We start from the raw sequence: 144,179 nt of genomic DNA on the forward strand, positions 1-144,179 counted from the left end.
GGTATTTGACTTGAGAAACCTCGATGTCCAGCCAGATTGGGTCTTGTCTGACCCGCAATCAATCAGCTATGTTGCTTAAAAGGGAACTTAACTGATATTTCCTAAAATCTGGAAAATCCAGTCCTCCCCTTACCTGTGGAAGCTGTAGCTTCTTCAGCTTAATGAGAGGCCGTCTATGATTCCAGATAAAGGAACCCAACCAGCCATACAATTTACGTAATGCCAGCCTTGGCAGCATCACTTGAAGCATTCTCTTAGGGTATAGGAGACGGGGCAGGACATTCATTTTAATTAGTGCTATTCTACCCAGCCAGGAAATTGGAAGGTCTCTCCATCGCTGGAGATCCTGCCTTATCCTTTCCAGTAAATGCACAAAGTTAGCCTTGTATAGCTGGCCAAATACTGGGGCAATAAAAATGCCTAAATATAAAAAACCCTCCAGGGACCACCGAAAGGGAAAGTGGGATCCGTCCGATAGGTGGAAACACTAGCAAGGCCGCCCATTGGCATAGCCTCTGATTTTGAAAAATTAATTTTATAGCCTGAGAATGCATTAAATATATTAATAACTTGGATTAAGCGAGGTATGGACATCAGGGAAATACTGAGGAATAGGAGAACATCATCTGCATAAAGGGTAATTTTATGTTTTCCTGTACCAATCCTCGGGGCCGTTATATTAGGGTCAGCCCGTATGGCTTCTGCTAGTGGCTCGATTATTAGCGTAAATAGCAATGGCGAGAGAGGACATCCCTGACGGCAGCCCCTACCCACACTGAAGCTTTCCGAGCCTAATCCATTGGTAATCACAACTGCTTTGGGATCACTATACAATGTTGAGACCCATTTGGCAAACACCTTTCCAACGCCAAACCTTTCCAATGTGTAAAACAGATATGACCATTCAACCCTGTCGAATGCCTTTTCCACGTCTAATGAGACTACTACTCCTGGTATCTTTCCCTGATGGCAGGCTTGAATCACATTCAAAACCCTTCTAACATTATTGGATGATCTACAGCCCTTAATAAACCCCGTCTAATCTTCCTTTATGATATATGGCAATACCCTCTCTAACTTCAATGCTAACGTTTTAGAAAGGATTTTAAAATCTACATTTAGCAAGGATATTGGTCTGTATGACGCGCAATCTTTTGGGTGCTTTCTTTTTTTGAGAATAAGGGAGATATTTGCCTCTTTCAGCGAAGGCGGGAGACAGCCCTGACTGTATGAGTAGTTATACATGTCCATAAGTGGACCAGCCAATATTCCGGTAAATTCTTTATAGAATTCAGCTTGAAAGCCATCTGGGCCAGAGACCTTACCGCTCTGAAGCTGCCTGATTGTGTCAAGTATGTCTTGGCTTGTTAAGGGAACATTCAGGACCGATACCTGTTCCGGAGTTGGGTCCGGAAAGGTCAGGTTTTTAAAAAAAATGACTGCATCCTCCTAGTTCTATCTTCACAATCCTGTGATTTATATAAAACAGAATAAAATTTTCTAAAGATTGCGTTAATCCTTTTGTGATCATGAGTCAGAGTACCCGCACTTTCCTTGATAGACGTGATAGTTTGAGGAGCCTTTTTTTCTTTACAAGAAATGCTAAGTATCTACCAGGTTTATCGCCAAATTCCTATAACCTTTGTTTTGCAAATAATATTTCCCTCTTAGCCGTTTGGGGAAGCGTGGTGTTTAGAGCTGTCCTAAGGGCCGTAATCCTTTGTAATTTGATAATAGAAGGTCTGTCAGTGTGTGTTGTTTCAGCTGCTTTTGAGCGAACTTCAAGCAGACGCTGTTGTTCTCCCTTTAATTTTTTCTGGGTCGCTGAGTATGAAATGATCAAACCTCACACGTAAGCTTTGATGGTCTCCCACATCATTGATGGGTTGCTAGCCGTATCTGAATGAATTTCTAAAAAAGTTTTACATTCTTGAAAGAAGTACTTTACAAATTTACTATTTTTCATCAGGAAGGAATCCATACGCCAATACCGAGGGGATGTCCCATTGTTCCTCACCTTGATTTCCATATATACAGCAGCGTGATCAGAAATTGCTATACTACCGATTTTACAGGATGATATGGAATTTTTAAAAATCAAGGGGGCAAAAACCATATCAATTCTGGTGTGATATTTATGTGGATCGGAGTAAAAAGAAAAATCTCTGTCCTGTGGGTGAAGGCATCTCCACACATCTACTCGTCCTAATTCTTTGTTCAAATCCACCAATTGTCTGGATCTGGGGGATACTCCTGCAGTACTCTTGGGAATCCTATCTATTTCCGGATCCATAATACAATTAAAGTCTCCCCCTATAATTGTATGACGAGCACCAAGAGTCATCAATTTGGAGACAATATAGATTTAAGATCCCATATTCCTCTTCATTTATAAGGGCTTTAATCAGAATATATCGTCCAGATTCATCTTTTATCTGATTTAGGATTTTGAAAGTGAGATTCTTCTGAATAAGGAGGACAACTCCCCTACTTTTTGAGCTGAAGAAAGAAAAGAAGGCCTGATCAAATCCACCCTGCCATAATTTCAAGTGTTCTTTATCCAATAAATGTATCTCCTGTAGGAAAGCTATATCAACCCTTTCTTTCTTGAGGTTTGATAATATTTTCTTCCTTTTGATTGGTGAATTACTCCCCTTGACATTCCAGGTGCACCATTTAACCGACTGATTAACCATAATCGTCTGGGCAAGTCTGAGACCCCTTGGGAGGGGAAACCCCATCCAAAACATCCCGAGCATAGAACATATAAAATTCACAAAAATAGAGGTCCTTTAATACACTCACATCAATATAATAGAAATCTATTTCTAAATAGAAAAAATATAAAACATATTTAAACAGAGATTTTCCCCCTTGTTCCCAGGGGGCATCACTTCCTTTCCAAAAGCCCATCATATCCTCTCCCAACCAGTGCCCCACCCTTGACCCAGGCACCCCACGATAGGATAAAGAAAATTCAAATATACTACAGAGCTAGAGTTAACAGTGAGTACCCTACCCCCCCACCCCCTGGATATATTTGGTAACGTTAATACCATGTATGAACATATATAACTATAAAATTACAGTCTCAACAAATAATAACTAAATATAGTAATACAAAATAACAGGGGAAAACAACCCCGCTCCTAAAGACAGAGATAAAATAGGATAAGGTAACCACCTCCCCCCACCAACATTAACTAGACCACCTGGCCTATATATATATATTAAAAATAAAAAAGATGGGAAATCACGAAGTGAAGAACAAATAAAGTGGGCAAAGTCTTAGAGAGAATTGTAAGGGATAGGATTTATGCACATCTGGATAGGAATAATGTGATCAAGGATAGTCAGCATGGTTTTGTGAAGGGCAGGTCGTGCCTCACAAACCTTATTGAATTCTTTGAAAAGGTGACGAAGGAGGTTGATGAGGGGAAAGCGGTAGATGTGGTATATATGGATTTTAGTAAGGCGTTTGATAAGGTTCCCCATGGTAGGCTACTGCAGAAAATACGGAGATATGGCATTGAGGGTGAGTTGGAGGTTTGGATTAGGAATTGGCTGGATGGAAGAAGACAGAGGGTAGTAGTTGATGGCAAAGTTTCTTCATGGAGTGCCGTCACTAGCGGTGTTCCGCAAGGATCTGTTTTGGGACCATTGCTGTTTGTCATTTTTATAAATGACCTGGAAGAGGGGTTAGAAGGTTGGGTGAGCAAGTTTGCGGATGATACGAAAGTCGGAGGAGTCGTTGACAGTGAGGAAGGATGTGGCAGGTTACAGCAGGATATAGAGAAGCTGCAGAGCTGGGCAGAAAGGTGGCAAATGGAATTCAATGTAGCTAAGTGCGAGGTGATTCACTTTGGGAAGAATAACAAAAAGATGGGGTACTGGGCTAATGGTCGGATACTTGGTAGTGTGGATGAGCAGAGGGATCTTGGTGTCCATGTACACAGATCTCTGAAAGTTGCCACCCAGGTAAATAGTGCGGTGAGGAAGGCATATGGCGTACTGGCTTTTATTGGTAGAGGAATTGAGTTCCGGAGTCCTGAGGTCATGATGCAGTTGTATAAGACTCTGGTGCGGCCGCATCTGGAATATTGTGTGCAGTTTTGGTCGCCATACTATAGGAAGGACGTGGAGGCACTGGAACGGGTGCAGAGGAGGTTTACCAGGATGTTGCCTGGTATGGAAGGGAGATCGTATGAGGAAAGACTGAGACACTTGGGGCTGTTTTCATTAGAGAAAAGAAGGTTTAGGGGTGACTTGATTGAGGTGTACAAGATGATTAGGGGGTTAGATAGGGTTGACAGTGTGAACCTTTTCCCGCGTATGGAGTCGGGTATTACAAGGGGGCATAGCTTTAAATTAAGGGGGGGTAGATATAGGACTGAAGTTAGGGGTAGGTTCTTCACTCAGCGAGTCGTAAGTTCATGGAATGCCCTGCCAGTAGCAGTGGTGGACTCTCCCACTTATGGGCATTTAAGCGGGCATTGGATAGGTATATGGAGGATAGTGGGTTAGTATAGGTTAGGTGGGCTTGGATCGGCGCAACATCGAGGGCCAAAGGGCCTGTACTGCGCTGTATTCTTCTATGTTCTATCTATGTTCTAAATAAACCCCTCTTCCCCCCCCCTGGAGATAATATTAAACAGTAAGGTCATAAAAGGAAAAAAAAGGGGGTCAACCGGGGAGGGGGTGTGTGGGGAGGGCAGAACAACATCATTCACCACTCGAATTAACTCTTACAATTTATCTAAGAGAGTCCAGAAATTCCTTGGCCTTCTCCGGCGATCCGAAGTTATACACGGACCCTTCATGGCTAAAACGTAGCGTCGCTGGGTAGCGTAAGGAGTACTGAATGTTTAAGTCCCCGAAACGCTTCTTCGCTTTGTCAAACACCTTACTCTTTCTGACCAAAGCTGGGGAAATGTCCTAAAATAGCATAATCTTGGATCATTTGTAAATCTTGGCTCGGGGATCTTTCCCAAGAGTTCTGGAAGCTTCTAAGATTATCTGCCTCTCCTTGTAGCTCTGAAGCCGGAACATGACCGGGCAGGGGTGCTGGATCGAGTCGAGCCCGCGTATTGTGACCCGGTAGGCCCATTCCACCCTTACCTGGCCTGATCCAGCCTCCAGATTTAACAGCTGTGGAAGCCACTGCTCGAGGGACGCTGTAAGCTGGCCTTCCTCTTCCCGTTCGGGAAGGCCCAACAAACAAATATTTTTTTGATGACCTTGATTCTCCAGGTCATCAATGTGATTCTCTAAGGTCCAGACTCACTGTTCGAGAGTCCGGACCCGACCCACGGCCGATTCTGGGTAGTCTCGGAGGTTGCAGCCTTTAGCTCCACCCCTCTGACTCGGCGCTCGATTTCCTCGATGTCTCGGCCGTGCTTTTGTCGCGCGGCCGAGAGTGAGTCCCATCGGCTCCGGGACTCTTCGATGAAGGCGTCGATCTTCACGTCCAGTTTGGAAATTATTTCCACGAGGCTCGCCACCGTAGGTAAGTCCCCCGGGGAGGCTGCGGACCCCTCTGCTGCAGCTGGGGAGGGTGGGGGAGGGGTCCCCGCCTGCTGAGAACCGCGGGCACCTTTCCCCTTAGACATTTTTGCAGGAGACTAGACTGTTTAAATTTAGTACAGAGCAACTAATTACATTAAATAAAAACTATTTTAAATGGTTTGGTGAGTGTGGTGGAGGTGGGTGGCCCATTTTTCCCAAGTCTTGGGAGGAGCACGATAGACTCAGACTTGCTGGGTCACCGCCATCTTGGATCTCCTGGAACGATATTTTGAAAAAGACCTGGGGCTGTTTGTTCAATCTCTCATCTTTTAGAATGATCACCTCGGTTTCAGTTCTTTCAGATTGAAGCTCCCAGAACCTTTTATTTAAAGTCACATTCTCAAGTGAACTAATACAATAGGTGTCATGTCAGCTCAGATAATGCATCAAGGGTGTGAGGATAAAGTCTGTCTGTCTGTCTGTGTTCCAATGTTCAGATTAATACTATTTCAAAAAAAGCGATTTACCGAATCTTACACAGTTTTTGAGCAAAATAAATGTAATTGTACAAGTACAAATTCAACCCCAAATTTATATATGTGTGTGTGTGTGTGTGTGTGTAGCAGGGGGGTGGAGAGGGTGGGTGTGTCAGGGGTGTGTGAGTGTCTGTGAGAGAGGGTGTGTGTGTGAGGGGATTACATATGTGAGTGAATGACAGATCTCGTGGATGAGAGACCATCTGCGTGAGTGTATGGCTCTGTAGGTGTGAGTGAGAGAGTGTGACTGTGAGTGTGAGTGTGAGAGTGTGTGGTGCAGTGGGGTGACCTGTAGAGTGACATGAACCCAAGGTCCCGGTTGAAGTCATCCCCATGGATACCGAACCTGGCTATCAGCCTCTGCTCGGCCACTCTGTGTTGTTGCCTGTCCTGAAGCCCACCTTGGAGGATGGTCACCCGAAGGTCCGAGGCCGAATGTCCCTCACCGCTGGAGTGTTCCCCGACTGGGAGGGAACCCCTCAGTCTGTTGATTGTTGTGCGGTGTCTATTTGTTCATTGTCGTAGCCTCTGCTCGTACCGTGTCTCAGGGCATCCTTGCCTGCAGCGTATGAGACAGACAAAGTGAGTACCTGCCGCGTACACGGTGGGAGGTGTCCCGACGTGTCATGGTGGTATCGTGTCAACACTCTGACACACCATGCAGCAAGGTGTGACAAGGTTGTGTGGTGCTGTCCTGAAAACCAGGCAGTTTGCTGCGAGCAATGATCTGTTTAAGGTTTGGTGGTTGTTTAAAGGTGAGACATGGAGGTGTGGGGAAGGTCTTTGCGAGGTGCTCATCCTCCAATAATGTGCTGCAGGCTGTGAAGAACATGGTGTAGTTTTTCAGCTCCTGGGAAGTACTGGCCAACAAAGGGTGCCCTATCTGTAGCTGCTGATGCTGCCTGGCTTGCTGTGTTCTTCCAACCTCCAGCCTGTCTGTGATAGAGCAGTGAAGGCAGAGTCAATTGTGACATTAATTGGGAACGGGATCATTATCTGAAAGAAAAACATTGGAAAAGCTACAGGCAAAGAATAGGCCAGTGGGACTGGCTAACTTCATGTTGCAGAGGGCTGCATGCACATGATGGGCCAAATGGTCTCCCTCTGTGCTATAACCAGACTGTGGTTGTATTTACATCAACAGCCTGTTTCAGGAAACAATTCCAAAACACACTCGATTGCAATCTACAGAAACACACCAGCTCATATTCAGAGAAAAACACTCCGTCCAGAACTCAGTAAGAAAAGATCTCTCTCTGTGTCTCTCACACACAGTTTAGTTCCCTTTTTCTCCACTTCGCTCTCCCCCACCCACTGACTTGTTCTGAGTCTCTCACATGAGATTGTGTCTCATCTCAAATACAAGCTCTGCAATTGGAAGTTTTAGCTCATACACAATCACTTTAAAAAAATCCTCAAAATTAAAACAAGGATGTTAGAAATTATAATGTTCTTGTCACATTAACAAAATATAGATCATTAATATTTAAACACACACCCAGTATCTCAGCTATCTTCTATATTCTGGAATTTCCATTTTTCCAAGGCTGTCTCTTTAAATAGTTTCTTTATGTCTGTTCCGTCTCCTCAGGGTCACTTTGTTTTCAATCTCTCACTGAGTGATTGCTCAGCTGAAGCAGCTAAGGGGCTGATTAGCAGCTTATTAAAAGGGCCTTGCGGTCACTCCTGACAATATCTGACTGTGGGCACAAAGATCCTGTCCTGGTGAAACAAACAGCTGGTGGGAATGGGGAAAGGAGAAGGGCCATCACAACCAGGATTGAAACCTTTCTGATCCCAGCAAGACCAGGTCACCATCGAGGACGGCAGATTACTATGTGGAGCAAGTGGGATTGTCAGAGTAAAGGAGATCACCAGATACTGACTGAACCCCACCAGGGTCATCCAGGGGTGTCCAAGATGAAGATACAAACAAGGAATTATGTCCGGTGGCTGGGATTGGATGCTAACACAGCTGCATTGGTGGGCAGTGCCCAGAGTACCAAGGATAAAAATTACCACCAGCTGAGTTCCCATCTTTGTGGGAATGGCTCGGTTACATATTGTGCCCATGGAAGGACCTGCAGAGTCAATGGGCATTGACAATGATCAGGAACTAAGTGGTTGGATGCGCAGAAAGTTTATTCAGCAAACTCAGGGATGATAATGATGGAGAAGCTGTGAGCATCGTTCACGATACACAGAGTCCAGGAAGTATCAGTCATAGAGAGTGGAGCATCATTGACCTCAGGAAATACTCACATTGTGGGAAAATGGCATTTTCCTCATACGGGCAACTCCAAGACAACCATCATCCAATGGTCTGGTGGAAAGAGTGTTCCAAATGTTGAAGGCAGGCTTAAAGCAGCAGCCTACAGTGTCACTTGATACCAAACTGTCCCGGTTCCTGGTCGATTCTGGGCCCAGCCCAAACGCAACGACAGGATAGTTCCAGCAGAGTTGGTGAGGGGGAGAAGACACTGTACCAGGTTAAACCTGATATTTCCCAAACTGGGGGAGGGCTGTTGGGTTGAAACAACAGCAGGATCACCAATGCCAGCCACATGCCTCCTCGAAGTGAGGGAGACCATTTCATTGAGGGGATGACGTTTGGTGCCAGAACCATGGCAACACCTCTGTATGGGTACGAGGTGAGGTTGACGTGAGGTCAGGTCCTGTGACTTATAAAGTTTGGGGAAAGTGAGGCAGTCCTGAACCAACACGTGGATCACCTGAAAACTGTTCCCTCACAAACAGGGCAGGAGCAAAACATACTAGGCCCCTGTCAACAACCAGAAAGCCTGTCAGAAACCATGGGCTCTCCCCTGGTTGGTGTGGGTTTGAGCATCAAAGAAAATGTTCAGGCCCTTCCTCAGTCTGGGAAACCAGTGGAAGGTGTTGGAGCAGCTTGTTCCTGGCCAACAGCTGGTGTCTACTCGAAATCATGTTTCTCCTTTCCTGTCTCTCTGTATTCCGAACAATCCTCCAATTCCCAGTGAAAAAACCCTCTCCATTCGGAGAGGAAAGGAATTCTTTTATGAAAGTAAAAGACTGTACTGTGAGATGGAGGCAGGATTGTAGGGAAGAGCTGCTAATCTGAGAAATGGTTGTTCCCACTGACTTGTCCCTCACTGGAACAAAACACAAACTGACCCACAATTGACAATCAGCACTAAACTGATTCTGGAGTGTGCACCATCTGAGAGGGTGGGGATGGAAACCACGACCAGCCTGGCTCCAGGTTCCAGAAGGAATTGATCTGACCCTCCTTCACTGGAACTGAGGGTGAAATGGCAGGGACTAGATTAGAGTCTAGATTAGAGTGGTGCTGGAAAAGCAGGGGGTGCAGTAACTGGGACAGGGAGCTGGATTAAACAGCGGGGAGCACGGTGACCGGGACCGGGACAGGGACCTGGATCAAACAGCGGGGAGCGTGGTGACCGGGACAGGGAGCTGGATTGATGTAAAATTCAGACTGGTTTATCTCCCCACGTTGCTTAGTTTCTTGAAGAGCAGGGAATTTGCATGATATTCTCTTCACTTGCTGTCCCTGCCAATACAGTGACTGATAAGCCATTTGTGCGGGGAATTAAACTGCTACACTGACTTTATTAAACCACAGCACTGTAACTGCATAATGTGGTGAGTTAACCACTGTCCCATGATCAGTGATTGAGATGAATAGATCCAGTCACACAAGACCTGGAGGAGGCTGAGGAAGGGATGGTAAAGAGGTGGTGAGAGCAAGCCTGAAACCTCCAGGGTGTTCTCTCAACTGCTAGAGTTTTGCTCTGAGAGCAGTTAACCCTTCAATGACCGCCCCTGCCTTTATCATGGATCCTCACAACTCCAGGTGTCTGTTAATTATATTGAGGCACACTATCTCACTGAGGCAAAGCAGAAATATGACCTGGCTTTCTGATTGGAGCCAGTGTCTAGTTAAAGCTATCTATACCCAAATGCTCAGCTCCATCATGTTGGCTCCATTTAAAATAGTGCAATCTACACTGAAGCAGCTTAATTCAGTCTGAACATGGAGAATGAACTAGTCCACTCTGGTTATGACTCTCCTGAGGACTCCCATTTAAGTGAAATGATTGACAAATGCACATCTGAGCTTAATCCCTTTATCCCATCAACACCAATTAATTCCATGTGAACAATGAATTTGGGATAATAACCCACACAACTGAAGATTGTTGACAGCTCGACTTTGTGGTCTTGGCTCAGTTGGAAGCTGAAGTTCATGAATATCCAAGTTTATTAAATGCAGTTTCAGTAATTGCCCTCCATGGGTCATGTTGCACATTGTTGTGTCCTCCACCACTCATCAGTAACCCACCTACAAGTCAGAACGAATTGATCTCCCTTTGACCACAAAAATAAGGCACACTTTCCTCACTACCTCAGGATTCGGTTTGTCCTTGGAGTCTCAACTCAAATCCGTTCCGTGATCACATCTAGTCATGTATTTGGAGAATGAAGTCTGTCTATCTAATTATGTACTTGTCATGATGACCTTTTAATTAGTTCATGTTGTGTCATGTTTTTTTTTTCAGAACTGCTCTCAACAAGTCATTATCAGACTGGTAGTGACATTGAGAGAATGGAGTCAGTCTTTACTAGACTGGACAGAGATGGAATATACCCTTTGGAGGATATTGGGGAACTGATGGGTGTTCACAGTTCCATAGCTCCCTTGTAGTTGAACTCTAATGCCACCCAGCTGTTCTTTCCCCTTTAAATGGAGTTTGACAAATTCCTTTCCATTCGGAAATGGGAGGAGGCCAGGCCCACTCTGGTGGGAGATTCCAGGTTCTCCTGGTTAATGATTGCAATGGGAATGTGTCTCTCAGTCTCAGCATCCCAAGGCCACCATCCCTGTTCCTTGTGCAGATGATCCCAGCGGTTGTATCATGGGATGATGGTGGACCTCCTTATGTAAAATTACTAATACTTTGGATGTTTTGAGATTCTTCTATTTAAAATCAGATGGTACACTTGTGGGGAGCCATTGTTTGAAAGAATGACACTTTTGACATTAGAGCAGTTGATTTTAAATTAGACCAGGTTTTTGCAATTTTTCCTCCCATCCTGCTTCCTGTGGACCTGCCCAAGGGTCAACCCATACCCCTGAATAGTTCTGTCTCTACTGGGGGATGGAATTAACAGGAGTCCAGCTACATGACCAATTATCTCAATAATTGTACTAACGTTTGGTGAGTTTTGAGAAGATTTGTGACTCAGGTTGAGGTTTTGGATGTAAGTTTGCTGACTGAATGAAAACTAACTAGCTGTGTGGGAAGATTGTGTATGTTTTCATTGCACACCTTCTCCAGTGAACTGTCCTCCTTCTCAAACACACCCGTGACATCGACAATGACCACCAAACATTTTCCGGAGAATAATGTCCAACTTCCATCATCTTTCATCCTCAGCTCTTATCCAAACTTCTACAAATGTTTTCTAACGGTATTTACCGACATGTTCATATAATTTCTGAACTGTCTTTTAATGCCATTTAATTCCCCTTTAACCCAATACCATTGGGTCCTGCTGCTGTTCTGGGACCCACCCCACAAATGATCATCCATTTCCTCTACTGGTTGCTCCATCAGGTGGTGAGTGGAAATAATACCTCCATTAGACTTAAACCACATCATGAGCCTTTATTGGAGGTTAACGTCACCCTCTGATCTATTCACTGACCCGATGGGCTTACAACCTGATATCAGCAATAGACAAAAATCTGGGGGTCTCCAACAGTCAGTTACTGTTGAGATGGTAGTCATTTTTCTGGTGTGGTTAATATTTGTCACAATCCCCCCAGCACAAGTGAGCTTACAGGGTGTGGCCAGGTATCTGTCCATCCGGAACTCGGGAGATTGACTAAATCTCCCATTATTTATTTAATAGCACCGTCCAATGGCAGTGCCTACAATCCACACAGGTCAACAGTGGATCGAGCCAGACCAAGCCAACCGGCTGTACCACAAACCTAAAGCCAGTACTCTGGTCCAAAGACCAGTAAAACCAGCTAAAAAACAAGCAATAAGAGTTAAACAGGTACACTCTCCCACTGCCAGTACCAGGGGAACCATGAGGTACAACCAAACATCGCAAGATAAAAATCTGAACAAACACTCTCTCAATGGTGACTACACAAGCAAGGCTTCCGGGGAGACCCCATCCACAAAGCCAGAGCCACATCCCCCGCCATTCCCAAAATAGGTTTAAACCTACTCTCCTGTTCGAGGGCAATTGCTGTGTGATTTAGAATATAAATCAGTAATTTGTTGAATAAAATGATTTAGGGACACAAACCTTCTGAAGTTTTTAACACCACCAGTTTATGATGGAGTTGAAGGCTGTAGCCAGTTCCAAGACAACGGAAAGATCCTTTCTATTGCTCTGGGCTCCTTTTGAATAATATTTTGTAAGAAGGCTGTATCTCCATTACAGCCCAGTGTTGCTGCATTACAACCATTCTATCCAAAATTCAAACTGAGTCTCCTCGCTTAAACCCTCAGGGAAAAGACTTGCTAAAATCAGGCCAATAGTAATAGGTCTCTGGTTATCAATTACTTTAAGGCTGTCCTTGTCATCCAGTCTTTGGAATTAAAACAGTTTGATTTGTCAATGAATCGGGTTTCGCTCCTGATGATCCAGAGAGAACCTTGAGGTGAGCAGTAACTCTGTGAAGGTTAATGGCCTCCAGGTTCATCCCATTGGGCCCTGGGACACGTTTCGGATTGATCTCCTCAATCACTGTCTTGATTTCACTTCCTTCTATGGGGCTCATCAGGAGCTTGACATTCCCCCTGATGGTATATGGCTAGAACTAACGTCTCAGCTTCATGATTGGGAATGGATCATTCCCCACTGTATACCCTTTCCAGCTCCTCACTGGGTAGAGGACAGAGGGGAACAGTCAGTGCCCCAGAGTTTACTGGGTACATTATCTCCTATTGTTATTCAGTATTTGAGTCTCTTTAATGGGATTTCTTAGCCAAATGTTTCCAGGCAACACTATTGGTGTCCTCTTTCTGCCTTCCCTTACTAGTCCTCTGTGACCTCCTGCCATGATCTGCTTTCCTCCCTTTCCCTGAAGTTGTTTCTCCTTGAGTCAATGATTCAGTGTTCTGAGCCCCAGACCCTGCTCTCTTGTTTCTGGATCCTTTTTAACTGATTAACTCTTCTGCCTGAGTTAATTGTTCTCAGGATCTGTATTAGACAATAGGCAGGAAATTGCATAATCTCCTTAGCAACCTCAAGGAATGGCATTTAACCTTAAAACAGTGCAGACATTGAGAGAATTCTTCTTTTCCCACTAATGCTGCCAAGCCCGTTCCCTTGGCTGTGTTTTTGCTCGATAGTAGGTCGGGACAGTGTGAATCTCGTTCATCCATTCATGCGCGTCACTAATTAGGTGGCGAGGCATTTGGTTACATTGAACACTCGCCATCTATTGTATGGGTCGTGTCTGTTCAGAGTTTTGTTGTCGTCTCTCGTCGATGTGAGACCGAACCCCAATCTAGTGTTGCCACAGATTTAGAAAGGCAACTCTAAAATATAATACTTTGACTAAAATTAAACGTAAAATATTAAAATGTATTATAACAAATATAATTGAGAAGTTAAAATTTATAATTAAAGTTAGCGAGCAGATTTAAAAAGTCCATAATGTGAATTAACTGATAGGGAAGTTGTAAGACGAATGATCTCTTGGGTAAATGTCATGTTTAATTCCTAATATCTTCATCAATTCGTTTATTCTTCTTGTCCTCCCTGGGGTCCGGAGGCAGAAGGCCCTGCTACAACCCCTGGGGGTTTGGGTCGGTCAGGCCACGATGCGGGACGGGGAAGAGACACCGTGGGCTCTTCCTCTAGAGAGGGGTAGCGCCATAGTGTGCTGCAGGGATGCCTCTCCCCTCCTTCCCCAGAGAGATGGGGAAATTTATGGGCCTTTCCCTCCCTGCCTGCCTTGGTGGTCATTGGGCCTGAGGTCCCTCCCCTAAGCCTTTCCTGGAATGCTATTGGCTGGGGGAAGGCAGGGGGTGTGGCCAGGTTGGGACAGGTCAGCCATGTCACTTCCTGCCCTGCCCCAGTTTCAGATTGGTAGGCGGGGCAAGGGCCCAGATCCCCCTCCAGGGCCTAGAGACACAGTAGCTGCAGGAGGTGAGGTAGCGATGGTTCCCCCCAGGTTAATGCCAGGGTGTGGCAGGGCTTGGGCTCAGGGCCCCCCGGGCCAGGAACAGACATTGAAGCCCCAGGGGTTTCTGTAATGGGGCAGGGGTTGGGTTTGGGGGTCAGGGGTTGGGTTTGGGGGTCAGGGTTCCCGCACCAGGGCGATGCTGGCACGGCCGCAGGAGCATTATTGTGCTGGGCGGGACAGGTCGTGGGCTAGGTGTAGGGGAAGGTGATAGGTTGGTCTCCCCGTGGGCGGGCCTGATGCATAGAAACATAGAAAAAATACAGCACAGTCCAGGCCCTTTGGCCCTCGATGTTGCGCCGATCCAAGCCCACCTAACCTACACTAGCCCACTATCCTCCATATGCCTATCCAATGCCTGTTTAAATGCCCATAAAGAGGGAGAGTCCACCACTGCTACTAGCAGGGCATTCCATGAACTCACTACTCGCTGAGTAAAGAATCTACCCCTAACATCTGTCCTATACCTACCACCCCTTAATTTAAAGCTATGCTCCCTCGTAATAGCTGACTCCATATGTGGAAAAAGGTTCTCATGGTCAACCCTATCTAAACCCCTAATCATCTTGTACACCTCTATCAAGTCACCCCTAAACCTTCTTATCTCCAATGAAAACAACCCCAAGTGCCTCAGCCTTTCCTCATACGATCTTCCTACCATACCAGGCAACATCCTGGTAAACCTCCTGCACCCGTTCCAGTGCCTCCACATCCTTCCTATAGTATGGCGACCAAAACTGCACACAATACTCCAGATGCGGCCGCACCAGAGACTTATACAACTGCAACATGACCTCAGGACTTCGGAACTCAATTCCTCTCCCAATACACCATATGCTGCTTTCACCACCCTATTTACCTGGGTGGCAACTTTCAGAGATCTGTGTACATGGACACCAAGATCCCTCTGCTCATCCACACTACCAAGTATCCCATCATCTTGTTACTCTTACCAAAGTGAATCACCTCACACTTACCTACGTTGAACTCCATTTGCCACCTTTCTACCCAGCTCTGCAGCTTATCTATATCCCGCTGTAACCTGACACATCCATCCTCACTGTCAACAACTCCACCGACTTTCCTATCATCCGCAAACTTGCTCACCCAACCTCCTCCAGGTCATTTATAAAAATGACAAACAGCAATGGTCCCAAAACAGATCCTTGCGGAACACCGCTAGTAACGGCACTCCAAGATGAACCTTTACCATCAACTACTACCCTCTGTCTTCTTCCAGCCAGCCAATTCCTAATCCAAACCTCCAACTCACCCTCAATACCATACCTCCGTATTTTTTGCAGTGGCCTACCATGGGGAACCTTATCAAACGCCTTACTAAAATCCATATACACCACATCGACCGCTTTACCCTCGTCCACCTCCTTAGTCACCTTCTCAAAGAATTCAACAAGGTTTGTGAGGCACGACCTGCCCTTCACAAAACCATGCTGACTATCCTTGATCACATTATTCCTATCCAGATGTTCATAAATCCTATCCCTTACAATTCTCTCTAAGACTTTGCCCACAACAGAAGTGAGACTCACCGGCCTATAGTTACTAGGGTTATCCCTACTCCCCTTCTTGAACAAGGGAACCACATTTGCTATCCTCCAGTCTACTGGCACTATTCCTGTAGACAACGAGGACATAAAAATCAAGGCAAATGGCTCTGCAATCTCCTCCCTTATTTCCCAGAGAATCCTAGGATGAATGCCATCAGGCCCAGGGGACTTATCTATTTTCACCCTTTGCAGAATTTCCAACACCTCTTCCCTACATACCTCAAAGCCGTCCATTCTAATTAATTGTGACTCAGTATTCACATCGGCAACAATGTCCTGTTCCTGAGTGAATACTGATGAAAAGTATTCATTCAGTGTCTCCCCAATCTCTTCAGCCTCCACACACAACTTCCCACTACTATCCTTGACTGGACCTATTCTACCCTAGTCATTCTTTTATTCCTAACATACCTATAGAAAGCCTTTGGGTTTTCCTAATCCTACCAACTAAGGACTTTTCATGTCCCCTCCTTGCTGCTCTTAGCTCTCTCCTCAGATCCTTCCTGGCTACCTTATAACTCTCAATTGCCCCAATTGAACCTTCATGCCTCATCTTTACATAGGCCGCCCTCTTCCATTTAACAAGGGATTCCAATTCCTTATTAAACCACGGCTCCCTCACACGACCCTTTCCTCCCTGCCGGTCAGGTACATACTTATCAAGGACACTCAATAGTTGCTCCTTGAACAAGCTCCACATGTCAATTGCGCCTTTCCCTTGAAGCCTATTTTTCAAAGCCACGCATCCTAATTTCCCTGCCCCCAGCTATAACTCTTGCGCTGCAGTGCACACTTATCCCTCTCCATCACTAGAGTAAAAGTCACTGAATTGTGGTCACAGTCGCCAAAGTGCTCACCTACCTCCAATTCTAACACCTGGCCTGGTTAGTTACCCAGAACCAAATCCAGTATGGCCTCACCTCTTGGCCTGTCTACATATTGTGTCAGGAAACCCTCCTGCACACGTCGGACAAACACCGACCCATCTAACGAACTCGAGCTATAGCTTTCCCAGTCAATATCTGGAAAATTATAGTCCCCCATAACAACCACCCTATTACTTTCACTCTTCTCCTGAATCATCCTCGTAATCCTTTCTTCTACGTCTCTAGGACTATTAGGAGGCCTGTAGAAAACTCCTAACAGGGTGACCTCACCTTTCCTATTCCTAACCTCAGCCCAAATTACCTCAGATGGCGAGTCTTCATCCATCGTCCTTTCCACCGCTGTAATACTAACTTTGACAAGCAATGCCACACCTCCCCCTCTTTTACCCCCACCTCTGACCCTACTAAAACATTTAAACCCTGGAACCTGCAACAGCCAATCCTGTCCCTGTTGTGGTTCTGTTCGCCGAGCTGGAAGTTTTTGTTGCAAACGTTTCGTCCCCTGGCTAGGCGACAACATCATTGCTTGGGAGCCTCCTGCAAAGCGCTTCTTTGATGTTTCCTCCGGTGTTTATAGTGGTCTGTCCCTGCCGCTTCCGGTTGTCAGTTTCAGCTGTCCGCTGTAGTGGTTGGTATATTGGGTCCACGTCGATGTGTTTGTTGATGGACAAACAGGAAGACAGCTAACAATCCGCATACATTAACATCAACTAGCCACAAAACGACACAACCAGCTATTCTTAGTAGCCACACACGCAGACAACAAGCAACATGAATTCGACTGGGACAACACTACTATCATAGGGCAAGCCAGACAGAACAGCCAGGGAATTCCTAGAGGCATGGCATTCATCCACAAACTCCATCAACAAACCCATCGACCTGGACCCAATATACCAGCCACTGCAGCGGACAGCTGAAACTGACAACCGGAAGCGGCAGGGACAGACCACTATAAACACCGGAGGAAATATCAAAGAAGCGCTTCGCAGGAGGCTCCCAAGCACTGATGTCGCCTAGCCAGGGGACGAAACGTTTGCAACAAAAACTTCCAGCTCGGCGAACAGAACCACATCAACGAGCACCCGAGCTACAAATCTTCGCACAAACTTTGAATCCTGTCCCTGTTCTAGCCATGTCTCCGTAATAGCCACAACATCGAAATCCCAGGTACCAACCCACGCTGCAAGTTCACCTACCTTATTTCATATACTTCTTGCATTGAAGTATACACTCTTCAAGCCACTTTCCTGTTTACAGGCACCCTCCTTTGAGATTGATGCCATGTTCCTAACCTCCCTACACTCCAGGTCCTGCACCCTAAAGCTACAGTCTGGGTTCCCATGCCCCTGCAGAGTTAGTTTAAACCCCCTCCCAAGAGCACGAGCAAACCTCCCCCCAAGGATACTGGTGCCCCTCAGGTTCAGGTGTAGACCATCCTGTTTATAGAGGTCCCACCGTCCCCAGAAAGAACCCCAGTTATCCAAATACCGGAATCCCTCCCTCCTGCACCATCCCTGTAGCCACGCATTTAACTGTTCTCTCTCCCTATTCCTCGACTCTCTATCACGTGGCACGGGTAACAAACCAGAGACAACAACTCTGTTTGTTCTAACTCTGAGCTTCCAACCTAGCTCCCTGAAAGCCTGTCTAACATCCTCAGCACTCCTCCTACCTATGTCATTGGTGCCAATGTGGACCACAACTTCAGGCTGCTCCCCCTCCCCCTTAAGGACCTGGAAAACATGATCAGAGACGTCACATACCCTTGCATCTGGGAGGTAATATACCAAACATGAGTCTCTCTCGCCCCCACAGAACCGCCTATCTGTGCCCCGAACTATCAAGTCCCCAATTACTATTGCTCTGCTCTTCTCCACCCTTCCCTTCTGAGTAACGGGGACAGGCTCCGTGCCAGAGGCCTTAGTCCCATTGCTTACCCCTGGTAAGTCCCCCCCCCCCCAAGTATCCAAAACGGTATACTTGTTCTTGAGGGGAACGGCCGCAGGGGGTCCCTGCACTGGCTGCTTCCTCCCAGTCCCCCTCACTGTCACCCATCTATCTGCCATCTTTGGAGTTACTACTTCCCTAAAGCTCCGATCTATGACCCCTCTCTGCCTCCCGAATGATCCTAAGTTCATCCAACTCCAGCTCCAGTTCCCTAACACGGTCTTGGAGGAGCTGGAGATGGGTGCACTTCCTGCAAGTGTAATCAGCAGGGACGTCCATGGCATCCCTCACCTCAAACATGTTGCAAGAGGAACATTGCACTGCCTTCACTGCCATCCCTCTAAAAGTAACCTTTTTAAAAAAAAAAAACCTGGGTCTAAAGAATAGAACAAGCAAAATGCAGCACTTACCTACTTACCACAACGGGTCTTATTGGGTTAGAGGAGGAGGGAGGGTGGGAGGCACTACCTCTGTAGTGCCTCGGGTTCCCCTCCTGCGCGCTTTTATCGGGGAAACAAACCTACTCAGGTAAGCTTGCGCTGACCGGTTGGACGCTCACCCCCCTCCCCGCTAGAGGCTGAGGCATTGGAAGCCTCTGGTTAGCCCCCACTGCTGGGGCTTGTGGTGTTGACTTCGGGGGAAGTGGGTGTGGCAGTGCCACCCTCAGCCATTAGTAGGGGCTGGGCAGCTTTCTAGGACGGGCAGTTTATGTTGTGCCCCACCTCACAGCACAGGTGGCACCGCATGCTGTCCAGAAGACATGGTAGGCCGCGCCCTCGTGGAGGAGGGTGAACGAGCCCTCGGTGACCTCCCGGGCCAGGCAAATGAACACCTGGTGTCGGAAGGAGTAAATGTGCTGGAGGGCAGGGTCCTTCGAGCAGGAGCGGCTGGACCCCTGACCGGATCTCCCCCAAGGTGTGGAAGTGGGGAAGAAGGAGCTCACTGGCAATGAAGGGCGGGATGTTGGAGATCACAACCCTCTGGGCCGTAACCTCCAGAGGGTCGACGGGCAGATGTGTCCCGCCCACAGTGAGCCCCCTCTCCACGGCCAGGTGGACCGCCTGCTCGGTCTTCAGGAAAAAGACTGCCTTCCCGTACATCCTGGCCGCAGCGACGATGGCCAGTGGGCCGACCACACTAGCCATGGCCTTGCTACAGGCCTCTATGGACATGTTGGAGTGGGGATAGGACTTGACCCCCAGCTGTTGAGTCAGGTGCCTGAAGGGAGTCGGGGTTGGAGCAGCCGTCCATAAGGCAGTGGCTACCCTGGCGTAGGTGCGGCTGGGCCCTGCGATTTTGGGACTCGCAATACTGTGCTGCTGAATGTTGGTAGGCCCAGGAACCAGCCGTGTCGTTGTTCAGGAGAGGCCACTGCCTGAGGTGGAGGCAGGCCTCAGCCAAGTCCCAGGCAGGCCCTTGGTCGCAGCGGTGGGCGCAGACCTGTTGGGGAGGGTCTCCCAGGCAGCAGCGGTGGAGGTGGGCCTCACCAGTAGCAGAGGTGGAGGTCCTGGGAGGGACATAAGGTGAGTCCTGGGCAGCAGGGGTGAGGCAGGGCGAGGTGGGGTCCCAGACACCAGCAGTGGGAGTGGGGCCCCAGACACCAGCAGTGGGAGTGGGGCCCCAGACACCAGCAGTGGGAGTGGGGCCCCAGGTCAGCAGCAACACTCCCTTGACCTGGGTGTGGCCCAGGCTACAGCTCCAGATGCAGGCCCAGGACTCAGAGCTGTCATCGTCGTCGCATTCCTCATCCACTGGATGTGGGGCAGCTGGTCCAGGGACAGTCCCCTTCCTCTCAGACCCCTTCAAGGAGGAGAGTCCTTGCGCGCACACACTGCTCCAGCTCTGAGTGAACAGAATGTCAGACACTCCTGTTCTTTTTTTGTGTGCACAGATGTAATCTCCTAGTTAGGTCTCTTGCGTGTGCAGGTGTGAGGCACAGTGAGAGACACAAGGGGCACGAATCTTTATCCAGTTTCCACCACCAGGAGGAAAGGAAACACCCGAGTGGACAGTGACAAGCAGTGCCCTTCACATCAAAGGGCAGTGCTGTGTGATCAAACAGTGAGGGGGAGGGGAGGGACTAAATCAAAATAGAGTTGGAGGGAGAAATAATGCACTCCACTCCCTGCGGAGCCCACCTCTCCCTGAACAACTCCAGGGTGTTGGTCGACACCGCGTGCTCCTTCTCCAAGGACACCCGGGCTCTAACGACCCCCTCCATGGCCCGCTGCCACGACCTGTTAATGGCCAGTTTGGCCAGGCCCAGGAGCAGACCCACGAGGAGGTCTTCAGACCTGCCCTCCCTCCTCCGTACCGCGTGCCCAAAGATCAGGAGCGTGGGACTGAAGTGCAGCCAAAAACAGGAGGTTTTTGAGAAAATCAAAAAGGGAGTGCAAACGCCCACACCCAATATACACGTGGTCCACGGACTCCACAGCGCCACAGAACAAGCAGTTGGGCTGGGAGTCCGTGAACCACCGCAATCTGCGGTTGCAGGGCACTGCTGCGTGCAGCACCCTCCACCCCAGATCCCCGAGAGAAAGGGGGAGGACTCCCGCGTAGAGAGCCCTCCACTGGGGATCCCCACCGCCCGGTGGCAAATGGGCACGCCAAGGCGTGTCCGGACGGTGGATGAGGGAGAAGAGGTGGACGGTGTGCAGCAGCAGTCGGTACAGGGCTCTCCTTTTCACATCCCTAAACAAAACAAAATTAAAATTCCGGAGGCGGCTCAGGTTGTGGGGCACAGGCTCCCGCGGGAAGTACGGGACCTTGGGGCCAATGTGAAATTCCGTCCGGGCTGGGGTGAGCGCGGACGGGATCCCACCGCACACCTGAGCGTCCTCCAACTGGTGCACTACGTCGGGTCCGAGCACCGCCGTTTTGAGGCGTCGGATGGCGGTGGCCACGTACCGGACGTCTACCGCTGCCCTGCCTGCTATGTCCTGCGGCAGCGTCCAGCCCAGGCCCCCGGCACCCAGCACGTCCCCGACCCTGGTCACCCTCGCCCCTGCGGCCCTCCCCTCCGACAGCCACTCGAACCCGCGAGTACGGAGGTGCGGATTCCTGAGCAACGGCTCCCTGACGACAGCCGCTACTCCAGCGGAGGGTAGGCGCGACGCGATTCGACCATGTTCCAGACAGTGATCAGGTCCTGGTAAAAGACAGGCAGCGTCTTGAGGGCGACCTCCAAACCGTCACGGTCGACGAACAGGAGCTGCGTGTCGTAGTTGAGGTTACGCACCTGGCGGAAAAAATACGTCGCCAGGGCGCACCACCTAGGAGGAGGCTTGACGTAAAGGTATCGCCGCAAGGTCTGGAGGCGGAACGTCGCGACCTGGGTGCGGACGCACACCAGCGACTGACCGCCCTCCTCAATAGGGAGACTCAGAACCTGCGCGGCGACCCAGTGCATCTTTTTGTCCCAGAAGAAATCGACCAACGTTCTCTGGATGTCAGCGACAAAGCCAGGAGGAGGGACCAAAGTGACCAGCCGGTACCACAGCATGGCGGCCACCAGCTGGTTTATGACCAGCACTCGACTCCTGTAAGATAGCACTCGGAGCAGTCCTGTCCAGCGGCCTAGGCAAGCCCAGACTTTGGCCTCCAGCTCCTGCCAGTTGGCCGGCCAGGATTCCTCAGCCGGGCCGAGGTAGACCCCCAGGTAGAGGAGATGGGTGGTACTCCAGCTGAACCCCCGTAACTCCTCCGGCAGAGAGTCCACCCGCCACGGACCGACCAGTCGTCCGGAACATTTGGCCCAGTTGATCCTGGCGGAAGATGCCGCCGAGTACACGGCCTGGCACTCGCGCATCCTCCCCAGGTCAGCCGGGTCGGTGAAAGTGAGGAGCATGTCGTCGGCGTAGGCCGAGAGGACCACCCCCGTGCCCGCGCCGCGCAGAACCAGCCCCGACAACCTCCTCCGCAAGAGGCGCAGGAAAGGCTCCACGCACAGGGAATACAGCTGGCCGGACAGGGGGCAGCCTTGACGCACTCCTCTCCCGAAGTGAAGGGGCGCCCTCAGGGACCCGTTAACTTTAACCAGACACTCTGCGGCGGCGTACAAAAGTCGGATACGGGCGACGAACCGCGTCCCGAACCCGAATGCCCGCAGAGTCCCGAGCAGGTACTCGGGATCGACCCTGTCGAACGCCTTCTCCTGGTCGACAGAAATGGATCCGGTCAAGGACTAGGTGGACGTTATCGTGTATCCTCCGGCCCGGGACCGTGTAGGACTGGTCCGGGTGAATCATGTGGGCCAGCACGGAGGCCAGGCGAGAAGACAACACCCTGGCGAAGATTTTGTAATCCGTGCTGAGGAGGGAGACCAGACGCCAGTTCTTTAAGGAACGAAGGTCCCCCTTCTTTGGCAGCAGGACGATGACCACCCTGCGCCAAGAAAGGGGCAGCAGTCCGGTATTTAGGCACTCCCCCAGGACCTGTGCGTCGTCGCTCCCCAGGACGTCCCAGAACGCCCTGAAGAACTCCAGTCAGCCCGTCCAGCTCATCCAGGCGGTCGATTCTGGACGCTCCGACCCCTGGCCTCACGAAGGTGAAGGCGATGGAGTCGGGATGGAGATTCCGCCAGACGTCCACCAGGTCGAAGGACTTGACCAAGTCCCCCAACCTCTTCCCCGACGCGCAGCCAGTGCGGGCACCGCCGTGGTCCCTGCCCTCGAGGACGCAGTTAAAATCTCCCCCGAGGACGACGCACTGGTTCTCGTCGATGGAAGCGAGATGAGCGGACACTTCTTCGAAGAAGCTCGCTTGCCTCGGCCCGGCCAGGGGAGCGTAGACGTTCACCAAGTGAAGCACCGCGCCCCCCAGCCGAACCGTCAGGTGAAGCAAACGGCCTGGCACTGGCTCCCTGACCCCCAAGATCTCCGGCTGAAAATGGGGGGCCAACAGGATAGCCACCCCGCCAGATCTGCGGGTGAGGTGACTCATGTAGACCCCCCCCTCGCCACTCCAGGAGCCAGGTGGCATCGTCTCCCGGGGTAGTGTGGGTTTCTTGCAGGAAGCACACCGCATACCTCCCGTCCCGAAGGACCGAGGGGGTCTGGAATCTGCGCTGCGACTCCCTGCTGCCGTTGATGTTGAGGCTGGCTATAGTCGTCTCCATGTCGGAAGCTTTGTGCAACCACCACCGGTACAATTAACAAACCTGTGTATATATTTACAGGGAGGACGAGGGAGGGGCACTGAAGTCCCTCGCCCTCACCAGGAGTGCCCCCAGGAAGTTCCTGACTCGCTTTCGCTCGTTAATGTCGAGCCCAGGCGCCTGGCGGGCAGCGAGGGTCGACCAGTAAACTTTTTCAAAAGAGCTCCAGCGGTCGAGCGCCAGTTGGGCTCTATCCCGGCGACTCCGAGTTTCCTCGACAAATTCCCGGAGTTCCTCGAGGGGGATGAGGGGGAGATCGGTGGGGGGCACCCGGGACTCAAAAAAGTCACTGCAGACGGAGTCCGCGTCGTCCCCGGTGTCCGCCACCGATCCCAAACCCTCCTCCGGGAGGTCGCCCTCGGTCACCGACCCCTCCCCCACCGAGAGGATGGGGGCTGGTCCGGCGCCGCCAACCGGCCTCAAACCCCCGGCGACCCCACCCCCACGGTCACCGGCGGTACCTTCCTCGACGCACCCCTTCCCGGAACGCCCCGAGTTCGGGTCGTCGGGCGGCAGAGGCTCGGGGCCCCGCTCCTCTCCCGACACCGGGACGCCTGGCTCCTCGGGGAAAAGGTCATCCCCCAGGAAAAGGTCATCCCCCAGGGCCAAGGCCCCCGGAAAAACAGTCTGGGAGGGAGGAGCGAGGATTACACCCTCCTCCCCTCCACCGCTCGACGACCCAGCAGAGGGTCCTCCACCGTCGCCTGCACCACGGCCCTCGTGGTCATCGAGGTCCTCCCCAGGGGCCGGAGGAGTCGAAGCAGCAGGAGGCCCCGCTGTAGCCCCTGGGGGTTTGGGCGAGTCGGGCCGCGGTGCGGGACAGTCGAGGGGCACCGTTGGCTCGTCCCCCGGAGAGGGGCAGCACCGCCGGCGCGCTGCAGGAGAGTCCCTCCCCTCCGAGGGCCGGTGCCTCTTCCCCAGAGAGACCGGGGGGGATTTATGGGCCTTCCCCTCCCCGCCCGCCTCGGTGGTCATGGGGCCCGGGGTCCCTCCCCCCAGCCTTTCCAGGAATACGAATGGCTGGGGGTAGACAGGGGGCGTGGCCAAGGAGGGGAGGGCCAGCCGTGTCACTTCCTGCCCCGCCCCCGGTTTATCAGGTGAGGGCGGGCGGGGCAGGGGTCCGGTTCCCCCTCCAGGGCCCAGAGACACGGTCGCCGCAGGAGGTGGGCCAGCGGTGGTTCCCACAGGCTAGTGCCAGGGCGTGGCTGGGTTGGGCAGGGCTCGGGCTCAGGGGCCCCCGGGCCAGGTGTCACGGCGCCAGGGTCGGGCGTTAAAGCCCGAGGGGTTTCTCCATCGGGGTGGGGGGTGGGTGTGGGGTCAGTGGGGTCAGGGTCAGGTAAGGGTTCGGGAGTGTGGGGGTCAGGGGTCCCGCGCCGGGGCGACGCTGGCACGGCCGCAGGGGCATTGTCGTGCCGGGGCGGGGCAGGTCGTGGGCTAGGTGTCGGGGAAGGGGATAGGGTGGTCTCCCCGTGGGCGGGCCTGACGCGCCGCGTCTTTTTCTGCGCCTTCTGTCCGGCCGGACACTCATCCCCCTCCCTGCCAGAGGCTGGAGCATTGCCAGCCCCCGGCTTAGCCTCCGGTGCCGGGGCTGGGGGTGTTGGCTTCGGGGGAGTGGGAGTGGGTGCGGCGGCACCACCATCAGCCATCGCGCGGGCTGGGCGGCCTTCTGGGTGGGGCAGTTTTTCCGTATGTGCCCCACCTCGCGGCACAGGTGGCACCGCACGCCGTCCGCCGTCCAGAAGGCGCGGTAGGCCACGCCCTCATGGAGGACGGTGAATGAGCCCTCGGTGACCTCCTCCCGGGCCAGGCAAATAAACACCTGGCGCCGGAAGGAGTAGATGTGTCTGAGGGCAGGGTCCTTCAGACCGAGCAGGAGCGGCTGGACCCCTGACCGGATCTCCCCCAGGGTGGTGAGGTGGGGGAGAAGGAGCTCGCTGGCAATGAAGGGCGGGACATTGGAGATCACGACCCTCTGGGCCGTAACCTCCAGAGGGTCGACGGGCAGATGTGTCCCGCCCACAGCGAGCCCCCTCTCCACGGCCAGGTGGACCGCCTGCTCGGTCTTCAGGAAAAATACGGCCTTCCCGTACATCCGGGCCGCAGCGACGATGGCCAGTGGGCCGACCACACTAGCCATGGCCTTGCTGCAGGCCTCGATGGTCATGTTGGGGTGGGGATAGGCCTTGACCCCCAGGCGTTTGGTTTGGTGCCTGAAGGGGGTTGACGTCGCAGCCGGGGTTGGGACAGCCGAGCCCAAGGCAGCGGCTACCCCGGCGTAGGTGCGGCTGGGCCCCGCGACCTTCGGGCTCGCCATACTCTGCTGCTGGACGTTGGCAGGCCCCAGGCAGCAGCAGCAGTGGTGGGGGTTGTAGGGAGGGGCCAAGGCGAGTCCCAGGCAGCAGTGGAGGAGGCAGGCCTCAGGCGACAACAGCAGTGGCAGCAGGCCTCGGGCGAGTCCTAGGTTGGCCCTCAGTCACGGCGGTGGGGGCAGACCTGTTAGGGAGGGTCCCCAAGGCAAGTATAGTCCCAGGCAGCCCCAAGGCAAGTCCTAGACAGCGGTGGCGGAGGCAGGCCTCAGGCGACAGCAGCAGCGGTGGAGGTCCAGCAAGGGGCCCCAAGGCAAGTCCCAGGCTGTATTGAGGCAGGCCCCAAGCAGCAACAGCCCGGGCAGGGCCCCAGAGACCAGCAGTGGCGAGGCCTAGGCTGCAGCTCCAAAGGCAGGAGCCAGACCAAAAAGGCTCCCGGCTCCCACCTCCTGCTTCTGCCTCTGCCTTCCTTCTTCTTCTTCTTCTTTCTCTTTCTCCTCCTTCTTCTTCTTCCTTCTTCCTTCTTCTTCTTCTTTCTCTTTCTCCTCCTTCTTCTTCTTCTGTCTTCCTTCCTTCCTTTGTACGTACGTGTGTGCGTAAGGCAGTAGCACAGGGGCAGTGCCCCTTAAGGAGGAGTGTCCCAGCACGTGAACTCACTCCCGCCGGCGCGCTGCTGGAGAGTCCCTCCCCTCCAGGGGCCGGTGCCTGGACCTGTTGATGGCCAGTTTGGCCAATCTCCAAGTTATTTTTGTTAATCAGGACCTCCTGATTGGGGTCTTCAAGCCCAGGCCAATCAGGGACCTTGTAGCACACAAATCCCCCCACCCTCCCCAGGGGACTGGGTCAGCTCCTCTTGTAGCTTTTCCTGTGACGTTTCCACCCCAGCTCTGGTCCCTCTGATGCGGACTCTGACACGGCCTGTACCGGACTGTAGTTCCTCTCCTTGTATCCGGAGCATCTCGAGAATTTCCTCCTCTTCCAGCGGTAATGGTATCGAGGCTCATCCATCTTGGACCCTGAGGTTTCCTCGACACCAGCCGGAGGGGAGAGCCCATGGTTTCTGACAGGCTATCTAGTTGTTGACAGGGGCCTAGTATGTTTTGCTCCTGCCCTGTTTGTGAGGGAACAGTTTTCAGGTGATCCACGTGTTGGTTCAGGACTGCCTCACTTTCCCCAAACTTTGTAAGTCACGGGACCTGACCTCACGGCAACCTCACCTCGTACCCATACAGAGGTGTTGCCATGGTTCTGGCACCAAACGTCATCCCCTCAATGAAATGGTCTCCCTCACTTCGAGGAGACATGTGGCTGGCATTGGTGATCCTGCTGCTGTTTCACCCCAACAGCCCTCCCCCAGTTTGGGAAATATCAGGTTTAACCTGGTGCAGTGTCTTCTCCCCGTCACCAACTCTGCTGGAACTATCCTGTTGCGTGTGGGCTGGGCCCAGAATCGACCAGGAACCGGGACAGTTTGGTATCAAGTGACACTGTAGGCTGCTGCTTAATCCTGCCTTCAACATTTGGAACACTCTTTTGTTAAGACGGACCCGGAGGGTCCCGTCTTTGCGTGTTCTTTTGGAAGGAGAGACTCACACTGGCAACTATGGTTAGACGCAGACAGCAGTTTATTCACAGAATCTTAACTGATACAACGAATCTACAAGCATGCATTCGTTGGAGAAGGCGTTCTCCCTTCCCGTTCAAAGTTGACACAATTATACTTCGCGCTGCCTGGAGTCCCCGGTCAGTTCGCCTTCCCCATTGGTCCATTCATCTGCGCGCGCTGGGGATCCGTCCTCCTATTGGCCGCATCGAAGTGCCTGTCCAGCTCCTGCTGTGCTTGACAATGGCTCAGCCATCCCCGGGAGCGGTTCCGATCCCGTATTCAATAGTCCATTGTGTCAAGGAATTACTATGCGTCTGACAGGCTAGCCATTTTCAATAGTTTTAGTTTAACTAAATTGTCAATTACACTTATCAACTTTAGACTTAAATAGAGCCATTCACACTCACTAGTTACAGGTTCCGATAGAGCAATTCACACTTGTCTAACAGTTACAGATTCCGATCAGTTTCTTTATGAATCCCGAGTTTCGATGGGGCAATTGATACTGACTGGTATTTACAGGCTCCAAGATTTAATTAACATTATGCATATCCCTTACAAGCTCCAGCCAGGTAGTCATGCAGTCGCCAGCAGCAGCTCGCTTGGCTGTTGTTAACCATTTCAGGGCTGGAAGTGTCACCCTCCCTAGCCCTACATTAAACACCGCAGTGAAATCTCCCCAACATTCCCTCCCTTGGCCTCTACTGAGGCCACACCAACCCATGTAAACAGTAACGAACGTAAGAGGGCCGGAAGGGGGAAAGTAAGCCACATAGGGTGCCACGTCTGCTGTCCAAGAAAAGAAGTGCAAATGCCCATCCGCTACGGTGGTGTGTGGTTTGTCTCGTGTTTCCTTGTACAACAAACGAGAAGGTGTAAGGGCATACTGCCCGCAGTCAGGTATACGCCAGCGACCGGAAACCCATTGGAACAGTGTACTGTGCCCCGGCCTTCCTGCCGGCCAGAATGGTTCACAGGCCTGCAGGCCCGTCCAGGCGTCTGATGTATGTACTGCAGGCCATGTGGTCGGAGGCAATCTCCTCCCAGTGCACAGCGCAATTGCACCTGTGCCAGGCTGACCCATGCCCGAGGAGAGTCTTCCGCCACTGGACAACCTCCAGTCAGTAACGGACAGCAACCTCCATCCAGGTGCCGCTGAGGACAGAGCCGGGCAGTGGCAACCCTCCCCCCACCTTGTCTCAGCCGGATCCCTCCAGCCCGGCACCGCCTTCCTGACCTGCAGTCTCCTTCTTGACCTCTCCGCCTCCATCCTACTCCGACCTATCACCCTCACCTTGACCTCTTTCCACCTATCACATTTCCAACTCCCCTCCTCCAAGTCCCTCCTCCCTACCTTTTATCTTCTCCTGCTGAACACTCTCTGCTCATTCCTGAAGAAGGGCCTGTGCCCGAAACGTCGAATCTCCTGTTCCCTGGATGCTGCCTGACCTGCTGTGCTGTTCCAGCAATAAAGTTTCAACCCAGATCTCCAGCATCTGCAGACCTCACTTTCTCCAACCCGGTCAAAACCCACGTAGAGCCTCCGATTGCAGGGTAGTAGTCACTGGTGTGACCAGCAGTTGGATCCCGGGGCATACAGTACTTCTCGGCCCCTGACTGCAGCGTACAGTATAGGTTAAAGTGCTGCCAATGTAGGTGGGCAAAACTAACACGGAAGGGGTTTATTATATTCTTCGAACAGCAGATGCTACATTGAGGGAGAAGGAATAGTATTGGGTAGAAGTAGGGGAAAAACGAAAACATAAGCACACCTATTGGAACCCCGTACCCTACGGAAATAGATGACCCTCAAATAGGCCTGTCACCGTGAGCAGTGTGAATTGCCGTACATTAATGATAATCCCCCGTCTACCGGGAACGGCCATGCGCGCAAACTGTAGCATCTGTATCTATCCAAGGGAGAAAAAAATAATCATTATAAACCGCAAGCATCGAGAAAAAAATCATTATAAACCACAGGCACCATTAGACAAATCATTATAAACCGCAAGCACCGAGACAAACAATCACCCCCACGCAGAGGCAATCCGGCTGTCAGCTGGGTAAGCTTTCTAGGATTTAAGTACTCGAATCAGCAGGAGATCCCCCCAGCCCGCCAGCTGTGTAAATATATTAAAGGCACTCGAAAAGTGATTACCTACAACTCTAGCAATTTCACCTCAGGCCGTTTGCTGTGTAAACAGCAAGGGCCCTTTGAGGTAAAAGCTGGGTGAGTTTCCGATTTAAACGGACAGATGACACAGCCCTGGGTCTGTGGAGTACAGCACCCACACCCGGATGAAAGTGAGGGAATCGGGCACTAGGGTTACAGGGGAAAGTCGTAGATAGTCTTGCGACTCAGTACCCGCGGTGCCGCATGTAACGTGTGCGGGTTTTGGAGCGTACCCTCTCGCTGGGCAGTTCCAGCTGGAGGCCGGTCCAGCATCACCGCCTGGTATACGGGCGAGGAGGCATCTGTTCCTGATAGGGCACGATCAATAGTGCGTGTTACCAGTGTCCTGATACACGGAATGCAGCAACACCCGCAAGTGACAAGAATAGCTACCGAGATGCACACCCCCATGGCCAGCTGCCCTAGCAGTGTCCCCCATCTCCCAAAAGTGGCGTTCAGCCAGTCGACGACTGGATTCCTTATCCCCGATTGGTGCTTCAGCTCAGCAGCCAGGGCTCGGAGCTTCACCAGGGTCTTAGTGAGTTTGCCATCTGGGCCTGTGTTGTTTGATATGGCTGTACAGCACATGGTCCCAAACAGTGCACAGACACCTCCCTTTTCAGCAAGTAACATGTCCAAGGCCATCCTATTTTGTAAATTCATGAGGGAGGACTGTGCAAGCTGTTCATGGATGGCGTCAACCGCATCCCGGGTTAGGTTGGTAAGTCTCTGCATATTGTAGTGGAGGAGGTTGATTCTGTTAACATTTTTATTAACCGTGATCGGGAAAATGGCGGAAAAAAGGGGAAAAGTTTCAAAACCCGCAGCAATCTCATCCACCAGCTTGTATTCGTCGGGGATATTTCTGGCCTGCCCAATATCATCAATCCAGACCTCATCCGAATTCTTGAAATCCAACAGCGGGTCAACAGCCCGTCTGTGTCGGGTCAGAGAGGCGAGCCCAGGCGGGGGCTCGTGGAGGGTGTAATCTCCCGGGGCCCGCGGGGAGATGAAAAGCGGGATATTGAGGGTGACCAGGACACAGCTTCCTTCCCAATTTAGGGGCAACCAATTGTACAGAATCCGTCCTCCGCAGTACCACCACAAGTCCGCGCGGCTCACCGTTAGTGCTGCCACTCGGCTTCCTGTAAGCACCCAGGTTCTGCTGCAGCTTGCCCTGTCTACGCTGCCAACTGGATATCCTCGGGTAAGTGGTGTGGGGTTGATGAAGCAGGTGAAGTTTACTAGCGGGTGCACAACGAAGTCAGGAGGGGTAACGTTTGCCGGTGCCATCGGGAAGTACTGTTCCCATGACTTGCACTTCAATGTAGGGTTAGTCTCGGACATTAGTTCGACCCCACAGCCCATGTGGCCATCCTCAAATGGGGTCCTACTCATTATCAGGCCGGGCCGCCCCCCCGCACAAACCCAGCAGTGGTCGTGGCCTGCCTGCCGAGAAAACTGGACGACTCGATCCAGCCAGGTATTTGTCTCCATGTAGCCAGTGGCAGGTGCGATCTGCCCTCGGGGATCAACCAGCTTAGTCAGCTTGCGCGATTCAAACTCTGTAACTACACCAGGCACAGGCCAGGAGGGGTGATTATCCCGGTCGAGCGGGACCCTCAGCTGGATCTGGGAAGAACCGGGCATCCCCAGGTTTATTCGGATAATCCCCTCCGGGTCCTTCCCCATGACCGCAACCCCAATTGCTAAATAGAGGATTTTCGCGTGGGCTGCACCCGACTGGTCAGATTCGCGCCCCCGTGCCCAGCAGGTGTCACTGGACCACCCGGTCATGATCATGGGATTGGAGAACCCGGGCTTGACTCGGAGAAGCAAAGGGTTCTTCCGAGCTTGCGAGCCAGAGACTCGCCCTCTCCTGAGGGAGAGTTTTCTGCTAAAGTCCAAGTATTCTGCTCGTATCGGGGTGCTGGTGTAAGCCTGCCCCCACCAAACATCATCCCAGGAGGCACACATGCGGCGCGTATGGATGTCTTTCGGATATCCGTAGCATTTGTGCAAGATGTGGGGGGCGCATGAGCAAGGACACATGTATACACTGTAAGCTGTCCATCCCTCCTCTGAGTCAGTCCCCCCACAGTCTATCACATCGCACAGATCGAACTGGAAAGTCTTATCCTGTGCGGGGTCTGCATGTAAAGCAACCGTTGCTCCACATGAATCCCTTGAAACCTGCATGGACAGTCTTACCACTAGGCAGAAACCCAGCCAGTTCAGGAGTCTGTTACTGTCCGTCATGTCCCAGCTCCTCGTCGGGCGCGACCTCCGCAACCGGAGTCAGAGTAGTGTTAGGCCTTCCTGACCTGGAGCAGTGAGAGAAATGATGCCAGTTATTGTCCCCCTCCCGGTTCACCCTCAAGGTGTTGGCTGCGACCCCCGTCACTGGGTAGGGGCCATGCCACCGCCCCTCGTCCCAGGTCGTGCGGCCCATCTGCCGGAGATAGACTTTATCCCCCACTCGAAGGGGTCGGGACCTGTCGGGGGTGTCCGGCCGTGCAGCCGTAACCTGGTTGGATATTAGCCGGACCATTTCCCCCAGTACTTGCATGTACTGTGTCATGTCCTGATTCATTATATCCCAATCTGTTTCCCACAGGGGTGATGTTCGGGGGCCAGGCATGGAGCGACCTGTCAGGATTTCATGGGGTGTCAGGAAGGTATCGCCACTCCTTTCCTGCCTCATTGACAGCAAGGCTAGGGGGAGTGCCTGCACCCACGTCAATGCAGTCCCTGCCATGACCTTGGCAATCTTGTCTTTAAGCGTGCGATTGGCCCTCTCTACTAACCCCTGACTCTCAGGGTGGTAGACACTGCCGTAGCGGTGAAGTATCCCGAGAGTAGCCTCCACCCGGGCAAGATGTTCATTTTTAAAATGTGTCCCATTGTCTGTGCAAATCTTTCGGGGGACGCCATAGCGGAGAATCAGTTCCTTCGTGAGCCACTTCACAACAACTTCCCCATCCTCCATCTTTGTAGGAGTTGCCTCCACCCACCGGGAGAACCTATCCACTGCGACTAGCATGTATCTGTATTTATCTGGGGTCCTCCATTTGACCCCCATGTCCGTAAAGTCCATGCAGATTTCCTGCCACGGCCCTGTCGGGGTTGGGAACTTTAACATCGGGTGTGGGAGAACTCTCCTGGTGTTGTACTCATTACACACCCTGCACCCAGCCCTCAGGTTCTCTATATGTTCCCGCAGCCGGGGTGCCCACCAGTGGTTCTGGGCGGTTCTTACAACTTGGGCAACTCCCACGTGTGTCGGCCCATGTATTTCAGAGAAAAGTGTTGGCAGGAGAGCCCTTGGGGCCACGACCTCTCCTCCCGGGGATCGCCAAAGGGGCTGTTGAGACCCTTCGACCTCCACATACTGTCGGACTGCGCCTTTATTCTCCCATTCCCTGACCTCAGCACTGCTCGCCCGTCCCTGCAGCTCACACAGATGCCTAACGGCATCAACCCGAGCCGCCTCCCCAGGGGAATCACTGCTACCCTCCCCCGGCCCCGGACTCTGTTGGGTGTCTGTCCCTGACCTCAGGGTGACCATCTGCACTGCGAGCTTGGCTGCCCTGTCAGCTGCACCATTTCCCAGCGCTTCCCTGGTACGTAAGGCAGAGTGTCCTTGCACTTTCACTACTGCCACTTCCCTTGGACGATGCACTGCCTGGAGCAACCGTCGCAAACTCTGGTCGTGTTTTACCGGCCTCCCCGTGCTGGTTTTAAAACCACGTCTAACCCATGCTGTGCCCTCTACGTGGACTGCGGTCCATGCATAATTGGAGTCAGTGAAGATGTTAACTCGGTGTCCCTCACTCAGTTCTAATGCCCTTGTCAGGGCTGTAATCTCTGCTAGCTGTGCAGATGCAGGCTGTGGGATTTCCCCAGACTCGATGGTGTCATATACCCCCCCTGAATCTCTGACCACGGCATACGAGGCTCGTACGCCGCCTGTTTCCCGATGGCTGCTGCCATCGGTGTACAGGTCCCAGTCTACCTCGGCCAGGGGTTCTGTGTGCAACCCCTTACGTATCCTCCTCTCCTCAGCCACTCTGGCCACACAGTCGTGGGGTTTCAAGGATCCCCCATTTACTCCCACCATCATATTCCTAGTACTCCCCCTATCGGATGCAAACGTAATGTGCGGTGATAGAAGGGCATTCTCAATTCTAACCTGCCGCCCAGCTGAAAAGCTGAATGAGTTGGAGGCCAGAAAGGCTCCTATGCTGTGATCTGTGTGAATAGTCAAGGGATGGCAGAGTACTAGATGGTCAGTGTTGTTGACCGCTTTCGTTACTGCTGCCACAAATCTGGCACAGCCTGGCTGTCCTGTCTCAATGGGCTCTAAACGGCAGCTGTAATACCCCAGCACTCTCCTGCAGCCTCGGTCCTTTTGGTAGAGGACGGCGTTTACTATCCCCCCAGTCTCTGCCACGTCCAGGTGGAAACCTTTCTTATAGTCTGGGTGCGCTAGCGTGGCCGCTGCTCCCAAAGCTTGCTTCACCTCCTTGAACGATTTCTCTCTCTCCGCGTTCCATCGCAATTGACTCTTGAGCCTCTTTGCCCCAACCTCCGTGATCATTTCCCTGAGTGGGGACGTTATATCCACAAAGTTAGGGACGTAGGTGCGAGAATACCCACATAACCCCAGGAAGGCCATCATGTCCTGTACTGTTATAGGGGTGCCATAGGAGAGGATTGCTTCCCTGTGCGCTCTTGAAAGTGTGGTGCCCCCTTTTCCCACTATCCGTCCCATAAAGGATACTGATTTTCGGGCTATCTGGCACTTTTCCCGTTTCACTTTAAAACCGGCTGCCACAAGGGTGTCCAGCAAGGTGCGGACCGCCTCCAAATTCTGGGTATCAGTTTCACTGGCAATCAACAAATCATCGACATACTGTATGATTGTGGTGCTGGTGGGAAGCGATATCTGTTTAAGTATAGGGGTCAAAGCCGCACTAAACAGGCCTGGGGAGTCTTTGTACCCCTGTGGGAGGCGATTGTATGTGTACCGCTCTCCCTCAAAGGTGAAGGCAAACCACTCCTGACACTCTGGGTGCAGTGGAAGGCAGAAGAAAGCGTTAGCCAGGTCTATGACAGAGAAAAAGCGGCTGGCAGGCGTGAGCGCCTGCAGTGCAACGTAGGGGGTCAGGGACCTTCAGGTTTAAAGTCTCCGTGGCTTCATTTATCCTTCGGAGGTCATGGACCATGCACCACCCCTTGCCCATCCCCTTGGAGACGGGAAGGATTGGCGTATTCCAGTGTCCTCCCTTCACAAGCTTGCTCTGGAGGCGAGCTCCCGTAACAATTAAAGTTTCCCCTTCCGCAGCAATGGACCTAATGTCCTGCCGGGATTTTTTGAATTCCCCGGGGCGCCTGTTCAGACTTGGCGGACTGGCCATTCATTGAAGCCAATTTGGCATGTCTTCCCAGGGAAGGATTTTTTGGGGCATGGGAGCCATCCTGTCCTAGCACGGGGCAGCACCCCTCCCCTTGTACCTCCACGTCCTGTACTTCCCATCTCTGTGGGATGCCGTCCGGCTGGCCGATCCGACACAGACCGCCCCCTGCCTTTACCATCCCTGTCCCGGCTGCGACCATTTCAGTGAGGGCGTTTAGTTTCTGCTCATGATTATTGAGCACACTCTCCAGTCCCTCTGTTACACGGTCTCGGACCGGGTCCTCTTACGCGATATTTCCCCCTAGAACTTTGACAACAGGCGCCTGTATGGTTGGCCCCTCGCAACGCGGTTGGAGCGGACACAGTGGTGCCCTGGTGTCCGCAAGCGGGGCCGTGGGCGATGCACCGGGAGCGGGTGATCCTGACTGTGGGCTGGTGTAAGGGGGTGGCGGACTTCCCTCGTGGTTGGCACCTTGGGTCGGCACGGCCACAGGAGAAGTGTAAGGTGTAGGGGGGTAAACTGGAGTAGGGTTCAGAGACCACTCTGGCTCACATTCCGGGACAGGACCCTGCTCACCCAATACTGGTGTGTGAATAGGTGAAGTCGGTAAGTGGCTTTGGAAGCGTATCATAAGCTCCTGCAAGTAAACATCTCCATCCTCCTTTTTATTGGAAGATTTGACTAAATTAAAAAACCCTTTCTTGGTATCCCCTTTCCCCTCCCGCAAGAAGGTTTGGACTTTAGCTCGGAAGGCATCAAATTCGCTTGTAAAGAAGGGTTGGTCATCTTTAGGGAACCAGTTCTTAACCCGCCACAGCTTGAGACTATTCTCTAGGTTACGGACTTTTCGTTTAGCCTCCATAGCAGTATTATTCTCCCGTAACTGGGTCCTGATTTCCACCAATATCTCCCCTGTCGGTGCCCGCGAGTCGGGGATTTTCGGGACTGGGGTGGACTCGTCAGTGTATGCATCAGCGGGTAAAGTAACAGCCGCGGTTAAATAGTCTAGCTCCCGGGTAAGACCGTCCGAAACAATTGGGCCATTAGGGGAACAAACCGGTCTGTATCGCCACTGCGGGGTAAGGGTCACAACCATTTTTGTTTTCCATTCCCGGGAGCTATCAGTGCTCGGGGGTGCCCACCCAGCGGGGGGCTTGCCTAGCACAATTGTTTGGAGAGCCGAATAATGTGGTGACCTGTAGAGACCATCCAGAATTTTGATCATTAATGTGGGATTTTTAAATGTTTCCCTCAATCTTGTCAGGATAATTCCCTTTTGTTCCGGTGCTTGGGCAATCACCAGGTCCAACTTTTCCTTATGCAGGGCTACGCTATCCAGCAGTAACTGACTATGAATAGGCATGTCCCCACCGTCCCTGCAGTGCCACCATGGCACTCCGGGACCTGCTGTCCTGAGGTGAGTCAACTTAGGTGGTCCGAAATTCAGGTCCCCCATGTCGGATCTCCCCTGAAGGGAACCGCTTCAAAAACAGTACGTCTTTCAAAACCTGACCTTCGCGTGGCAGATCTCTGCTCTTAACAACCGGTCTAAGGCAGACGTCTGTACGGTTACACCCTCTTCATAAGGAGAGCTCCGACCTCTGTCACCCCGGGTATGTTCGGTGGTCATAACAAATATACAAACCAAAAGTCCGTCAGGTTTAAGTGCTCATTAACATGGATCCAGGAAGTCGAATATGGTCAGCGCTCAGGTAGGAAACGTCAGGTAATCGTCAGGCAGAACTATCTGCAAAATCAGGCAAAACAGATATGCGCTCCGGCTCCGAAAGCCACGCTAGAAATTCACACACTGGGTACAAATATATATGTGCTCCGGCTCCGAAAGCCACGCTAGAAATTCACACACTGGGTACAAATATATATGCGCTCCGGCTCCGAAAGCCACGCTAGAAATTCACACACTGGGTACAAATATATATGCGCTCCGGCTCCGAAAGCCACGCTAGAAATTCACACACTGGGTACAAATATATATGCGCTCCGGCTCCGAAAGCCACGCTAGAAATTCACACTCTGGGTACGTCAAAAGGTTAGTAAAAGCTTACCAGTCAGGACTCTGCGATGCTGCTGTCAAATTGATCAGGTTTTTTTTTTTGGGTTGGTGAGGGTCGGAGAGCAGACAAGAAACTAACTGAGAGTAAATCTAACTACTGGAAGCCTTGGATTTAACAGGCGCTTCCCCACCTTTAGAAAACTTCGGCCGAAGGTTGTCTGCTCCCTGATCCGCCAACGTTGCCAACTCGCTGTTGTCTCTTTTCCTTCCCGCGTCGGGGTCACCAAATGTTAAGACGGACCCGGAGGGTCCCGTCTTTGCGTGTTCTTTTGGAAGGAGAGACTCACACTGGCAACTATGATTAGACGCAGACAGCAGTTTATTCACAGAATCTTAACTGATACAACAAATCTACAAGCATGCATTCGTTGGAGAAGGCGTTCTCCCTTCCCGTTCAAAGTTGACACAATTATACTTCGCGCTGCCTGGAGTCCCCGGTCAGTTCGCCTTCCCCATTGGTCCATTCATCTGCGCGCGCTGGGGATCCGTCCTCCTATTGGCCACATCGAAGTGCCTGTCCAGCTCCTGCTGTGCTTGACAATGGCTCAGCCATCCCTGGGAGCGGTTCCGATCCCGTATTCAATAGTCCATTGTGTCAAGGAATTACTATGCGTCTGACAGGCTAGCCATTTTCAATAGTTTTAGTTTAACTAAATTGTCAATTACACTTATCAACTTTAGACTTAAATAGAGCCATTCACACTCACTAGTTACAGGTTCCGATAGAGCAATTCACACTTGTCTAACAGTTACAGATTCCGATCAGTTTCTTTATTAATCCCGAGTTTCGATGGGGCAATTGATACTGGCTGGTATTTACAGGCTCCAAGATTTAATTAACATTATGCATATCCCTTACAAGCTCCAGCCAGGTAGTCATGCAGTCGCCAGCAGCAGCTCGCTTGGCTGTTGTTAACCATTTCAGGGCTGGAAGTGTCACCCTCCCTAGCCCTACATTAAACACCGCAGTGAAATCTCCCCAACACTTTCCACCAGACCATTGGATGATGGTTGGCATGGAGCTGTCCTTATGAGGAAAATGCCGTTTTCCCACAGAATGTGAGTATTCCCTGAGGTCAATGATGCTCCACTCTCTATGACTGATACTTCCTGGACTCTGTGTATCGTGAACGATGCTCACAGCTTCTCCATCATTCTCATCCCTGAGTTTGCTGAATAAACTTTCTGCGCGTCCAACCACTTAGTTCCTGGTCATTGTCAATGCCCATTGTGCCCATGGAAGGACCTGCATAGTCGATGTATAACCGAGCCATTCCCACAATGATGGGAGCTCAGCTGGTGGTAATTTTTATCCTTGGTACTCTGGGCACTGCCCACCAATGCAGCTGTGTTAGCATCCAATCCCAGCCACCAGACATAATTCCTTGTTTGTATCTTCATCTTGGACACCCCTGGATGACCCTGGTGGGGTTCAGTCAGTATCTGGTGATGACCTTTACTCTGACAATCCCACTTGCTCCACACAGTAATCTGCCGTCCTCGATGGTGACCTGGTCTTGCTGGGATCAGAAAGGTTTCAATCCTGGTTGTGATGGCCCTTCTCCTTCCCCCATTCCCACCAGCTGTTTGTTTCACCAGGACAGGATCTTTGTGCCCACAGTCGGATATTGTCAGGAGTGACCGCAAGGGTGTCCAGGATGTTTTATACCAGAACAGACCCTTCCATGGGAACTGGGAGACCATTTACCCAAACAGTGTTTTTAATACCATCTGATTTGGATGTTGCGAAGCCATTGGATTGTCCCAACCCACGTGGAGGGGGGCTTTGCCAGGTGGGCACTCTCCTGGGTACCAGCCAACAAGTTTGTTACTCAGGTCAGACCTTGTGGGACCCTTTGCTGTCTTGAGTCCACATTCCAGCAGCAACTACAATGGCGTCTGAGCCAGATCCTGAAGGACTCTTCAGCCAATTGGCTGAGGTCCTGGTGAGGGCTGGCCTTTGGGCCCCTCTGTTCAGGACATGCCCAGCTTGAGGCTCTGGGATTGTCCACACTCAAATGGTGCTGCCCAAGCTAAGTCAGACAGGTGAGTGTCCCCTTCATTGGGATGGCCTGACAGCTCCCATGATGCACTTGCTGCAGTTTCTAATGACAAACCCAGGTGTAGTAGCTGTTTGAAGTCCAGATGGGCTTCAGCCGGCAGATCCTTCTGTGTGGTTATGTCATTAATCCCACATCCCCACGTACTGACTAACAATGGGAAAGCTGGCTCCACCCCCATGTCTCCCATGCCTCAGAACGGTCTCTCAGCATCTCCTTCAGTATCAACCCAAAACCACCTGCCTCTGCCAGTCGCCTCAACCTCGTCAAAAATCTCTACGGATTCTCCAGTCCTCTAACAGCTGAAGAAAACCAATGGCATCTTAGGACTAGAGATGGTTTGTGGTCGGAATATTCCTTAAACAACTGTCAATTCTCGGAAAGTTCTGGTACCTAGTGCCTCTGGGAACATTTAAACCCCCTTGTGACTGAAAATGCTGTGGGTCTGCAAGCAGTCCGAAGGATTGCTCATTGTTTTTCACCTGCCCCAATGTCAGTTGCCCAGAAAAAATATCACATTCTTTCCTGCATCCTGGGCCCAGTCTTCGACAGCAGGATCAAGTAAATCAAGATTCACAAAATAAACCAGAAATGCTTACCCCAGCAATAAGATCAAAAGTTCTTCAGGCGCGTCCTGTTTTCTCCCATAGCCACAGAAATGACTGCGCTGATGTTTAAATTTTCTGTTCCTCAGAATTCTTATCATCTCTGAAAGTGAGTTTTTAAGTTTCAGAATAATTTTTAAGATCCCTGTGTGTCTTTTCTATCTTTAATGCCCTCCCCTGTCTATGGACGTTGTTATGTTTAATACTTTCAAACCAGATACATGTCTGACCTGGTTCCTTTGTTGCCGACCTGCTGCCTATATGTTTCTGAAATCCATTTGTAGCCACTCGAGAGCCTGTTTACCATCTTCACAATCTCTTCACACCCCCATCTGACAGCACTGCAAACACCTCACTCGCCCCACCTACCAACTACCACTGGGGGGAACGACCATTACCCCCACAGTCTCTGGCCCAGTCATCTGCCTCGCCAGTCTCTCAAAAACAATGAAAAAGGCTTCTGCACCTTTTATCATTGAATTTTGGTAATTTGGAAATTTTAGCCTGTCTGCTAATTCTGAAAGTTTCTCTTTCTAAACTTCCTCAGCAAATTTGGGAAGTGTGTTCAAACCCAGAACGTTTTTCGCAATGTTAAAAGCCATTTCCCCCAGCTTTTGATTTGACCAACCACAAGTAACCCAAACTAACCATATCTTTCCACCGAAGGTTTATTTTAAAGTCTGGGACAGTAATCCCCAAGTCTGTTTAAACCGATCCAAATCCATCCCGATCTGAGACCTGAGCCCTCAGACCCTGTCACCATATCCCCCTTGATTTACTTGGGCAGAGTACACTGGCTGTGACCAGCCAGCTCCGAGTCAGGTTCCTGAACTGAGGAGATTCTCAATCCCCTGGTAATACTGGTCAGCCAGGGCTTCCTGATTTGGCCCAGATTAACATCCCTCATCAAAGAGCTCATAGTCCACCAGATCCACCTGGTCCCAATCACTACACGGGGGGGGGGGTCGCTGTGACTGTCACCCACACAGCTCCTTCCAGTGGGGAGCCCTGGGTACAGTGGGGTGCTGCCAACTTCCTCGTGACCATGACTGGGTTTGGGGTGCCCTGCAGCAGTGGGCAAAGTCTCCAATTCAGCTGCATGGGGTAGGTCCAGAGGAAGGGGGTGGGTGCTGGCTTGTTCTGGAGGTGGGTGAGGTCTGTCAGGGGCTTTGTGGTTTATTCCTGCCCCTTCACCTATTCCTGCCCCTTCTCCCATTCGTGCCCCTTCTCCCATTCGTGCCCCTTCACCTATTCCTGCCCCTTCTCCCATTCCTGCCAGTTGGAGGGGGGTGGCTGTAGGAAGTCTGAACCACGCTTAGACGGACTGACTTTCCTGGATGGCTGTTGTGTCCTCATGTCCCTCTCTCCTATAGCGATCAATTTGTGGATGACCCCGGCCTCAATACAGGAGGTGTTAGAGGCGTTGAATTCCACAGACCCCTCCCTCCCCCTTTTTGAGGTAATGGGAGACAAAGGTGTGGACCCAGCTTTTGCCTGTGGGTTAGTGTGGTGTGGGTCATATCCCCGAAATCTTGGACAAACTGGACACAGTCTCCGGGCAAAACTGTTGGAGTGTTTTTCTGGTTGGCTGCATTTGTCTAGCACCTCGATGGGGTCTGCCTTATCTTGCCCGATGGCAGGGAGGACCTCAGTTCCTGGTGTCAGGGGTCTCCCTCCTGAGTTGCTGGTCCTCGGGGTGGGTCTGAATGGCCTGCTGGCCTGAGGCATGTGACCCTCAGTGTCCAATCAGTGTGTGACAGCCTGGAGATAGATTTCATCAAAAAACAGACCTGGGTCTTCCCTTCCCCTGGGTACATGGGTCAGGGGGTGGGGTGCTGGGGGCACAGTCACCCTGGGGAAAGATGGTGGGGCTCCCCGTCTGTGGGCCAGAGGGGGATCAGGTGTGGCTGGGTCAGTGTCAAGCCTCTCACTTATCTCCATGGGGAGGGAGAACCCCAAAGCTGCCCGTTAGCCTGTTCTGGGCTGAGACCGGTTCCTCCTGGGGACTGGATTTGTTCCTGGGACTTTGTGGTGGTCAGTGTCAGTGTTTCTCATGTTCAGTTTATACCCTGGCCTTCACGTGGGGCAGCTGCTCTCTTCAAGACCAGCTCAGGCTGAACGTGCAAGATACCGGCAAGGAAGGCAGTTCAGGTTAAAAGGACGTAAAGGGTCACTTTGTACTGAAGCCAAAATGTTATATGGAACAGGGGGCCTCTAAGACCCTGTGGACACCTTAACCAATGTACACAATATTAACATCCCCAGGCACCATGGGGTGTGTTCGGAAGGGGCTACACAGCACAAGTCTCCAGGCAGGGAACCAGGTCACAACTTTATTTGAACCAAGGTTAAAAGTTCAAGTTCAAACTTTGGCCAACTATTTATTTTGAACTATCTGATTCTTTAGAAACTGAAAATCCTTCCCAGATGCTGGTAGCTGGTCTGTCGAATGGTTTGGTCTGGTCTGTTCCTCTCTATCCGGGTGAAATCTCTCTCTGGTCGGAGGGTGAGCTGCTCTGGTCACTGCGTGTCCCCATGTACCTTGAGTCCAGTTGGAGAGTGCAAGTTCCCCAAGTCCTGCCAGGCTGGCTTCTACCCTCCTGGCTACCTTCTGGAACTTTCCAAGGACCTGACCAGTTCAGAGGTATTGAATTAATTGGTTCATTCATCTTGATGTGCTGCTGATGGCTGTCTGGCTTCCTTAACAGTAACCCCTTTGTGTCTGCTCTTGTGCCCGGAAGTCTGGCCCAGAATATACACCTGGTCTCTAGCCTTGCTGAGGCATCTCAGCCCCATGCATAGTGTTTGTTCATCAGGAAGGGCTGAATTGCCCTTTCACACTTCCTGATGTGTTCTGATGTGCCTCTAGTTGGCAATTGTCTGGGTTTGAGATCTTGCAATGACATGTCCCTGAGGCTGAATTGTCTCTTGTCTTGGTTCACATATTCCCAGCATGCTTTGTATTTTGGCCAGTTTTGATGCCCTGTTTATTCCAGTTGCTGTGCCTGTATTTCCAGCCTCCCTTCCTGATGGGTTTTATTTCCAGCATCTGCAGTCTTTTTAATCTCTCACCAAGTTTGTTCCACTGTGAGGTCTCTTCAAAGAATGCCCACTTTGAAGAAGTTCTCTCCCACGAAGGGTTACCCCTGAAATGTTGACTCCTCCCCCACCGATGCTGCCTGGCTTGCAGTGTTCTTCCAGCCTCCTGCCTGTCTGTTTTATTTCACTAGGGCAGTTAAAGGCTGCTGCAATGGCAGTATCCCATAAACGCATCCTTGGCATAGGCAGTTGAGTCATACAGTTCTTACACTGCTGTTAGGGACCAGACCAAACCACCCCTCCCCCCCCCCCCCCCGCCATGTACATTATGAAGATACACGAGACCCCAACCTTTTCTCATTTTGAAGGAAAGTGCCAGGCGCTGCATTCTGGATACAATTCAACTGGCCAACCTGCCAGACTTGAAGCAAAACAAACTTTATTCATTCTTCATCGTTCAAATATCTCAAAATAAACCAGAAAGTGGAGAGTAATTCCATTGGAAATATTAATGCTATAATTTGAGTGGCACAGTGGTTAGCACTGCTGCCTCACAGCGCCAGAGACCTGGGTTCAATTCCAGCCTCAGGCGACTGTGGAGTTTGCACATTCTCCCCGTGTCTGTGTGGGTTTCCTCCAGGTGCTCCAGTTTCCTCCCACAGTCCAAAAATGTGCAGGTTCGGTGAATTGGCCATGCTAAATTGCCCGTAGTGTTAGGTGAAGGGGTAAATGTAGGGGAATGGGTCTGGGTGGGTTGCTCTTCGGAGGGTCAGTGTGGACTTGTTGGGCCGAAGGGCCTGTTTCCACACTAAGGAATCTATCTCTGTCTTCAGTTACTGTTTATTAATTAAATTGTTCCAATATAGTAACATAAATACACCCTTGGTCAAGGCAAATTCAATAAAAGAGATGGCCTCATATGCAATTCTCCAGTCCAGGAGGAAATCAAATTGGGCAATGGAAAGGTGAACTGCAGCTTCCAAGCCCAGCTTCATACCCCAGCAACAACTGCTACTGAGGAACTAAACCGAACATTGCTGGCTGTGGGGAAGCTTGACCCCACCCATTCAGGCTGCTTCTATTGTTCCAGCCTTTGTAAAACCAACCAAGACCTCAAGTTGTTTATTGAATTGGATTCAAATAGACACCTTGGCACCTCTGTCTTAAAATCTAACCCAAAAAAAGGATAAAATACATATCTTAAAACCGTAATATTTTCACACCTCCCTCTTTTTTTCTAAAAAAAAACCTCAACTCCTCCACAGACCACAATAAATACACACTGACTCTAAACCTGCAGGCATTCACCATTACAGACCATTCTGTCAGTTTTCTCCTGGTACTGAACACCTCCAACTCCTTCAAAGCTGTGACAATGCATCAGCATTTACCTTCCCCCATCCTGCCATGTGTCTCATTTTCAAACTGACTGCAATAATAAGCTCCATCCAAACAGTCTGGAATTTTTACCCTTAATTTATCCCTGAAACATTAAATGGTTATGATCAGTGTGTATACAATTAGCTCGAACACCGAACTGACAATATAAATGTTGAAATGTTGCAACACCAACTCTAAGCTCAAGGTCTCCTCTATCATGGAATATTTCTTTTGATTCTTCAATTTTCTGGAAAAATATTCCATCAGCCTTTCTAACTTATTGTCATCTTGCAAGAATACAGCGCCGACACCCAAATCCCTCTCATTGATAGCCACCTTGAATGGCTTTGTATAACTGTGTGCCTAACAATGAGGCAGTGGTTAACACAGCTTTCAGGATGTCAAATGTCTTCTGCCAGAATTCCATCCACTGAAAGTTCATGTTCTTCAAGTCCATCAATGAAGCAGCCACAGACTAAAATTCCCTACGAGCTTCCGATGAAAATGAGTCAGTTGCAGGAACCATGGTACATCTCTCTTTGGAACGGCAAACTCCCCAAAACCTTTTTGTTTTCACATCCCATGGGCGGGGTGTGTGTGTGTTCGATCACATGGCCCAGGAATGTGACTTGTGCTTTTGTGAATTCACTCTGCGCCGGGTTTATCACCAAGCCTGCTGCCCGAAGGCAATACAATAATTCTGATCGATGCTTCAAATGTTTCTTTTTCCATATGTAACTAAGGAATGATGAATACCACAGTTAGTGGTAATTTCAAAATAGTTAGTCTTTGACATGGGGCTGGCACATTTTTCATAAGAAATAGCATGGCTAAATTGGCACAATCCGTTTGGTGTCATGAAAGCTCTCTCAGATAAAGGTACCTGTGAGTATCCTATAAATTCCAAATTTGTATTGAAAAGGTGAGACAAAGAATTTATATTTCAGTATTCCAAAAATAGAATAGGATATGAATCAGATTTTGTAACTGCATTGAGTTTTTTGATAGTCCATACATAATCATTGGGTACCATCTGGTTTTGACACTATTACTATGAGTAAGCTCCATTCACCAAAACTCATTATGATTATATTGTCTTTGAGCATGCGTTCAAATAGCTTTTCAATCTGAACTAACTTTAGTGGCTTAAGTCTAAAGATGTGGCTTAACTGGAACAATATTTCCTACATCCATATCACGCTTAATAGATTATCTCCCAGTTTATTCCCATGTGGTTTTACTAACTTTCAGGCCATTTAGGTTTCCACTGGAAGGTAACTTGATTTAACCCCATTATTGAGAACTTCCTCATTGTCCAATTTAATGATGAGGAATGTCCAATTCAGTCTCTGAACTTGGCTCGTCGCTGTGTTGGGAGCAGCATCACATTCTCTTTATTTACCTTCCCTGTCAAAATACCTTTTTTGAATATATTCACATGCAGAAAGTGAGGACTGCAGATGCTGGAGACCAGAGCTGAAAATGTGTTGCTGGAAAAGCACAGCAGGTCAGGCAGCATCCAAGGAGCAGGAGAATTGACGTTTTGGGCATGAGCCCTTCTTCAGGAATGAGGAATGTGTGTCCAGCAGTGGGCTGGGGGAGGGACTTTGGGGAGGGGCATTGGAAATGCGATAGTTGGAAGGAGGTTAAGATGAAGGTGATAATGTGAGGGTGATAGGCCGGAGAGGGGGTGGGGGCGGAGAGGTCAGGATGAAGATTGCAGGTTAGGAAGGTGGTGCTGAGTTCGAGGGTTGGGACTGAGACAAGGTGAGGGGGGGGGGGGGGGGGGGGGGAGGGGAAGTGAGGAAACTGGAGAAATCTGAGTTCATCCCTTGTGGTTGGAGGAGAAAGTGAGGACTGCAGATGTTGGAGATCTTCAAGGAGAAAGTGAGCAACACGATGGCTGGAGGAAGAGTGCCTCATCTTCCGCCGCCTCCATATACATCGTATCATCCGTCGTCATTTCCGCCACCTCCAAACAGACCCCACCACCAGGGATATATTTTCCTCCCCTCCCCCCATCAGCGTTCTGAAAAGACCACTCCCACCGTGACTCCACTGTCAGGTCCACACCCCCCACCAACCCAACCTCCACTCCCGGCACCTTCCCCTGCAACCGCAAGAAATGCAAAACGTGCGCCCACACCTCCCCCCTTACTCCCCTCCAAGGCCTCAAAGGATCCTTCCATATCCGCCACAAATTCACCTGCACCTCCACATACATCATTTACTGCATCCACTGCACCCGATATGGTCTCCTCTATATTGGGGAGACAGGCCGCCTACTTGCGGAACGTTTCAGAGAACACCTTTGGGACACCTGGACCGACCAACCCAACCACCCCGTAGCCCAACACTTCAACTCCCCCTCCCACTCCACCAAGGACGTGCAGGTCCTTGGACTCCTCCATCGCCAGACCATAGCAACATGACGGCTGGAGGAAGAGCGCCTCATCTTCCACCTAAGAACCCTCCAACCACAAGGGATGAACTCAGATTTCTCCAGCTTCCTCATTTCCCCTCCCCCACCCCCCACCCCAACCTTGTCTCGGTCCCAACCCTCGAACTCAGCACTACCTTCCTAACCTGCAATCTTCTTCCTGACCTCTCCGCCCCCACCCCTTCTCTGGCCTATCACCCTCACCTTAACCTCCCTCCACCTATCACATTTCCAATGCCCCTCCCCCTAGTCCCTCCTCCCTACCTTTTATCTTAGCCTGCTGGACACACTTTGCTCATTCCTGAAGAAGGGCTGATGCCCGAAACGTTGATTCTCCTGCTCCTTGGATGCTGCCTGACCTGCGCTTTTCCAGCAACACATTTTCCACGAAATTCACATGGTACAGGGTTCTTTCTATCTGGCATTCTTAAATCAGTTACCTCCCTCAATATCCTCTTGGATTTGATAAGGCACACTAAACCTTGTCTTTAAAGGTTCACCTACCACTGGCAGGAACACAAACACCTCACCTCCACCTGCAAAATAAGGATTCTTTTTATTTCTTGTCTGTTTCCTGTTTAATCTTTCCATTACAGTAGGTGCTGGGTGCATGCAGCCTCCTCCCAATCCAGGCATTATGCCCCTCCATGTGTGACGAATGACTCGATGTTTCTGGCTGTCCTGAGGGAAACATTCCAATGTCCCATTCAAGTCTAACTTCAGGTGTGTATTACAGGGTCTGCCGCTGTCAGGGGTGTTTGGAAAATGTCAGTGGGCAGCTGCAGCCTGTCTGGATTCTGTGTGATGTTTATTGGCATCATGTTAGTCAAGCTGCCTTTGCTTTCCCAGCATGCTTTAGTTTATGGCCACTTTGTTGAATTTCATCAGAAATCAATTATTTTGGGAACCTCTCCCGCCACAGTCCCTCCTCTTGATCCTGAACAAAAGCTCATACCAATAATAGAAGACCAGTCTCTGTCCAGTGGGTATAAAACCATTCAGACTCGAGTAAAGCACAATACATACATAACCAACTGGAGTGTTACAGATGGCATGAGAAAGGTACATGTAACTCGTATCAGAAACTGGAATAAATAAGGTATCGGAAACATGAGCAAATACAAAACAAGAGGGAAACTACAATGGCCACACGTTATAAAGTCATTAATAATAAAAGAAAATCAAACCGTATTTGTGCACAAGGGTGGCTAAGATTCACTTGCCTGATCAAACAACAAATGAAATGGCAAAGCGAAACAAGTTCTAAAATCAGAAACCAATTTCTAACAAAATGTTTCATAACTGGAAACTTGAAAGTGAAGAAACGTTATAAAAACCGGGAAATACTTTATACATTAGAGAATGGAAAATGGGAATATCAAGCAAATGGTTTAAATCTCAAAATTCGCTAAGAAAACAAATATCGCAGAACATTGTGCATATAATGGTAATGAAGACTGATTTAATTGGGTCTAATCAAATATCGACAAGGTTTCAATAGGCTGGGGGAGACCGGAAGTGGACTGAGAGTTTGACAGTTTGTTCTTCCAGTGGGTAAATGTAACAGTGAGGACTGGTGATGTACACTGGGCTCACCAGAGTCAGCAACACACACCGTTCTCACTGTCAGGAAGGCAGACACAGGGATGGATTTGTGTGTTGGAGCCCCAGTCCCAGAAATCCTCCCACCAAGTCATTACTCGAGTCTCCTTTACCTCTTTGTTGTATCATGGGCCTGCTGTATCGCCTTGGTGATGGCTCTATGGGCTGTGTCCAACCGGGCTTGAATCTGCTGTGACTCCTCCGGCAGGGGCAGGAGACCGGGATTATACTTCACCGGGTATTCCTGCAGCATTTGCCGGAGTTTCTCGCTCCCATTGAATTCCACCCTGTCCCTTTTGTGTCTATTTATCAGCTGAGTTTGGCCTATTCTGGCAGGGATGTGGGGCCTGGTACAGAAGGTGGTGGTGGTGCTGACATTGCATTGGGCTGTCCCATACTGATAAGGGTGAGGGGAGGTTGGGGCAGTATTACCCCCGCCTCCGGGTTATGTTGGTGCCCAGATTGCGAACCTTTCTGGGGCAATTCAGGCTGATGTTTGTCTTGAAGCCACACAGTGCATGTGAGTTTGAATAAATTGGGTACAGGCCTGTTATCACAGGATTAATTTGGTGATATTTGTCCAAAGTGGTGCCTATGAACCTCCTGTTCTTCTCTAAAGCGTACTGTGTAGGATGTTGTCATCTCCTATCCATAGATCCTCATGAATCATGCCTGTGTTTACTGCCTCAGGCACCTTTTTAGTCCAATTCTGTGATGTCATTATTGGGAATTCTAACACCAGCCCGGCACCGCCTTCCTGACCTGCAGTCTTCTTCTTGACCTCTCCGCCTCCATCCTACTCCGACCTATCACCCTCACCTTGACCTCTTTCCACCTATCACATTTCCAACTCCCCTCCTCCAAGTCCCTCCTCCCTACCTTTTATCTTCTCCTGCTGAACACTCTCTGCTCATTCCTGAAGAAGGGCCTGTGCCCGAAACGTCAAATCTCCTGTTCCCTGGATGCTGCCTGACCTGCTGTGCTGTTCCAGCAATAAAGTTTCAACTTTGATCTCCAGCATCTGCAGACCTCACTTTCTCCTCGAAGATTTCAACCTACTGCGAATCCTCTTACAAGGATGCCTTCCTTGAAGAAGCTCTCTGCCTCTCTCTATAAAGATTTCAGTGAGTCCCTCTCTCACTGCACACCCCAGGTCATCTCCTCTGCACAGAAGCTCTTCAGCCACATTCTGAAGCAGACTCGTTACCACAGCCATATCTCTTTTCTCAGCACCTGCCTACGGAACCGACTGATCCCCCATGGACTCCAGATCACCTTCCGACCAACACAATTTGGACCCAACCAGGACTACCAGCACCTGCAACAAATCCGCAGCCTCCAGCAACGGACCTCCCTCCGGATCCTCCACTCCACGCTTGCAGCCATGCGCCGGTACCTACATTCCCTGCAACTCAACCTACCCCAGCTCAGGACAACTCTCTCACAGACCTGCCCCAGCTCAGGACAACTCTCTCACAGACCTGCCCCAGCTCAGGACAACTCTCTCACAGACCTGTAAAGGACCTCTACTGTTCTTCATTTACAGAAGAATCCATTGACTGAACAAACAGTTCTTTCTAGCCATATCGGAAATTAAAGGCAGTAAGTACCAAGAACTTTCATGCACTTACCCCCAAACTCCGGATTCCTCAACCGTTCCAGAAACTTCCATCGGTCTCCGAAACCAGTCCGGCGCCATTACACACGCAGACGCCGCCGACGATGACGTCACTTCCGCCCCCACCGACCTCGCAACCTTCATGATCGCGGCCCAAACAACCGCCTCCGGGATCGCCGCACAGACAACCTGCTCTGCGATCGTCATGAAGACAATCGCCAACAGATTGGCGACCTCCGCGGCTATGGGGAAGAACTCTGTCTCCGTGGTCGCCGCAGCTACTTCCGCCCCCAGTGACGTCAGCGACCTGCATTCGGACATCGCCGCATGTGTCTCCGCCCCCCCGCCGCGTTCCGTCACCACGCCTAACCCCTCCCCCCCGCCGCGTTCCGTCACCACGCCTAACCCCGCCCCCCCGCCGCGTTCCGTCACCACGCCTAACCCCGCCCCCCCGCCGCGTTCCGTCACCGCGCCTAACCCCTCCCCCCGGCCGCGTTCCGTCACCGCGCCTAACCCCGCCCCCCCGCCGCGTTCCGTCACCGCGCCTAACCCCTCCCCCCGGCCGCGTTCCGTCACCGCGCCTAACCCCTCCCCCCGGCCGCGTTCCGTCACCGCGCCTAACCCCGCCCCCCCGCCGCGTTCCGTCACCGCGCCTAACCCCGCCCCTCCGCCGCGTTCCGTCACCGCGCCTAACCCCGCCCCCCCGCCGCGTTCCGTCACCGCGCCTAACCCCGCCCCCCCGCCGGTCTCCATCACCATGTCCAACTCCGCCCCCACGCCGACCTCTGTCCCCGCCCCCAGGCCTAACCCCGCCCCCACATCCAGCCCCAGCCCCACACCAGGTCCTAGCTCCCCGCCCTGCCGTGTGTTCACCATCCCTCCAGACTTGCCCCTCTCTGAGGATGAAAGATCAGTCCTCCGGAGGGGCCTCACCTTCGTTCCCACACGTTCTCGGGTCAATGAATTCAATACACGGAGTGACATTGAACGATTCTTCCGCCGCCTTCGCCTCCGTGCCTTCTTCTTCAACCAAGACTCTCGCCCACCCTCTGACGACCCCTTCTCCCACCTCCAACACATCCCGTCCACCTGGACACCCCGTGCTGGCCTCCTACCTGCCCTCGACCTCTTCATAGCAAACTGCCGCCGCGATATTAACCGCTACCTGAACTCCCACACCCCTCCCACCCACTCCAACCTCTCACCCTCGGAACGCGCAGCCCTCCACTCCCTCCGTTCCAACCCCAACCTCACCATCAAACCAGCAGACAAGGGAGGCACAGTAGTAGTTTGGCGCACCGACCTTTACACCGCTGAGGCCAAACGCCAGCTCGCAGATACCTCCTCCTACCGTCCCCTTGACCATGACCCCACCCCCCACCACCAAACCATCATCTCCCAGACCGTCCATAACCTCATCACCTCAGGGGACCTCCCATCCACCGCCTCCAACCTCATAGTCCCACAACCCCGCACCGCCCGTTTCTACCTCCTGCCCAAAATCCACAAACCTGACTGCCCCGGACGACCCATCGTCTCAGCCTGCTCCTGCCCAACCGAACTCATCTCGGCATACCTCGACACGGTCCTGTCCCCATTAGTCCAAGAACTCCCCACCTACGTTCGTGACACCACCCACGCCCTCCACCTCCTCCAGGATTTCCGCTTCCCCGGTCCCCAACGCCTCATCTTCACCATGGACATCCAGTCCCTGTACACCTCCATCCCCCATCACGAAGGACTCAAAGCACTCCGCTTCTTCCTTTCCCGCCGTACCACCCAGTACCCTTCCACCGACACCCTCCTTCGACTGACCGAACTGGTCCTCACCCTGAACAACTTTTCTTTCCAATCCTCCCACTTTCTCCAAACAAAAGGAGTAGCCATGGGCACCCGCATGGGCCCCAGCTATGCCTGCCTCTTCGTAGGGTATGTGGAACAATCCATCTTCCGCAACTACACTGGCCCCACCCCCCATCTTTTTCTTCGCTACATTGATGACTGTATCGGCGCTACCTCGTGCTCCCACGAGGAGGCTGAACAGTTCATCCACTACACTAACACCTTCCACCCCGACCTCAAATTCACCTGGACAGTCTCGGACTCCTCCCTCCCCTTCCTAGACCTTTCTGTTTCTATCTCAGGCGACCGAATCAACACGGACATCTACTACAAACCAACCGACTCCCACAGCTACCTGGACTACACCTCCTCCCATCCTGCCCCCTGTAAAAACGCCATCCCATTCTCCCAATTCCTTCGTCTCCGCCGCATCTGCTCCCAGGAGGACCAGTTCAAAATACGTACAACACAGATGGCCTCCTTCTTCAAGGACCGCAATTTCCCCCCCGACGTGGTCGACGGTGCCCTCCACCGCATCTCCTCCACTTCCCGCTCCTCCGCCCTTGAGCCCCGCCCCTCCAACCGCCACCAGGACAGAACCCCACTGGTCCTCACCTACCACCCCACCAATCTCCATGTACAGCGCATCATCCGCCGTCACTTCCGCCACCTCCAAACAGACCCCAGCACCAAGTATATATTTCCCTCCCCTCCCCTATCAGTTTTCTTAGAGACCACTCCCTCCGCGACTCCCTTGTCAGATCCACACCCCCCACCGACCCAACCACCACTCCCGGCACCTTCCCTTGCAACCGCAGGAGGTGCAACACTTGCGCCCACACCTCCCCCCTCACTTCTCTCCAAGGCCCCAAGGGAAACTTCCATATCCGCCACAGATTCACCTGCACCTCCACCCACATCATCTACTGCATCCGCTGCAGCCGGTGTGGCCTCCTCTATATTGGGGAGACAGGCCGCCTACTTGCGGAGCGATTCAGAGAGCACCTCTGGGCCACCCGGACGAACCAACCCAACCAACCTGTGGCACAGCATTTCAACTCCCCCTCCCACTCCACCGAGGATATGCAGGTCATTGGACTCATCCACCGCCAAACCACAACAACCCGACGGTCGGAGGAGGAGCGTCTTATCTTCCGACTGGGAACCCTCCAACCGCAGGGGATGAACTTGGACTTCACCAGTTTCTTCATCCCCCCTCCCCCCACCTTGTCTCAGCCGGATCCTTCCAGCCCGGCACCGCCTTCCTGACCTGCAGTCTTCTTCTTGACCTCTCCGCCTCCATCCTACTCCGACCTATCACCCTCACCTTGACCTCTTTCCACCTATCACATTTCCAACTCCCCTCCTCCAAGTCCCTCCTCCCTACCTTTTATCTTCTCCTGCTGAACACTCTCTGCTCATTCCTGAAGAAGGGCCTGTGCCCGAAACGTCGAATCTCCTGTTCCCTGGATGCTGCCTGACCTGCTGTGCTGTTCCAGCAATAAAGTTTCAACCACAATCCTAACACCATCCCTCATGCTTTCCCAGGAGTCCCTTTACAGTCCCTGTTGAGCCAGACTCTGGTCAGTTGCCTCAGTTGGCAGTCTGATCATTTGGAGGGTTTCCTTCCCTTAAATAATTATTCGATCTGTTCATCGCTGCTCCAGAATGGACCCTGTCCCTGTCTATCACCCACTGTCCATGTATGCTGCACAGGGCCCAGTTCTGTTACATGCTGTCATCTTCCAATTTCCTCCCTCATCTGGTGTATTGTTTTGGAATGTCCTTCCAGCCCAGCTAATTTCACCCACTCGCCATGTGAATGGATCGTGTCCTTCATGAGTTTTATCGTCACTTGTTGACGTAGGTGTACCCCTATCTCGCTAACCACAGCCAGATGATCTTAAGGGGGAATGGGTTAAAGTAATGTGGACCAGGCTATCAACAAGGCGAGGGATGAGCTGGATTTTTCAACCGTTTGATTATGTTACCACTCATCATCTGTCGTGTGTCGCGTGCACTTTAATTCTGAACACCACAATTACCCACCACCTATTACTTTGTGACTTAAAATACTTAAAATTTTCATGTTTTATTAATAAAAATTAAAAATACTAGTTAAAATCAATATTAATTAAAATTAATCTAAAACCTAATTTAAAAACAAAATTAAAAAGTTATTAAATTTTGTCAATTGGAGAATCCTAAGAGTCCATAAAAATCCTTAAAAGCTCGAGAGTTAAAGATAAAACAATGTTTGAGATGTTCTGAGCAAAAAATTTAAATTTCTCGATCCCGAGGTTTGTCCTTAGTTCATTGTTCTTTTCGAACCATTTTCCTCGGGATCCCATCACAAAACCATAAAAGGATTTTTTGTTCCTTTTATAAGGTCCATTATTACCTTTTCCAGATGTTTATACTTGTTTTTCTTCTCTTCCCAGGTCTGTTTGAGTGAGTTAATTTGTAGGTCTGTTCTAATTGTTACATCGATCACGAAAATCTGATTTTCCTTTTTAAAAATTAAGTCTGGTATCCATAATTACCTGGTATTATCTTTAATACAGGGATCCACGTACATTATCCATCCTTTTTTCTTAATAAACTTTGTTAGTTTTTCCATTACTCTATTGTCTTTTTATCCTCATTTTTAACAAAGGGACACCATCCTGAGATATGCACAATTGTTTCAGAATTATCATTACATCTCTGACAACCCTCGATATTAAATGGCCTTCCATATGCTAGCCTCCCCAGTGTTGGATATAGGTTCGTTCGTAATAAAATCAAATTTATTACTTTGGACATCTTCACGAGTTGTATTTTTGTCAACTGTTATTAGAGATATTATCATCCTTAAAATAATGGGTACCAGCCCCTTGACAGGGCAAGGCCATCCATCTCTGAAGTTCCATGGATCTCTAGTTAGCATAGTTCTTATTGCTAAATTCTTTTCCGTCATTCTCTTCCTCGATAATATCAGATTCTCCCAATTGTCGATTTATATTCGGATTCCAGATATTTTCTAATACTTTCAATTTACTGAGGTTGTGCATTTTCGTGGCTATACTACCACCCTCGAATGAAAACGAGGCATGTAAGATTTCATCCTTGGATTTGTATAGCGTCTCCATATTTCCTCAAAATCGCAATTGGAATAAATATTGACAATCTGTTCAACGCGAGGCCGCCATCGCGGGATTCTGTATATAATAGCCCATCTGTGATGGATTGTGGGAGATGTAATATTTCCTTAATTGCATTTTTAATTGTTATCCAGTTTATTAAGATAGTTTAATGATAACACTGATAAAATTAGATGATATAATCTAGGGATAAAATAGATTTTTAAAAGTTCCAATTTCTGAACAGGTTTTAAAAGGGATATTTTAAGATTTTCAATCCATCTACCTAGTTGGTTTTACCAATCCGATTGGCTTACACCAATCCATGGGTCTATCTTTGCTCCTGAATATTTATCAGTATTTCCCTCGTTAAACTTCCAATTTGCTTTGTCATTTATATATAAACCTTTTGTTTTTCTTATATTGACCTCCATCCCTGTACTATTACAAAATTTCTCAACCAGTTTTTTAATAATTTTTTTTTGAGACACAGTGAAAGACAAAGTGCACGAATCTTTATTCAATTTCCACCACCAGGAAGATAGGAAAACACCCGAGTGGCCAGTGACAAACACTGCCCTTCACATCAAAGGGCAGTGACACTTCCCTTTTTTAATTTTTTTTTTCTTGACAAGCACTGCCCTTTAAACTTGCACCTTTTTTTTTTATTCTTTGTTCCCCAGTTTTTTAAATTGTATGCCATTCCATCGTAAGATTGGCTAATTAAAGCGATATCATCGGCAAACGCTAGAGTTGCACAACGGTAGCTCTCTTTATCTTGACCTAAAAACAATCCTCTTTTTCTTTCTTCGATAGTGCTTATAAGGGGGTCCATAACTATATTAAAAAGAATTGGTGATAATGCATCACCCTGTTTGACCCCTCTTAAAATTTTAATCGGAGTTAAATTGTTTTCATACAAATTTGTAATTAATTTAATAAATGCTGGGGGGAGCTGAAGCCTTTTAAGGGCACTTATAATTAATTATATGTCCTACGGTATCAAAGGCTTTCGCCAGGTCTACGAATATCACCGCTAAATCAATTTTATTACTCTTGGCTCTATTTTGATATTCCCCAGGATTTTAATATTTTTTTCACACCCTGCCACACCTGCCACAAAACCTTTTTGCCTTTTATTTAAATTTATAACTCTACTTAATCTATTGGCTATAATTTTTGTCAACAGCCGAAGCATAATTGGACCTATAGTGATGGTCTCCAGTTATTAATATCTTTTAATCCGTCCTCATCACTTACTTTGGGAATCAGCCCTGTTCGACTTATCTTCACTTTATCTGAGATTTTACCTGTTTTTACCCAAATGGTATATATTCTCGGAATTATCATATTATCTTTGTTAAATATTCTAACGATTTCTTTGTGTCATCCGATCTGGTCCTGCCACGGATTTAACGTCCAGCGCCTTCACTGCCTGATTTACATCTTCTACCGTTGTAGGACCAGTCAGTTTGTCACATATTGATCCCTCAATCTGACCTTTTGTATTTAGCAAAACCTCTTAGATTACTTTTATCGTTGGAATTAGATAGTCTCTCTTTAAAATATTCCTCTAATTCCTCCTTGCTAAGCGGGCATTCACACCTAGCCGGAGCCCCCATCAGGGTTCTAACTAAATATTGCCTTTTAGTTTTATGTAAAACCTGTACTTCTTTGAACTTTCTTCTTTTTCTACTGTATCTTCTCTTAGCGTTATTTACCTTCTTGTTACATTCTTGTCTACTATCCTTCTGCTTGGTACCTACTTGTTTTTCATGTTTCAATTTCTTGAACTTATTCTCAAATTTACCGACTATCATATCCATAATACTATTGTAGTCCTTCATTATACCTTTACTCTTCCTTATTTTATCCTCTATTATCTCTACTAATCCTGTTGGTGACCTGTCTTTATATCCTACACTCCCATTAATATTATTATTACCTTGATGATTATGCTCACCAGCGCCTATCTCCTCTATTACAGTATCTATATCCAGATCACTACTCTCACTTTTATTATTATTACAAAGGGCCACTTCCTGACTTATACCCGCAACTTTATCACGGCTTTTACTATGTTTATTTAACAATCTCCTTTTATCGGAAATCTGTTTTGCTGTTTTAGTTTTCAATTTTTCCGTAATAAGTTTATTGATATTTTTACAACCTCAATTCCAATTCCAATTCTAATTGGAATATTTTAATTTCAGAATTAGGCCATATACCTCTTTTACCTTTTTCTCCTCCTTTTTCCGAGTTCTTTATTGTCGTTTTTCCTCTTATCGTTTCTCAGGTTGGGATGTACGTGCCTCTCGTGTTGTCCCAATCCTCTAGCTGTTGTAAATTTCAATGGGCACATTTCACATTGGTATGATTTCTCGTCTCCCCTCTCTTTTTTATTATTATTATTATTATTATTATTAATTATTATTATTATTATTACACTTAGAATAGTGACATGCGACTGCGTGATAGTTACCTTCCCAGCCACATTTACTACATTTAATTCTTACCGCTTTTAATCCCTTTACATAAGTTTAGATGTTTCCTAAACATTCCCATAGTATTATAAATATTGTTACAAAATTTACACACACAATTGTCGAACAGGTATTCTATTATTATCTCTAATTTATCTTCCTCATTCCTCATTAATAACCGGATGAATAATCCTCCTCTCACTCCTCTCCTTGTTGCTCTCTAGTTCTCCAAGTTGACTAAAATCAAATGGCCCTTTAAAATTCAAATTAAAAATTGTCCGGCTGTTAAACGAACCAGACTCGAGAGGGGCCTTCTCTAAGAATCCTTCCATTCGAATTTGGTCCTGATTCCTCTGGCTTCCTCGTGCCTGCCAGAGGGCAGCCATGCCGGAGTAACTCTTAGGGTCCCTTCCCTTTGTGTTGCAATGGATTGTCTCGTCCATGTTTGGCTAACACACTCAGCACACGGTGCCGCCAAGAACAACCGTGCGGGGCGGTTATTTTCCCGGTCTCCCACCCAACCGTAAATTTTGGAGTTAGACATAATCGCCACTGCCAAAACTAGGTTTCTGTCATTGACCGAATGGTCACCAAACGTCTCGTATCTTTTCTCTGGTCGTATCAGCCGACCTGATCCGAGTAATGCTCTTACAACAGAAGGAAATAATAAACCTGTCAGCGGCATACAGCCTAGGTTAACACCAGGGATAACACCAGGCTAATATAATCTCGAGACAAGTTAGAACCACTCCTCCTGTTTGGAGCTTCCTCCTACAGGTCGTTTCCAGGGGGAACCATGTGGAGATTCGACCAACTTTGCAATCGATAAAATACGTAGAAACGATTACAAAGGTGACTACACAGGAACTGGTCAGAGACCAACAGCCATTAAACTCTGTAGTCACATCCCCCCCCCCCCCCCCCCCGCACTTTAAATTACATTACCCACCACCCTTAATTAGTGAATTAAAATAATTTACTTTTATTATTAAAACATTAAAATACTAAATAAAAATTTAACCTATAACCCTAATTAAAATTAATCTAAAATTAAATACTTAAATTCTAAAATGTTATTAAATTATGTCAAATAGAGAATTCTATGAGTCCATAAAAATCCTTAAGAGCTCAAGAGTTAAAGAAAAAACTAGATTTGTGATGGTTCGGGCAAAAGTTTTAAATTTCTCAATCCCGAGGTCTTTCATTAGTTCATTGTTCTTCTCAAACCATTTTCCTCGGGATCCCGTTACGAATCCATAAAAGGATACTCTTGTTCCTTTTGTGAGGGCAATAATTTCGCTCTCTCAAAGTTTATATTTTTCTTTCTTTTCCTCCCAAGCCTGTTCAAGTGAGTTAGGTTGCATGTTCATTCTGTTACGTCTATCACCAAAACGCGATTTTCCTTCTTCAAGATTAAGTCTGGGATCCATAATTTCCCAGTTTTGTCTTTTGTACGTGGTTCCACATATGTTATCCATCCTCTTATCTTAACAAACTTTGTTAATTCCGCTATTCTATTGTGTCTCTTAATCCTCATTTTTTTAAGTAGGGACACCATCCCGAAATGTGCGCGATCGTTCCTGAGGTCTCATTACAACGCTAACAATTCTTGATGTTAAGTGGCTCTCCATAGGTTAACGACGCCCTTGTAGGATATAAATTTGTTCATAATTGAGTTTATTACTTTGGATGTCTTCGTATGCTGAATTTTTGTCAACCAATTATTGGAGATGGTATTGTTCTTGAAGTAAAGGGTGCCCGCCCCTTGACAGGGCAAGGCCATCCATTTCTGATGTTCTATATTCCTCCAGTTGGTATAGTTCTTGTTACTCAACTCTTCTATACCATTGTTCTCCTCATCAGTAATAACCATTTCTTCCAATTGCCCATTTATATTTGGATTCCAGATTTCCTTTAACGGTTTCAATTTATGAAATTTTGGCATTTTTGTCGTTATACGAGAACCCTTGAATGAAAATGAGGCATGTAAAATTTCATCCTTGGATCTGTATAACTTTTCATATTTCCTTAAAATGGCAATTGGAATAAATCGTTTATTCAGCACAAGGCTTCCAGCGCGAGTCCTAGTATATAAAAACCCATCTGTGATAGATTGTGGGAGATGTAATAATTCTTTAACCGCACTTTCAATTATATTATCAAGTCTATTAAGATAATTTAGTGATGCTTCTGATAAAATTAATAATAATAAAGTCTAGGGATAAAATATACTTTCAAGAGTTCCAATTTCTGTATGGATTTTAGGAGTTCTTTTAAGATTATCTATCCAGTCTCCTAGCAGGTCTTCCCAATGCGATTGGCTTATCCCAATCCATAGATCAATTTTTGCACCTAGGTATTTATCGGCGCTTCCAGGATCTATAAACTGTATCTCTCCCTCATTAAATTTCCAGTTAGCCCTATTATGCATATAAAAATAAAACATTTATTTATAAAAGTAAAATCCTTTAGTTTTTCTTACATTAACCTCCATACCAGTATTATTGCAAAATCTTTGTCAGTTTTAAATTGTAAGCCATTCCTTCATAGGATAAATGCTGTATCATCGCAAACGCGAGGGTTGCACAATGGTGCCTCTCCCTATCCTGACGTAAAAATATTCCTTTTTAACCCTCTTCAATAGTGTTTATGACAGGGTCCATAACTATATTGAAAAGAATCGGTGACAAGGAGTCACCCTGTTTAACTCCTTTTAAAACTTTGATCAAACTTGTTTTACAATTAAAACCTTCAATTCTAGTAAAATTATTATATAAACGTATTAATTTTATAAAATCTTGAGGAAGTTGAATTCTTTTGAGGGCATTAATTATCAATTTGTGCCCAACGGTATCAAAGGCTTTAGCCAGGTCGACAAATACCACAGCTAAGTCAATTTTCTTTTTCTTAGCTCCATTGATAATGTTCTCAAGTATTTTGATGTTTTCTCCACAACCTGCGACCCCTGCCAAAAAACCTTTTAGCCGTTCATTTACATTTATTACTTAACCTATTTGCTATAATTTTTTGTAAACATTCTCAGCAACATTCGGCCCATTGTGATGGGTCTCCAATTATTAATATCCTTTAAACCGACCTCATCACTGACTTTAAGGATTAGTATAGTTCTGCTTATCTTTAATACATCTGAGATACTGCCTATTTTAAGTCAGATTGTATAAATTCTGGGGATTACTGTATTATCTTTTTAAGTATTTTAATCACATCTGAATGTCATCTGTTTCGGTCCCGCCGTGATTTTCACATCCATCACCTTTAAGGCCAGATTGACGTCTTCCACCGTGACTGGGCTGGTCAGAATATCACCGAGAGACCCCTCAAGTTGACCTTTATACTTGACAAAGCCTCTTAAGTTACTTTTATCATTAGGAGTAGACAATCTATTTTTAAAATAATCTTGTAGCTCCTCCTTGCTGAGTGGGCATTCCCATTTGGATGGAGCTCCCATCATAGTTCTAGCTCGGTACTGTCTTTTATTTTTGTGTAAAACCTGAATCTCTTTAAATTTTCCTTTTTTTTCCTACTATATCTTCTCTTAGCATTGTTTAATCTCGAATTATCTCTGTCTAATATCCTTATGCTTAGTAATTAAATCCTTTTTTGTTTCATTTTATTCGATTTATTACACTCGTTAATCTACCAATTACCATATCCATAACGCTGTCATAGTCAGTTATTGTTATACGTTTGCTTTTACTTATTTTGTCCTCCATCATCTCTAATAATTCTGTTAGTGGCCGAGTTATAGATTCTGAACTCCCATTAGTATTAATATTTCCTTGATGACTATTCCCTTCTATTACTACACCTTCCATTGGAGTATCTAAATCCATGTCCCTATTCTCCTCATTTCTATTATCATTAATGGGGACTATTTCTTGACTTAGTGCCCACTTCCTTATCGCTCGTCCTATTTTGTTTTGAGTAATCTTCTTTTATCGGAGATTTGTTTTGGTGTTTTAGTTATTAGTTTTTCTGCAATAAGTTTATGAATATTTTTACAGCCTGTGAGTTCCTGCTCTAACCGTTTTACCATTTCTATTTCGGAGTTGAACCAAACTCCTACCTTTCTCGACCTTTTCCAAAATGCCTTTCTTTTCTTTATTTCTTTTAATATTCCTTAAATTTGGGTGCACGTGCCTCTCGTGCTGCCCTAAACTTATGGCTGTTGTAAATCTAAGTGGCCAAATTTCACATTGGAATAGTTTATCAACTTCATTACTACTTTCTTTACTGTTACATTTCGGATAGTGACAAGCGACTGAGTGGTAACTACCCTCCCAGCCACATTTACTACATTTAACTCTTACTGCTTTTATCCCCTGACACTGATTGAAGTGTTTTCTAAATAGTCCTGTCGTATTATAAATGTTATTACAAAATTTACAAATGAAAATTATTTGTCGTGTACTCTATTATTATTTCTATTTTATCTTTCTCAGTAACAATCGGAGGAAAACCCCTACTCTCTCTCCTCTCTCTATCGCTCTCTGATTCTCTGTTTTGACTAAAATTAAAGGGCCCTTTAAAATTCGAATTAAAAATTGTCCAACTATTAAAAGAACTAGATTCTAGAGGGGCCTTCTCTATGACTCCTTTAATTCGATCATGACATTTCTCGGCACTTTTCCTGGCTCCCTCATGCCTGCCTGAGGGCGGAGTAACAATTATGGTCTCTTCCGTTTGCATAGAAACGGACGGTCGAGTCCTTATTTGGCTAATGCATTTGGCACACGGTGCCGCCAATAGCAACCGTACGGGATGGTTATTTTCCCGGTCTCCCACTCAACTGGAAATTTTGGAACTCGACATAATCACCAATCTGCCAAAATAAAAGGCATTTCTAAAATTGACCGACAGGTCACCAGCCGTCTCGTGTTTTTGCTCTGGTCGTATTAACCGACCTGGTGCTCATGCAACAGAAAGAGTAAATTAAAACCACCAGTGGCTGCACAGCGCTGGATAAAACCAATGATAAAATCCACACCAGTAAAACCACATAAAGCAAGCTAAAACCACTCCTCCGTTATTGAGCTTCCTCCCTCACGCCATTTCCAGGGGAACCACACGGCGGTTCGACCAACTTTGCACCCGGTAAAAATACATAACAACGATTGCGAAGGTGACTACACAGGCACAGTTGGGAGACCAACCAAACAAATCAATCTGTAGTCACATCCCCCAACAAGGCTACCGGCTTTATTCCCAACTATTTCCCCGTTGGCATCCTGCTCATTAATAGTGTCCAAAGTCTGTTTCCCTTGTTGGGTGAGGACTCTGAGCTTATTGTCCTGGGCGGCCAAATCAAGGGCACGACTGGTTGATGCTCCTGCCCCATGTGCTGTCGCTAAGTCATTCAATATTTCCCTTTTATGTTGTATCTCTGTCCCGGGTTTGGTCTTTCTGTCATCTGTCCCTATCTCTCGTCCCAGTTATCGGTGGGATACTGGGAGGTTAGATTAGATTACTTAGTGTGGAAACAGGCCCTTCAGCCCAACAAGTCCACACCATCCCGCCGAAGTGCAACCTACCCATACCCTTACCTAACACTACGGGCAATTTAGCATAGCCTGCACATGTTTGGACTGTGGGAGGAAACCGGAGCACCCAGAGGAAACCCTCGCAGACACAGGGAGAACATGCAAACTCCACACAGTCAGTCGCCTGAGGCGGGAATTGAACCCGGGTCTCTAGCACTGTGAGGCAGCAGTGCTAACCACTGTGCCACCGTGCCGCCCGCATAGTATAGTGTTTGAAGCTTGAAGCACCATTCGGGCAGTTGGGTTCCTGCTAAATTCACCACCACAGGTGCCAATTCATGGGAATGTTTTCATGCAGAACTTTTCCAATTAGTTTTAAAACTAGTCTGTTTTGTGAAGCGGATGTGGCTTTAAGACAAAAGGGTTAGGGTGCCTTTCTGGCTGGTTTCAGGCCATTCCTAATCTCTTATAGAATGAAGTTTCCCTTTTGAGTTTCCTGGGATATCGCTGCCAGAGTTCCAATCTCTTTTCTGGGTCTCTTGGTAAGCCTCCTGTCTCGGGGACACCCATTGCTGGAGAATCCCCACCAATCACCTGTGATTGCTACACTCCGGTAACAGTCACTTGAGCTTCCATTTCCTTTTCTGTACACTGCTCGCTGATTGTTACACCCGACCATGATACTTTTATTGGGGCATCCCCACAGCACGCCATCCTCTTTCGCCTGCATCTGGTGGGTCAAACTGTCTGTACCCCAGGGGCATGGACCCAGGTTTGTTTGATATCTCCTGCAGGTGGTTCCTGATGATCCCGATGAGGTAATCTTTATTGCGTTCTCGTGGTTAGCCTAGCACGTGGCACTGGTACCAAGTCTGTCAGTACATAATGAGTCTTCATTGGCTGCACATCCTCAGAAATTGAAAAGTTGGGGGGGCAGATTTGGAAATGGACCTGGTGAAGGGGAGAAGGATGAAAACTGGAAACAGTGACTGAAGTTATCTGAACCCCTCGCTCCTGCACCATCTCTCAAGCTACGTATTCATCCTGCCTATTCTTTCATTTCTACTCTGACTGGTACGTGGCACTGGTAGCAATCCTGAGATGACTTCCACTGAGATCCTACTTTGTAACTTGGCTCCTAACTCCCTAAATCCTGCCTGTAGGACCTCATCCCATTAATTCCCTTCCTCATGTGGCCTACTTTATTACAGAGAAAACAGCTGAGCTTTCTGACTTCCCTTTCCCCTCAAAGGTTTCCTCTTTACCCTGTGGTGAACTATCATTAATATCTTCAACAAGATGTCCCTTTTCCCTTACCACGTGAGGATTTCCATTTTTCCCCAATTTCGATCCATCTCAGATTGAAATTGATGTTGGGAGCCAAACTTTGATTTATGAACCAACTCTCAATCATCTACCTTTCCCACTGATAACCTTGCAATCTTAACTCGCTCTTCTACGTGAGTTCTGGTTACTTCAGGAAGTGAATTTTGAAATCCTCCATGATAATTGTCTCTCTAAGATTGTCCCATGTCTGATCGATTTTCAATGCTCTTATCCACCACTCAAAGTTACTTGGTTTGATCCTTTCAAACTCTGACACCAGGCCCCTCCTTAGGTTCTAAAATGTCTATAAGCTTCTGGTTGGAGCTCCTATGCACTGAAGATGGCTTTTTTCATCACCTGATACTCCCCAGATACCTCCTGATAATGACACAAATACTTCACCAGCTCCACCTACCAACTTCACTTGGATCAACAATACCCACATGGTCACTTGGCCATTTCATTTGTTTAGCCACTTTCTTCAATGAAATGAAAAAGCCGCCTACATTTTTCTTGTCAAATTGAGGCAACACTTGAACATATTTAAACAGATTTGATAAAGTGTGACACTGGAAAATGCACAGCGGGTCAGGCAGCATCTGAGGAGCAAGAGAGTCAATGTTTCAGGCATAACCCTTCATCAGGACTAGGGGAGAGGGAAGGGGGCTGAGAAATGGGGTATGGGGCTAGGGGAAAGGTAGGGGGGCTAAGGCAGGATGTGATTGTGATTGGACAGTGGGAAGGAAGATGGGCACGTAGGTCAGGTCAAGAGGGCAGTGGAGGGTTGGATCTGGGATGGGGTGGGGGGGAGGGGAGGTTTGGAAATGGATGAATTCCATGTGAAGCTCTATACTTTATCGACTCTGTCCAGCATCTACAGTCCTTGCTGCCTCCTTGTATTTTAACCCAATCCTCACCAGCCCTTGACTATGATATGATCACTCTCCACCATCCCCATAAATCCTTTCACTTCTGTCTCTGCCATTTTAAATTAAATTTGAGTTTGCATGTTCCAATATCTGAAGTACAAGAGCTCTCTCTTTCTCCTTTTCTTCTGTAAGGCCCATCCTTCCCTTTTGTTTCTCCTGTTTTTAATTGTAATTCAAACTGTTTCATTTCCTTTTCTCTTTATTTCTGTTCTGCCTGGGACAATCTTTCTTCCTCTTCATCCCTCGCCAAAGCCTCCAATTCAAGCTGTTGGATTTGCAGTTGAATTTTGCCAGTCTCCAATAATGCTGATTGCTTTCCTGGTAATTGTAAATGTTGAGCTTTTGCTGCAATTATTTCCCCTTTCCTCGCAGACACGGGCAACTCCAACTCCAACTTGTTTGCCAATTCTGAAAGCTTTGTTTTGTTCATTTTCTATAAAAGACCCAAAGTGATCTCTTCCACCCTCAGGAAACACTGAGCAACTGAAAGAGCCATTATGACACACGACACATGCTGCTTTAGCTAACCGAGCACAACACCCAAAATAAAGCCCCCCACAGTCACCAGTCACTGCCTTTTCAATTGACTAACTGTAAACCCAACCTGCAACAAGAGACTCTGATCCTGGGTGCGGCTCTAATTTGTTCTGGGCCAGACAAAACCCCCTCAAAGGTATTCGGAAGCTAGTCTAATCTTCGTTTTTATTTTAAAGATCTGTGTGAGGCGTTGTGCTGCAGATGCAATTTGATTGGTCGAACTATTTGATGTGAAGCAAATTTTTTTAATTTAACACTAGTTATATAAATTCAAACAAAATAAAGAATTGGGTTAAATAACTGCATCAAAATGCTTAACAAACTAATAGATATATCAACTACTAATTCTTCCAAAAGATGAACGTCCCGTAAACATACCCTTGGCAGAGGCAAATTTAGTAAAAGAGGTTCTCTCGTGTGTAATTCTAGCAGCAGGAGGAGAAACTCAGCTTTTGGCTGGAACACAGAGCAATAAGAGCTTCCACATCCAGCTGCAAGACCCCAGCGACTGCTGAAACTAAAACTAAACATCTGGGTTCTGTGGGAGATTAACCCCACCCATTCAGGCTGCTTCTATTCTAACTTTTTCAGCTGACTGATTTGTGTGTCTCAACCTGTCTCCATAAAGGACAAAATACACTTAAAGTCACAGTATTGTCACAATAATAATGAAGGCTTTACAAAATTTGAGTCAAATACATTGAGTGGCCATTTTTTTAGGCAGACTCCATCATGTAACTTATATTTAAATCATTCACACCTAAAACATCCCATGGAGACTCCGAGACATGGAATCACAGGAGGAAACATAAGTTGATGTTCCCGAGCATAATCAAGGTCTTTGTGAGTGAGGCCTTTAAGAATACACGCCTGGTGGGCAGAGGCAAATCCAGGATCATCTTACTACTTGCAGTTACTTTGTTGTGGTGATGGTCAGCCTGGTTGCTATGGAGACTGCTGGGTGGGGGTCAATGCTGGCCCTTCTCCAATGGTGGCAACAAATGTCACGGTTACTCCCAGTCCACCATGCCATCATCACCATGGAAACAGGCAACACACAGCCTCCAGCAGGGTGGTCCCCAAACTCTCATGTTACTGTGGGAAGCAATTCTGGCAATCATCTCTCCATCAGCATGGGGAGAAGATCCCAGACCCACCCTTTACTCTGGAAATGAGAAATGCAACAGGAAAATACTCAAAAATCTTGGTAATTTGATATTTGTCATCCAATAATGAATTTAACGATTGACGTAAATGGATATATCAGCACATTCTTGACCTTCTCTCTAAACCTGGTCTGGGTCACAGCATAAATACAAGTGTTTGTGGAGCAACTCAGGAGCTGCAGCATGAAGCCCAATTCCTGCACGTATTGGTTGAGATAAATAGTCACGTAACCGAAATCGAGGAGTCGACTCCACATATTATACACCACAAACAATGCCCACAACAGGATGAAATTGGCCGAGATAACAAACAGTAAAATGATGGATTTCCTCCGACTTTCCATCTCTGGATCTCTGGGACTCTCGCCACTGCCGTGAGGTCGGAGTTTTCTCCGGGTCCTGTTGCTCACTAAAATATGTCTGACAGTGAAAATGTTGAGCAGCAGAATCAGGAAACATGGAACTACAACGGTTACAGTGTAATGGAGGAACTCGATTACAGCCCAGACCTGAGAATACTGAACCTCGAGGGTTACAATGCAAAACCAGGGGGAGTTCCAAAGGTAATAGTGACCAGTGAACATAAAATACCAGATGATGTTCATTGAACAGCTTATCACAGTCACTGTTCCCAGAACCACTGTGGCCGTTCTTTTGTTGCAATATTTACTTTTCAGCTTCTGGTGACAAATGGCCAGAAATCGATCAAATGTGAAAGTGACAGTGAACCAAATGGAACACCCAGTGGCTGCAAACAAAAAGACTGCATGAATATTACAGGCAGGTATTGATTCCAGGAAAATAAACTGCTCCTCAAAAACAATTGGAATATGTCTCATGATCAGATCAAGGACAATGACGAGTAGATCTGCTACTGCCATGGCCATCAGGTAGCAAGTCACACATTTTGAAAGGCCACAGTTTCCCTGAGACAGGATGCCAATTGTCACCACGTTAGCTATGGGAAGGAAAAAAAACAATTATAGAACATTCCAGCACAGTACAGGGTTCAGCCCTCTGTTCCACAGGTCAGTACAACAACCTGAAACCCATCTATCCTACACTATTCCTTTTTTCATCCAAATGTCAATCCAATGACCATTTCAATGCCCTTAAAGTTGGCGAGTCTATTACTGTTGCAGACAAGGCATTCCACGCCTGTACTATTCTGAGTAAAGAAACTACCTCTGACATCTGTCCTATATCTATCACCCCTCAATTTAAAGCTGTGCCCCTCATGCTAGCCATCACCATCTGAGGAAAACGGCTCTCACTGTCCAACCTATCTAACCCGATGATTATCTTGTATGTCTCAATTAAGTCATTTCTCAACCTCCTCCTCTCTAACGAAAACAGCCCCCAGTCCCTCAGCCTTTCCTCAGAAGACCCTTCCTCTATACCAGGCAACATCCTAGTAATTCTCTTCTGAACCCTTTCCAAAGCGTCCACATCCTTCTAATGTGGTGACCAGAACTATACGCAATACTCCAACTGTGGCCACACCAGAGTTTTTTAAGCTGCAGCATGATCTCCTGATTCCAAAACTCAACCCCTCTACCAATAAAAGCGAACACCCCATATGCCTTCTGAATAACTGTAACAACCTGGGTGGCAACTTGCAAGGATCTATGTACCTGGAGACCAAGATCTCTCTGATCATCCACACTATCAAGGATCTTACCATTAGCCCAGTACTCTACATTCATGTTACTCCTTCCAAAATTATACACCAGACAGAGAATAAAAATGTAAGTTTCATTAGACCTGTGGAGATTTGTTTAAGTATTACTATACTCAGATAAAAATCGCATAATACCAAGTTATAATCCAACAGGTTTATTTGGAAGGTAGTGTACAGAAAGCTAGTGTTTCCAAATAAACCTCTCTGACTTTAACATGGTGTTGTCATAGAGATGTACAGCATGGAAACAGACCCTTCGGTCCAACCTGTCCACCCCGACCAGATATCCAACCCAATCTAGTCCCACCTGCCAGCACCCGGCCCATATCCCTCCAAACCCTTCCTATTCATATACCCATCCAAATGCAATTAGATGTTGCAATTGTACCAGCCTCCACCACATCCTCTGGCAATTCATTCCATACACGTGCCACAGTGTGTGAAAAAGTTGCCCCTTAGGTCTCTTTTATATCTTTCCCCTCTCACCCTAAATCTATGCCTTCTAGTTCTGGACTCCCCGACCCCAGGGAAAAGACTTTGCCTATTTATCTTATCCATGCCCCTCATAATTTTGTAAACCTCTATAAAGTCACCCCTCAGCCTCCGATGCTCCAGGGAAAACAGCCCCAGCCTGTTCAGCCTCTCTCTATAGCTCAAATCCTCCGACCCTGGCAATGTCCTTGTAAATCTTTTCTGAACCCTTTCAAGTTTCACAACATCCTTCTGATAGGAAGGAGACCAGAATTGCAAGCAATATTCCAACAGTGGCCTAACCAATATCCTGTCCAACCGCAACATGACCTCCCAACTCCTGGACTCAATGCTCTGACCAATAAAGGAAAGCATATCCTATCTACCTGTGACTCCACTTTCAAGGAGCTATGAACCTGCACTCCCAGGTCTCTTTGTTCAGCAATACTCCCTAGGACCTTACTAAGATTTGCTTTCCCAAAATGCAGCACCTCGCATTTATCCGAATTAAACTCCATCTGCCATTTCTCAGCCCACTGGCCCATCTGGTCCAGATCCTGTTGTAATCTGAGGGTAACCCTCTTTGCTGTCCACTACACCTCCAATTTTGGTGTCATCTGCAAACTTACTAACTGTGTACCTCTTATGCTCACATCCAAATCATTTATGTAAATGACAAAAAGTAGAGGGCCCAGCACCGATCCTTGTGGCACACCACTGGTCACAGGCCTCCAGTCTGAAAACCAACCCTCCACCACCACCCTCTGTCTTCATCCTTTGAGCCAGTTCTATCCTTTGGCTAGTTCCCCCTTTATTCCATGAGACCTAACCTTGCTCATCAGTCTCCCATGGGGAACCTTGTCGTGTGATTTTTAACTTTGTCCACCCTCGTCCAACAACCACAACTCCCCATCATATACTCAGATTGATGTAATCATATATGCTGGGGAGAAGGATTACCACTCAATGAAAGAAATCATTACCAAAACATTGAAATTGGGGATGAAATGAAACCTGCCTGATTACATTTATAAGAAATTGCGTAAATGGGATTGCTGGATCTTTTTCATTTTTTCACAATAAGAGGATCAGAGCAGAAATGAAAAGCAGGCCTGGGAGCCACATTCCTCGTGAGAATGTCAGTGAGACCATGGGAATTATAAAGAGCAGCAGCAAAACAGGAGCAGCTTCAGTGAAAGTGTGACCATAATGTGGGGTGGAGTACGTCTGAGTGGAAAAGGTGAGCTGTGAGCACCAAGTGAGGTCAGAGTGAATTTGGAGAGGGAGGGGAACAGATGGCAGCCCATGTATGGTCCCAGACCAGAGTGTAGATAAAGATGAGAGAGCAGGTTCAAACAGCCCCAAAAAGCAATAGAAAGTGAATGGCCTGGTGAGGAGGAAATTTCAATGAGTGCATGTTGGGAGAGCAGTTAATAAAACATTCAGTGGCTGAGACCAAAGAGTTTTGCATGGTCTGTGCTTTCTGCAGGTTTGTCCCTGGGAGGGTGGTGACGGTAACACTGGAGCAGCCAAGCCTGGGTTTAACAAAGACATGGAGGAGGGTTTATGCAGCCGATGGGCTGAGACTGAGACAGAGGACAATATGATGGAGATTGTGAGGAGCTGGTTTGGTGATAGTGACGGAGAGGAGCCAGTGCAGGTGTGACCAGGCTGTTTCAGTATCAGACATTGTCCAGGAAGTGGGATAGAACTGGGGCTGTGTCTGACACTGAAGGTCGTGGCTTCAGTCTTTAAATCACAAATGACAAGAACATTCACCTCAATATAACATTGGAGAGACTTACCAGGGACACCAGTAATAGCGAGAATGGGATAGTAAGCTGCTTGAATAATCTGGAGAGCATATCCGATCTTAGCTTCTAATGGCATCCAAGTTGCAGAAACCATTTGAAGTGCCCAGGTTAATGTGCGATCCATTCCTGTAACATTCCAGTCCATTGCTATCAGACTATGATCCCTCCTTTTCTCTCCTTCCCTCTCTCTCTGATGTGAGTCAGAATTCTCCCTCTGGCATGATGAGCTATCACGTTGGAAAGAGACCTTTATGAATGGAAGCGGGAACCCTCCAGTGAATCCCTCAGGACCCATGGAGAGTGACATGAATCACAGTCAGAACAAACAAGTTTCAGTTAACCCCTTGCAATCCAACACTCTCTATACCAAAACAAAGTGGGAGATTTCCTGTTTGAGGTGTGGATGAAGGTTGTTGAGGAAAAGGAATGTTTGACACTGAGCAGTGTCTTTGAATCCAACTTGGATGTGGGGCCTGGGAGATTTGGAGCAAATACAAACATTTCTCTCTCCCCACACCCCTCTGCCTTCCGCAAGGAAAGTACCTTGGTTCACACCACACTCCCCACTAACCCCTCCAAACCCCCAGCACCTTCCCTGTAACAGAAAACGATGCAACACCTCCATTACCACCCCTCTCCCCTCCATCCAAGGCCCTAAACAGTCCTTCCAGCTGAGACAATGGTTCACCTGCCTCTCCTCCAACCTAGTTTCCTTCATCTGATGCTCCCAACGTGGTCTTCTCGACAGCAGGGAGACTGAACGGAGACGAGGTGACTATTTGACTGAGCATCATTGCTGGGGCATGAAATAATCAGCCTGACCTCCTGGTCACTGCCCAAGTCAATCTCCCCCCCCCCTCCATCTCCTCCATGTCCAACCTCAGCCTCCTGCGTTGCCACTGTGAATCAGACCACAAATTGGAGGAACAGCGTCTTATCTTCTGCCTGGGTAGCCTACAGGACTCAACATCGAGTTCTCCAATTTCAAATAGCCTCCCTTCCCATCCCTCTGCTCCCTTTCCAGCCTCCTGACTTCCATTCCCTCATCACTAGCTTCATGATCTCTCCATCCCTAACATCATCCCATGTTAGCAATTACTCTCCTCCTCACCACCTTGACCAGACCTAGTCTCTCGATCTTCCTTCCTACTGACCTATCACCATCCCCCCCCTACCTTTCCCCCAGCCCACCCCCTCCTGTATTGATTTCTTAGATCCCTTCCTCCTTCCTGGTCCTGATGAAGGGTCCTGACCTGAAACGCTGTTTCTCCTGCCCCTCTGATGCTGCCTGACCTGCTCCATGTTTTTGTTGACCAAAGCTTTGATCCTGCCTCTAGACATTGCCACTGAGTCTGGGAGTGACCTGTTAGCTCTTCCTGATCGTGAGGGTTAGTCAGCCTTGCTGGTCCCGACAGAACTCCCTTGTTGACCGTCCAAGGTCGGACTTGCCTTTCTGAATTATACTGAAGGATATCAATAACGTGATGGACAGGGTTCAGGGTTTGTGAGATAACAGAGTGCCCAATTGCTCCAGCAAATGTCAATCTGACACAAACGATGCTAAGTGTTCTTTCACCAATAACAACACTGATTTACTTTGCCTTGGACTGAGTTGAACTTATGTGCCTTTTGCGTTCCCTGACACTCAGGGAAAAGGCTGTCAAGTTTTTTTTAAGAAACGCTTGTATAATGAAAGGGGAGTGGTCAGCTCTCCCAGCTCAGCTTCTCTCTGGTTTGGTTTGATCAGTCTGACTGTTCACTGAAAGCAGGCAGTCAGCATGAGGCTGCTGCTCCCAGAAACAGCTCCATGGAAGAAGGTGTTTCATGCTGAATCCCACTGCCATACCTCGCTCTCACGCTCTGGCTCTCACTATGTCTATGTCGCGCTCGCTCTCTCTCGCTCTCTCTCGCTCTCTCTCGCGCTCTCTCGCGCTCTCTCGCGCTCTCTCTCGCTCTCTCTCGCTCTCCCCACACACTCCCACCCCCCCACCTCTCTACTGTAAGATCCTGTGTTTGATTTTCCCAGTTGTGCCAAGGGATTGTTGCTAGTATTTCGAGCAGGGTCAGTAAGTTGGGATAGTCAGTTGGGTTTTCAGATCAGTTACATTCTCTTTTGTTTCACTCGGTAATCTTGTAAATAAATCCTGTTTTGTTTAAAACGAAGTGATTGGGCCAGCTCCATCCCTACTGGTGTATCCACTGTCCACCTGCTTCAAACAACCAGCATGGTTCGGGCATGGGCTACTTTGTTGTACAGTTTTGAGGGGAGTCTGGCCTGGTCCATAACATAATTTATGCAGAATCATCAGACTCTCAGCTGTCGGGGTCTTATATAAAACCATCCTCCCCTTGTGGGACCCTGGGTGTGATTGTATGTAACATTGGACTAGTTTGTTATCAACTCTTTATTCAGCTTACAGCCAGTTCTGGGTTTGAATATGTGACCAGCTCACTAGGATAGCTTCTCAGTTTGACTCTGGGTGAGTCAGAGATCCAGATGATCTATTTAATTTTGAAGAGTAAGATTGACCTTTTTACAACCTTGTTAAATTTCCACTCTGTCCTACTCCGAGATGCTGATGTGAGTTACTGATGGGGAGAAACCTGGGCAGGCCACTCACCATCCGACCAAAGTGGAGTTTAAGCTATTCCAACAATGTTTCTGACAAGGAAACATGTTTTTGAAAGCTCGTTGCTATAATGTCGATGTGTATTTTTGCCATACTTAGTCGAGCAGCAATAAGCCTTGCAAGGCGAGTACAGCAGCAGTAATTGTACAATTCCTTCCTCTATGTGCACATTGTACAGAGGAACTACAGAGGCTCAATCTCTCGGCACGGTCTCGCTGATTAATGCTTCACTGGGACAAACCCAAAGATGTCAATGGTTCACGGGCCACTCCAATATCTGAATGAAGATCAGTAATCCTCTCCAAAGACCAGTCTGCACACCTGGTCCAAATCCCAGCCTGAGAGAATTGTGGCTTCTTCATTCCAAGCAGAGACTTGGAATGGAGGTAAATACAATTCCCTCCTCAAAAACATCCACACTGTAATGGAACAGACCCGACTGTCCAAAGTATATTTTGGAGATAGCCGAGATCTAACTTTTACTATTTTAAAATATAAAAGGTGCTGCGTAGCAGATATGATTTGATTAGTCCATCACTAAGCTTTAATCAAAACACAATTTATTCTTACAACAAGTTAAAATACAAAATATTGGCATAATTTTAATCTATTGAAATACATAACAAGATATGATATTATTTAACCACAACTGTTCCAGTACTGGCAGCATCCCATAGACACCCCCTGGGCAAAGAGAATTCAGCCACACCATTATTATTATCACGTGCCATCTCTCTCCAGTCCCGTGGTCAGGAATGCTGAAAGAAACAACCTGCCCTTTTTGGTTTCTGTATTTAAGAGGAAGCCTCTATGAGACATCACGATACCAGCAGTGAACTGTGTTCAGCTCTAACAGCTAAGATCAAAATCCTGTCTGGCTCTCTGTGTGTCTGTCTCTCTGTGTCTCTGTGTCTCTGTCTCTGTATGTCTCTCTCTCTCTCTCTCTGAGTGTGTGGCACAAGGAATATTCTGGGGATGGATGGGGGTTTTACAAAAGGTGATTAAGGCCAAACGGCTGGAATTAACAGCCATGCTGGAGTTGAAGCTGCCTCCTTCTGGGAGGAATGGAGAGATAATTGCAGCAATAGCTCGGTATTTAAATTTGCTGGACACTTTTCTTTGTTTATTCACTTGTGGGACTTGGGCATCACTGGCTGGGCCAGCATTGATAGCCCATCCCTATTTGCCCTTGAGAAGGTGGGGCTGAGCTGCCGTCTTGAATCACTGCAGTCCACTTGCTGTGGGTTGACCCACAATGTCAAAAGGGAAGGAATTCCAGGATTTTGACCCAACAACTGTTAAGGAACGGCGATATATTTCCAAGTCAGGGTGGTGAGTGGCTTGGAGGGGAACTTGCAGGTGATGGTGTCCCCAAGTACTTGCTGCCCTTGTTCTTCTAGATGGAAGTGGTTGAGAGTTTGGAAGGTTCTGTCTAAGGATCTCTGGTGAAGTTCTGTGGTGTATTGTGTAGAATAGTACACACTGCTGCTACTGAGTGCCGGTGGTGGAGGGATTGAATGTTTGTAGAAATTGATGGAAATGCCATCCGAACCTTGCGGGATAGAACACAGAACATTCCCAGCGCAGTACAGGCCCTTCAGCCCTCGATGTTGCGCTGACCTCTCATACCAATCTGAAGCCCATCCCACCTACACTATTCCACGTACGTCCATATGCTTGTCCAGTGACAACTTAAATGTACTTAAAGTTGGCGAACCTACTACTGTTGCAGGCAAAGCATTCCATACCCTTACTACTGAGTAAAGAAACTACCTCTGACATCTGTCCTATATCTATCACCCCTCAATTTAAAGCTATGCCCCCTCGTGCTCGCCTTCCCCATACTTGGAAAAAGGCTCTCCCTGTCCACCTTATCTAACCGTCTGATTATCTTATGTCTCTATTAAGTCACCTCTAAACCTTCTTCTCTCCAACGAAAACAGCCTCAAGTCTCTCAGCCTTTCCTCGTAAGACCTTCCCTCCATACCAGGCAACATCCTAGTAAATCTCCTCTGCACCCTTTCCAAAGCTTCCGCATCCTTCTTATAATGCGGTGACCAGAACTGTACATAATACTCCAAGTGCGGCCGCACCAGAGTTTTGTACAGCTGCAGCATAACTTCCGGAACTCAATCCCTCTAATAATAAAAGCTAAAGCACTGTATGCCATCTTAACAACCCTGTCAACATGGGTGGCAACTTTCAGGGATCTGTGTACCTGGACACCGAGATCTCTCTGCTCATCTACACTACCAAGAATCTTACCATTAGCCCAGTACTTTGCATTCCGGTTACTCCAACCAAAGTGAATCACCTCACACTTGTCCGCATTAAACTCCATTTGCCACCTCTCAGCCCAGCTCTGCAGCTTATCTATGTCTCGCTATAACCTACAACATCCTTCGTCACTATCCACAACTCCACCGACCTTAGTGTTGTCTGCGAATTTACTAACCCACCCTTCTACACCCTCATCCAGGTCGTTTATAAAAATGACAAACAGCAGTGGACCCAACACTGACCCTTGCGGTACACCACTAGTAACTGGACTCCAGGATGAACATTTCCCATCAACCACCACCCTCTGTCTTCTTTCAGCAAGCCAATTACTGATCCAAACTGCTACATCTCCCACAATTCCATTCCTCCGCATTTTGTACAAAAGCCTACTGTGGGAACCTTACTGAACGCCTTGCTGAAATCCATATACACCACATCAACCAGTTTACTCTCATCTACCTGTTTGGTCACTTTGTCAAAGAACTCAATAAGGTTTGTGAGGCACAACCTACCTTACACAAAACCATGCTGACTATCCCTAATCAAATTATTATTTTCTAGATGATTATAAATCCTATCTCTTATAATCTTTTCCAACACTTTGCCAACAGCTGAAGTGAGACTCACTGGTCTATAATTACCAGGACTGTCTCTACTCCCCTTCTTGAACAGGGGAACCACATTTGCTATCCTCCAGTCTTCTGGCACAATTCCTGTAGACAATGACGATTTAAAGATCAATGCCAAAGGCTTGGCAATCTCCTCCCTGGCTTCCCAGAGGATCCTAGGATAAATCCCATCCGGCCCAGGGGACTTATCTATTTTCACACTCTGCAGGATTTCTAATACCTCTTCCTTGTGAACCTCAATCCCACCTAGTCTAGTAGCCTGTATCTCAGTATTCTCCTCGACAACATTGTCGTTTTCTAGAGTGAATACTGTCGAAAAATAATCATTTAGTGCTTCCCCGATCTCCTCTGATGCCACACATAACTTCCCACTACTATCCTTGATTGGCCCTAATCTTACTCTCGTAATTCTTTTATACCTTAAATACCTATAGAAAACCTTAGGGTTTACCCTGATCCTATCCGCCAACAACTTCTCGTGTCTCCTCCTGGCTCTTCTGAGCTCTTTAGGTCTTTCCTGGCTACCTTGTAACCCTCAAGCACCCTAACTGAGCCTTCACATCTCACCCTAACATAAGCCACCTTCTTCCTCTTGACCAGAGATTCTACTTCCTTCATAAATCACGGCTCCCGTGCTCTACAGCTTCCTCCCTGCCTGACAGGTACATACTTATCTAGGACACACAGGAGCTTTTCCTTGAATAAGCTCCATATTTCTAATGTGCCCATCCCCTGCAGTTTCCTTCCCCATCCTATGCTTCCTAAATTTTGCCTAATCACATCGTTATTGCCTTTCCCCCAGCTGTAACTCTTGCCCAGTGGTATACACCTATCCCTTTCTACCACTAAAGTAAACATAACAGAATTGTGATCGCTATCACCAAAGTGCTCACCTACTTCCAAGTCTAACACTTGGCCGGACTCGTTACCCAGTACCAAATCTAATGTGGCTTCACCCCTTGTTGGCCTGTCTACATACTGTGTCAGGAAGCCCTCCTGCACACACTGGACCAAAAATGACCCATCTATAGTACTTGTACTATAATGTTTCCAGTCAATATTTGAAAGTTGACGTCCCCCATGATAACTACCCTGCCCCTCTCACTCCTATCGAGAATCATCTTTGCTACCCTTTCCTCTACATCTCTGGAACTATTCGGAGGCCTATAGAAAACTTCCAACAGGATGACCTCTCCTTTCCTGTTTCTAACCTCAGCCCATACTACCTCAGTTGACGAGTTCCCAAGCATCCTTTCTGCAACTGTAATACTGTCCTGAACCAACAATGCCACACCTCCCCCTCTTTTACCATCTTCTCTGTTCTTACTGAAACATCTAAATCCTGGAACCTGCAACAACCATTCCTGTCCCTGCTCGAACCATGTCTCCGAAATGGCCACAACATTGAAGTCCCAGGTACCAACCCATGCTGCAAGTTCACCCACCTTATGCCGGATGCTCCTGGCGTTGAAGTAGACACATTTCAAACCAACCTCTTGCTTGCTGGTGTCATCTTGCGTCCCTGAAACTTGATTTCGGACCTCCCTACTCTCAACCTTTTCTATACTCGAACTACAGTTTTGGTTCCCATCCCCCTGCTGGATTAGTTTAAACCCACCCCAATAGCTTTAGCAAATTTCCCCCCCAGGATATTGGTACCCCTCTTCAGACATTCCCACTAGTCTCAATTCCCAAAGAGACTGTTGAAAAATAAGGAAAAATAAATAAACTTATTACCTTACCAATCTGGCGCACAGGTCGTTTTTTTTTTGGTTAGAGGAGGAGGAGGATGGGTGGGAGACACTACCCGAGTAGTGTTTCGGGTAATGCAATCACACAAATAGGTCTTCCCCGAAGTCCTTCGCTCATCCCTCACACCTCTCGGCAAATGGATGGCTAACATTCAATTGAAAATGAAGCAGCTTAAGTTAGAAGCAAAAGAGGGAAAGGGCATCAGAAATGAAACTGTTTGATTTATGATTAAAAGCAGAGGAAAGCAAAAAAGAATGAATTGCTTTAGCAGAAAAAAAGAAGAGGGGAGAGGAAAGAAAGAAAGCGAAGGAGTTTGAACCTCAGAAACTGGCTCTTTGACAGAAAGTCATCTTAAAAGGATAGAGATTGGGATTAGATTCATTGGAATTCAGAAGAATGAGGGGAATTCTTACAGCAACATGGATACGATACAAGTAGAGAGAATGTTTCCACTGGCCGGTGAAACCAGGACAAGAGGACATCGCTTCAAGGTTAAAAGGGAGCAGATTTCAGACTGAATTGAGAAAGAACTTCTTCACCCAGAGGGTTGTGAATCTATGGGATTCCCTGCCCAGGGAAGTAGTTGATGCTATCTCAGTAAACACGTTTAAAACTAAGCTAGTTTTTGTTGAGCATTAAGGGATATGGTGAGAGGGCGGGTCCACGAACAGATTCACCATGATCTGATTGAGCTGTGGAGCCGGACGGCCTACTCCTGCTCCTGGGTCAAATGGTCTAATGAGATGAAGGAAAGCTTAGTGAGGAAGACAGTGAGGATGAGCCAAAGGCCTGGGGAGGATCTGTCTAAATATATTCAAGTATTGCCTCAATTTGATGAAAGGATGAGGAAGCCTTTTTCATCTCATTTGAAAAGGTGGCTGAACAAACGCAGTGGCCAGGGACCATGTGGATTTTCCTGATCCAAACAAAACTTGTAGGTAGCGCTGTCGAGGTATTTGCATCACTATCAGAGGAGGAGGTACATGGGGTGTACGAGGAGGTGAAGAAAGCCGTTTTAAGCGTATGTGAGCTTGTGCCAGAAGCCGACAGACAGTGTTTCAGGAATCGAAGGAAGGATCCTGATCTAAGCCACACCGAGTTTGAAAGGATCAAACAAAGTAATTTTGACAGGCGGATAAGGGCATTAAAAATAGAGCCAACCCATGATGTTATTAGAGAGACGATTATTTTGGAAAAGTTCCCAAAGCGGTGAGAACTCGTATGAAAGAGCAGAGTTTAAAGCAGCAAGAGTAGCAGCTGAAATGGCTGGTGATTATGAGTTGGTCCATAAATCAAAGTTTGGCTTCCAAAATCCATTTCAATCCGTGAGGGATAGATATTGGGGCAAAGAGAAATCCTCACGTGGAAAGGGAAGGGCAGATCCTGGTGAAGATCATAAGGATAACTTACCCCAGGGTGAAAAGGAAAGAGAAGTTAAAAAGCTCCAGTGTTTTCACTGCAATAAAGTAGGCCACATGACATCAGTGTTAGTGGGTTAGGAAAAGCACTGAGAAGCCAGATGTAGAAAAACAGGATAAGCTGGAGAGTTGTGTTGGAATGGTAACAGAGCACAGGAAAGGCTGGAAAGCTGCACCAGAATGTAGAAGCTGGTCAGAGGTTGGTTAAGGAGGAAGAGCCAGACCTTCTTAAACCATACACTTGTGAAGGTAAAGTTTATTCGCATAGGCCAGGAGCAGCAGGAAAAGAGGTTACAATATTAAGAGACACAGCATCCTCTCAGTCTGTGATGCTGAAGGATGAGGAGATATGTACCTCTAAAGGACTATTGCCAGAAAAGGGGCTAGTAACAGGAATTCACTGAGACAAGAAGTGCTCAATCATCTAACCTGAGGGTTAGAGTGTGCAGTGAAGAGTGGGGAGGCCGTGGTAGGAGTACTGGACAAACTCTCAGCTCCAGGAATACAATTTGTCCTTGTAAATGATCCAGCTGATTCACTGGTAGGAGTGCTGCCTACTGCAGTTGAAAAGCCAGTAGAAAATCAGGCAACTGGACTATTGCATAGTCACACATCCTGGAATTTTTCCCAACTATGTGGTAACGAGGTCACAAAGTCACCAGTGGAAACAGGAGAGACCAAACGGTACAGATAAGAAAGTTGAAGTGGAATGAGCAGAGACCCTGTTGGATCAGATGGTGGAGACAAACCAGGAGCAGATAGGTGACACAACTGACATTTTTAACTGAGTTACAGCAGAAAGATGAAAATTTAAAACAATTGTATCAAAAGGCATACACAGATAATGAATCCAAATGTATCACTGAATGTTACTATCTTAAAAATGATGTCTTACTGAAGAAATGGAGACCATCACATATTCAGGCCGATGAGAAATGGGCAGAAGTTCAGTAAGTTGTGTTGCCAGTGAGTTAGAGAAAGGTGGGACTGTGGGTGGTGCATGAGCTACCTCTCAGGAGTCATTAGGAGTGAGAAAAACACAAGCTAAATTGGAAAACGATTTTTTACTGGCCTGGACTGCACAAGGATGTAATTGAATTTTGCCAGACATGATGTGTAGGAGCTGGTGTTGGATTGGGGTGGACAAAGTTAAAAATCACACAACACCAGGTTATAGTTCAACGGGTTTATTTGGAAGCACTAGCTTTCGGAGCACCGCTCCTTCACCAGGTAGCTAGTGGTGTGGAACCATAGGACACAGAATTTACAGCAAAAAATCATCGTGTCATACAACTGGTGCGATATATTGAACAAACCGAGATTGATGTTACGTCTGTTATCTTTTAGAATGGGTGCAAATTTCAATTTATTAATATGTAAATTTATTATGTAAATCTGAGAACTTCTTCCAAGTCACATTCCCAAGATAACTTAAGGTTTTGTGGAAAAAAAAGGTGCCATCTCAGCTCAGTGCAAAGGTGTGAGGTTAGAGACTGGAAGTGTTCCAATGTTGAGTCAGACTGGTTCTATTTCCAAAGTAGGAATGTACAAAATGTCACGTGGATTACATTGCCTACCTACGGATTGTGAGATTCTTGAACAAAATAGAATGTATCTGCAAATACAATTCTGCAAATGCACTCAGGAGGTTCCAATCAATATTAGGGACGTTAAAGTCACCCATGACAACAGCCCTGTTACTTCAGCCTCCCAATCTGCTCCTCCATATCTCATTTGCTAGTGGGGGGTCTATTGCAAACTCCCAGTAAAGTGACTGCTCCTTTCCTGTTTCTGCCTTCCACCCAGACTGACTCTGTGGACAAATCCTCCTCAATGACCTCCCTTTCTGAAGATACTGTGATACTATCCCCAATTAGCAATGCCCCTTCCCCACCTCTTTTACCTCCCTCTCTAATCTTTTTGAAATATCTTAACCCTGGAACATCCAGCAACCATTCCTGCCCCTGTGATATCCAAGTCTCCGTAATGACCACAAGATCATGCTCCAAGTACTGATCCATGTTCTAAATTCATCCCCCTTATTCCTGACACTTTGTGTTAAAATAGACACACTTCAACCAATTACACTGACTGCAACTTTGCCCTATCAACTGTCTATCCTTGCTCACAGGCTTCCTGCATGCTGTATCAGCCAGGATCGTATTGAATAGAGGAGCTGGGCCGAATGGCCTACTCCTAGTCCTATTCTCTGTTTCAGGCAGCAAGGTAAGGGGGAGGGGAGGGGGGAAGAGGATGATGGGATTGTGTACAATTTCTGCAGGGGGTGGGGTGACTGGTCAGAGCTCTAGGGAGTTTAAGGGGTTGGAGAATATGAATTTGGGACAGGGGCGTATGGTTAACTAGTTGGGTTAGTTTAACAGTAATCCAGGTGTTAAACCAGGTTTGTAACTGTCCAACCTTTCCTGGGGAAACCTCTGAATTCTGTCCTTTTTAATGGATTCTTCTGAATGTTCCCGACAAGGGGGAATGGTCCATCTGAATCTTCAATTTCTCAGGTAATTCCCACAGAGTGTGTTGTATCTGAAATCCATCTGGTCCCAGTGTATCCCACCAATCTGTGCTGCTGCATCAATTACCTGCTCATTGCAATATCTAGGCCATTATATTGGCATAAGCAATTGTATGATGGGTTAACTAAGGGAAAAGAGGTCGGGGTGGTGTGGATAGTTTAAAGCAATGGTTCTGAAAGAGTTAATGTTTGAGCTTTGAACTCTGCACAGCCTGAGTTACCATCTGTGGGTGGAGATTCTGTTGGACTATGACCCAGTCTCCTGGTGGAGATGTACATTTGATTTGTTATCATGTACACCAAGATACAGTGAATAGTATTGTTTTGAGTGCCCTCCAGACAAATCATACCTTACAGAAATACATCAGAGTTCTGGATGTAGGTTTGCTCGCTGAGCTGGAAGGTTCATTTTCATGCTGAAACCTCCCAGCTCAGCGAGCAAACCTACATCCAGAACCTCTCACATGTCAGAGTGATAGAACAGAATGCAGAATACTGTTCTCCACCATTGCTCGAACCCTGGTGTGAAGGTTAGACTGGTCTTCAAGCCCCACTGCTCCATGAGATGTTGTATGTAATCTCCTTCTAGGATGGCTCATGCCTGATTGGCCATTAAGGAAAGCAGAATCACCAGGCTGCTTTGTGTGGGTGGATTGAGGTCACCTTTTTGATTGTGTGTCAGTGATACTGTCATGTTATTATTGAGAATGACCATCCTCCCATTCAGCAGCTGGTCAGTTGCATCTGGGTTTTTGGCTTGAATTAGAAATATTGTTTTTTGCAAAGGGAGAGGTAGAATCTAGAGGCCATAAAGGATCTCTTCTGTGGAAATGGAAACTTTCACTCGGACTGAAAAGATCAAATCCTGAAAGGTGAGGTTGCAAAGGTGGATGGGCTTCGATGCAAAGATGAATCTCCAGAAAAATCCTTCTATGATCTCATAGCCTTGTGGAAAGTTGTATTGTAAGTAAAGGTCAAGACATAACTCAACAGATCCCAACTCTTGCGATTTATTGTACGGGCCAATATTGCAGTAACCAATAAATACTGCTATAAATTCTTGATGAAGCTGGGAGCGATGTGCTGAGGCAAGAGAATGCGTATCCAGGAAAATTGAACCTCATTGTGAAAGACTGTTCTAAGATCGCAACTTAATGACAGAGAAAATTAATTGAAATAAATACTCAGGAGCTAAGAATCATGCTGAGTTGATTCTGATAGAAATGAAAGCCAGCTTAAAGAACAATATGGAGTGTGCCTCCAATGTGTTTTATGACGTGGTGAGGGTGGAGAGAGTGCAATTCTGTTTTGTTCTTCAGGGTATCAGTTGACCTTTGCTCCCATGTCAGGAACATGGAGACAGGGCACCCCGTGGATCTGGGAGCCAGACCTGTTTGTTCAGTGACTGTGATTAATGTCAATCTCCATGGATCCGAACGGTGTCACTGGAGGGTTTCCCTCTCCTCATTAAAAAGGCCATCCTTTCAACATGCTATTCCATAGTGTCAGCGGAATAGCATGAACAGGAATCAGTAGCTCCAGGGAAAGGAGAGACCAGAATCTGAGAACGATGGACGGGAACATTCCAGCAATAGACAGGGGTCTAGACTCAGCTCTCTACATGCTCTCCCTGGATCGGATACGATTAGAATGGCGGATCAGATACACACTTCAGGTCATTCAAGCAGGTTACTATCCCATCCTGGCTATTGTCGGTGTCCCTGGTAAGTCTGTCTGGATATTGACTCAGTGAATCGTGTTTATGTGTGTTACTGTTCCTGTCATAGACTTCTTAGGAAGCCTAAAGCCATTGCCATCATTTCCAATCATAAATTCCATTCCCTATCAATTTGGCTTGATTCCCATTTTTTGCCAATATTTGAGGCTGAGGGATACTGGCCTGTACCCTCAGGATCCCTTTGTTGTGAAACTGATAACTCCAGACCTTCTCCAGCTCCATTCCTGCTAACTACCACTTTCAGTGTCACCATCTTAACATTTCCCTCTGTTTGTCTGCTGCACAAAGCCTCATCTAGGTGTTTTTAACCACAGACCTAACTATCCCAGTGTTATCCTGGCCATCCTCTCAGTCAGAAACCTTTTTGTAAACTTCCATTTATCCATAAACTCTGCTGCCTGTATCCTAACGTCCCCCAATCCCAGTCAACCACCAATCTCTGGGCTTGCGGAGTTATTTGGGCAGCTCATCCATTTTAATATTCTCATTCTCCCATTCTTCATATTTCTGCACAACCTTTGTCTACAAGTTTGTTTTTCACAACCTCTCAATTAAATTTCTTCAGAATCCCTCATCCCCACTTGCAGCACATTCTTCCCTTTGACTTGACTTTGTTTCCTATTCTGTGTTTGCTGAGCTCCCCTTTCTCCAGGTCAGACAATGTTTTGAGGCTTTGAAAAAAATCCCTTTATTTCAATCACCTTTCCTACTTAGCAGTCTCTGATCGCCCCAGAAACCTCAGATTTATCTGTGTTGCCTAATTCAGGGGTGAATCTTTCCAGGTCACCAATTATCCATTGCACCTCAGCCTTTAACAGGATTGGTTTGTCAATGTTAATGATGTGAGGGAGTATGCCTAGGGTGAGGGTCTTTAGTTGACACAGTTAGGTTATTGGGAGTTGTTCACATCCTGCATTTTGTGACCACCAGTGTCTTCCTACTGTTACTGTGTGAGGGCCCAGTTAATGCTGTTGCCCTTTGAAAATCCTCCCACTGGAGGAAGGTGGTGGCCCCTCCCTCAGAGTCTGAGCCACTTGCTCCACCCCCATCGGCTCGGACATTCCCCCAAAACCCCGACAGACAGAGAATAGCCGCATCAGGCACACTCCACTGACCCTCCTCAAAGGCCAGGCTAGTGCTGCCTGTCGGTGCATTACTCCTTTTGCTCTTCCCATCCCTCCCTCCCCATGTTTTTATATGTTCAGCCACTCCCCTTCACAACTGTTATTACTCTGAATCCCAGTGTTGCTGCCTCTCACTCTCTGAGCAGCTTCCCTCCTGCAGTAATGGCCCCAGTTTGAGTTTTAATGGATGTTCCCCCCCAGTATCGACCATCTCTGATGGACAGCCCTGAGTGTCATACAGCAGGATCCCTGCCTGACTTCTGTATCTCCCTGGACTGATTGTACTGACCTACAGGGCTCTGCATGGTCCACTCTCAGACTGTAATGACACAGAGCCCGTGACCACCTGACGCTGTCAAACTCTCTGAGCAGTTACCCTTGCCTTACTGTCCTGGGACTGATGGTTGTCTCCACTAACTGAGAGAGTTCCTGTCCTTAGATTGAGAGACAGGCTCGTTCCGTTTGAAGATTATGCAGTTTGTTTGCTGTGCACACTGGCACAGTGTGAACAAGTGAGATCAATGTCCAGTACCAGTGCTCCATGTCCATCTTCCCAACTGACTCTGTGAACACAACCATCAAAAACCAACTGCCAGGCTCAGTGTCTGCACTATAGGGTAGGGCAGGGCAGGTGCACTGTGAGATTTTAAACTCTGGCTGAAGCAGAAAAGCATAGAACACAGAACAAAGAAAATGACAGCGCAGTCACCTCTCAACCTCTTCTCGCCAACGAAAACATAGAACATAGAAGAATACAGCGCAGTACAGGCCCTTTGGCCCTCGATGTTGCGCCGATCCAAGCCCACCTAACCTATACTAACCCACTATCCTCCATATACCTATCCAATGCCCGCTTAAATGCCCATAAAGAGGGAGAGTCCACCACTGCTGCTGGCAGGGCATTCCATGAACTTACGACTCGCTGAGTGAAGAACCTACCCCTAACTTCAGTCCTATATCTACCCCCCCTTAATTTAAAGCTATGCCCCCTTGTAATACCCGACTCCATACGCGGGAAAAGGTTCACACTGTCAACCCTATCTAACCCCCTAATCATCTTGTGCACCTCAATCAAGTCACCCCTAAACCTTCTTTTCTCTAATGAAAACAGTCCCAAGTGTCTCAGTCTATCCTCATACGATCTTCCTTCCATACCAGGCAACATCCTGGTAAACCTCCTCTGCACCCGTTCCAGTGCCTCCACATCCTTCCTATAGTATGGCGACCAAAACTGCACACAATATTCCAGATGCGGCCGCACCAGAGTCTTATACAACTGCATCATGACCTCAGGACTCCGGAACTCAATTCCTCTACCAATAAAAGCCAGTACGCCATATGCCTTCCTCACCGCACTATTTACCTGGGTGGCAACTTTCAGAGATCTGTGTACATGGACACCAAGATCCCTCTGCTCATCCACACTACCAAGTATCCGACCATTAGCCCAGTACCCCATCTTTTTGTTATTCTTCCCAAAGTGAATCACCTCACATTTAGCTACATTGAATTCCATTTGCCACCTTTCTGCCCAGCTCTGCAGCTTCTCTATATCCTGCTGTAACCTGACACATCCTTCCTCACTGTCAACAACTCCTCCGACTTTCGTATCATCCGCAAACTTGCTCACCCAACCTTCTAACCCCTCTTCCAGGTCATTTATAAAAATGACAAACAGCAATGGTCCCAAAACAGATCCTTGCGGAACACCGCTAGTGACGGCACTCCATGAAGAAACTTTGCCATCAACTACTACCCTCTGTCTTCTTCCATCCAGCCAATTCCTAATCCAAACCTCCAACTCACCCTCAATGCCATATCTCCGTATTTTCTGCAGTAGCCTACCATGGGGAACCTTATCAAACGCCTTACTAAAATCCATATATACCACATCTACCGCTTTCCCCTCATCAACCTCCTTCGTCACCTTTTCAAAGAATTCAATAAGGTTTGTGAGGCACGACCTGCCCTTCACAAAACCATGCTGACTATCCTTGATCACATTATTCCTATCCAGATGTGCATAAATCCTATCCCTTACAATTCTCTCTAAGACTTTGCCCACAACAGAAGTGAGACTCACCGGCCTATAGTTACTAGGGTTATCCCTACTCCCCTTTTTGAACAAGGGAACCACATTTGCTATCCTCCAGTCTTCTGGCACTACTCCTGTAGACAAAGAGGACATAAAAATCAAGGCCAATGGCTCTGCAATCTCCTCCCTTGCTTCCCAGAGAATCCTAGGATAAATGCCATCAGGCCCAGGGGACTTATCTATTTTCACCTTTTCCAGGATTTCCAACACCTCTTCTCTACATACCTCAAAGCCATCCATTCTACTTATTTGTGACTCAGTATTCACATCGACGACAATGCCCTGTTCCTGAGTAAATACTGAAGAAAAGTATTCATTCAGTGTCTCCCCAATCTCTTCCGCCTCCACACGCAACTTCCCACTACTATCCTTGACTGCACCTATTCCTACCCTAGTCATTCTTTTATTCCTAACATACCTATAGAAAGCCTTAGGGTTTTCCCTAATCCTACCGACTAAGGACCTTTCATGTCCCCTCCTTGCTGCTCTTAACTCTCTCTTCAGGTCCTTCCTGGCTACCCTATAACTCTCAATCGCCCCAATTGAACCTTCACGTCTCATCTTGAGATAGGCCGCCCTCTTCCATTTAACAAGGGATTCCAATTCCTTATTAAACCACGGCTCCCTCGCACGACCCTTTCCTCCCTGCCTGACAGGTACATAATTATCAAGGACACTCAATAGTTGCTCCTTGAACAAGCTCCACATATCATTTACACTCTTGCCTTGGAGTCTACTTTTCCAGGCCACACATCCTAAGTCATGCCTCACCGCATCATAATTTCCCTGACCCCAGCTATAACTCTTGCCCTGTAGTACACACTTATCCCTCTCCATCACGAGAGTAAAAATCACCGAATTATGGTCACTATCCCCAAAGTGCTCACCTACCTCTAATTCTAACACCTTGCCTGGTTCGTTACCCAGAACCAAATCCAGTATGGCCTCACCTCTTGTTGGCCTGTCTACATATTGTGTCAGGAAACTCTCCTGCACACATTGAACAAACACTGACCCATCTAACGAACTTGAGCTATAGCTTTCCCAATCAATATCAGGCAAGTTAAAGTCCCCCATAACCACCACCCTATTACTGTCACTCATCTCCTGAATCACCTTCCCTATCCTTTCTTCTACGTTTCTAGGACTATTGGGAGGCCTGTAAAAGACTCCTAACAGGGTGACCTCACCTTTCCTATTCCGAACCTCAGCCCAAACTACCTCAGATGGCAAGTCCTCATCCATCGTCCTTTCCACCACTGTAATACTATCTTTGACAAGCAATGCCACACCTCCCCCTCTTTTACCCCCACCTCTGACCCTACTAAAACATTTAAATCCTGGAACCTGCAACAGCCAATCCTGTCCCTGTTCTAGCCATGTCTCCGTAATAGCCACAACATCGAAGTCCCAGGTACCAACCCACGCTGCAAGTTCACCTACCTTATTTCGTATACTTCTTGCATTGAAGTATACACACTTCAAGCCACTTTCCTGTTTACAGACACCCTCCTTGGAAATTGATGCCATGTTCCTAACCTCCCTACACCCCTGCACCCTGAAGCTACAATCTGGGTTCCCATGCCCCTGCAGAGTTAGTTTAAACCCCCCCCCAAGAGCACTAGCAAACCTCCCCCCAAGGATACTGGTGCCCCTCAGGTTCAGGTGTAGACCATCCTGTTTATAGAGGTCCCACCGTCCCCAGAAAGAACCCCAGTTATCCAAAAACCGGAATCCCTCCCTCCTGCACCATCCCTGTAGCCACGCATTTAAGTGTTCTCTTTCCCTATTCCTCGAATCTCTATCACGTGGCACGGGTAACAAACCAGAGACAACAACTCTGTTCGTTCTAACTCTGAGCTTCCAACCTAGCTCCCTGAAAGTCTGTCTAACATCCTCGGCACTCCTCCTACCTATGTCGTTGGTGCCAATATGGACCACGACTTCGGGCTGCTCCCCCTCCCCCTCCAGGACCCGGAAAACACGATCAGAGACATCACGTACCCTTGCACCTGGGAGGCAACATACCAATCGTGAGTCTCTCTCGTTCCCACAAAACCGCCTATCTGTGCCCCTAACTATCGAGTCCCCAATTACTACTGCTCTGCTCTTCTTCACCCTTCCCTTCTGAGTAACGGGGACAGGCTCCGTGCCAGAGACCTGAGCCCCGTTACTTACCCCTGGTAAGTCATCCCCCCCACAAGTATCCAAAACGGTATACTTGTTCTTGAGGGGAATGGCCGCAGGGGGACCCTGCACTGGCTGCTTCCTCCCAGTCCCCCTCACTGTCACCCATCTATCTGCCATCTTTGGAGTTACTACTTCCCTATAACTCTGATCTATGACCCCCTCTGCCTCCCGAATGATCCGAAGTTCATCCAACTCCAGCTCCAGTTCCCTAACACGGTCTTGGAGGAGCTGGAGATGGGTGCACTTCCTGCAAGTGTAATCGGCAGGGATGTCGATGGCATCCCTCACCTCATACATGTTGCAGGAGGAACATTGCACTGCCTTCACTGCCATCCCTCTAAAGCCATCTTTTATTTTAAAAAAAACTGGGTCTAAAGAATACAACAAGCAAAATTCAGCACTTACCTACTTACCACAACAGGTGTTATTATTAGGTTAGAGGAGGAGGGCGGGTGGGAGGCACTACCCGTGTAGTGCCTCGGGTTCCTCTCCTTCGCGCTTTTAAAGGGGGAAAAAACCTACCCAGGTAAGCTTACACTAACTGCTTCCGGGTCTCGGCTGCCCCTCTGGTCGTCGTCACTTCCCCCTGGTGCTCCCGCCCTTTCTGTGAAGAGAGAGAAAAAAAACACCGCTGCCCGCTACCGGTAAGCACTTTTAAAACCAAACGGTCTTACCTTCGCTGCTGCTCGCACTGGAACTGACCGACGGCTTCGAAGGGTGAGTATAAATACTCACCGCTTTCCTTCCCGGCTGCCCCTCTGGTCGTCGTCACTTCCCCCTGGTGCTCCCGCTCTTTCTGTGAAGAGAGAAAAAAAACACCGCTGCCCGCTACCGGTAAGCACTTTTAAAACCAAACGGTCTTACCTTCGCTGCTGCTCGCACTGGAAATGACCGACGGCTTTTCGGTCATTTCCAGTGAAAACAGCCTCAAGTCCCTCAGCCTTTCCTCATAAGACCTTCCCTCCATACCGAGCAACATCCTAGTAAATCTTCTTTGCGTCCTTTCCAAAGCTTCCACATCCTTCCAATAATGTGGCGACCAGAACTGTACACAATACTCCAAGTGCGGCCGCACCAGAGTTTTGTACAGCTGCAGCATGACCACATGGTTCCAAACCTCAATCCCTCTGTCAATAAAAGCTAACACACCATCTGCCGCCTTAACAACCCTATTATCCTGGATGGCAACTTTCAGGGATCGATGTACATGGACACCGAGATCTCTCTGCTCCATTTACACGACCAAGAATCTTACCATTAGCCCAGTACACTGCATTCCTGTTACTCCTTCCAAAGTGAATTACCTCTCTCTTTTCTGCATTAAACCCCATTTGCCACCTCTCAGCCCAGCACTACAGCTTATCTATGTCCCTCTGTAACCTGCAACATCCTTCAGCACTGCCCACAACTCCAACGACCTTAGTATCATCCGCAAATTTACTAACCCCTCCTACGCCCTCATCCAGGTCATTTATAAAAATGACAAACAGCAGTGGCCCCAAAACAGATCCTTGTGATACAACTCTAGTAACTGAACTCCAGGATGAACATTTCCCATCAGCCACCACCCTCTGTCTTATTTCAGCTAGCCAATTTCTGATCCAAGCTGCTAAATCACCCTCAATCCCATGTCTCCGAATTTTCTGCAATAGCCTACCATGGGGAACCTTATCAAATGCCTTAGTGAAATCCATATATACCACATCAACCACTTCATCCTCAATGTTTGGTCACCTCAATAATGTTTGTGAGGCATGATCTACCCTTCACAAAACCGTGTTAGCTATCCCTAATCAACTTATTCCTTCCTTGATGATTATAAATCCTATCTCTCAAAACCCTTTACCCACAACTGAAGTAACTTCACTGGTCTATAATTACCAGGGTTTTCTCTGTTCCCTTCTTGAACAAGGGAACAACCTTTCCTATCCATCTGGCACTATTCCTGTCGACAATGACGACATAAAGATCCAAGCCAAAGCCTCAGCAATCTCCTCCCTGGCTTCCCAGAGAATCCTGGGATAAATCCAAGGGGACTTATCTACTTTCATACTTTCCAGAATTGCTAACACCCCTCCTTATCAACCTCAATCCCAACTCGTCTAATAGGCAGAATCTCAGTATTGTCCTCGACAAGCCTGTCTTTTTCTGTGTGAATACTGACAAAAAATATTCATCTATCTCTCCTCCTATCTCCTTGGACTACACACAACTTTGCATTATTGTTCTTGACTGGCCCTAATCTTACTCCAGTCATTCTTTTATTCCTGATATGCCTATAGAAAGCTTTAGGGTTTTCCTTGATCCTATTTGCCAAAGTCTTCTCATGTCCCCTCCTTGCTCCTCTTAGCTCTCTCTTTAGGTCCTTCCTGGCTAACTTGTAACTCTCAAGCGCCCTAACTCCCTAACTGAGCCTTCATGTCTCATCCTAACATAAGCCGCCTCCTTCCTCTTGACAAGAGCTTCAACTTCTTTGATAAACCACGGCCCCCTCACTCGATCACTTCCTCCCTGCCTGACAGGTACATACTTATCATGGACACGCAGTAGCTGTTCCTTGAACAAGCTCCACATCTCAATTGTGCCCATCCTGTGCAATTTCCTTTGCCATCCTATGCATCCTAAATCTTGCCTAATTGCATCATAATTGCCTTTCCCCGAGTTATAACTCTCACCCAGCAGTATATACCTATCCCTTTCCATCGGTAAAGTAAACATAACCGAATTGTGGTCACTATCACCAAAGTGCTCACCTCCCTCCAAATCTAACACCTGGCCTGGTTCATTACCCAGTACCAAATCCAATGTGTCCTCGCCCCTTGTTGGCCTGTCCACATACTGTGTCAGGAAATCCTCCTGCACACACTGGACAAAAAATTACCCATCTAAAGTACTTGAACTATAGCATTTCCAATCAATATTTGGAAAGTTAAACCCCCCATAACACTACCATGTTACCCTCGCTTCTACCCTGAAACATCTTTACAATCCTTTCCTCGACATCTCAGGAACTATTCGGAGGTGTACAGAAAACTCCCAGCAGTGTGACCTCTCTCTCCTGTTTCTAACCTCAGCCCATACCACTTCAGTAGACAAGTCCTCATCAAACATTCTTTCTGTCACTGTAATACTGTCCTTGACTAACAATGCCACACTTCCCCCTCTTTTATCATCTTCTCTGTTCTTACTGAAACATCTAAACCCCAGAACCTGCAACAACCATTCCTGTCCCTGCTCTATCTATGTCTCTGAAATGGCCACAAGATTGAAGTCCCAGGTACCAATCCTTGCTGCAAGTTCACCCACCTTATTCCAGATGCTCCTGGCGTTGAAGTAGACACACTTCAAACCACCTTCCTGCCAGCCGGTGCACTCTTGCAACATTGATACCTTATTTCTGACCTCACTACTCTCCTCCTCCCGGACACTGAAACTACATTTTAGATTCCCATCCCCCCCGACTGAATTAATTTAAAACCTCCCAAAGAGCATGAGTAAATATCCTCCCCAGGATATTGGTACATCTCTGGTTCAGGTGTAGACTATTCCATTTGTAGAGGTCCCACCTGCCCCAGAATGAGCCTAAATTATCCAGGTATCTGAATCCCTCCCTCCTGCACCATCCCTGTAGCCAAGTGTTCAACCGTGCTCTCTCCCTATTCCTCGCCTCACTAGCACAAGGCCCAGGTAACAAACCAGAGATAACAACTGTTTGATCTGGCTGGAGTTGGGTGCACTTCCTGCAGTTGTGCTCAGCTGGAACATGAATGGTGTGTCTCACCTCAAACATCCCACAGGGGGAACACTGTGCTACATGCACTGCCATCCCAGCTAACTTCCCTTCTGAAGGAATGATTGAGGGCAAGAAAGGAAAGTTTGATCCTGTGAATACCCGAGGAAGTACAAACTGAGTACCAAGAGAGTAATGAAGGAGCCTCTGATCTGCCTCTTGTCCAGCCTGGCAGCTGTCTGCCTGGCCCTGTTTGGAAGCCTTTTCAGAATTTCCTTGGAAAACAATCATTTCCAGAAATTTCCAAGGTACAAATGTGGCATTCAGCTGTAACCCAAAAAGAAAGGATTCCTTGTAGCAGTGATTCGAGACAGCCCAGACACAAGCTGAAAGGATCATCAAAAGGAGTGAGGATGGAGATACCCATTTGATAATTAACAGGAACTGGGAGCTATCAGAGAATACCTGGGAAATGGTCAACTGAAGTATTAGATGTGGTCTGAAATTTCACAATAAAATTGATTGTCCTCATTAAAGTAATATCTGATCCATAAGACAAGTTCAGAACGAGATGATGGTGTTACTGGACAAGCAGAAGGAATTCAACAGAAGCATTATCTGGGTAATGAAGGTTTTAGCTGCAGACTCGCTCATTGTAATTAGAGTTATTTTGAAAAATTTGTTGAAACCGAGTGCACAGTGTCAGAATATGAATTGCAACATTGCATGAAGCTGAATTTTACGATCAAGGGAATTATTACTTGGATAAGAGTTAAATCTTTACCAAGTAGGAAGGAGGTAGGGTTGGTGTTTAAGTGTTATATATGCTTCAGGTTTTGCATGACAACTCACCACAGTCAGTGAAAGGATGGTAATTCTGTGTAAAATAGAAGGAACAAACCATTTCTGCACAAAGCAGTTTCAATTCAGATTCTCTTACCGTTGCACTTGAAGCCATGAAAAAGGCTGAATAGCTGGGGTCCTAGCATAGATCCCTCTGCCACCTCACCAGTTACTGCCTGCTTACTCAAAAAGGACCCATTAATTCCTACTCTCTACCAACCATGCAAGGTTAATAGATCCCATGCAAGGACTGCACAAAACACTACATAGGACAAACAGGAAGACAGCCAGCGATCCGCATCCATGAACACCAACTAGCCACGAAACAACATGACCAGCTATCCTTAGTTGCCACACACACAGATGACAGTGAAGAAGGGAAATGGGATGTTGGCCTTCAGTGTGAGAGGGTTTGAGTACAGGAGCAGGGATGTGTTGTTGCAGTTATACAGGGCCTTGGTGAGGCCACACCCAGAGTATTGTGTGCAGTTGTGGTCTCCTTTTCTGAGGAAGGATGCTCTTGCGCTTGAGGGAGTGCAGTGAAGGTTTCCCAGGATGATTCCAGGGGATACCGGGACTGATGTATGAGGAGAGGTTGACCAGGTTAGGATTGTTTTCACTGGAGTTCACACCAATGAGGGGAGATCGCACAGAGATGTCTAAAATTCTAACCAGACTGGATTGGGGAGATGCAGGGAGGATGTTCCCGATGGAGAGTGTGTCCAGAATCAGGGGTCACACCCTGAGGATTTGAGCTGGGTCATTTAGGACAGAGATGAGGAGCCATTTCTTCACCCAAATAGGGATGGGCCTGTGGAATTCATTACCACGGGAAGTAGTTAATTCCAAAACATTGAGTGTATTCAAGAGGTGGCTAGATATAGCACTTGGGGTGAATGGGATCAAAGGTTATGGGGAGAAAGCAGGATTATGCTATTGAGTTGGACAATCAGCCATGATGGTGGTGCAGGCTCGAAGGGCCGATTGGCCTCCTCCTGCTCCTATCTCCTATGTTTCTAGAAAGGGATTGGAAGCTAAAGGGAAACAGTGAGTTGTTTGAAAACTCAATCGGCCACCAACCTCCTTGTCAGTTGCAAATCCTCCTACAGTACGCAGAAGTGAGGGATTAAACCTGTATCACACTATCATTGATCTCCTTTATCTAAAAACAGATAGATAGGAAAGTGTCGTTGCAGCCCATAATGAGTCCCCCATTGGAAAGTGACTGGGAAGTAATTCGAACAATGAGCTTGAAGATTTGGGATTAGGAGGAAAACTTCTGTATTTCCTCAGCATAGCAACTAGATTTAACTCGTTTACAATTAACGTATGTCTACAATTTGCTTAAACTTACGATAAAAGGACAGGGGCCAACCTAGGAAAGGGGGCAATAGGTGGAATTTGCCAATGTCTTAATTTGAAGATGTACAAAGGTATGAGCGTTGTTGTAATAAACATGGCAGTGGAAAGTCCTTTGGTTTGTGAAAGGTCTCCCTTTATAAATGAGATGCTTCGTAAAATCTTTGTAGGGCAATTATGGACAGTCCATGCAAAGAACTCACTGCAAATGGTTGGGGGCTACAGTTCATAGCAATTGATTCTCAGGAGAAATTCAAAATGTTCCTCTGGTCATGAGAGAGAATTCTAGTTTGGGAATGGACTTTCATTAGCTCCTTTCTAACTGAGCCCTTGAATGTCCTGCGCACGGGGGTGGGGGGAGGAGGGGGTGGTTGGGGGAAGATTTGAATTTCAGAACATCACAGAAGGCCATCAGAAATAAAGTCTAATTTAGTGACTTAGTTTCTTGCAAAAGCAGTCAACTGAAGGTCTAACTGAATACAGGCGATGATTACTGAAGGAATGCGGAAAATGCACTGCAGGAACTATTAAACAGTTTGGGTTAGAAATTAAGAGTCAGTCAGTGACTTTTGGTTCAATGATTGATTGATTCAATCACAGTTGAAACTTTATTGCTGGAACAGCACAGCAGGTCAGGCAGCATCCAGGGAACAGGAGATTTGACGTTTCGGGCACAGGCCCTTCTTCAGGAATGAGCATTCCTGAAGAAGGGCCTGTGCCCGAAACGTCGAATCTCCTGTTCCCTGGATGCTGCCTGACCTGCTGTGCTGTTCCAGCAATAAAGTTTCAACTTTGATCTCCAGCATCTGCAGACCTCACTTTCTCCTCAATGATTCAATCACACCCTAATACTGAGGACAGAAAGAGGATTCTGCATCCAAGGTAGAAGCAGCAGTTCAGGAGTTAGATTGTGCACGTGGACTAGGCCCAATACCCAAAGGACAACTTCAAAAAGCTCACAGGAGAGTCACAGGCCAGAGAATGGATTACTTAGATTAGATTAGATTACTTACAGTGTAGAAACAGGCCCTTCGGCCCAACAAGTCCACACCGACCCGCCGAAGCGCAACCCATCCATACCCCTACCCCCCTACATTTACCCCTTACCTAACTCTACGGGCAATTAAGCATGGCCAATTCACCTGACCCTGCACATCTTTTGGACTGTGGGAGGAAACCGGAGCACCCGGAGGAAACCCACGCAGATACGGGGAGAACGTGCAAACTCCACACAGTCAGTCGCCTGAGGCGGGAATTGAACCCGGGTCTCTGGCGCTGTGAGGCAGCAGTGCTAACCACTGTGCCACTGTGCCACCCACAATGGAGTGATGGAATGGAGTGATCTCACCATTACAAGGAGATCAAAGAAACCCATTGGCAATTACCATTTGATAAATGTGTGCAAGATGAACATAGAAACACGAGTAGGCCATTCAGCCCCTTGAGCCTGTTCAGGGCTGACCTTTGGCGAATTCCATATTGCTGTACTCCCTCTGAATATCCATTGTATTTAATGTGATACCATCTCGAACATCTGCTGATCAGGGACAGAGGGTAAGAATTGTGGAAGAGCAAAATGAGAGAAAAGATGTTAAAAGCCTGAAACTGCAATGAGTTCTTTAAGCAAATGACACGAGGAATAGGTTACAGGGTGACGGGAACTCTGATCACAGGAGGGACTAATCTTGTCCGGAAGAAGGTAGTGAGTTGAGGTTTCAGTTTAACAGGAGCCAATGAACAGGTCAGCGATAGGAGTCCAATCCTCAGTTATGATCTGTTGCAATGAAATACCATGCTTTGCTTGACGTGTTGAGACAAATGAAATATTTAAAGAAATTACAGTTAGTGAAGTGTAAATGTTTCAGCCTTGGGTTGCTTGGAAGATGCATTCTATCATTCTTAATGAAGCTTCACATGAAGATTTCCTGGCTGGATGTTTCTGTATCACGTGGATCATTCCATTTACTGATAGAAAAGAATGATAACTATTGCCCACTGAGCAGGACAACCAGCGAAAAATAGCAGAGATTCCTTAGAAGGACCTTAGCTGCTGAAATACTGGCACTCACTGAAGTAATAAATACTGTGTGTGCTTGGCAAATATTTTGAAGGAAATTTTATGCAAGGATACAATGGAAAAAATGTGCTGATCGAAGATTGTGAATAATCATCCTAAAATACCTTTTGATAAAGGGTGTGGCAGAGACAAGGTTGATAATTGACTTTGTTATTCTGAAAGAAATTAGATTAGATTAGATTACAGTGTGGAAACAGGCCCTTCGGCCCAACAAGTCCACACCGACCCGCCGAAGAGCAACCCACCCAGACTCATTCCCCTACATTTACCCCTTCACCTAACACTACGGGCAATTTCCCACGGCCAATTCACCTGACCTATACATTTTTGGACTGTGAGGGAAAACTGGAGCAGCCGGAGGAAACCCACGCAGACACAGGGAGAATGTGCAAACTCCACACAGTCAGTCGCCTGAGGCGGGAATTGAACCCGGGTCCCTGGCGCTGTGAGGCAACAGTGCTAACCACCGTGCCGCCCCACGGAAATCTTGGAAAGAAGAGATTTCTAGAATTAGGTGATGTTTGAGCCGCCAATTGTCACTCTCTTGGTAAAGAAAAATGTTTACCCTCGGAACTAATTAGATGTTTTTGAGTAGAGGTGTCTTTTGTTCTTGTGAAAATATGAATATTTAAAGAATATGGATAATATATTCTTTGCATCACACTTTAGAGATCTATAGACCCATCACATCTTGTTACTGTATCTATACGAGGTCCAGTTCTAGTGTTAGACCCAAAGTTTCAATATTGTGGTCTTTCAATGACTTCTTAAAAATTGAAGTTACCCACCTTCACTAACCTCCCAGGCTCACTCAACACCCTCTATGTCAAACATTTCTCAAATCTTCTCTAAATCCTCCCTTGTCACCTTGTAAAGTTGTGCCCCCTCATTGACCCTTTGACAAAAGGGAGCTGCTGCTTTTCGTTCACCCTGTCCCTGCCCCTCAATCTTGCATATCTCTGTTAGGTTCCCCCTCTCAATTTTCTCTGCACCAAAGAAAATAACTTCAGCTTATCTCTTCATTGTTAAGCTGCTTCATTTCAGGCAACACTCTGGTGAATTTCCTCTGTACCCTTTGCAGTGCAATGACTTCCTTCCGAAAACACAGAGACTGGAACTAAACTCCGTAACCCAGCATACCCCAAGTGCCACTCAGCTCCAGAGTAACCTCCCTGCTTTTATAATGTATGCCATGACTGATTTAAAGGCAAGTGTTCCAGGTGTCACCTGAACTACCCTCTTACCATGTCCTGCCACCTTCATGGATCTAGAGACCAGCACCTGGTGGTCACTCTATTCCTCTGAGCTACCCTGTGCCCTGTCATTCGTATGTTCCAACAAAAGTTCCCTTTTTTTGCTGATGCTCTTTAACCTTTTAGATCGTGTTTCTCTGCAGAGCTCTGGCTTATCCTGCTCTTTATTCAGCCATCTCTTTTGCTCTGTTATTACTGGTGCTCTCTGCCCTCCTGTTGTTATTGTCTACACCTTCACACCTCTCTCTACTAGATCCAAACTGTCAGTGCAGCAGTGACTTTTATTCAGTCCCTATAACCTCTACATAGACTCCCTTTTACCCCAATGTAGGCCCAGTATTGACAACTGACACCCAGTCTCCAAACAAGGGCCATATCACCGAACATTTCATTCAATCACTATGTAGAGAAATAAAATATAATAATCTTAAAAGTCCTCTGTGAAACTGGTAATTTTGCTTCTGGCCAAATACAGTATACAATGTCCTGATTTGTTTTCCCTTCCCCACAGTTAACATGGTGACGATTGGGATACTGTCTCGAGGAAAGTGCGCTCTCTCTAAATGTGTCACGTATTACCTGGTGGCCATGGCAGTGACAGATCTACTGGTTGTCATTCTCAACCTGATATTGAGGCACATTCCAATTGTCTATAATGAACAGTTTGTTTTCCTGGAGTCCATCCCAGTGTGTAATATCCACGCCATCCTGGTGTATGCAGCCACTGACTGTTCTGTCTGGTTCACCGTCACTTTCACCTTTGATCGGTTTGTGGCCATTAGTTGCCAGAAGCTGAAAAGTAAATATTGCACCAAAAACACTGCAGCCGTTGTTCTGGGAGCAGTGACTGTGCTGAGCGGTTTGAAGAATATTTTCTGGTACTTTATGCTAACTGGTTGGTATTCGATGAGAAATGACCCCTGGTTTTGCGATGTGCCAATCAGGATTCTGTTCTCTCACGTCTGGGTAACAATTGAGTTCCTGCATCACATTCTAACCCCAGCCATCCCATTTTTTCTTATTCTACTACTCAATGTTTGCACTGTTAGACACATTTTAGTGAGCAGCAGAGCCCGCAAGAGACTGCGGACTCGCAGCAGTGGGGAATGTTCCAGAGACAGCGAGATGGAGAGTCGGCGGAAATCCATCATTTTACTGTTTGTCATCTCAGCGAACTTCATCCTGTTGTGGGTAATGTTAATGGTGTATTCCTTATGTCGGCGGATGTGGTTATTAGGCTATCGGTCTGTGTTTATACACACTTTTGTACAGGAATTGGGTTTCATGCTGCAGCTCCTCAGTTGCTGCACCAACACTTGCATTTACGCAGTGACCCAGACTAAATTCAGGCAGCAATTTAAGAATGTGCTGAAATGTCCTTTTGTTCTAATTGCTTGATTGGCTCAGTGAGGGAAGATGCAACTCAGTGTTTTGGGGCACTTTCTCATGTTATTCCACATGACTAGTTTGGGTGCTGGTGGCGGAGACAGTGGATGGGGAGTCTGTTCCCAATTGGATGCCTGTGGGGAAGGGTTAGTTTCCAATTTCTTGGCGCTTTCTCCTCTCTCTCTTCATCATCATCTCCCACATGGATAGTCTGAGGTCTCTTTGGGGTGCAGTTGGTTTTCATGCCCCATCACTATTTCCCTCTGGCTGAATATTTTTCTCATTGAACTTTTTCTCTGTCTCCTCTCAGCCTCAAAGTAAAGGTTCTCAGTTAAGGACTGTCTTTGTGAGTTATGTGGAACGTTTCTTTCCGTCCTACTTAAGAACCCCTCTCCACCCAACTCAACCCAATCCCATTTTGACTCTTCTTCTGATGCGTTGACCATATTAGTGCTGCTGTGTCAGTCAGAGTCAGACAGCACAGAAACACAGCCTTCAGTCCAACTCGGCCAAGCTGACCAGGTGGTTAGATCTCATGGAATTCAGGCAGAACTTGCCATTTGGATACAGAACTGGCTCAAAGGTAGAAGACAGAGGGTGGTGGTGGAGGGTTGTTTTTCAGACTGGAGGCCTGTGACCAGTGGAGTGCCACAAGGATCGGTGCTGGGTCTACCAGTTTTTCATTTACATAAATGATTTGGATGTGAACATAAGAGGCATAGTTAGTAAATTTGCTGATGACGCCAAACTTGGAGGTGTGGTGGACAGCAAAGAAAGTTACCTCAGATTACAACAGGATCTGGACCAGATGGGCCAATCGGCTGAGAAGTGGCAGATGGAGTTTAATTTAGATAATTGCGAGGTGCTGCATTTTGGGAAAGCAAATCTTAGCAGGATTTATACACTTAATGGTAAGATCCTGCAGAGTGTTGCTGAACAAAGAGACCTTAGAGTGCAGGTTCATAGCTCCTTGAAAGTGGAGTCGCAGGTAGATAGGATAGTGAAGAAGGTGTTTGGTATGCTTTCCTTTATTGGTCAGAGTATTGAGTACAGGAGTTGGGAGGTCATGTTGCAGCTGTACAGGACATTAGTTAGGCCACTGTTGGAATATTGTGTGCAATTATGGCCTCCTTCCTATTGGAAAGATGTTGTGAAACTTGAAAGGGTTCAGAAAAGATTTACAAGGATGTTGCCAGGGTTGGAGGATTTGAGCTACAGGGAGAGGCTGATTACGCTGGAGCTGTTTTCCTTGGAGCATCGGAGGCTGAGGGATGACCTTATAGAATTTTACAAACTCATGAGGGGCATGGATAGGATAAGTAGACAAAGAATTTTCCCTGGGGTGGGGGAGTCCAGAACTAGAGGGCATAGGTTTAGGGTGAGGGGGGAAAGATATAAAAGGTACCTAAGGGACAACGTTTTCACACAGAGGGTGGTGTGTGTATGGAATGAGCTGCCAGAGGAGGTGGTGGAGGCTGGTACAATTGCAACATGTAAGAGGCATTTAGATGGGTATATGAATAGGAAGGGTTTGGAGGGATATGGGCCGGGTGCTGGCAGGTGGGACTAGATTGGGTTGGGATATCTGGTCGGCATGGACGGATTGGACCGAAGGGTCTGTTTCCATGCTGTACATCTGACTCTAACCTAGTCCTGTTATCAGCATCTGGCCCATATCCCTCTAAACCTTTCCAAATGCTGTAATTGTAACCCCCTTTTACCACTTTCACTGGCAGTTCATTCTGTACATGCATCATCTTCTGTGGAAGAAGTTGCCCCTCTGATTCTTTTTCAATCCCTCACCTTAAAGTTGTGCTGTGCAGGTTTGGAGACCCTTACCCTGTTCACCTTATCCATGCCCCTCATGATTTTATCAAACTCTATAATGTCACCTCTCACTGTCCTATGCTCCAGGGAAAAGTGTCCCAGCCTCTTTAGTTTCTCCCTAACTCAACCCTGCAGTCCCGGAACATTGGTCTTTGATGCTCGCATGTGACCTGGAGAAATTCTATCCTCCTTTCAAATTCTACCGTTTCTCCCATCACATATTCTGTTTCTAAATATTCCTCACAATTCCTTGATTTGGAGACGCTGGTGTTGGACTGGGGTGTACAAAGTTAAAATCACACAACACTAGGTTATAGTCCAACAGGTTTAATTGGAAGCACTAGCTTTCGGAGCGACGCTCCTTCATCAGGTGATTGTCCACTACCACCTGATGAAGGGGCAGTGCTCCGAAAGCTAGTGCTTCCAATTAAACCTGTTGGACTGTAACCTGGTGTTGGGTGATTTTTATCTCAATTCCTTGGCTTTTCTGTTTTCATTTCTGAGGACAGACTGTCAATGTTTGTTTTCTATAAGCTAACTCCCACAGTCAACTGATCGACACCCTTTCACACTTCACTTTCTGGAAGGATTGTGTTCTGTCTTCCAGGCATCTGCGTCTCCTTTTTATCTGGGATGGATATGAAACCTTCCAAATGAGAGCTTCCAGTTTTTATCCCTGTTCTGTCATGCACCCCCACCCCCATCCCCCAGCTCTCATCACAATGTTATTTTGCCTTATCTCTCAGCTTTGTAAAATTTGCCTTCCCTCAGTTTAAACTGCTTATTCTTGCTCTATCTTTGTCCCTTCCTATAATTGTACTAACTGTGATTGGGTGATGAATTCTATCTTTAAACTGGCCATTGATTTCTAATACCTCCGTCTGTCCCAGTCTCACGTTCTGAAACTATATTTGGAACTGTGCTCTCTTATTGGACTTGTAATATACTGGCTTTAAAAATAAAGTTATTGAATACAAAGAAATGAATTGTCCTTTTGCCTTACCCACACTTTATATCCCAATTGGTATTTGGGTAATTGAAATCCCCAACTATTGCTGTCCTTTTGTAATTGTACACTTAGAGGAGCAAACATGTAGGGAATTCTAACTCTCTCCCGTTATTTGAGGGCCTGCAGTACACAGGAGGAATCTCACTGCTAGGGTTTTGCTTCTGAGGCCATCCAATATGGCTTCCTTTCCTATATCATCCCTCCTCTCCAATTCTCACTGGTTCTTTCAAGTAACTGCCTTTCTTACTCCCACTTCCTTACTTCCTGAACACTCTTTATCCTGGGATGTTGAGCTGCCACATCTGCCCTTCTGTGTGATGTTTCCAGTATAACAATGATGTCATGCTGCCATTGGTGTAACTGTGCCCTCCCTCATTGCCTTTATTTGTTGTATCCCTTATTTACATTTTGACCTCTTCTTTAAAAACAGCTGATTTTCGGTGACTTCTGTTTGCTCTGTCTTTCAGAGTCACTCATGAAGTTGCTGCCTCAGAGATCCACCAATTGCCCAGTGCCAGTAACAGGCACAGTTGTCAGTACAGTCTGGACTGTGGTCCAAGCAACTCAAGGTGCCCCTCACTGCGCGTCAAGCTCATTGTGGGTGGGGGAGGGGTAAATCTGTGGCAGAAACTCTCCAATGCCAGTTGGATGAATAACTAACACCTGGGGGTTGTTGGGATAGGTGTCCCATTCACTAATTAAATTACATAGAATCATATGCACCCAAAACCATACCTTACAGACAATGCCACAGACCCTCCCATCACTATTCATGGGTATGCCTTGTCCCACCACAGGACAGAAGCCAATGTGGCGCTGGCAGGAGGGGGCTTTCCTGGGGGTCCTGCTGATGCCACTAACCATGACATAGCCCATTACACACCCATGGGCACGGGCGCACACACATACAGATACAGATATACACACACACACACACACACACAGACACACACACACGTGGAAAAAGCAGATTCTTCGTGAAGGCAGAGAAACTGGAAAGTCTGCTCAGTGTCTGTGCCCCCTGGGTCTGATGTTCAGATGATCCTCTATTGGCTGACCCTGACGTTGCTGAGACGTTTTTCTCTGGAAGCTTTGACTATAAGAAGTACAGAGGAACATGTTCATTGAGAAAATAGCTTTGATCCATCAGTTCAAAGCTGACAGCCCAGGGCAATTGGTGTAGAGAGAGGAAGTGGTTTTCCTCATTGTGAACGGGCTGATTCTGGGCTGGGCAGAGATCTGCAAAGTGTCTCTGACTCTGTCTCCAAGCAGCTCAATCACCCAGGAACCAATCACATTGCTGTTGGCAAATAAAAGCTCTCTGTCATTGGTAACTGGCATGAGTCCACCGACCAATCAATTTCTCATTGTCAAGAAGAGCTGGACACACTCAACTCCAGATTGCCTGCCATCTGATCTTCACTTCCTGCTTATTCAATCAGTTATCTATGACGCCTACCTGGATATCAGGTCAGCGAAAGTGAGGACTGCAGAGGTTGAAGATTAGAGTCGAGTGGTGCTGGAAAAGCACAACAGGTCAGACAGCATCCGAGGAGCAGGAAAATCAACGTTTCGGGCAAAAGCCCTTCATCAGGAATGAGGGTGGGAATCTTGGGGGTAGAGGGATAAATGGGAGGGGAGTGAGGCTGGGGGGGAAGGGAAGTAGGAGTCTAATAGGTGGATGGAGGGGGTGTAAAGGTGATCGCTCAGAGAGGAGGGTGGAGCGGATAGTTGGGAAGGAAGATTGACAGGTGGGACAGGTCATGAGGACAGTGCTGAGCTGGAAGGTTGAAACTGGGATAAGGTCGGGGGAGGGGAAATGAGGAGACTGGTGAAATTCACATTGATGCCATGGGGTTGAAGGGTCCTGAGGCTGAAATGAGGTGTTCTTCCTCCAGGTGTTGGGTGGTTAGGGAGTGGAGATGGAGTGGGAGGGGGAGTTGAAGTGTTTGGCCACGGAGCAGTGGGGTTGGTTGGTGCAGGTATCCCAGAGATGTTCTCTGAAGTGCTCTGAGAGTCAGTTTCCCTGTATTCCATGCCTCCTTACTTTCTGAATCAGCCTACCATGGGGAACCTTATCAACACCTTGCTAAAATCCACATACACCACATCCACTGCTCTCCCTTCATCAATGTTTTTTGTCACATCCTCAAAGAATTGAATAATGTTTATGAGGCATGACCTAACCCTCACAAAGCCATGCTGACTATGTCTCATCAAGCTATGGTTTTCCAAGTAATCATAAATCCTGTCTCTCACAATCCTTTCCAATGTTTTGCCCAAGAGTGACGTAAGACTGACTAGTCTATAATTCCCAGGATTATCCCTATTGCCTTTCTTCAACAAGGGGATAACATTTGTAACCCTCCAATCATCTGGCACTACTCCAGTGGACAGTGAGGATGCAAAAATTCTCGCCAAAGACGCAACAATCTCTTCCCTCGCTTCCTGGAGGAAATTTGGGTGTATCCCCTCTGGCCCAGGAAATTTACCTATGCTTACGTTTCTCAAAACTTTCAGCACATCTTCCTTCTTAACACCAACCTGTTCGAGCATATCAGCCTGTTTCACACTGTCCTCACAAACAAGTTCCCTCTCATTAGTGAATACTGAAACAAAGTATTCATTAAGGACCTCCCCTCCCTCCTATGACTCCAGGCACAGGTTCCCTCCACTATTCCTGATTGGCCCTACCCTCACTCTGGCCATCCTCTTGTTCCTCACATAAGTGTAGAACACCTTAGAGTTTTTCTTAATCCTACCCACTAAAGCTTTTTCATGCCCCCTTCTAGCTCTCCTAAGACCATTCTTCTGTTCCTTCCTGGCTACCTTGTAACCCTCTAGACCCCCCTTTGATACCTGCCTCTTCAACCTTAAGTAAGCTTCCTTCTCCCTCTTGACTAGATGTTCCACATCCTTTGTCACCCAAGGTTCTTTCACCCTACGATCCCTTCCTTGCCTCAGTGGGACAAACCTATCTAGCACTATAAGCAAGTGCTCCCTAAACAACCTCCATTTTTCTGTTGTGCCTTTCCCTGAGAACATCTGTTCCCAATTTAAGTGTCCCAGTTCCTATCTAATAACATTGTTATTCCTCATCCCCCAATTAAATACTTTCCCATACCATCTGCTCGTATCCCTCGCCATGAGTATATGAAAGGTCATGGAGTTGTGATCATTGTCACCGGAATGCTTTTCCATGAGAGATCTGACACCTGACCTGGTTCGTTGCTAAGCACCAAATCCAATATGGCCTCCCGTCTAGTTGGCCTATTTACATTTGCATCAGGAAGCCTTCCTGGGGACACCTGACAAAACTGTTCCATCCAGAGTGACCTTCCAGAGGAAGTGATAGATGCAGATTCAATTGCAATGTTTATAAGATATTTGGATAAGTACATGAATAAAAAGGTTTTGGAGGGACATGGGCCAGGAGCTGCCATGTGGGACTATTTTAATTTGTGACTGCAGTTAGCTTGGACTGGTTGAACTAAGACCCTCCGGGGTGTGGGGGAGGGAGGGGGGGAGTTTCTTTCCACGGGGTCTGTTTCTAGGGGATATGTTTCGGAGGGGTGTGTTTCCAGGGGGGTGTGTTTCTGGGGTGGGGGGGGAGTGTGTTTCCGGGGATCTGTTTCCGAGGGGTGTGTTTCCAGGGGTCTGTTTCCGGGGGGATCCGTTACTGAGGGGTCTGTTTCCGAGGGGTGTATTTCCAGAGGGATCTGTTTCTGGGATGGGGGGGGGGGAGTGTGTTTCCGGGGATGTGTTTCCGAGGGGTGTGTTTCCAGGGGTCTGTTTCCGGGGGGATCCGTTTCTGAGGGGTCTGTTTCTGGGGAGTGTATTTCTGGGGGAGTCTGTATCTGTGCTCTCTGACTCTGTGACCAGAATCCCTTTTTGATTAGCCTGGGACAGACTCTCCCTCAGCCTGATGTTTCCTTATCTGCAGTTGTTGATATGGGATGCTTCTGTGGTCTCGGGCAGGTCCTGGTCTTTGGGTGGTCACACCAAGGTGGTCTCTCTGGGCCTGGTCATTCTCATGATGTTCACCATGAGGTACAAGGAACTGGAGAGGCTGTGTCGCTCAGCTGGATGATGAAGGTGATCTCTGGAGAGACCATGGACAAAGGTGCAAAATCAAAGTGAGCTGGGGTTCCACGTTGCCCCTTTTATTCATTTCTTCATGCCCCTCACGAATATACAGTGGCCTGCATTGGCTCGGGCCAGAAAGATTCAATGAAGTGACTACGTTCCATATTTGGAGTTCGTGGAACATATTTTTCAATTTTCAGCTGTCACGTGCTGTCCATGATATACTCCGACCCGGCTCCCACCTCACCTGCCTGTCACCAAGTCTGTGTGACACATTTCTGCCATGGCAGGGTCACTGCAGCTGGGAAACAATGGCTCATTCTGAAACAGCGTGGACATTAGCCCCTGGCCAGGCAGTTCCACGTCTGTCTGGTTTAGACGGGAGGTTGATTGTCCAAGGCCTGGCTGTATAAATATTGGCTGTCCCAGATCCGCAGTTTGTAAATTGCAGACTCGGGTTCAGTTCAAACATTTCGGGTTCCTCTCCATGCCAATGGAAAAAATAAATCAATAGTTCAGTAACCATCCTGGAGGAAAGGGGTCACATGACCCCTCTGTCAAAACTGCAGCCAGTCTTTTAAGGATTCGTTTCTCAACAGTTCTCTCCTCTTTTAATCTGGAGTTTATAAAAACACCACAGAAAAATGTGGTCCTCACTACATGCAGTATACATGATGAAGACCCACTATTTTCTCTGTATCCTAAGATCTAATAGATATGACATAAAAGGAATAAAACAAATGATGATATATTTCACTGGCAGGATAAGGTGAGCTCTGTGATTGGAACAAAACCTCATCCTTCCATTGACGCAGTCCTTTCTGTCTGGGTCTCGCACTTGCCTTCAGCAGAACACAGGTAACAATCAGCCCACAGCCCCAGAAACCCTTCAATCTCAATTGTACACATGAGATGTGATAGGATTGTACTGTAGGCCCTCCCAGTAGTCAGAGGGGATTGAAAAGCAAATATGTAGAGAGCTCATAAATATATGCAAGAATAATAAGGTTGTAAAAGGGGATTGTCATTTTCCAAATATTGACTGGGGCTACCATAGTGTCACACGTTTGGATGGTGAAGAGTTAGGAGGGGGATGCTTCAGGACTAGTGATCATAATGTGATTCATTATACAATAGTTCTGAAAATGGATAAGTCTTCCATAAAAGTTCAGATTTGTCATTTGGAGAAAGGCACGTTTAAAGATATGAAACAAGAACTTTCAAAAGTTGATTAGAGCAGACTGTTTGCAGGTAAAGGGATGACTGACAAGTGGGAGGCCTTCAAAAGTATAACAGTGAGAATTCAAAGGCATTCTACTCCTTTTAAAGCGAAGGTAAGGCTGGTAAGAATAGGGAACAATGGATAAATAAAGTTATTGAGTTTGTAGTCAAGAATAAAAAAGAGTCATATATGATAGACAACAGGGATCAATAGAGTCTCTTGAAGAGTATAAAGAGCATAGAGACATTCTAACGGAATCAGGATAACAAAGAGGGTATATAAGAGGGCCGTGCAGATACGGTTAGGGAGAATCCAAAAGATTCTACAAATACATCAAGATCAAGAGAGTAAATGGAGAGAGAGTAGGATCCCTTAAAGATCAACAAGGTTGGCTTTGTGTTGAACTTCAGGAGATGGGAGAGATATCAAATGAATATTTTATCAGTTTTTACTGACAGGGAAAGAAATAGAGACTAGGTAACTTGAGGAAATAAATGTTGATGGGCTGAAAACAGTTCATATTACAGTAGTGTAAGTGCTGGATGTCTTAGAAAACATGAAGGTAGTTACATCTCCAGGATCTTATCAAATGTATGTCAGGACATTGGAGGAGGTCAGGGAGAAGGTTGCAGGGTTCCTAGCACAAAGATTTGTATTATCTATAAACATGGGTGAAGTACTGGATAGCAGGAACATGGCTAATGTTGTGCCATTGTTTAAGAAAGGCTGGAAGGACAAACCCGGAAACGAGAGACATGAGTCTGACATTGGTGGTTAATCAAGAAAGGAAACCATAGAATCCCTACAGTGTGGGAACAGGCCATTCAGCCCAACAAACCCACAACAACCTTCCAAACAATTTCTTGCCAAGACCAATTCCCCTACCATATTACTGTACATTTCCCCTGACTAACCCCACTCATCTGAACACCCCTGAACACTATGGCCAATTCACCAAGCTTGCACATCTTTGGATGTGGGAGGAAACTCACGCAGACACAGGGAGAATATAGGAGAAAGTGAGGACTGCAGATGCTGGGGATCAGTGCTTAAAAATGTGTTGCTGGAAAAGCGCAGCAGGTCAGGCAGCATCAAAGGAGAAGGAGAATCGACGTTTCGGGCATAAGCCCTTCTTCAGGAATGAGGACGGTGTGCCAAGCAGGCTAAGATAAAAGGTGGGGAGGAGGGACTTGGGGAGGGTGTTGGGAATGCGATAGGTAATACCTAGGTAGATACCTATCGCATTCCCAACGCCCCTCCCCCAAGTCTCTCCTCCCTACCTTTTATCTTAGCCTGCTTGGCACACCCTCCACATTCCTGAAACAGGGAGAATATGCAAACTCCATACAAACAGTCACCCAAGGCTGGAATCAAACCTGTGAGGCAGCAGTGCTAACCACTGAGCCGTTGTTTCAGTGATTCTGAAAGATAGGATATACATGTGTTTGGAGAGGCAAGGACTGATCTGGGATAGTCAGCATGGTTTTGTGTTAGGAAAATTGTGTCTCACAAACTTGATTGAGTTTTTTTTAATGAAATAACCAAAAAGGTTTATGATGCAGAGCAGTAGATGCTGTTTGCTTGGAGCTGTGTAAAGCCTTTGACAAGGTTCTGCCAGCTAGACTAATTAGTAAAATTAGATCATATGGGATTCAGGAGAGCTTGCCAGAAAGAAACACAAATGGGGGTGATGGAGGGTGAGTACTACAGGGATCGATAGTGGATCTGGTTTTGTTTGTCATTTATATCAATGATGTGATGAGAATGTCGGAGACTTGGTTAGTAGGTTTGCTGACACCGACATTGGTGGTGCAGTGCACAGTGAAGAAGGTTACAACCAGAATCTTGATCAATTAAGGCAGTGAGCTGAAAAGTGGCAGATGGGGAATAATTTGGAGAAATATAAGATATTGCAGTTGGGTATATGAACAAAGAGTAGGAGTTATATAATTAACGACAGGGCTCTGGGTAGTGTTGGAGAACAGACAGCCCGAGTGGCTCAGGTATATAATTTGTTGAAATTTGTGTCGGATGTAGATAGGGTGGTTAAGAACACAACTAGCACACTTGTCTTAATTGCACAGCCCTTTGAGTATAGATGTTAGGATGTCAGATTAAGGTTATACAGGACATTGGTGAGGCCTCTTCTGTAGAAACTGTGTGTAATAGGAAGGATATTATCAAACTAGAGAGGGTTCAGAAAATATTTACCGGGACGTTTATGGGAAAGGTGGGTTTGAGATATAAAAACAGACTGGAAAGACTGGGACTTTTTTCACTGGAGAGTAGGAGGCCGAGGGATGACCTGATAGAGGTTTATAAAATCAGGAGGAATCAGGGTCTGGTTTTCCCTCCGCTGGGGAGTTCAAACTAGCTGGCATCTTTCTAAGATGAGAGGAGAAAGATTTAAAAAGGAGGCAATAATTTGAGAGTGGTTGATGTATGGAATGAACTACCAGAGAAAGTGGGGAATGAAGGTACAGCTACAGTATTTAAAAGACATTTGGGTCAGTTGGTCAGGATAGTGGCCAAACATAGGTAGGTGGGACTAGTTTAGTTTGGTAACCTGGTCACTGTGGACTGGTTTACTCCAAGACTCCCAGGTGGTCAAGGTGCCTCCACCATTTTGAACATTCCCTTTCCTGAGCAGCCCTCATCGACACCTCACAGACACAGGAAGTCTCCCACTTTGCTTTGGTACAGGAAGTGTTGGATTGGAAAGGGTTAACTGAACTTGTTTGTTCACTGATTGTGATTAGTGTCACTCTCCATGGATCCTGACGGATTCACTGGAGGGTTCCCTCTTTCCAACGTGGTATCCCATTGTGCCAGAGGGAGTATTCCGTCTCCCATCGGTGGGATCTATACCCACAGAGAGAGAGGGAGAGAGAGGACAGGAGGGATCGCAGTCTGACAGCAATGGACTGGAATGTTACAGCAATCACACATTAACCTGGGCACTTCAAGTGGTTTCATTAAATTGAATGTCATTAGAAGCTAAGATTGGATATGCTCTCCAGATTATTCAAGCAGCTTACTATCCCATTCTCGCTATTACTGGTGTCCCTGGTAAGTCTCTCCAATGTTACATTGAGGTGAATGTTCTTGTCATTTGTGAGTTAGAGACTGAAGCCACGACCTTCAGTGTCAGACACAGCCCCAGTTCTATCCCACTTCCTGGACAATGTCTGATACTGAAACAGCCTGGTCACACCTGCACTGACTCCTCTCCGTCACTATCACCAAACCTGCTCCTCACAATCTCCATCATATTGTCCTCTGTCTCAGTCTCAGCCCATCTGCTGCATAAACCCTCCTCCACGTCTTTGTTAAACCCAGGCTTGGCTGCTCCAGTGTTACCTTCATCACCCTCCCAGGGACAAACCTGCAGAAAGCACAGACCATGCAAAACTCTGCAGTCTCAGCCATTGAATGCTTTATTAACTGCTCTCCCAACTTGTCCTTCTCCTTTATGTTAGTTGCCAGTCTCTCCTCATACACTCTCTTTGTTTCTGTGATATGGTTTTTAACTTACCAGTGAACCTTTGTCATCATGTTGTCTACTTAAAAACACCAAACAAAACTTTGTTTTCTATAGAGTCGTGAACACTTCAGGACATCAGGGAGCCCACTCAGTCTGCACCAACATTCTGAAGAGCATCCCATACCCTATCCCTGTAACCCCACATTTCCCATTGTGAATCCGCATATCATTAGATACAATGGGTAATTTATCATGACTAATCCACTAACCTGCATATCTTTGGGCTGAGAGAGGAAACTGGAGCACTTGGAGGAAACCCAAACAGACACAGAGAGAATGTGCAAACTCCACACAGTCACCCAAGGCTGGAATTGAACCTGGGTCTCTGGCGTTTTGAGGCAGCAGTGCTAACCGCTGAGCCATGAAATGGTGGAGTAGGTTTGAGAGACCATACTCCTGCTCCCTATTCATATCTTTATAGAGAATCAAGTGGGCCACACTGCTTTTAAATTACTGTATAGCCTGCACGGTTCCACATGCTCAATGTTAGCAGTGCTGGTACGAATAGGAGGAGGGGTCTGAATGTGATAGCAATCAGGTTTGACACATGTCTTTAAAACATGTTCTGTGCCTGTCCACTGAATAGCAGTGACCGTCACTCTCAGCTGGACATGTGCTCAGCCACATGAGGAGCTCCCTCAAGTGTTACTGAGACAGCCAAGCAGCAGCTGAGGGGGGTGGGTGGGGGGACAAGGGGAGTTTGATTTGGGCTTGCTGCTGGAACGATAATGAAGGTGTTGTGGATCCCTTTTTAGGAAGGTGTATTGTGAGATATTACAAACATTCAGAGGGACTGGAGGATTCATTGATCAAGTTCTAGGCCAGGCCTGGGCCTGGGTCTGGGTCTAGAATTACAGTGCATCTGGGTCTACAACTGGGGGATGTGTCTGACTCCCTGACTGGATAACAAGATGATGAAATGGAGAAAAGGGCTGCAGACCGCTCCTTCCTGAGTTTCCTGCGGGAGCTTCTGAGAGACAGGAAACAACCAGAGACTATATTAAAAAGGCAGAAATACAAAAGAAATAAACTCCAGATTACTATCAGGTTCACATGGTAACGCACATGGGGTCAAAAAGATCAAAGAGTTGAATGTGAAGCTCAGAGACTGGTAGAAATAAGTTTTAATTTGTAATTTGCTCTGGGGGAAGGATGGAGATGGATATTGAGGGAGCAGTTGATTAGATTAGATTACTTACAGTGTGGAAACAGGCCCTTCAGCCCAACAACTCCACACTGACCCTCCGAAGAGCAACCCACCCAGACCCATTCCCCCAACACTACAATAATTACAGCCAATTCACCTGACCTGCACATTTTTGGAATGTGGGAGGAAACCGGAGCACCCGGAGGAAACCCCCACGCAGACACGGGGAGAATGTGCAAACTCCACACAGACAGTTGCTTGAGGTGGGAATAGAACCCAGGTCTCTGGCGCTGTGAGGCAGCAGTGCTAACCACTAGTGTGCGAGTGAACTCTAAAACGGGGCTAGTGAATAGGGTTTGAAACTGGACAGTGAGAGGAAGGTTCACACATATACAGGGGAGCAGGAAAGCAGATACAAACAGTTACAGATGGATTATGTGTGTGGCAAAAAAATATAGAGGTAAAATGTAAGGTTCCCTACTATGGAAGTAAATGCATGAAAGCAAAGTTTAAATTAAGTAGAGACAAGTTAGAATGCTATAATACAGAGGACCCTCCAGCTCCTCATGTAAAGGAGAAGGATTTACAGGAACTGAAGTCATTCCCTGTCCACGATGATGTCATTGGTGTGTGACATTACATCCTCCATCATGGTGAATACCACCATCTTGTAGCAACCTCAATGACTTCAGCCTGAAGCAGTCAGCCTTTCCACCATCATCAAGCAGCGACTACAAAGGGTTCAGAAAAGAGTTTGAGGATGTTGCCAGGGCTTGAGGGTTTGAGCTATAGGGAGAGGCTGAAGAGACTGGGACTGTTTTCCCTGGAGTATCTGAGGCTGAGGGGTGACCTTATACAGATTTATAAATATTGAAGAGCATGGACGGAGTAAATAAATAAGGTCTTTTCTCTGGAGTAGGAGTATCCAAAACTAGGTTTAGGGTGAGGAGGGAAAGATTTAAAGGGACTGAAGGGCCACATTTTTCATGCAGCGCGTGGTGTGTGTATGGAATGAGCTGTCAGAGGAATTGGAGGAGACCAATAAAATTCCAACTTTTAAAAGACATCTGGATGGATATATGAACAGTAAGAGTTTAGAGGAATATGGGCCAAGTGCTGGCAAATGGGACCAGATTAATCTAGGATATCGAGTTGGCATGGAGGAGTTGGACTGAAGGGTCTGTTTCCGTGCTGTAATCTCTATGACTCCATGAGTCTGTGATCCACTGGTCATACTCCCTTTCTTATGATCAATATCACTCCTACACCTGCTCTTCTCCGGATTTTCATTTCTGACCTGCTCCTCTGTTAGTGTGAAGAAAAGAAAATGATTCAGCAATATCAAATATACAATTTCTTACAAATTAAAGCAGGCATATTTCATTTCATCCCCAATTTTAATCTCTTGCTAATGATGGCTTTCATTGAATGGTAATCCTTCTCACTAGTACAGAACATAATCATTGGTAAGATTATATCAATATATCTCTGGGTACAGTAATGCTACTTAAAATCTCAAGAGGTCCACAGTGAAACTTATATTTTTGCTCTCGGTGTATAATTCGCCTGTTTCTTTTCTCCCCACAGCCATACTATAGTGACAATTGGCATCCTGTCTCAGGGAAACTGTGGCCTTTCAAAATGTGTGACTTGCTACCTGATGGCCATGGCAGTAGCAGATCTACTCGTCATTGTCCTTGATCTGATCATGAGACATATTCCAATTGTTTTTGAGGAGCAGTTTATTTTCCTGGAATCAATACCTGCCTGTAATATTCATGCAGTCTTTTTGTTTGCAGCCACTGGGTGTTCCATTTGGTTCACTGTCACTTTCACATTTGATCGATTTCTGGCCATTTGTCACCAGAAGCTGAAAAGTAAATATTGCAACAAAAGAACGGCCACAGTGGTTCTGGGAACAGTGACTGTGATAAGCTGTTCAATGAACATCATCTGGTATTTTATGTTCACTGGTCGCTATTACCTTTGGAACTCCCCCTGGTTTTGCATTGTAACCCTCGAGGTTCAGTATTCTCAGGTCTGGGCTGTAATCGAGTTCCTCCATTACACTGTAGCCGTTGTAGTTCCATGTTTCCTGATTCTGCTGCTCAACATTTTCACTGTCAGACATATTTTAGTGAGCAACAGGACCCGGAGAAAACTCCAACCTCACGGCAGTGGCGAGAGTCCCAGAGATCCAGAGATGGAAAGTCGGAGGAAATCCATCATTTTACTGTTTGTTATCTCGGCCAATTTCATCCTGTTGTGGGCATTGTTTGTGGTGTATAATATGTGGAGTCGACTCCTCGATTTCGGTTACGTGACTATTTATCTCAACCAATACGTGCAGGAATTGGGCTTCATGCTGCAGCTCCTGAGTTGCTCCACAAACACTTGTATTTATGCCATGACCCAGACCAGGTTTAGAGAGAAGGTCAAGAATGTGCTGATATATCCATTTACATCAATTGTTAAATTCATTATTGGATGACAAATATCAAATTACCAAGATTTTTGAGTATTTTCCTGTTGCATTTCTCATTTCCAGAGTAAAGGGTGGGTCTGGGATCTTCTCCCCATGCTGATGGAGAGATGGTTGCCAGAATTGCTTCCCACAGTAACATGAGAGTTTGGGGACCACCCTGCTGGAGGCTGTATGTTGCCTGTTTCCATGGTGATGATGGCATGGTGGACTGGGAGTAACCGTGACATTTGTTGCCACCATTGGAGAAGGGCCAGCATTGACCCCCACCCAGCAGTCTCCATAGCAACCAGGCTGACCATCACCACAACAAAGTAACTGCAAGTAGTAAGATGATCCTGGATTTGCCTCTACCCACCAGGCGTGTATTCTTAAAGGCCCCACTCACAAAGACCTTGCTTATGCTCGGGAACATCAACTTATGTTTCCTCCTGTGATTCCATGTCTCGGAGTCTCCATGGGATGTTTTAGGTGTGAATGATTTAAATATAAGTTACATGATGGAGTCTGCCTAAAAAAATGGCCACTCAATGTATTTGACTCAAATTTTGTAAAGCCTTCATTATTATTGTGACAATACTGTGACTTTAAGTGTATTTTATCCTTTATAGAGACAGGTTGAGACACACAAAATCAGTCAGCTGAAAAAGTTAGAACAATAGAAGCAGCCTGAATGGGTGGGGTTAATCTCCCACAGAACCCAGATGTTTAGTTTTAGTTTCAGCAGTCGCTGGGGTCTTGAAGCTGGATGTGGAAGCTCTTATTGCTCTGTGTTCCAGCCAAAAGCTGAGTTTCTCCTCCTGCTGCTAGAATTACACGTGAGAGAACCTCTTTTACTAAATTTGCCTCTGCCAAGGGTATGTTTACGGGATGTTCATCTTTTGGAAGAGTTAGTAGTTGATATATCTATTAGTTTGTTAAGCATTTTGATGCAGTTATTTAACCCAATTCTTTGTTTTGTTTGAATTTATATAACTAGTGTTAAATAAAAAAAAATTGCTTCACATCAAATAGTTCGACCAATCAAATTGCATCTGCAGCACAACGCCTCACACAGATCTTTAAAATAAAAAAGAAGATTAGAATATCTTCCGAATACCTTTGAAGGGGTTTTGTCTGGCCCAGAACAAATTAGAGCCGCACCCAGGATCAGAGTCTCTTGTTGCAGGTTGGGTTTACAGTTAGTCAATTGAAAAGGCAGTGACTGGTGACTGTGGGTGGGTTTTATTTTGGGTGTTGTGCTCGGTTAGCTAAAGCAGCATGTGTCGTGTGTCATAATGGCTCTTTCAGTTGCTCAGTGTTTCCTGAGGGTGGAAGAAATCACTTTGGGTCTTTTATAGAAAATGAACAAAACAAAGCTTTCAGAATTGGCAAACAAGTTGGAGTTGGAGTTGCCCGTGTCTGCGAGGAAAGGGGAAATAATCGCAGCAAAAGCTCAACATTTACAATTACCAGGAAAGCCATCAGCATTATTGGAGACTGGCAAAATTCAATTGCAAATCCAACAGCTTGAATTGGAGGCTTTGGCGAGGGATGAAGAGGAAGAAAGATTGTCCCAGGCAGAACAAAAATAAAGAGAAAAGGAAATGAAAGGGTTTGAATTACAATTAAAAACAGGAGAAACAAAAGGGAAGGATGGGCCTTCCAGAAGAAAAGGAGAAAGAGAGAGCTCTTGTACTTCAGACGTTGGAACATGCAAACTCAAATTTAATTTAAAATGGCAGAGACAGAAGTGAAAGGATTGATGGGGATGGTGGAGAGTGATCATAGCCAAGGGCTGGTGAGGATTGAGTTAAACACAAGGAGGCAGCAAGGACTGTAGATGCTGGACAGAATTGATAAAGTGTAGAGCTTCACATAGAATTCATCCATTTCCAAACCTCCCCTCCCCCCACCCCATCCCAGATCCAACCCGGCACTGCCCTCTTGACCTGACCTACGTGCCCATCTTCCTTCCCACTGTCCAATCACAATCACATCCTGCCTTAGCCCCCCTACCTTTCCCATAGCCCCATGCCCCATTTCTCAGCCTCCTTCCCTCGCCCCCAGTCCTGATGAAGGGTTATGCCTGAAACATTGACTCTCTTGCTCCTCAGATGCTGCCTGACCCGCTGTGCCTTTTCCAGTGTCACACTTTATCAAATCTATTTAAAATTGTTCAAGTGTTGCCTCAATTTGACAAGAAAAATGTAGGCGGCTTTTTCATTTCATTGAGGAAAGTGGCTAAACAAATGAAATGGCCAGTGACCATGTGGGTATTGTTGATCCAAGTGACGTTGGTAGGTGGAGCTGGTGAAGTATTTGTGTCATTATCAGGGGAAGTATCGGGGGGGTATCAGGTGATGAAAAAAGCCATCTTCAGTGCATAGGAGCTCCAACCAGAAGCTTATAGGCATTTTAGAACCTAAGGAGGGGCCTGGTGTCAGAGTTTGAAAGGATCAAACCAAGTAACTTTGATCGGTGGATTTGGCCGACCAGGACAATAAGCTCAGAGTCCTGACCCAACAAGGGAAACAGACTTTGGACATTATTAATGAGCAGCATGCCAACGGGGAAATAGTTGGGAATAAAGCCAGCAGCCTTGTTGGGTGATGTGACGACAGATTGATTTGTTTGGTTGGTCTCCCAACTGTGCCTGTGTAGTCACCTTCGTAATCGTTGTTATGTATTTTTACCGGGTGCAAAGTTGGTCGAACCGCCGTGTGGTTCCCCTGGAAATGGCCTGAGGGAGGAAGCTCAATAATGGAGGAGTGGTTTTCGCTTGCTTTATGTGGTTTTACTGGTGTGGATTTTATCATTGGTTTTATCCAGCGCTGTGTAGCCACTGGTGGTTTTAATTTACTCTTTCTGTTGCATGAGCACCAGGTCGGTTAATACGACCAGAGCAAAAACACGAGACGGCTGGTGACCTGTCGGTCAATTTTAGAATCCCCTTTTATTTTGGCAGATTGGCGATTATGTCGAGCTCCAAAATTTCCGGTTGCTACTGGTGGCACCGTGTGCCAAATGCATTAGCCAAATAAGGACTCGACCATCTGTTTCTACGCAAACAGAAGAGACCATAATTGTTACTCCGGCACGACCGTCCTCAGGCAGGCATGAGGGAGTCAGTAAAAGTGCCGAGAAATGTCATGATCGAATTAAAGGAGTCATAGAGAAGGCCCCTCTAGAATCGAGTTCTTTTAATAGTTGGACAATTTTTAATTCGAATTTTAAAGGGCCCTTTAATTTTAGTCAAAACAGAGAATCAGAGAGCGATAGAGAGAGCAGAGAGAGTAGGGGTTTTCCTCCGATTGTTACTGAGAAAGATAAAATAGAAATAATAATAGAGTACACGATAAATAATTTCATTAGTAAATTTTGTAATAACATTTATAATACGACAGGACTATTTAGAAAACACTTCAATCAGTGTCAGGGGATAAAAGCAGTAAGAGTTAAATGTAGTAAATGTGGCTGGGAGGGTAGTTACCCCTCAGTCGCTTGTCACTATCCGAAATGTAACAGTAAACAAAGTAGTAATGAAGTAGATAAACTATTCCAATGTGAAATTTGGCCACTTAGATTTACAACAGCCATAGGTTTAGGGCAGCACGAGAGGCATGTGCACCCAAATTTAATGAATATTAAAAGAAATAAAGAAAAGAAAGGCAATTTGGAAAAGGGAGAGAAAGGTAGGAGTTTGGTTCAACTCCAAAATAGAAATGGTAAAACGGTTAGAGGAAGAACTCACAGGCTGTAAAAATATTCATAAACTTGTTACAGAAAAACTAAAGAACTAAAACACCAAAACAAATCTCCGATAAAAGAAGATTACTCAAAACAAAATAGGACGAGCGATAAGGAAGTGGGCACTAAGTCAAGAAATAGTCCCCATTAATGATAATAGAAATGAGGAGAATAGGGACATGGATTTAGATACTCCAATGGAAGGTGTAGTAATAGAAGGGAATAGTCATCAAGGAAATATTAATACTAATGGGAGTTCAGAATCTATAACTCGGCCACTAACAGAATTATGAGAGATGATGGAGGAAAAAATAAGTAAAAGCAAATGTATAACAATAACTGACTATGACAGCGTTATGGATATGGTAATTGGTAGATTAACGAGTGTAATAAATCAAATAAAATGAAACAAAAAAAGGATTTAATTACTAAGCATAAGGATATTAGACGGAGATAATTCGAGATTAAACAATGCTAAGAGAAGATATAAAAAAGTAAAATTTAAACAGATTCAGGTTTTACACAAAAATAAAAGACAGTACCGAGCTAGAACTATGATGGGAGCTCCATCCAAATGTGAATGCCCACACAGCAAGGAGGAGCTAGAAGATTATTTTAAAAATAGATTGTCTATTCCTAATGATAAAAGTAACTTAAGAGGCTTTGCCATGTACAAAAGGTCAACTTGAGGGGTCTCTGTGATATTCTGACCAGCCCAGTCACGGTGGAAGACGTCAATCAGGCCTTAAAGGCGATGGATGTGAAAACCGCGGCGGGACCGAAACAGATGGCATTCAGATGTGATTAATATATTTAACAAAGAAAATACGGTAATCCCCAGAATTTATACAATCTGACTTAAAATAGGCAGTATCTCAGATGTGTTAAAGATAAGCAGAACGATATTAATCCCTAAAGTCAGTGATGAGGTCGGTTTAAAGGATATTAATAATTGGAGACCCATCACAATGGGCCGAATGTTGCTGAGAATGTTTACAAAAAATTATAGCAAATAGGTTAAGTAATAAATGTAAATGAACGGCAAAAAGGTTTTATGGCAGGGGTCGCAGGTTGTGGAGAAAACATCAAAATACTTGAGAACATTATCAATGGAGCTAAGAAAATGAAAATTGACTTAGCTGTGGTATTTGTCGACCTGGCTAAAGCCTTTGATACCGTTGGGCACAAATTGATAATTAATGCCCTCAAAAGAATTCATCTTCCTCCAGATTTTATAAAATTAATAAGTTTACATAATAATTTTACTAGAATTGAAGGTTTTAATTGTAAAACAAGTTTGATCAAAGTTTTAAAAGGAGTTAAACAGGGTGACTCCTTGTCACCGATTCTTTTTAATATAGTTATGGATCCTCTCAAACACAATTGAAGAGGGTTAAAAAGGAATAATTTTAGGTCAGGATAGGGAGAGGCACCATTGTGCAACTGTAGTGTTTACGATGATACAGCATTTATCAGCCAATCCTATGAAGGAATGGTTTACAATTTAAAACTGACAAAGATTTTGCAATAATACTGGTATGGAGGTTAATGTAAGAAAAACTAAAGGATTTTACTTTGCATATAAAAATAAAACATTTATTTATAATAATAGGGCTAACTGGAAATTTAATGAGGGAGAGATACAGTTTATAGATCCTGGAAGCGCCAAAAAATACCTAGGGATCTATGGATTGGGATAAGCCAATCGCATTGGGAAGACCTGCTAGGAGACTGGATAGATAATCTTAAAAGATCTCTTAAATTCCGTACAGAAATTGGAACTCTTTATAGGATATTTTATCCCTCGACTTTATTATTATTAATTTTATCAGAAGCATCACTAAATTATCTTAACAGACTTGATAATATAATTGAAAGTGCGGTTAAAGAATTATTACATCTCCCACAATCTATCGCAGATGGTTTTTTGTATACTAGAACTCGCGAGAGAGGCCTTGCGCTGAATAAACTATCTACATTTATTCCAATTGCCATTTTAAGGAAATACGAAAAGTTTACAGATCCAAGGATGAAATTTTACATGCCTCATTTTCATTCGAGGGTTCTCGTATAATGACAAAAATTTAGTAAATTGAAACCGTTAAAGGAAATCTGGAATCCAAATATAAATGGGTAATTGGAAGAAATGGTTATTACTGATGAGGAGAACAATGGTATAGAAGAGTTTAGTAACAAGAACTATACCAACTGGAGGAATATACAACATCAGAAATGGATGGCCTTGCCCTGTCAAGGGGCGGGCACCCTTTACTTCAAGAACAATACCATCTCCAATAATTGGTTGACAAAAGTTCAGCATACGAAGACATCCAAAGTAATGAATGCGATTTTATTACAAACAAATTTATATCCTACAAGGGCGTCGTTAACCTATGGAGGGCCATTTAACATCCAGAATTGTCAGCGTTGTAATGAGACCTCAGGAACGGTCGTGCACATTTCGGGATGGTGTCCCTATGTAAAAAAATGAGGATTAAGAGACACAATAGAATAGCGGAATTAACAGTTTGTTGAGATGAGAGGATGGATAACATATGTGGAACCACGTACAAAAGACAAAACTGGGAAATTATGGATCCCAGACTTAATCTTGAAGAAGGAAAATCGCGTTTTGGTGGTAGACGTAACAATCAGAATGAACATGCAACCTAACTCACTTGAACAGGCTTGGGAGGAAAAGAAAGAAAATTATAAACTTCGAGAGAGCGAAATTATTGCCCTCATAAAAGGAACAAGAGTATCCTTTTATGGATTCGTAACGGGATCCCGAGGAAAATGGTTTGAGAAGAACAATGAACTAATGAAAGACCTCGGGATTGAGAAATTTAAAACTTTTGCCCGAAACATCACGAATCTAGTTTTATCTTTAACTCTTGAGCTTTTAAGCATTTTTATGGACGCAGAATTCTCTATTTGACATAATTTAATAACTTTAGAATTTTTAAGTATTTAATTTTAGATTAATTTTAATTAGGGTTATAGGTTAAATTTTTATTTAGTATTTTAATATTTTAATAATAAGTAAATTATTTTAATTCACTAATTAAGGGTGGTGGGTAATACAGGTGTAATTTAAAGTGCGGGGGGGGAAGTGACTACAGAGTTTAATGGCTGTTGGTCTCTGACCGGTGCCTGTGAAATCACCTTTGTAATCGTTTCTACATATTTTATCGATTGCAAAGTTGGTCGAATCTCCATGTGGTTCCCCCTGGAAACGACCTGTAGGAGGAAGCTCCAAACAGGAGGAGTGGTTCTAACTTGTCTCGAGATTATATTAGCCTGGTGTTATCCCTGGTGTTAACCTAGGCTGTATGCCGCTGACAGGTTTATTATTTCCTTCTGTTGTAAGGTCGGCTGATACGACCAGAGAAAAGATATGAGACGTTTGGTGACCATTCGGTCAATGACAGAAACCTAGTTTTGGCAGTGGCGATTATGTCTAACTCCAAAATTTACGGTTGGGTGGGAGACCGGGAAAATAACCGCCCCGCATGGTTGTTATTGGCGGCACCGTGTGCTGAGTGTGTTAGCCAAACATGGACTAGACAATCCATTGCAACACAAAGGGAAGGGACCCTAAGAGTTACTCCGGCATGGCTGCCCTCTGGCAGGCACGAGGAAGCCAGAGGAATCAGGACCAAATTCGAATGGAAGGATTCTTAGAGAAGGCCCCTCTCGAGTCTGGTTCGTTTAACAGTCGGACAATTTTTAATTTGAATTTTAAAGGGCCATTTGATTTTAGTCAACTTGGAGAACTAGAGAGCAACAAGGAGAGGAGTGAGAGGAGGATTATTCATCCGGTTATTAATGAGGAATGAGGAAGATAAATTAGAGATAATAATAGAATACCTGTTCGACAATTGTGTGTGTAAATATTTATAATACTATGGGAATGTTTAGGAAACATCTAAAATTATGTAAAGGGATTAAAAGCGGTAAGAATTAAATGTAGTAAATGTGGCTGGGAAGGTAACAATCACGCAGTCGCATGTAATAATAATAATAATAATAATAATAATAATAATAATAATGAAGACGAGAAATCATACCAATGTGAAATGTGCCCATTGAAATTTACAACAGCTAGAGGATTGGGACAACACGAGAGGCACGTACATCCCAACCTGAGAAACGATAAGAGGAAAAACGACAATAAAGAGAACTCGGAAAAAGGAGGAGAAAAAGGTAAGAGAGGTATATGGCCTAATTCTGAAATTAAAATATTCCAATTAGAATTGGAATTGGAATTGAGGTTGTAAAAATATCAATAAACTTATTACAGAAAAATTGAAAACTAAAACAGCAAAACAGATTTCCGATAAAAGGAGATTGTTAAATAAACATAGTAAAAGCCGTGATAAAGTTGCGGGTATAAGTCAGGAAGTGGCCCTTTGTAATAATAATAAAAGTGAGAGTAGTGATCTGGATATAGATACTGTAATAGAGGAGATAGGCGCTGGTGAGCATAATCATCAAGGTAATAATAATATTAATGGGAGTGTAGGATATAAAGACAGGTCACCAACAGGATTAGTAGAGATAATAGAGGATAAAATAAGGAAGAGTAAAGGTATAATGAAGGACTACAATAGTATTATGGATATGATAGTCGGTAAATTTGAGAATAAGTTCAAGAAATTGAAACATGAAAAACAAGTAGGTACCAAGCAGAAGGATAGTAGACAAGAATGTAACAAGAAGGTAAATAACGCTAAGAGAAGATACAGTAGAAAATGAGGAAAGTTCAAAGAAGTACAGGTTTTACATAAAACTAAAAGGCAATATTTAGTTAGAACCCTGATGGGGGCTCCGGCTAGGTGTGAATGCTCGCTTAGCAAGGAGGAATTAGAGGAATATTTTAAAGAGAGACTAGCTAATTCCAACGATAAAAGTAATCTAAGAGGTTTTGCTAAATACAAAAGGTCAGATTGAGGGATCAATATGTGACAAACTGACTGGTCCTACAACGGGAGAAGATGTAAATCAGGCAGTGAAGGCGCTGGACGTTAAATCCGTGGCAGGACCAGATCGGATGACACAAAGAAATCGTTAGAATATTTAACAAAGATAACATGATAATTCTGAGAATATATACCATTTGGGTAAAAACAGGTAAAATCCCAGATAAAGTGAAGATAAGTCGAACAGGGCTGATTCCCAAAGTAAGTGATGAGGACGGATTAAAAGATATTAATAACTGGAGACCAGTCACTATAGGTCCAATTATGCTTCGGCTGTTGACAAAAATTATAGCCAATAGATTAAGTAGAGTTATAAATTTAAATAAAAGGCAAAAAAGGTTTTATGGCAGGGTGTGAAGAAAATATTAAAATCCTGGAGAATATCATAAATCGAGCCAAGAGTAATAAAATTGATTTAGCGGTGATATTCGTAGACCTGGCGAAAGCCTTTGATACCGTAGGACATATAATTAATTATAAGTGCCCTTAAAAGGCTTCAGCTCCCCCCAGCATTTATTAAATTAATTACAAATTTGTATGAAAACAATTTAACTCAGATTGAAGGGTTTAATTGTAAAACGGAGATTAAAATTTTAAGAGGGGTCAAACAGGGTGATGCATTATCACCAATTCTTTTTAATATAGTTATGGACCCCCTTATAAGCACTATCGAAGAAAGAAAAAGAGGATTGTTTTTAGGTCAAGATAAAGAGAGCTACCGTTGTGCAACTCTAGCGTTTGCCGATGATATCGCTTTAATTAGCCAATCTTACGATGGAATGGCATACAATTTTAAAAACTGGTTGAGAAATTTTGTAATAGTACAGGGATGGAGGTCAATATAAGAAAAACAAAAGGTTTATATATAAATGACAAAGCAAATTGGAAGTTTAACGAGGGAAATACTGATAAATATTCAGGAGCAAAGATAGACCCATGGATTGGTGTAAACCAATCGGATTGGGAAAACCAACTAGGTAGATGGATTGAAAATCTTAAAAGATCCCTTTTAAAACCTGTTCAGAAATTGTAGCTTTTAAAAATCTATTTTATCCCTAGATTATATCATCTAATTTTATCAGTGTTATCATTAAACTATCTTAATAAACTGGATAACAATTAAAAATGCAATTAAGGAAATATTACATCTCCCACAATCCATCACAGATGGGCTATTATATACAGAATCCCGGGATGGCGGCCTCGCGTTGAACAGATTGTCAATATTTATTCCAATTGCGATTTTGAGGAAATATGGAGACGCTATACAAATCCGAGGATGAAATCTTACATGCCTCGCTTTCATTCGAGGGTGGTAGTATAGCCACGAAAATGCACAAACTCAGTAAATTGATAGTATTAGAAAATATCTGGAATCCGAATATAAATCGACAATTGGGAGAATCTGATATTATCGAGGAAGAGAATGACGGAAAAGAATTTAGCAATAAGAACTATGCTAACTAGAGATCCATGGAACTTCAGAGATGGATGGCCTTGCCCTGTCAAGGGGCTGGTACCCATTATTTTAAGGATGATAATATCTCTAATAACAGTTGACAAAAATACAACTCGTGAAGACGTCCAAAGTAATAAATTTGATTTTATTACGAACGAACCTATATCCAACACTGGGGAGGCGAGCATATGGAAGGCCATTTAATATCAAGGGTTGTCAGAGATGTAATGATAATTCTGAAACAATTGTGCATAGCTCAGGATGGTGTCCCTTTGTTAAAAATATGAGGATAAAAAGACAATAGAGTAATGGAAGAACTAACAAAGTTTATTAAGAAAAAAGGATGGATAATGTACGTGGATCCCTGTATTAAAGATAATACCAGGTAATTATGGATACCAGACTTAATTTTTAAAAAGGAAAATCAAATTTTCGTGATCGATGTAACAATTAGAACAGACCTACAAATTAACTCACTCAAACAGACCTGGGAAGAGAAGAAAAACAAGTATAAACATCTGGAAAAGGTAATAATGGACCTTATAAAAGGAACAAAAAATCCTTTTATGGTTTTGTGATGGGATCCCGAGGAAAATGGTTCGAAAAGAACAATGAACTAAGGACAAACCTCGGGATCGAGAAATTTAAATTTTTTGCTCAGAACATCTCAAACATTGTTTTATCTTTAACTCTCGAGCTTTTAAGGATTTTTATGGACTCTTAGGATTCTCCAATTGACAAAATTTAATAACTTTTTAATTTTGTTTTTAAATAAGGTTTTAGATTAATTTTAATTAGTATTGATTTTAACTAGTATTTTTAATTTTTATTAATAAAACATGAAAATTTTAAGTGTTTTAAGTCACAGTGAAAGGTGGTGGGTAATTGTGGTGTTCAGAATTAAAGTGCACGCGCCACACGACAGATGATGAGTGGTAATGTAATCAAATGGTTGAAAAATCCAGCTCATCCCTCGCCTTGTTGATAGCCTGGTCCACATTACTTTAACCCATTCCCCCTTAAGATCATCTGGCTGTGGTTAGCTAGATAGGGGTACACCGACGTCGATGAGCATAGTGAGTGGGTGAAATTAGCTGGGCTGGAAGGACATTCCAAAACAATACACCAGATGAGGAGGGAAATTGGAAGATGACAGCATGTAACAGAACTGGGCCCTGTGCAGCATACATGGACAGTGGGTGATAGACAGGGACAGGGTCCATTCTGGAGCAGCGATGAACAGATCGAATAATTATTTAAGGGAAAGAAACCCTCCAAATGATCAGACTGCCAACGGAGGCAACTGACCAGAGTCTGGCTCAACAGAGACTGTAAAGGGACTCCTGGGAAAGCATTAGGGATGGTGTTAGGATTCCCAATAATGACACACAACAGAATTGGACAAAAGGTGCCTGAGGCAGTAAACACAGGCATGATTCATGAGGATCTATGGATAGGAGATGACAACATCCTACACAGTACGCAGTAGAGAAGAACAGGAGGTTCGTAGGGACCACTTTGGACAAATATCACCAAATTAATCCTGTGATAACAGGCCTGTACCCAATTTATTCAAACTCACATGCACTGTGTGGCTTCAAGACAAACATCAGCCTGAATTGCAAACCTTTCTGGGTCAATCTGGACACCAACATAAGGGCAAGGGGAGCTTGGGGCAGTATTACCCCCCCTGGGCTATCAGTATGGGATAGCCCAATGCAATGTCAGCACCACCACCACCTTCTGTACCAGGCCCCACATCCCTGCCAGAATAGGCCAAACTCAGCTGATAAATAGACACAAAAGGGACAGGGTGGAATTCAATGGGAGTGAGAAACGCAGGCAAATGCTGCAGGAATACCCGGTGAAGTATAATCCCGGTCTCCTGCCCCTGCCGGAGGAGTCACAGCAGATTCAAGCCCGGTTGGACACAGCCCATAGAGCCATCACCAAGGCGATACAGCAGGCCCATGATACCAACAAACAGGTAAAGGAGACTCGAGTAATGACTTGGTGGGAGGATTTCTGGGACTGGGGCTCCAACACACAAATCCATCCCTGTGTCTGCCTTCCTGACAGTGAGAACGGTGTATGTTGCTGACTCTGGTGAGCCCAGTGTACATCACCAGTCCTCACTGTTACATTTACCCACTGGAAGAACAAACTGTCAAACTCTCAGTCCACTTCCGGTCTCCCCCAGCCTATTGAAACCTTGTCGATATTTGATTAGACCCAATTAAATCAGTCTTCGTTTCCATTGTGCATACAATGTTCTGTAATATTTGTTTTCTTAGCGAATTTTGAGATTTAAAACATTTGCTTGATATTCCCATTTTCCATTCTCCAACGTATAAAGTATTTCCCGGTTTTTATAACGTTTCTTCACTTTCACGTTTCCAGTTATGAAACATTTTGTTAGAAATTTGTTTCTGATTTTAGAACTTGTTTGGCTTTGCCATTTCATTTGTTGTTTGATCAGGCAAGTGAATCTTAGCCACCCTTGTGCACGAATACGGTTTGATTTTCTTTTATTATTAATGACTTTATAACGTGTGGCCATTGTAGTTTCCCTCTTGTTTTGTATTTGCTCATGTTTCCGATACCTTATTTATTCCAGTTTCTGATACGAGTTACATGTACCTTTCTCATGCCATCTGTAACACTCCAGTTGGTTATGCATGTATTGTGCTTTACTCGAGTCTGAATGGTTTTATACCCACTGGACAGAGACTGGTCTTCTATTTTTGGTATGAGCTTTTGTTCAGGATCAAGAGGAGGGACTGTGGCGGGAGAGGTTCCCAAAATAATTGATTTCTGATGAAATTCAACAAAGTGGCCATAAACTAAAGCATGCTGGGAAAGCAAAGGCAGCTTGACTAACATGATGCCAATAAACATCACACAGAATCCAGACAGGCTGCAGCTGCCCACTGACATTTTCCAAACACCCCTGACAGCGGCAGACCCTGTAATACACACCTGAAGTTAGACTTGAATGGGACATTGGAATGTTTCCCTCAGGACAGCCAGAAACATCGAGTCATTCATCACACATGGAGGGGCGTAATGCCTGGATTGGGAGGAGGCTGCATGCACCCAGCACCTACTGTAATGGAAAGATTAAACAGGAAACAGACAAGAAATAAAAAGAATCCTTATTTTGCAGGTGGAGGTGAGGTGTTTGTGTTCCTGCCAGTGGTAGGTGAACCTTTAAAGACAAGGTTTAGTGTGCCTTATCAAATCCAAGAGGATATTGAGGGAGGTAAATGATTTAAGAATGCCAGATTGAAATAACCCTGTACCATGTGAATTTAGCGGAAAATGTGTTGCTGGAAAAGCACAGCAGGTCAGGCAGCATCCAAGGAGCAGGAGAATCAACGTTTCAGGCATGAGCCCTTCTTCAGGAATGAGGAAAGTGTGCCCAGCAGGCTAAGATAAAAGGTAGGGAGGAGGGACTAGGGGGAGGGGCATTGGAAATGTGATAGGTGGAGGGAGGTTAAGGCGAGGGTGATAGGCCGGAGAGGGGGTGGGGGGCGGAGAGGTCAGGAAGAAGATTGCAGGTGAGGAAGGTGGTGCTGAGTTCGAGGGTTGGGACCGAGACAAGGTGGTGGGGTGGGGGGGGGAGGGGAAATGAGGAAACTGGAGAAATCGGAGTTCATCCCTTGTGGTTTGAGGGTTCCCAGGCGGAAGATGAGGCGTTCTTCCTCAAACCGTCGTGTTGCTATGGTCTGGCGATGGAGGAGTCCAAGGACCTGCATGTCCTTGGTGGAGTGGGAGGGGGAGTTGAAGTGTTGAGCCACGGGGTGGTTGGGTTGGTCGGTCCGGGTGTCCCAGAGGTGTTCTCTGAAACGTTCCGCAAGTAGGCGGCCTGTCTCCCCAATATAGAGGAGACCATATCGGGTGCAGTGGATGCAGTAAATGATGTGTGTGGAGGTGCAGGTGAATTTGTGGCGGATATGGAAAGATCCTTTGAGGCCTTGGAGGGAAGTAAGGGGTGGGGGGGGGGGGGAGGTGTGGGCGCACGTGTTGCATTTCTTGCGGTTGCAGGGGAAGGAGCCGGGAGTGGAGGTTGGGTTGGTGGGGGGTGTAGACCTGACAGTGGAGTCACGGTGGGAGTGGTCTTTTCGGAACGCTGATGGGGGGAGGGGAGGAAAATATATCCCTGGTGGTGGGGTCTGTTTGGAGGTGGCGGAAATGACGACGGATGATACGATGTATATGGAGGCGGCGGAAGATGAGGCGCTCTTCCTCCAGCCATCGTGTTGCTCACTTTCTCCTCGAAGATCTCCAGCATCTGCAGTCCTCACTTTCTCCTCGAACCACAAGGGATGAACTCAGATTTCTCCAGTTTCCTCATTTCCCCTCCCCCCCTCCCCCCACCTTGTCTCAGTCCCAACCCTCGAACTCAGCACCACCTTCCTAACCTGCAATCTTCTTCCTGACCTCTCCGCCCCCACCCCCTCTCCAGCCTATCACCCTAACATTATCACCTTCACCTCCTTCCAACTATCGCATTTCCAATGCCCCTCCCCCAAGTCCCTCCTCCCTACCTTTTATCTTAGCCTGCTTGGCACACTTTCCTCCTTCCTGAAGAAGGGCTCATGCCCAAAACGTCAATTCTCCTGCTCCTTGGATGCTGCCTGACCTACTGCGCTTTTCCAGCAACACATTTTCAGCTCTGGTCTCCAGCATCTGCAGTCCTCACTTTCTCCATGTGAATATATTCAAAAAAGGTATTTTGATAGGGAAGGTAAATAAAGAGAATGTGATGCTGCTCCCAACACAGCGACGAGCCAAGTTCAGAGACTGAATTGGACATTCCTCATCATCAAATTGGCCAATGAGGAAGTTCTCAATAATGGGGTTAAATCAAGTTACCTTCCAGTGGAAACCTAAATGGCCTGAAAGTTAATAAAACCACATGGGAATAAACTGGGACATAATCTATTAAGCGTGATATGGATATAGGAAATATTGTTCCAGTTAAGCCACATCTTTAGACTTAAGCCACTGAAGTTAGTTCACATTGAAAAGCTATTTGAACGCATGCTCAAAGACAATATAATCATAATGAGTTTTGGTGAATGGAGCTTACTCATAGTAATGTTGTCGAAACCAGATGGTACCCAATGATTATGTATGGACTATCACAAACTCAATGCAGTTACAAAATCTGATTCCTATCCTATTCTATTTTTGGAATACTGAAATATAAATTCTTTGTCTCACCTTTTCAATACAAATTTGGAATTTATAGGATACTCACAGGTACCTTTATCTGAGAGAGCTTTCATGACACCAAATGGACTGTGCCAATTTCGCCATGCTATTTGTTATAAAAAATGTGCCAGCCCCATGTCAAAGACTAACTATTTTGAAATTACCACTAACTGTGGTATTCATCATTCCTTAGTTACATATGGAAAAAGAAACATTTGAAGCATCAATCAGAATTATTGTATCGCCTTCAGGCAGCAGGCTTGGTGATAAACCCGGAGAAGAGTGAATTCACAAAAGCACAAGTCACATTCCCGGGCCATGTGATCGAACACACACACACATACCGCCCATGGGATGTGAAAACAAAAAGGTTTTGGGGAGTTTGCCGTTCCAAAGAGAGATGTACCATGGTTCCTGCAACTGACTCATTTTCATCGGAAGCTCGTAGGGAATTTTAGTCTGTGGCTGCTTCATTGATGGACTTGAAGAACATGAACTTTCAGTGGATGGAATTCTGGCAGAAGACATTTGACATCCTGAAAGCTGTGTTAACCACTGCCTCATTGTTAGGCACACAGTTATACAAAGCCATTCAAGGTGGCTATCAATGAGAGGGATTTGGGTGTCGGCGCTGTATTCTTGCAAGATGACAATAAGTTAGAAAGGCTGATGGAATATTTCTTTTGATTTCTTCAATTTTCTGGAAAAATATGCAACGATAGAGGAGACCTTGAGCTTAGAGTTGGTGTTGCAACATTTCAACATTTATATTGTCAGTAAGGTGTTCGAGCTAATTGTATACACACTGATCATAACCATTTAATGTTTCAGGGATAAATTAAGGGTAAAAATTCCAGACTGTTTGGATGGAGCTTATTATTGCAGTCAGTTTGAAAATGAGACACATGGCAGGATGGGGGAAGGTAAATGCTGATGCATTGTCACAGCTTTGAAGGAGATGGAGGTGTTCAGTACCAGGAGAAAACTGACAAAATGGTCTGTAATGGTGAATGCCTGCAGGTTTAGAGTCAGTGTGTATTTATTGTGGTCTGTGGAGGAGTTGAGGTTTTTTAGAAAAAAAGAGGTGTGAAAATATTACAGTTTTAAGATATGTATTTTATCCTTTTTTGAGTTAGATTTTAAGACAGAGGTGCCAAGGTGTCTATTTGAATCCAATTCAATAAACAACTTGAGGTCTTGGTTGGTTTTACAAAGATTGGAACAATAGAAGCAGCCTGAATGGGTGGGGTCAAGCTTCCCCACAGCCAGCAATGTTTGGTTTAGTTCCTCAGTAGCAGTTGTTGCTGGGGTCTTGAAGCTGGGCTTGGAAGCTGCAGTTCACCTTTCCATTGCCCAATTTGATTTCCTCCTGGACTAGAGAATTGCATATGAGGCCATCTCTTTCATAGAATTTGCCTTGACAAAGGGTGTATTTATGTTACTATATTGGAACAATTTAATTAATAAACAGTAACTGAAGACAGAGATAGATTCCTTAGTGTGGAAACAGGCCCTTCGGCCCAACAAGTCCACACCGACCCTCCGAAGAGCAACCCACCCAGACCCATTCCCCTACATTTACCCCTTCACCTAACACTACGGGCAATTTAGCGTGGCCAATTCACCGAACCTGCACATTTTTGGACTGTGGGAGGAAACCGGAGCACCCGGAGGAAACCCACACATCACTGGGAGAATGTGCAAACTCCACAGTCGCCTGAGGCTGGAATTGAACCCAGGTCTCTGGCGCTGTGAGGCAGCAGTGCTAACCACTGTGCCACTCAAATTATAGCATTAATATTTCCAATGGAATTACATACTCCACTTTCTGGTTTCTTTTGAGACATTTGAACGATGAAGAATGAATAAAGTTTGTTTTGCTTCAAGTCTGGCAGGTTGGCCAGTTGAATTGTATCCAGAATGCAGCGCCTGGCACTTTCCTTCAAAATGAGAAAAAGTTCGGATCTCGTCTATCTTCATAATGTACGTTGGGGGGGTTTGGTCTGGTTCCTAACAGCAGTGTAAGAACTGTATGACTCAACTGCCTTTGCCAAGGATGCGTTTATGGGATACTACCATTGTAGCAGCCTTTAACTGCTCAAGTGAAATAAAACAGACAGGCAGGAGGCTGGAAGAACACTGCAAGCCAGGCAGCATCGGTGGGGGGGCAGGGGGGTGGGGGTGGGTAGGAGTCAACATTTCAGGGGTTACCCTTCGTGGGAGAGAACGTCTTCAAAGTGGGCATTCTTTGAAGAGGCCTCACAGTGGAACAAACTTGGTGAGAGATTAAAAAGACTGCAGATGCTGGAAATAAAACCCATCAGGAAGGGAGGCTGGAAATACAGGCACAGCAACTGGAATAAACAGGGCATCAAAACTGGCCAAAATACAAAGCATGCTGGGAATATGTGAACCAAGACAAGAGACAATTCAGCCTCAGGGAAAAGTCATTGCAAGATCTTAAACCCAGACAATTGCCAACTAGCGAGGCATCAGAACACATTAGGAAGTGTGAAAGGGCAATTCAGCCCTTCCTGATGAACAAACACTATGCATGGGGCTGAGATGCCTCAGCAAGGCTAGAGACCAGGTGTATATTCTGGGCCAGACTTCCAGGCACAAGAGCAGACACAAAGGGGTTACTGTTAAGGAAGCCAGAGAGCCATCAGCAGCACGTCAAGGTGAATGAACCAATTAATTCAATAGCTCTGAACTGGTCAGGTCCTTGGAAAGTTCCAGAAGGTAGCCAGGAGGGTAGAAGCCAGCCTGGCAGGACTTGGGGAACTTGCACTCTCCAACTGGACTCAAGGTACATGGGGACACGCAGTGACCAGAGCAGCTCACCCTCCGACCAGAAAGAGATTTCACCTGGATAGAGAGGAACAGACCAAACCAAACCATTCGACAGACCAGCTACCACCATCTGGGAAGGATTTTCAGTTTCTAAAGAATCAGATCGTTCAAAATAAATAGTTGGTCAAAGTTTGAACTTGAACTTTTAACCTTGGTTCAAATAAAGTTGTGACCTGGTTCCCTGCCTGCAGACTTGTGCTGTGTAGCCCCTTCCGAACACACCCCATGGTGCCTGGGGAAGTTACTATTGTGTACATTGGTTAAGGTGTCCACAGGGTCTTAGAGGCCCCCTGTTCCATATAACATTTTGGCTTCAGTACAAAGTGACCCTTTACGTCCTTTTAACCTGAACTGCCTTCCTTGCCGGTATCTTGCACGTTCAGCCTGAGCTGGTCTTGAAGAGAGCTGCTGCCCCACGTGAAGGCCATGGTATAAACTGAACATGAGAAACACTGACACTGACCACCATGGAGCCTTAAACTGGGACAGGCAAAGCACGGGCCGGGTAACTACACTGGATCCTCATTTTCCTTTTAAACGGATTGATTAAAGGACGACATAAACCTGTTAAACTGACAAGGGATCCCAATGGCAAAAACAGCAGGACACCCTGAAGCAATCTCTGTGTGAAATGTCCCAAAGGGGCAGCATGTGCCAGGGAGCCAGCCTGGCGTTGGGGTGAAGGTTCCCTGGTCCAGGAGCTGTGGGGAGAAGCCCATTGGGAAGTGGGGAAGAAAGCTATAAAGCTTATCCCAGTGATTGCTGCTGCCTGCAGCTGGGACAGACTCCCCAGGGGAAGGCAGCATGGGATCCAGGCAATCCCAAACTCAACTCCACACTAGAACAGAGCAGAATGCAAGGCTCGAGCTCTTCAACAAGGAACAAGACTGAAAGTTACAGGGAAGCTTGATCCATGTGGAACAGTTCCAGCCACCATTTGGAAATGTTTATTCTAGTGAGGGGAGGGTCACTGGGGACCAGGAGACAGCCTTACTGTACATGGACTGATTGAGACAACATTACAGTCAGCTCCAAGGGACTGTACCGGTCTCCTCCAAGTCTGTAACATGGAGTGATACGCATCTGACCCTAACACAGAACAAAGTCCCAGGAACAAATCCAGTCCCCAGGAGGAACCGGTCTCAGCCCAGAACGGGCTAACGGGCAGCTTTGGGGTTCTCCCTCCCCATGGAGATAAGTGAGAGGCTCGACACTGACCCAGCCACACCTGATCCCCCTCTGGCCCACAGACAGGGAGCCCCACCATCTTTCCCCAGGGTGACTATGGCCCCAGCACCCACCCCCTGACCCATGTACCCAGGGAAAGGGAAGACCCAGGTCTGTTTTTTGATGAAATCTATCTCCAGGCTGTCACACACTGATTGGACACGGAGGATCACATGCCTCAGGCCAGCAGGCCATTCAGACCCACCCCGAGAACTAGCAACTCAGGAGGGAGACCCCTGACACCAGGAACCGAGGTCCTCCCTGCCATCGGGCAAGATAAGGCAGACCCCATCGAGGTGCTAGACAAATGCAACCAACAAGGCGAACACTCCAACAGTTTTGCCTAGAGACTGTGTCCAATTTGTCCGTGATTTCGGGGATATGACCCACATCACACTAACCCACAGGCAAAAAGCTGGGTCCACACATTTGTCTCCCATTACCTCAAAAAGGAGGAGGGAGGGGTCTATGGAATTCAACCCCTCTAACACCTCCTGTAAATGAGACCTGGGTCATCCACAAATTGATCGCTGTAGGAGAGGGGGACATGAGGACACAACAGCCATCCAGGAAAGTCAGTCCGTCTAAGCGTGGTTCAGACTTCCTACAGCCACCCCCCTCCAACTGGCAGGAATGGGAGAAGGGGCAGGAATGGGTGAAGGGGCAGGAATATACCACAAAGCCCCTGACAGACCTCACCCACCTCCAGAAAGAGCCAGCACCCACCCCCTTCCACTGGACCTACCCCATGCAGCTGAATTGGAGACTTTGCCCACGGCTGCAGGGCACCCCAAACCCAGTCATGGTCACGAGGAAGTTGGCAGCACCCCACTGTACCCAGGGCTCCTCCCTGGAAGGAGATGTGTGGGTGACAGTCACAGCGACTCCCCCCCCCGCGTAGTGATTGGGACCAGGTGGATCTGGTGGACTATGAGCTCCTTGATGAGGGATGTTAATCTGGGCCAAATCAGGAAGCCCTGGCTGACCAGTATTACCAGGGGATTGAGAATCTCCTCAGTTCAGGAACCTGACTCGGAGCTGGCTGGTCACAGCCAGTGTACTCTGCCCAAGTAAATCAAGGGGGATATGGTGACAGGGTCTGGGGGCTCAGGGCCCAGATCGGGATGGATTTGGATCGGTTCAAACAGACTTGGGGATTACTGTCCCAGACCTTAAAATAAACCTTCGGTGGAAAGATACGGTTAGTTTTGGTTACTGGTGGTTGGTTAAATCAAAAGCTAGGGGAAATGGCTTTTAACATTGTGAAAAACATTCTGGGTTTGATCAAACTTCCTAAATTTGCCAAGGAAGTTTAGAAAGAGAAACTTTCAGAATTAGCAGACAGGCTAAAATTTCCAAATTACCAAAATTCAATGATAAAGGTGCAGAAGCCTTTTTCATTTCTTTTGAATAACCGGTGAGGCAGATGACTGGGCCAGAGACTGTGGGGGTAATGGTCGTTCCCCCCAGTGGGAGTTGGTAGGTGGGGTGAGTGAGGTGTTTGCAGCACTGTCAGATGGGGGTGTGAAGAGATTGTGAAGATGGTAAACAGGCTCTCGAGTGGCTACAAATGGATTTCAGAAACATATAGGCAGCAGGTCGGCAACAAAGGAACCAGGTCTGACATGTATCTGGTTTGAAAGTATTAAACATAACAACGTCCATAGATAGGGGAGGGCATTAAAGATAGAAAAGTCACACAGGGATCTTAGAAATTATTCTGAAACTTAAAAACTCACTTCCAGAGATGATAAGAAGAACTCTGAGGAACAGAAAATTTAAACATCAGCGCAGTCATTTCTGTGGCTATGGGAGAAAACAGGACGCGCCTGAAGAACTTTTGATCTTATTGCTGGGGTAAGCGTTTCTGGTTTATTTTGTGAATCTTGATTTACTTGATCCTGCTGTCGAAGACTGGGCCCAGGATGCAGGAAAGAATGCAATATGATTTCCGGGAAACTGACACTGGGACAGGTGAAAAGCAATGAGCAATCCTTCGGACTGCTTGCAGACCCACAGCATTTTCAGTCACAAGGGGTTTAAATGTTCCCAGAGGCACCAGGTCCAGAACTTTCCGAGAATTGACAGTTGTTTAAGGAATATTCCGACCACAAACCATCTCTCGTCCTAAGACGCCATCGGTTTTCTTCAGCTGTTAGAGGACTGGGGAATCCGTAGAGATTTTTGACGTGGTTGAGGCGACTGGCAGAGGCAGGTGGTTTTGGGTTAATACTGAAGGAGATGCTGAGAGATCGTTGAGGCATGGGAGACATGGGGGTGGAGCCAGCTTTCCCATTGTTAGTCAGTACGTGGGGATGTGGGATTAATGACATAACCACACAGAGGGATCTACCGGCTGAAGCCCAACTGGACTTCAAACAGCTACTACACCTGGGTTTGTCATTAGAAACTGCAGCAAGTGCATCATGGGAGCTGTCGGGCCATCCCAATGAAGGGGACACTCTCACCTGTCTGACTGAGCTTGGGCAGCACCATTTGAGTGTAGACAATCCCAGAGCCTCAAGCTGGGCATGTCCTGAACAGAGGGGCCCCAAGGCCAGCCCTCACCAGGACCTCAGCCAATTGGCTGAAGAGTCCTTCAGGATCTGGCTCAGACGCCATTGTAGTCGCTGCTGGAATGTGGACTCAAGACAGCAAAGGGTCCCACAAGGTTTGATCTGAGTAACAAACTTGTCGGCTGGTGGCCAGGGGAGTGCCCACCTGGCAAAGCCCCCCTCCACGTGGGTTGGGACAATCCAATGGCTTAGCAACATCCAAATCAGATGGTATTAAAAACACTGTTTGGGTAAATGGTCTCCCAGTTCCCATGGAAGGGTCTGTTCTGGTATAAAACATCCTGGACACCCTTGCGGCCACTCCTGACAATATCCGACTGTGGGCACAAAGATCCTGTCCTGGTGAAACAAACAGCTGGTGGGAATGGGGGAAGGAGAAGGGCCATCACAACCAGGATTGAAACCTTTCTGATCCCAGCAAGACCAGGTCACCATCGAGGACGGCAGATTACTATGTGGAGCAAGTGGGATTGTCAGAGTAAAGGTCATCACCAGATACTGACTGAACCCCACCAGGGTCATCCAGGGGTGTCCAAGATGAAGATACAAACAAGGAATTATGTCCGGTGGCTGGGATTGGATGCTAACACAGCTGCATTGGTGGGCAGTGCCCAGAGTACCAAGGATAAAAATTACCACCAGCTGAGCTCCCATCATTGTGGGAATGGCTCGGTTACACATTGATTATGCAGGTCCTTCCATGGGCACAATGGGCATTGACAATGACCAGGAACTAAGTGGTTGGATGCGCAGAAAGTTTATTCAGCAAACTCAGGGATGAGAATGATGGAGAAGCTGTGAGCATCATTCACGATACACAGAGTCCAGGAAGTATCAGTCATAGAGAGTGGAGCATCATTGACCTCAGGGAATACACTCATTCTGTGGGAAAACGGCATTTTCCTCATCAGGACAACTCCATGCCAACCATCATCCAATGGTCTGGTGGAAAGTGTTCCAAATGTTGAAGGCAGGATTAAAGCAGCAGCCTACAGTGCCACTTGATACCAAACTGTCCCATTTCCTGATCGATTCTGGGCCCAGCCCAAACGCAACGACAGGATTGTTCCAGCAGAGTTGGTGATGGGGAGAAGACACTGCCCCAGGTTAAACCTGATATTTCCCAAACTGGGGGAGGGCTGTTGGGGTGAAACAGCAGCAGGATCACCAATGCCAGCCACATGCCTCCTCGAAGTGAGGGAGACCATTTCATTGAGGGGATGACGTTTGGTGCCAGAACCATGGCAACACCTCTGTATGGGTACGAGGTGAGGTTGACGTGAGGTCAGGTCCCGTGACTTACAAAGTTTGGGGAAAGTGAGGCAGTCCTGAACCAACACGTGGATCACCTGAAAGCTGTTCCCTCACAAACAGGGCAGGAGCAAAACGTACTAGGCCCCTGTCAACAACCAGATAGCCTGTCAGAAACCATGGGCTCTCCCCTCTGGCTGGTGTCGAGGAAACCTCAGGGTCTAAGATGGATGCAGCCTCGATACCATTACTGCTGGAAGAGGAGAAAATTCTCGAGATGCTCCGGATACAAGGAGAGGAACTACAGTCCGGTACAGGCCGTGTCAGAGTCCGCATCAGAGGGACTGGAGCTGGGGTGGAAACGTCACAGGAAAAGCTACAAGAGGAGCTGACCCAATCCCCTGGGAGGGTGGGGGGATTTGTGTGCTACAAGGTCATTGATTGGCCTGGGCTTGAAGACCCCAATCAGGAGGTCCTGATTAACAAAAATAACTTGGAGATTCGCTGTCGTCCCAGGGAAGGGGATGGGCTGTCCTAGAGGTGGCCGAAAGGTGTGCCAGGGTGGACCGAGAACTGGAAGGGGCATGGGGTGGACCGAGAACCGGAAGGTGGGTAGGGGCAGGCTGCCTTAGAGTGGTCGGAAGGTGGGAGGGGCGGGGGCTTGCTGGGTCTGTATTGTCTGCACTTTTGTATGTAACAGGATTGTCTAATGTATAAATGTCATTGTCACTGTCTTGTCATATGTGGAACTGGGATTTGAGGTTTGTCCTCCTCTCCCTGTAAAATGGTTGAATGGTAGGGTTTGGGGCCTAGCTTTGCTGCTCCTCTCCCTTGTAAAATTGCTGTCTCTTATGTACAGCTGTAAATGTTTTTTGTAAATTGTTTGTAATTTGTTTAATAAAATATATATAACTTGGAGATTCGCTGTCGTCCCAGGGAAGGGGATGGGCTGTCCTAGAGGTGGCCGAAAGGTGTGCCAGGATAGCCCACTGGTCGGAGGTGCAAAGAGGTGGGTGAGAGCCCAATGGTACGTCGGGACAGACCGAGAGCCAGAAGTCGGGTAGCCGTCCTCAGCGCTGTCACCCCGGGCGGGTACTGGGGTGGGCTGCCCCAGAGGTGGTCGGAAGGTGCTGAGGGTGGTTAGTGAAGCCGGAAGGTAGGTAGGCCGTCCTGACCACTGTCACCCCAGGCGGGTACTGGGGCGGGCTGTCCTCGAGGTGGTCGAAAGGTGTGTCAGGGTGGACCGAGAACCGGAAGGTGGGTAGGGGCGGGCTTCCTTAGTGGTCGGAAGGTGGGAGGGGCGGGGGCTTGCTGGGTCTGTATTGTCTGCACTTATGTAACAGTACTGTGTAATGTACAACTGTCATTGCTGTTGTCTCGAAATATCTCTGTGAAACTGGGATTTGAGGTTTGTCCTCATGTCCCTGTAAACTGTTTGAACGGTAGGGTTTGGGGCCTGGCTTTGCTGCTCCTCTCCCTTGTAAAATTGCTGTCTCTTGTATGCAGCTGTAAATGTAACTGTTTGTTGTAAACTGTTTTTGTAATTTGTTTAATAAAATAAAAAAAATAACTTGGAGATTGGCCAAACTGGCCATCAACAGGTCCAGGCACCGGCCCCTGGAGGGGAGGGACTCTCCAGCAGCGCGCCGGTGGGAGTGAGTGACTGTGCTCACGTGCTGGGACTCTTCTCCTTAAGGGGCACTGCCAGGAAGGAAGGAAGGGGCAGGAGGTGGGAGCCGGGAGCCTTTTTGGTCTGGCTCCTGCCTTTGGAGCTGCAGCCTAGGCCTCGTCACTGCTGGTCTCTGGGGCCCTGCCCGGACCTGCCTTGGCTGTTGCTGCTTGGGGCCTGCCTCAATACAGCCTGGGACTTGCCTTGGGGCCCCTTGCGGGACCTCCACCGCTGCTGTTGTCGCCTGAGGCCTGCCTCCTCCACCGCTGCCTGGGACTCGCCTTGGCCTTTCCGACAACCCCCACCACTGCTGCTGCCTGGGGCCTGCCAACGTCCAGCAGCAGAGTATGGTGAGCCCGAAGGTCGCGGGGCCCAGCCGCACCTACGCCGGGGTAGCCGCTGCCTTGGGCTCGGCTGTCCCAACCCCGGCTGCGACGTCAACCCCCTTCAGGCACCTGACCAAACGCCTGGGGGTCAAGGCCTAGCCCCACCCCAACATGACCATCGAGGCCTGCAGCAAGGCCATGGCTAGTGTGGTCGGCCCACTGGCCATCGTCGCTGCGGCCCGGATGTACGGGAAGGCCGTATTTTTCCTGAGGACCGAGCAGGCGGTCCACCTGGCCGTGGAGAGGGGGCTCGCTGTGGGCGGGACACATCTGCCCGTCGACCCTCTGGAGGTTACGGCCCAGAGGGTCGTGATCTCCAATGTCCCGCCCTTCATTGCCAGCGAGCTCCTCCTCCCCCACCTCACCACCCTGGGGGAAATCCGGTCAGGGGTCCAGCCGCTCCTGCTCGGTCTGAAGGACCCTGCCCTCAGACACATCTACTCCTTCCGGCGCCAGGTGTTTATTTGCCTGGCCCGGGAGGAGGTCACCGAGGGCTCATTCACCGTCCTCCATGAGGGCGCGGCCTATCGCGCCTTCTGGACGGCGGACGGTGCCACCTGTGCCGCGAGGTGGGGCACATACGGAAAAACTGCCCCACCCAGAAGGTCGCCCAGCTCGCGCCGATGGCTGATGGTGGTGCCGCCGCACCCACTCCCCCTCCCCCGAAGCCAACACCACAGGCCCCGGCACCGGAGGCTAAGCCGGGGGCTGGCAATGCTCCAGCCTCTGGCAGGGAGGGGGGTGAGCGTCCGGCCGGACAGAAGGCGCAGAAAAAGACGCGGCGCGTCAGGCCCGCCCACAGGGAGACCACCCTATCCCCTTCCCCGGAACCTAGCCCACGACCTACCCCGCCCCGGCACGACAATGCCCCTGCGGCCGTGCCAGCGTCGCCCCGGCGCGGGACCCCTGACCCCCACACTCCCGAACCCTTACCTGATCCTAACCCCACTGACCCCACATCCACCCCCCACCCCGATGGAGAAACCCCTCGGGCTTTAACGCACGACCCTGGCGCCGTGACACCAGGCCCGGGGGCCCCTGAGCCTGAATCCCGCCACACCCAGCCACGCCCTGGCACTAACCTGGGGGAGGCCACCGTTGGCCCACCTCCTGCGGCGACCGTGTCTCCGGGACCCGGAGAGGGAACCGGGCCCCTGCTCCGCTTGCCCTCACCTGATAAACCCAGGGCGGGGCAGGAAGTGACACGGCTGGCCCTCCACACCCTGGCCACGCCCCCTGTCTTCCCCCAGCCATTCGTATTCCTGGAAAGGCTGGGGGGACGGACCCCGGACCCCATGACCACCGAGGCGGGCGGGGAGGGGAAGGCCCATAAATCCCCCCCCGGTCTCTCTGGGGAAGAGGCACCGGCCCTTGGAGGGGAGGGACTCTCCTGCAGCACGCCGGCGGGAGTGAGTGACTGTCTGTGTGCTGGGACTCTCCTCTGCTATTGCCTCACACAGGAAGGGAGAAAGGAGGAGGAGAAGAAGAAGAAGAAGAAGAAGAAGAAGAAGGAGAAGGAGAAAGGCAGGAGGTGGGAGCCTTTTTGGTCTGGCTCCTGGTCTTGGAGCTGCGGCCTAGGCCTCGCCACCGCAGGTCTCTGGGGCTCTGCCCGGACCTGTCTCGGCTGTTGCTGCTTGGGGCCTGCCTCCAATACAGTCTGGGACTTGCCTTGGGGCCCCTCGCGGGACCTCCACCGCTGCTGCTGTGGTCTGAGGCCTGCCTCCGCAACTGCTGCCTGGGACTCGGCTTGGGGCTGCCTGGGACTTGCCTTGGGGACTCTCTCCAACAGGTCTGCCCCCACCACTGCAACCGAGGGGACTTCCCAGGACTCGCCAGAGGCCTGCCTCCACCGCTGCTGCCTGGGACTCGCCTTGGGCCCATCTCCACCACTACTGCCTGGGACTTGCCTCGGGGACTCTCCCCAACAGGTCTGCCCCCACCACTGCGACCGAGGGCTTACCTTGGACTCGCCCGAGGTCCGCTTCTGCCACCGCTGTCGCTGCCTGGGACTTGCCTCTGGCGACTCGCCTCGGGCCCCTCCACCACTGCTGCTACCAGGGGCCCACCTCCACCGCTGCCTGGGGCCGAAGTACAAAGCGGCAGAATATGGCGAGCCCCAAAGTCGCCGGGCCCAGCCGCACCTACGCCGGGGTAGCCGCTGCCTTGGGCCCGGCTCCCACAACCCCGGCTGCGACGTCGACCCCCTTCAGGCACCTGACCAAACGCCTGGGGGTCAAGGCCTATCCCCACCCCAACATGACCATCGAGGCCTGCAGCAAGGCCATGGCTAGTGTGGTCGGCCCACTGGCCATCGTCGCTGCGGCCCGCATGTACGGGAAGGCCGTATTTTTCCTGAGGACCGAGCAGGCGGTCCACCTGGCCGTGGAGAGGGGGCTCGCTGTGGGCGGGACACATTTGCCCGTCGACCCTCTGGAGGTTACGGCCCAGAGGGTCGTGATCTCTAACGTCCCGCCCTTCATTGCCAGCGAGCTCCTCCTCCCCCACCTCAACACCCTGGGGGAGATCCGGTCAGGGGTCCAGCCGCTCCTGCTCGGTCTGAAGGACCCTGCCCTCCGACACGTTTACTCCTTCCGGCGCCAGGTGTTCATTTGCCTGGCCCGGGAGGAGGTCACCGAGGGCTCATTTACTGTCCTCCATGAGGGCGCGGCCTATCGCGCCTTCTGGACGGCGGACGGCGTGCGGTGCCACCTGTGCCGCGAGGTAGGGCACATACGAAAAAACTGCCCCGCCCAGAAAGCCGCCCAGCCCACACCAATGGCTGACGGTGGTGCCGCCGCACCCACTCCCCCTCCCCCGAAGTCAACACCACAGGCCCCGGCACCGGAGGCTAAGCCAGAGGCTCCCAATGCTCCAGCCTCTGGCAGGGAGGGGGGTGAGCGTCCGGCAGGCCAGAAGGCGCAGAGAAAGACGCGACGCGTCAAGCCCGCCCATGGGGAGACCACCCTATCCCCTTCCCCGGAACCTAGCCCACGACCTACCCCGCCCCGGCACGACAATGCCCCTGCGGCCGTGCCAGCGTCGCCCCGGCGCGGGACCCCTGACCCTCAAACCCCCGAACCTGTACCTGACCCTGACCCCAATGACACTACACCCACTCCCCACCCCGATGGAGAAACCCCTCGGGCTTTAACACCTGGCCCGGGGGCCCCCGAGCCCGAGCCCTGCCCAACCCAGCCACGCCCTGGCACTAGACTGGGGGGAACCACCGCTGCTCCGCCTCCTGCAACGGCCGTGTCTCCGGGCCCCGGAGAGGGAACTAGGCCCCTGCCCCGCCCACCCTCACCTGATAAACCGGGGGTGGGGAAGGAAGTGACACGGCTGGCCCTCCCCACCCTGGCCACGCCCCCTGTCTTCCCCCAGCCATTCGTATTCCGGGAAAGGCTGGGGGGAGGGACCCCGGGCCCCATGACCACCGAGGCGGGCGGGGAGGGGAAGGCCCAGAAA

At 47.4% G+C, this 144,179-nt stretch overlaps 1 protein-coding gene across 4 annotated transcripts; it reads right to left on the bottom strand.

The window, feature by feature from the left end:
* Positions 1-5,875: 5,875 nt before the first annotated feature.
* Positions 5,876-50,450, bottom strand: LOC148141831 (uncharacterized). 4 transcript variants are annotated; one of them, XR_015752522.1, is made up of 3 exons: positions 50,153-50,450; positions 40,055-40,163; positions 5,876-6,977 (listed from the first exon to the last, which is right to left on the bottom strand). XR_015752522.1 is itself a non-coding variant. In XM_087977993.1 (3 exons), the coding sequence occupies exon 3, from the start codon at positions 32,158-32,160 to the stop codon at positions 30,055-30,057; it is 2,106 nt and encodes a 701-aa protein (XP_087834119.1). In that variant the 5' UTR covers positions 32,161-32,225; positions 40,055-40,163; positions 50,153-50,450; the 3' UTR covers positions 27,710-30,054. The 4 variants fall into 4 exon arrangements, 2 of the variants coding, with proteins under 2 accessions (XP_087834119.1, XP_087834120.1); XR_015752521.1 differs by having other exon boundaries at positions 5,876-7,037; XM_087977993.1 differs by lacking the exon at positions 5,876-6,977 and adding an exon at positions 27,710-32,225.
* Positions 50,451-144,179: the final 93,729 nt, after the last annotated feature.

This window comes from Chiloscyllium plagiosum, unplaced genomic scaffold (assembly GCF_037043375.1).
Source record: "Chiloscyllium plagiosum isolate Xiang-an unplaced genomic scaffold, Cpla_swu_hap1 HiC_scaffold_32, whole genome shotgun sequence".
Taxonomy (NCBI): domain Eukaryota; kingdom Metazoa; phylum Chordata; class Chondrichthyes; order Orectolobiformes; family Hemiscylliidae; genus Chiloscyllium; species Chiloscyllium plagiosum.

Bases quoted from the DNA above. Each gene is read 5' to 3' on its own strand.
- LOC148141831 (XM_087977994.1), bottom strand. From the start codon at position 32,160: ATGACGGACAGTAACAGACTCCTGAACTGGCTGGGTTTCTGCCTAGTG.